The sequence below is a fragment of the Daucus carota genome, chromosome 6 (assembly GCF_001625215.2).
Source record: "Daucus carota subsp. sativus chromosome 6, DH1 v3.0, whole genome shotgun sequence".
Taxonomy (NCBI): Eukaryota; Viridiplantae; Streptophyta; class Magnoliopsida; order Apiales; family Apiaceae; genus Daucus; species Daucus carota.
The window spans coordinates 5,155,086-5,269,780 of NC_030386.2; the positions used below are offsets into that span (position 1 = coordinate 5,155,086).

Here is a 114,695-nt window from a genome sequence, read left to right on the forward strand (position 1 = left end):
GTATAGAATTAAATGGGACAGAGGGAGTATTATTTAACTTATACTCCCTCCATCTCAAATTAGATGAGCTCGTTGACTTCGGACACGCAATTTAAAGTCCATTAACCGCATAGCTACATTACTTATTATTGAAACTTTATTTGCCCAAATAAAAATTTAAATATGAAATATTCATTTACAAAAGAAAATTTTAAAAAATAAATTTCGAAACTATATGATCAATGCACCTTAAGTTACGTGCACAAAGTCAACTAGCTCATCTAATTTGGGATGGAGGGAGTATTAATTAATTATGAAATTAATTAACAAATCATATTTCAAGTTGTTATTTACTGGGCTTCATTTTTTATGGTCCTTTAATAATCTAATCACAATAAAGATTTATTTCTTACTTCTATCAAAAAAATTAATAGATATCAATCACATAATATACATGAATGATCGCATACTCTACTTCAAATATTTTCACAAGTATTGACGTATATATAAGCACAATCCATATATACTTCCAAGAATCAAAATTGCATAACTTTCATAATGTTAAGGGATTCTAAATAGCTCTCTCTAACAATAGAGCTTTAACCAATCATAATCATACTATAACAAATAAAAATCATGAAAAGATTAGAATATTAGGATTGCACTCAAAAAAGAACCAATACTTAAAATAGAACCATAGATGATAGAACCACTAAGGTTATACTGTAGAACCCTATACCTTACATAGATTTTTAGGATCTAAATCTAAATACATGTCTTTCTTATATCGTTGTGTGTGTTCATAAATAATTTCAAAACATAATATATAAACAAGAAAATTTTTTCATGTGCAGTTATACTGTAAAACCCTAACTAATATTCGAAATAAGGCTGATTACTCTGTCTAATGATTTTCTCTTGAATCTGAGCGACTACTCTGAAATACTATGGGGCCGTTTGGATGAGCTTAAAATAAGTGCTTATTGCTTAAAATAAATAAGTGGAGTAGAAGTTAGAAGCAAGATAGGACTTATAAGTGATTAAAGTGTTTGGGAAATAAGTGGAAGCCCTGAAACAAAAGTTAGCATTCCTAACTTTTTTTAAGTGCTTCTTGACTTCTTACACAAACGGTACGAAATAAGTGCTTCTAACTTATAAGTCGAGAAGTCTAGCTTATAAGGGAGGCCAAACACCCACTATACAAATCGTAAATTTCTTCTTTTCTTCTCTGTCTCTCCTCAATAATACGTAGATATTTTTCTAATTGACCGTAAGTGATTTAGTTTTAATAGAAATATATAAGAGAATTTCTAAACTAAATTCGTTTTCAAAATCAGATTTCATAATTAATTTTCTTCTCTGTTCCTGGACTGTTGAGCTGACTTTTTTTGTACTCAGACCCGTCTAAAATGATTAAAAAGAATTATTTCCATGTAGGCCAATGAGTCACCCAAATCCGGTTTTTAGAACTTAAATTATGATCGATGTTGGTTGTACGGTAGTCACTAAATCTGAATCCTCCATTCCAATTCAGAAATTTTTACTCCCTGCAATAAAGTATTAAAATCTAACTAATAAATCTTGATTAAGTACAAAATATAACTAACATGATAAATACTATCATCTAAAATACATACTCACTTGTCAATTCCAGTTTCTTTATATTGACACTTTCGGCTTAAATAGCCAATCTTTCGTCGTTTGACCAACAATTATGAGCCTCCGCTTCTTTATTCCGGAATTATTATGACTCATATGCAACGATTTGCATAATTATATTCCTCAGTTAAGTAGGGTGGTCCAAACATTACTCGGTCAACAATTGGTTGCAGAAAAGCCCGAGACCACCGTTCTGGTTTCTGGGGCAGGTAGCGGGAGTAAGACGAAGCAGTTCATTGACGAGTGTTCCACGGGAAAGCCCTCATAAGTTTCGTTGAGAGTACTAAGTTGAATGTGTAAATTTCAACCTGGTCTGCAACTTGACCAAACTTTGTTCATCATGGTATCGTTTAATTAGCATTACCTGTTTTTATAATTCTGCTTTTACTACTACTCCCTCCGTCCGCTGGGACACGGAGACCAAGAAATTGGGTAAGAAATGAGTAAAATTGGATGAAAAGTGGGTATAGTGGTGGGACCCATCTATACTATACTATAAAAAGCCAACATGGGTATAATTTGTAGTCGTACAAAATTTTGGTTTGGTACTCTCCTCTAAAACTAAAAGTCTACAACATGTAGATATCTATTAAACAGTTTCATATACTAAAAACACTTCTTATGAATATTAATATCAATAAACTGTCACATATTAATATCAGAAAAATATTTATAGATAGATAATAAATTGTGAAAGCTAAATTTCCGTTAGAAGATATAATCAGTTGGTTAATATAATTTAACTAAAATTCAATTCATTAATACTAAAATACAAATAAAATGGTATTAAGATTTAAATTATAATTAATAAATTACGAATTATATACCCGCCCGTGCTTTGCACGGGTTAAAGGCTAGTTTATATTTAATAATAAATTTGAGATAGTGGAGAAAAGTAGTGGGTGTAATAGTGTTTATATTATTATAGAATGAAGATAGTGGAAGAAAGTTTTTGGTGTAATGATGTTTTATACTCCCTCCGTCTCTAAATACTTTTCCTGTTTGTACTTTTCACGTTTGCCAACACATACTTTTAATCGTTAATATCTTTCATTTCGTAGTAGCATTAAATATAAAAAATTCACTGTATTAAAGTACTCGTGAATACGAATCTAACAAGATCACTCATGACTATATTTAGTTTTATAGATTAGATGTAAATTAATAATTTGTCTCATGTTATGAACAGTACCGACATCACAAACAGGAAAAGAAAAAAGAAACGGAGGGAGTATTATAAAAGTTTACTACTTTTAGAATGTATACAATTGATGGGACATCCCAAAAAAGAAACTGTATACAATTCATTGGGACGGAGGGAGTAAAATTCTCAGCAAATATACGGACAAAGATCCTGTTCCTTATCAACCGGTCAGGGGATGGGTTATCTAACACATTGTACGGGGTTGTTAGATCTATATTTTAATTAAGAGTTCAGATTCAATCTTCTTTTTTTTAAGTATCCGCAATCAATATCCGCGGAATAGGGGTTTTTTTTCGCGGATCGAGAGTTCGCCCTTCCGCAGATAATATCCGCGGATACATTAAAAGAAGATTAAATCTGAACTCTTAAAATATAGATTTAACGGCGCCCATACAGTGTTAGATAATCCCTTCCCGACAACCTGTCGGTAAAAAACAAAACCTTATGGACAATGAGTCAATGACAAATAATGGGAATGGACTCTGACTTTTTTAGTATGTAATCGCAGTTGCGAAATTTGATTAAATTTGTGTAACCACCTAAGATAAATACACAATAAAATAAATATAAATCAGTGTAATGTATGATTTTGCCTCCCTTTGAAATGGCAAAATTGAATATCCCCTCCCCTAAAATCAAAAAATGTTTACAATTCTCCCCCCACAAGCAACCCCTAAAGAATAACGAGTCAAAGTTCAGCACAGTTAGCTGGTGCAAACCCCAGCCTGGACCTCTTCGTGTCATACGATATATGAAAATTCTGCTGCTGGTAGTTTCCCAGTATTGACATAGCCGACCGAGAATTCTCCATCATTGCCAAACACACAATTTCCTCAGGATCAAGCCTGATGAAGTAATTCTCCGTCGGAAAATTCCATATCGCTCCATCCACGAATTCGATACCAAATGTTGGCAGCTCGGTGTCCTTGACTCCTGATACATTGTAACAGGGGTGAAGTATAGGAAAATAGTCCGCGACAATTGGATATTTTTTCACCTTCCTGACGAATGCTTCTTCAATAATCTTGTACGCGGGATTAGCAAAGTAACTCAATGTCGTGCCTGAATCAATTATCGTCCCCCCAAGCCCTTGTGATGACAATTTCCAGGTCTCTTGTGGGATATCAAGCACTTCTCCTCCGACAATGATGGATTTTATCTGAATATAGTAAAATGTTTCGACAGGGTTGTCCTTGCCAGAGACGAATGAAGTGAAATTCAATTCTTTGTGACCAAGCAGACCCTTATCTTCCCCGAAAATCAACTTGCTGCTAACATTTTGATCACTGTTTCTATCAACTAAACAATACGAAAATGAGTGACCATACGATGACTGAAGCTGCGAAGAAAAGGAAAGAGGGCCTCTTCCGAGTCCTAACAAGCCTGCAGCTCCGTGGAATAGGCCTCTATTCCAATGACCACTTCCAAACATCATATTCTCCAGCTGACGAAACTCTGATTTTCCCGTATGCGCCGTGAGGTTAATCGTGAAGGTTTCAAGCGCAAAGTCCCCCGTCGTGTTTGAGCTATCCCCGTACCAATAAAAATAAGGACATGTCTGGTTTTCCTCTGTACAAGCCTGTGGAGGATCAGGAGGAGAAACGAGCTGACACCGCGGATCATGACAGCTAATATTTTGAAACGATTGCGACTCTTTGGGATCATAATAAGGCCCATTCTGCTGAAAACAATCATAACAAGGTAGAGACTGAATCCAATTCAGATCACTTCCGGTGTCAAGGATCAAGGAATAATGTTTGGGCGGTGTACCGATAAACACATCCATGAAATACTCTCCTGAGCCGAGACTCACCCCGGACTCCACTTTCGCCATAAGCTGATCCGAAAAGGATTCAGGAGCCGGAGAAATCGCGTTCTTGATTTCGTGATAATGCTTCGAAACACCCTCCTTGACAAGCCTAGAAAGAATGTTCTGGTTCTGGTTCTGGTTCTGGTTCTTGTTCTGTGTGACCCTTTTATCAAGTGTTTGAATTCTGATCAAGTCTCTATACGTTGACTCCTCAACAGATTCTTTCCCTTTGGGTTTGGAATCAGCTGAGCCACGACGTTTGAGGTGGAGCTTCACAGCTGGTTTTGTGCTTGTTTGTTGATCCGAAACTGAAGGATCACAAGCAGAAGTTGAAGAAACCTGAGCACCGAAACTCGAATGCTGAGGCATTTCGATTCCGGTGAAAATAGAGCCGCTGGCATTAACATGGCTATCAACGAGACCAAGTTGGGCAAATGAGAAGATTGTTGTGAAAACGAAAAGGAAATTGAAAAGCATGGTGAAAAGTGAGAAATTAGTTGAGAAAATGTGTGTATGTAGAAGGTATATATAGATGAATGGTATATAGTTGAATTGAAAGTGAGTCAGCTGAGTCGTGGAAGAGGGAAAGGGAGAGGTGGGTGAGTTCGGCAATGGAGGAGGAGAGAGGGTATGTGTGTGTATATTTTGGTCAATTCTTATTGGTGAATTTTGGGGTGGTGTTCAGCTTTACATATTTGAATAACGGTTTTTCTAGTGTATGCCCATAGGCACACACTAAGCACTAAAATCCATAAAATTGGAGGATTTTGATTGGATTACTCTTTCTAATAATGGTGGACCCCCTGCATTTACAACAACCACACCAATCAAAACTCTCCAAATTTATGTATTTTAGTGCTTAGCATGTGCCCATGGGCACACACTAGACAAACCCTTTGAATAATTGAATAAAATAGAGGGGTCTATTTCTAATTCCCACTAGCGAAAACCATAGAGGGATGCGATGACCGTTTTCTTACTATATCCTGCATTGTACGCGGTTTGCTTCTAGTACTTGTCAATGCTCGTTCTTTTCCCTCATGCTATTCCAATTGGTCCGTGCCACTTAATATTCCCTTTGTAATAGTCCTTCTTACAAATTCTATATATATTATATACGATCTTCGTAATATGTGTTCAAGTGTATATAATAAAAATCAGTGAACTTTTATTGATAAAATTGGTGTTAATATAATAGATCTATTCATATTTATAATTAAAAAATTAATAAAAATACATCAACCTCATAAAATTAACGTTTATTGTGTGTTATTAATCACATATAAAAAAAACATATTATAAATATTATATATAATATTTTATTATTGTTGTCATCACAAGAATTACATTAACTACCATATATAACCAATTTTATATCCATTTTATTAGAATTTCATAATTATTACTTTAAAGAATTTTGAAAATTATGTGAATTAATAATCGATATAGAAAATAGTATGAAATTATATAGTCGAGTAAGAGGACATATTATCAGACATTTTATTTTGACAAGCGATATTATTAAGATAGATAGGGGATAATATATAATTATGAGAAGTATAAATGGAAGAAGAGAGGTAGAAGGGGAAATGCAAAATTTTCTATTAAGACTTGAGAAGTATAAATAAAAGATAATATTATTCTTTCTGGGATCTCATATCTGCTCATAGTGTCCTCCATTAAATTTTAATCAATATTGATGATAGTCGTGTAAAGTTTTTCGGTGAATTAATTTTTTTAAAACTTTTTTTGATAAAATTTGTCTTTAAGATTTTAAAATTTAAGTTATCAATAAATCATTTCATATTTGTTATTATATTTTTTAATAACTTATAAGTCATTAATAAATCAGATATTTTAAACTCTCAATTTATAGTATGAGTGACGTTAGTCTTTAGGTCATGAGCCATTAACTCAACCAAACCAGCTCATTACCCAAACAAGGGAAAAGATTTAGGATGAGTTTATGACTTGACGTGACATATCATTTAGTGTGACTTAAATTTAATACTTCCTGTGTCCCTCTCATTTTTTTACAATTTTTTTTACACTGCTCGACACATATATAAAACATACTTATATAATTTATATTAAAAAAAAGTCTTTTTATAAGAATATAAACATCAAACTTTTATTAAGGAGAAAAAAAGGTTCAAAATAATTTATCCAACTACGTTTTTATGAGAGCATTAACATGCGTGCCGAGTCCTTGTCTCCCGATGTAAACAAATGAAGGGGACAAAGGGAGTATATCTTTTAGATAATTTTGATTTATCTATGACTTATAAGTTATTAAAAATATAATAATTAAAATAAAAGTGATATATAAGTAATTTATGTCTTATGCATAATTTTTAATAAAAATAATTAATTTCCTAAAAAAGTACATCAAACTAGCTAGGGGTGTTAACGAACAGAGCCGAGCCGAGTTTTGACCGAGCCGAGCCGAACTTTAAATTTTTTCGTTTCAAGCCGAGCCGAGCCGAGCTTTCTTATCGAACAAATATTGTGTTCGAGCTCGAGCTCGTTAACTAACGAGCCGAGCTCGAGCTTGTTCACGAACAAAATCGAGCCGAGCCAAAAAAAAATAAGGTCAAATCGCTACTTCACTCTTAAAATAGCAAGCCAAATAAATTTTATTATTTTTTAGAAATTTTGGTCATTTCACTAAAATGTATATATGTTAACATCCATACGGTTGGATCGGTAAAAAATATTTTTTTAAAAATCAAAACACTAAATTAAGATTAAACACTAGTTAGCGGTACTAGTAAAACCTCCACTTGACTATTGAAACAGGAAATCAAATAAAATTATTATTTTCCAAAACTTTGATTACTTACTTAAAATATATAAATGTTGACATCCATACGGTTTGATCAATAAAAAATATTTTAAAAAAAATCGAAATGTAAATTTAGGACTAAACACTAGTCAAATTGATGCTTGATTATAAATTAGTACATCAACACTTGGTACTTAATGTGTTTTGATGTTATCATATTATATTTAATATTTTCTTGATCAATTCGAAATATTATATGTTGATTTCTGAGTTCCATTACATGTATATATTATAAAATTATCCTGAAAAAATTGCATTTTTCAAGCTTTAACGAGCCGAGCTTGTTTTCTTAACGAACACATTTATGTGTTCGAACTCGAGCTCGAATTCTTAACGAACCAAGCCGAGCCAAGCTTTTATCAAGTCGAGCCCGAGCTTACTCGCGAACAGCTCGGTTCGTTAACAGCTCTAAAACTAAGCATCAAATATATATAAGATAATATTGATTAAAGCTTTCAGTCCTACTCCTTATTTCTATTCACTAAATACTAACATCAGATATTAAAATGATTAAACCTTAAATATAATCTAAATTTAAACTTCTTTTTCGGAAACTTTCGGAGAGGATCGTAATTGAAGTTTACTTCTCATACGTCGCAACTCTTTATAAATCAGGCTACTCATGTTAATATTGAAATAATTAGATAATAATAACCAATATCACACTTATCGCACAATTACTTATGTATTTTATAATATATCTGAGTTAAATTTAAATTAATATAAATTTGAATTAAGAATAGATGGGTATAAATTTTAAATTAAGTTAAAAACTGAATTTACATAAAATACAACAAACAGAGAATATAGAAAATCAAGACAACAACTTGAATTCAACAAAGTGATTAATAAAATAATCCGCACAATTGTTGAAATTGAACCACTGGCCAGACTAGTTCCAAGTGTTTTAAACGTGTGGGTGAAACCCGGTACTAGATTACGTATTATATATTTCACCTTTTACGTGGTCCACTTGTTTATCGGCTAATTTTCAGTTTACCTTTTATCTACCTACTTCCCTCTAATTTTATCTTATTTTGTTGGTACAACATAACTACTCCCTCCGTCCCGGTGATTTATATACAAATGGTTTGGACACGGAGACCAAGAAAAAGTGTAAAAAGTGAGTAAAGTTAGAGAAAAAATGGGTGAAATGGTGGGACCCATTTATATTTAATGATAGATTTGAGATGGTGGAGGAAAGTAGTGGGTGTAATAGTGTTTATATTATTATAGAATGAAGATAGTGGAAAAAAGTAGTAGGTGTAATAGTGTTTTATATTATTAAAAGTTACTATTTTTGGAATGTATAGAAATGATGGGACAGCCCAAAAAGGAAACTGTATAGAATTGACTGGGACGGAGGGAGTATATGTGTGGTCCATACATGTTTTAAAATTGAATGGTCAGTACTCAGGTATACTTGGCCCCGCGTCTTACATATTCTCCGATTAATGTCTATAATAACAGAGTTGGAAAAAGTGATCTCAAATACCAGTTAGTGACGTTTGATAATCTGGCATTTTCAATTTTAGGATGAAAACGTTAGATCGGATAGCGTTTTATTGTTTTAATCACAGCAAAACGCTACACTATGTAGCGTATATCTAGGGTTAACTTAATTAGACGCTAGACATGCAACGTTTTAATTAGGATTAACCTATTTAGACGTTTCACGATATAGCCTTATGTTAAGGATAACCTAACAGAACGCTGTTACAGATAAAAATACGAGATTCAACTTCTAATGCAAAGTGCACACACAAACATATATGACGTGAAAAATCCACGTCCAAACTTGTATTATTAATCTCAATCAAACCAACTTGGATACTCAAGGCTCACAGCACCCGGTATCCGCCCGCAAACGATAGCTAAATCTACATCTTGAGCACACCTATAAAACACAATATGACTATGTATATATAGCCATCTCAAACTTAGACAAATCATAATCTAATTCTAAAACATCTAAACATAATCTTAATCTAATTCTGGTTTGTAACTCAAATCAGAATCCAAATCCAACTGGGTTAATAATCAACAATCCTCTTCTAACTTTGTTACCAAAACATACCTTTTATATTAATTGTCTAAATATACAATTATTATCCTTATATATTTTGGATCACCAAAGTCCATTTTATTAGTGTGATGGGCTAATACCTAACAAACGCTAGATGAGATGTACTCCTCCATCCCACCCATTTTTTATCGAATGGGCTGTGTACGGAGGTTAAGAAATATGTATAAAGTAATGGAAAAGAGGAAGAAAAGTGGGTAAAATGATGGGACCCATTGATTTTTAATGTATAAAAAGAAGATAGTGGAGTAAAAGTAGTGTGAAAAGGAAAGAAAAGTGGAGAAGTGGTGGGACTCATTGACTATTTTTGGTAAGTTCTGAAATGTAAAGAACTGAGTGGGACACCCCAAAATGGAAAGTGTAAAGAAATGGATGGGACGGAGGGAGTAACGTTTTTGGTAAATAAACAAAATGCTACATGATGTAACGTTATTAAATGATATTTGGGTTCATTTTTCTGGAAACTGATATTTAGGGCATTAATGATGAATCTAATGATAATCAGGAGTGATCCCGCGATAGAGTTACCGGGAGCTAAGGTATATTTCTAAGAATATTTTATATTTTCTAAATTTGTTTTTAGCTTAATGAGATATGAGTTACTTTTCTCATTTCAATCTGAATTTTTATTGTGTTAGGCATGAGGATTTGAAAATTAATAATACAATGACGTGAAAAAATAAGAAAAATAATAAAAAATGATATTCATTCACATTAATTCATACACCGAAAAAAGTTTATGGAAGTATAGGATGAGACTAGTATTTATATTATAAAATTCAATTATTTATAGAAACTTTTAAAATGTAAATAATTGTAAAGAAACTAATTGGAGGGAACATAAGGTAAGGCACTGAGAAAAACACTGCAAAAACGGGAAGGATAAGAAAATGGATGATATCAGATTAAATTGAACATGCAAAAAATATATATATATATATATATATATATATATATATATATTTTTTGAAAACGATCGCACTTGCGTTACTTCTCTCCGGTGTTCTAAAAATCGACGCATTACTTCTCTTCGGTGTTCTAAAAATCGTCGATTCAGTTGAGTACTCCGTCCGACTCATTTTTAACCCCTCGGCCAATCTGAGTTCCGAGTAATCGGATTCAGAACTGATTTATTGAAAAATCAGTCAAAACTCGGTTGAACTCTGAGTACTCGAGGTCAAATCCGAGTTTGACTTCTCAATTTTTTATTGTTTTATTTGAAAATTATTTCAAAAGAGATTAAACATAAATTTGTATATGTTTTGGTCTTTTTTTTTCAAAGTATTGACATTAATTAGAAACTATATGTTTTTTCTCATTAAAATTTATAAATGATTATTATGTCAAAATTATCAAACAAGTAAATTTTATTTGAATTTCATTATTTCAAGTGTGTTATTAAAATATTAATATTATCAGATAATTTTATTATTAATCAATATATAACTATATATGAGAGAAAAAATTAATTAAAAAAAATATCCGATTAGTTATCCGATAACTCATTCCAAATACTTTCGTACTCATTTTTCCGGAATCAATCTGAGTTGAACCGAGTTTCAATTTTTACAACTTTGCTTCTCTTCGGCAATAAGGTTACATATAAAACACGAGGAGCAGCTTGATGCCATCCATGAGACCTGACAAAGAATAAGCAGCTTGTGCTAACATAATTTTATAATATTTTATTTAAACTATGTAACCTATACTTCCCAGATATCTTAAATTGCAGTGATAAGATAACTTATTACTTATTAGTGGCTCGTCTCGTCTTATGCCGTGTTTAGTCGGCCTTTTCTTTCGTGACAGTTTGTTTTTGTTACTTCCAGATTTTTATTGTTTTGATATGTTTTTTCTCTTATACCGTCAGTGTTGTAAAAAACGGGAATAGGGATGGCAAACGGGTCGGTCGAAACGGGTTTTGTAAAAACCAAACCCGAATCCGAATTTATATTGTAAACCCGAACCCGAACCCGAACCCGAAAAAACCCGAACTATGTAAATCCGAACCCGAACCCGTCGGGTTCTCTTCGGGTTCGGGTTAACCCGAAACCCGAAATAAATAATTTTTTTGCAAAAATAAGATTTTAAAAATTCAGTAGTTTAAAATAAAAATATTGCAAATTCTGAAAATTTGAAAGGAAATTATAATTTAAACATTACAAAACTATATGGTCCATTTTATTTATTTAGTCTGCTAATATGGGGAAAAAAGCACTAAAAGCAAGGCACTAAAATCATCCTGATAGTTTACCTTGTGGGTGACAAACAAAGTCAATAAGAACTGAACAGAGAACTCATGTACCGCACTGCCGCTGATGTGCCGCTGAATCGCAACTCTCAAAAGTGAGAACCGAGAAGCAGGAGGCCCGAAGCTAATTAGGTTTGGGGTCAAAGTCACAATGACTTAATAAGACTACGCACCACGTATGTACATATTAGTATATTACTAATTACTAATTACTACTCCCTCTGTCCCTCTCATTTGTTTACAGTTACTATTTTGGGATGTCCCTCTCATTTCTTTACATTACCATAAATAGTAAGTTTTTCTCATCATTACACCCACTATCTTCCCCCACTATCTCATATTTAACAATAAAAACTACTATTACACCCACTACTTTCCTCCACTATCTCAAATCTATTATTAAATATTGATAGGTCCCACCACTTTACCCACTTTTCATCTAACTTTACTCATTTTTCATACATTGTCTTGGTCTCCGTGTCCCCCTCCAATGTAAACAATTGAGGGGGACGGAGGGAGTAATATATTAATATTAATAATTTATATATATATATATATATATATATATATATGGGTTTCGGGTCGGGGTCGGGTTCGGTTTGAAATGGGTTTCGGGTTTTCGGGTCGGGTTCGAAACGGTATGCCATAAACCTGAACCCGACCCGAAAATAGTTCGGGTTTAAAAATTAAACCCGAACCCGAACCCAAACCCGAAATATTCGGGTTCGGTAAAACCCAATCGGGTCGGTACGGTTCGGGTATCCATCGGTTCGGTACAAATTGCCATCTCTAAACGGGAATCAGACTTAATCGGTAAAATCACGGAACAGAGATTAATCGGTGATTAATTGAATTGATCGGGGATTAATCGGATTAATCAGCGATTAATCGGAGATTTAATCAGTTCGGCGAAATACGGAACATGGATTAATCGGTGATTAATAGGGATGGCAACGGGTTGGATCGGTTCGGATATTTGAGATATCCAAATCCAAATTATTTTTAAAATCCAAATCCAATCGGGTTTCACATATCAAATCCAAATCCAAATCCAAGGGTTTCGGATTGGGTTCGGGTTTGTTTGGGTTTATCCAAAACCTGAATTTCGAAATTTATATAGTATTGTAAAAATATTATTTCTGATTTTTTCGCCCTCAAATTTCATTATATTTAAAACTAAACTACTTTAATAATAAAGTATTACACATTAATAAAATCTTGAACCGTATTTAATAATTTCTAAACACAAATCTTCACTATATGGAGTATGAAATTTTAAAGTAACTCATTAGTTAAACAAAGTCACTATAACCCAAGAATTTAGTAGATTTAAAATTGGAAAAAAGTATATTAGTATACATATACAGGCCAACATTCCAGGGAGGGACTCCTTATATGGAGTTACATAGTGTGCCACTATAAATCATCAATTTTATTATAAATTCTGTTATAGAATACATATAAAACGTGATTCTAATATAGAATACTATAAAATAAATCTATTTTAAGTAATTTAACACTTAAAATTTGATTAAAAAAAGTATATTTTCGAAACTGATTCTACAACAGAATTATTCTGGATGATTATTATTCTGTTATAGAATCATGTTGAGATATTGCATAATTTTAGATGATCTTTGGAATAAAAAAATTGTATAACTTCGTTTTCAGTTTAATAATCAAAATTTGTAATTATATTTCATAAAAAATATAACAGAATATATATTATGTATATATTTATAATGACGTGCTACGTAACTCCATATAAGAGGGTATGCTATAGAGTGCTACCCTACATATACATATACATCTATATATATTTGGATTTTTTTTCGGGTTTCGGGTTTGGATTGGGTTTGGATTGGATTCGGATTTCGGGTCGGGTTTTGATACGGAATACCAAGTATCCTAATCCAAATCCAAACTCGTTCGGGTCTAAAAATCAAATCCAAATCCAAATCCAAAATATCGGGTTCGGTAATATCCATTCGGGTCGAAACGGTCGGATATCCATTCGGATCGGTTTTTTCTGACATCCCTAGTGATTAATCACCTTTTAGAACAGAGTATACAGTCTATAATCATTTTCAAAACATATTCTAACTAGTTCATGAATATTTTGGATAGTTATGTAAAAGTAACGATCGCAGATATGGAGGGTACGGTCTGATCATATTAGAGAGATTCGGGAACATATTACAGAAGTGGATAACAATCGATGTTTATTGGCAAGCTTCATAACCAATAAGAAGATTAATTTCATGGCAATGCATGCATGATACTTTATCATCTATGTGTTGTAAATGATCAGACCTACTATTTGCAATTCACTCAGACTTATGCACACACTGATTTCACACACACGCGGTTATTTGAGTACTCAGTTTTCTTCTCATCTCAATTTTCAAAAGCAAATTACAATTTTCAAACACCGTTGTAGATTCTATTAGTTTAGAATAATATAAACCAACCGTTTCAAAGTTTAGTAGATTTCTTTTACCTCGGAGATCATCTGTCTAGCTGACAGAGAGCCGCTGAATGATCACAATAAACCTAACAAAAACAGTATTCTCTTCTGGAGTACTCCATGGTATAATAATGGCTAGCTTGTAATATATATGAGAGGATGATACATAAACAAAATCTCATCGACCGGAATAATTACGAACATTACAATAGCAGTGATATATACAACACATACAAGTTAATGATCTAATCATTTCCCCTTGGATATGAGACGAATCATTCTTTTAAAAGAACAGACTTCACATTGTAGCCTCAACGTTCCTTGTTGCGAGTAGCCAAACTCATGAGCGGACAATTCAAGTAATCCTACAATATAAGGATGCTTGATCAACTTAGCAGGAAGAGACACTCTTTCCATGGCCTCCATGTCCAGTCCAACCAGCACCGGAATCCGGCCTTTGGCCACCCGATTCTCATTCTCACCCTCGCTTAATCTTCGGTAATTAGGCGATGACGGAGGACTCATCTGGATTTTCTTCATGCTCAGCATTATCATCTTGGCACTGTGCTTTCAGTTTCTAACTCTTGAATTGCCGTTTTGAATATGAAAATAAATGATGCTTTATATAATGCAAGCGAGCTTATATTAAATTAATAACGTGGAAACTTCCGTGCTCATGTGTGTACTTGATTGTACACGTACGTTATGTTGTGATTTCATTACTTTAGTTGTACTATGTTCGGAGCAGCGTATTTGAATATTGGTCAGAGATTGAGCATATTTGATGAACATCTTATTGTTATTATAATTAATGGTAATAGCTAGCGTGGGATTTCTTTTGTCGAGTGTGTACTTGATTCTACACGGACGCTATATATGTTGTTTATTATGTTCCACACGATGCATGGATAACAAGTCCTCAATACAGCGTCTTTGGTGATTCTAAATACATTAATCAGGTTTGTCAACTAAAATGGGATAATTAATTTATACGTCCTTGAACTTTGACCCATTTTTGATTCGCGTCTTTGAACTAAGTTTGTCAATTTATGCATCCTCAAATTTTGTAAATTTCCAATTCAGGTCCTTCCGTCAGTTTTTGACTAACGGAAGTTAGTCAATTAGGGTTTTCAATTTGAGGGTTTTCGATTCGTTCATGGATTGATGAAATTGATGGTATGGGAAGTTTCGGGAGCTCAAACCGAACAGATTAATGTAGGTTTCAATGATGGAGGATTGCCGGAATGGTGGCAATGTCTCCGCCGGCCGGAAAATGGCCATTGATTCCGGCCATCATTCCGGCAATCCTCCGCCATTGAAACCTACATGAATCTCTTCGGTTTGACCTCCCGAAACTTCCCATACCATCAATTTCAACAATCCATTAATGAGTCGAAAACCCCCAAATTCAAAACCCTAATTACTAACTTCTGTTAGTCAAAAACTGACGGAGGGACCTGAATTGGAAATTTACAAAGTTTGAGGATGCATAAATTGACAAACTTAGTTCAAGGACGCGAATCAAAAATGGGCCAAAGTTCAAGGACGTATAAATTAATTATCCCCAACTAAAATATATACATTAATCGGGGTTCTTGGCTCACATTAATATATACAGCGTCTGTTTATTTATGATCGGAACTAATAAAAAAAATGAAGTGGACTTCACAGACGACCGATCAAAAACAGAGCCCCAACAGAACAAAAGGAAAAATCATTGATACCTCACATGAACTTGCTTCCAAAAAAAATAAAAGGCTCTGAAAAATTTGTGAGCTAGGTAAAAGCTTAGTACTTTATTTTATATTTCTCTTTATAAATTAGAGAAGATGAATAACATACAACTTGCAAGTTATACAATGTTAATCCATCTTTTGTGCATACCTGAGGGAAGCAGGTTATGTGAATGCTGGTTTGGCTTAAAAACATTATATTATACATGGAGGTTACACATTTGCAGTCATATAATGTAAAAGCATTTGAGGAATTTTTTTTGTTAACTGGACTCTCATGCAGCAGCAGATCCAGTGATTTGTTTAGCTTCAAGTGTTTTTTCATATTCTTCGATGGACTTGAACAGCTCTGAGAAGTTCCCCTTCCCAAATCCTCCGCACCCGCCCTTCTGGTACATCTGCCCTGCATCATCCTTGAGCATGCACCCTACCCTCTGAATGATCTCTATGAATAAGGTAGGCCTGCCCAGAACATATATTGATATAAAATTTCAACAAAATTGATCACTAGAAGACACACTTTAGCAGCCCTTTTCTGAAGTGTCAGTGTCAGACTTTAAAACATGAAATAAAGCAGGGAGTACAACAATAATTCCTAGGCAAGTAAGGCAAGCAAGACTTATCTACCCAAAAAATATATTAACTTGCAAGCACTTCAATAACCCAAGATATAGAACTAGCAAGCCATCTATCGTCAAAAGTCATTGTCAGACTCAAAGGCGGCAAGGTATGAAAAAAGCTAGAATTATACATACATAATTCTTACGCAAGTATATCTACATGCAAGACTTCACAACTTCTCCAAGTAACCATTCTGTAATTTAAGCATCACATTCTTTCTACGTAAGAAATATTGTAAACGATGGAGATAATTGGAAATTTGGAAATAAACATACGCACACCTGGATGTTAAAATTAATTAAGGTACTACATAAGTCCAACTTGTACCTAAAGCTGCCTGAATAATTAGCAGCATAATCCTAACTATTTCAAACTAATAGCTTCGCGCTAATCAAACAACAGTCCAAGAAAATAAGAAAAGATAGACAAATGCTCCGGTTGAGCATCTATCAATTATCACTTCACCATAGTGAATATGTCAGATTTCTACACTTAATTACTGATGACCAGAGTCTTATTCTTTTAACATGCCAATAGAACATATTTAACAGATTTTTGGACCAACACTCAAGAGAATAGGTAAATTACCTTAATCATCTCAACCTTTTTCATAATGTGTAATTAGTATCGTGCACAGCTTACATGTGCTACAAATACAATAGCTGGAGAGTGGGAAAATTATGACTCGGGACACAATATAATCTAACTACAGCCTTTAGGTGGCATTGAGGGATGGGTATAGCACCTACAGCAGGGTCAGGGTGATTCTTTTCTGGCAGACAACCTACGACTAGGTCGCCTTATAATGATTATACCCAAGCATGCCCATCCGTAAATGTAAAAAATCATCTGCTAAGCCATCGAGAAAACAATTCCAAAATACAAATATATCAAGATTATCTAGTCTCTTCAATCAGATGCATTCTGTGAGTCCTCAGTTCCTCTTCTAACTAAGGTAATGGTGTAAGTATTTACTCTTCAGATACTACATTTATGTAACTACATGGATGATAAAACATAGATCCCAGCGGTGGATCATGAGATGCTTTTATCATGTTCTATGCTCGTACAAGAAACAGACAAAGATTTTTTAGGTATGACTGGTTACCTAGATTGAGCTATAATTTTTTTCTTTTTATAACTTTGTAGGGCGTCTGCTATGAAATGCAACAAAACCACAAGCACATATACCAAGTATCAGCTCAGTTGTATATAAAAGTATTCTGCAACAACATACGAAGAATAAATGGTTAAAAACGGAGGAAACCGGGATGAAAGGGAGAAAAAGAGTTAGGGCAAGGAGGCTATTACATATTTGATGGGTTTTATTTTTTATTTTGCTCAGCCAGAAATCAGTATAGACTATTGCAACATCAATTACATAATTGAACTGCTTAAATGTATGCTAGTCTGCTGATTGCTGAACCAAGTAATGAGTGAAAAATCCAGATTTTGTATTATTGATACTAACAAAGCTCTAGGATTTAAATATCATCAACCGACATATAATAATAAAATATCTTTAGTATTAGCTCTCAACAATCTGTCAAAATAAGAATTTATATGTCTTTAGCTTTGTAGATACTAACAAAGTCAAGGGTTTTAATCTATAACAATGAGCCCATTTGGGTAGACCTAAAATAATGACTTATGGCTTACAGTAACTTAATGTGACAAGTGTTCAGCTTAAACTGTCTGTTTGGGTAATTTTATGTTATTGATGACTTATGAGTTATTAGAAAGACAATAAGAAAATAAATTTGATAGATTATTTATTTTAGTGTTGAAATTGATATTTATTAAAAAAAATCACATATAAAAATAAGCTGATCAAAAAAGTAAATCCTACCAACTTCTAGCTTGAAGTTGGCTTATTTCTAACTTTAAGCCGACTTTTGGCTTATCACACAAACAGATTGTTTTCCACCTATTTCAACAAATGCCCCTATCCCTATTTGAGCAATGCAAAGCTCTGTTTCTAACTTTATGCCTACTTTTGGCTTATTACACAAACAGATGTTTCAATAGGGACATTTGTTGATTATCCCTGAAGGCTCAAGAAAGCAAACACACTTTCTGGCCTAAAGTCCCTATTCAAACTAGCAACTGCCAAAAAGATGCACCACACTCAATTTTTTTTCATATCATTTCACTATAAACAACAAAAAGGCATTAATTAGATCTCACAAGCTCCAAAGTAGCAACGGTATAAAGACGAAGAAACTATGGTATCTATATACATACCTGTCACCTACAGGCTTGGTAAAGATTTGAAGCAATGTACCCTGATCATCCCTATCCACCAAAATCCCCAAATCTTCACACTCCTTGATCTGTTCATCACTCAACACATCCCCGACCCTATTCTTCAAATTCTTGTAATACGTAGGCGGTGGCGAAGGCATAAACTCAAAACCACCGAGGCAACTCCTCTTCCTCATCTCCCTCAAAGTCCTAAAAATATCCTCACTCACTAAAGCCAAATGCTGCACTCCAGCCCCTTCATTGTGCTCCAAGTAAGTCTGTATCTGACTCTTCCTCTTGGTCCCATACACAGGCTCATTCAAGGGCAACAGAACCATCTCCTCGTTATTCGCCAACACCACCGAATTCAACCCACTCTCCAAAGTCCCCACATCCTCCGCTGTAAACTCCGCAAATTCATGAAACCCCGTAAACCCTTTAATATACTCCACCACAGGCCCCAACTCGGTAACATTCCCCACCGCATGATCAAGTCTTCTAATTCCATAATCCAAATCCGGAAACGACGCCATCCCCTCCACCGCCTCGAATCCAGGCAAAAACAAACCCTCCTCCCTCCCAAAACTAACAAACCTCAAGACCACATCTCCGTACAACTCCACCTCCGCCAACCACGCCTGGTCGCCCAGTTCAACAGGAGCCGACGCCGGCCTGGCCCCACGCGCAACACTGGCCTCAAACGCAGCAGCCACGTCAGCAACTTCAAGAGCAATAGCCCGAACAGCAAGGCCGTGCTTGGCCGCAAAAGAGTGAAAACCCGAGGCCGAGAAAGACGGGATGGCAGCTGAACCAGAGGAAGTGGTCGTGGACGGAGAGTAAGGAGCGGTGAAGACGAAACTGAGATTCGCCGAGCGAACAAGATAAGAAGCGTGAACAGAGTTGCCAGTAGAGAGATCCGATTTCGCCACCAAAGGCATGCCGAGGCCCCACGAGAACCGCCGCGACGTGTTGGTGGCGTCGCCGCACCAGAACTCAATGTGGTGGAACCGCTTCACGGCGAAGTGATCGGACTTGGGGTTGGCGCGGACGAAGTTGTTGAAACCGACCAGCTTGAATGTTGCAGGAGAGGTGTTTGATGAATTGCTTGAGAGAATTTCAGCTTCCGATTGTTTTTTCCCCATTTTTTGGTTTCCACGCTGTGTGTTTATGTGTAAATATAACTAGTAGTGTACTAGGCAAGCAAGTATGGTATATTCTGGTAATCGAGGCACTCAATCTTATCAAGAGAATGAGCTGGCGTCTTCATCTTCACTGCCTGAGCAGTTTTTACACGATTCTTTTCGGGTCCCACACGATTCTTTTGGACTAATGTCAGGATTACACGGTATTTTTTAGATGATGGCAAAATGATTTCATTCAAATACAGTATTTAGTCTACGCCCGCTGACCATATTTTTACTCCGTTTTGAAATATAGGTTGTTTGATTTTTTTGCACGTAATTTTAAATTTTTTGACCGCATGCTTAAAATCATTGTTTTTGAAATTTTATTTTTCTGAATAATAATATCCGACATATATTTTTATTCAAAACAAAAATATTTCAAAAATAATCATTTTTAGTACGTGGTCAAAAGACTTAAAAATACGTGCAAAAAAATCAAACGACTTATATTTCAAAACAGAAGGAGTATTTCTGAATTTTCTGAACAGTATCGAGCTTCATATGTCGTCGTTTCTTTGGCAACATGATTATGCTGAGTATCTATTCTTAGTCGAACCAGATGTCCCGGGACAATAGATGATAAACCCACCAGAGCTATATAATCATGCTCGTTTAATCATGGAACTAATGTCAAAATAGTAGTGAAAATAAAGAGTTGAGCAGGAGGCCAGCTGACTACCAGAAACAGTACTCAGACGAGGCCTTGAGCTTCGCGTCGGGGGGATTGGGGGACTACAGCTTCTATATGGTAATAACTGTATCATGAAAGGCACTTTTCTCAACTTAAGTACGTCACTTTCATGTATAATCAAAATGGTAGATCACTGAGTTGTCGCTAAATAATAGGGACAGGTGAAGCACAAAGTTACATATAACAGATGCATGAAAACATAAACTTCATCAGAAGGATGTCGAAAAAGAAGTCTGCAAGGTAAAACTTTGTTTATTCACACTGTAAGTGATGCCTGATGCTGGCAAGACAAACCTTGCCCCACAACAGAAATCTTTGACGAAAGATATTGACATAGTTCAGCTATTCAATTATCCAATAAAATTTCTGCACAATCCAATTATCAGCGGAGATAGATATTTAGCTCATAATACATCTACAGGTATTGAAGAGTCCTTCTGAGCTACTGCAGAATTAGATTCCTGGTTTTCATAAAAATCCAGGGGTGCTGCACCATTGAGAAGTCTCCTATAAGATGAAAATTAAACTTTATCAGATTCCATAGAATAGTTCTTAGAAAGAAATGCAATAGCATATTTTAATCTTTTACGGTAAATTGAGCAAATTACTATATGAATTGCAGATTTTCATACTTTTCATACACAGCTCTGTGTACCACTAGGAAAATATATAAATGTGCACATTTCCCAAAGATAGGTGAGTAAGGATTGCCATAGTGAATTATAAATACAATTATGGTGTATTCCATCTTTATCCAGATATAATTTGATCTGTTTGTTTTGTGATAATATGAGCATAATTTGCTTGGCATGGATTAGCATAATATTCATACCAGGTCCCAAAAAAGGCCGCAGACAAAAAATAAAAATGGAATACCTTTGTGACAAAATATGCTTCTCGGACAAAGCCTTTTCCAATCTTTCCTCAAAAGGGGTTGCGTGCCAACTCACTTTCTGATCCTAAAACCGGGACACGATTAACGTTACCATCTTTTTGCTTCAACTACTGTTGATGGCAAAAATTAATGACAGATAAAAGGAGATACCTCTTTGTACTTGGTAGTTGAATTGGGGATTCCATTCGCATCCCACCATTTTGGTGACACGAGAGAAGTTTCATCCTCATTCCAGTGAATAGCTACTGTTCCAAGGACAGGTCGATCCCCAGGAGTTCTGCCAAAATAAGTATTATCACTGGCAAATGATACAACCCGCTGACCGTTGGCACATTGTTTGGGTGGCAGTGATTCCATACAAGATGAAAAGCTTTCTTCCACCTTCGTCCCTTCCTCAACTGAGTTGTCTGACACCCTCACTTCTGAATTAGGGGTTGCATTAGCAGCCTGCTCAAACGATTTTATCAGGTGAGCAGACTCCGGATCAGGACTCAAACCCTCTTCCATCCACACTCGTAGATGAGGAATTTTTTCAGTCAGGTCTGGAAGAGACTGTACATATTGAGTCCTAATCCTGGGATTCTTTCCAACTATCATGTTTCCTATATAAGATGGGAAAACAGTTCCAGGTGTTTGCATATCATCAGTTAGCTGAAGGGGAGTCGGGTTTGGTGACAGCTTTGATGCCCTTTCATCACCACATGATTCCGATTGCTCTGAGCTTAGACTATAAGCTTCAGATGAGGGGCTTTTCGATGAAGATAAAGACGTGTCAGAAGGGCACTTAAAACGAACAGACTTGCTTTGCACACTAGCAGCCTGACTAGCGTAATTATGTGCTCCTGTGCCGAATCTGCCAGCATCACTATCCTCAGCATTGGTAGAGATCATTTGTCCGGTTTTCGGAGAACTACATAAACATCGGGATATCATGAAAGTGTCTCACAAAAAAGTTACTAAAATTTAATGACATCTATTATGTTACATCTCTTTGAAATTCTACATATGATGATAAATCGTAAGAGCAGCATTTAAAGTCTTTCAAGTAAAATAAGGGCAAGGAGCACCTGTTAGGTCCATAAGCTGAAGAACCAGAACTGCTCACCCAATCTTCACATTGTTTACTAGGTGTAGGTGGCTGATCAGGTTCCATCTCCAAATTGAGCTTCTGAATTGAAGTGTTGGGAAGCCATGAATGGAACTTTGAGGATTCTGAATCTTCAGTAGGAGATGAATCATTCAATATATATGATGCTTTACGAATTTCAGTAGGAGTCTCTGGTAAAGTACCACAAGCTTGCAGAAACTTGGCCTGCATAAAAGCATTAACCAGTCAAATGAGTAACTGCAGAGAGATTCTTCAGCGGCATGTGACAATTCTCTCACTCATCTTCCTTCTGCAAGATGGCTGGTGAAATGCTTAATTTTCCTAATTATCTGGTCTGGGCAATATAATATATATCTTTACTTATGGATGCCTGAACTGAAGTTTTGCAATCATGAGCAGAACTGAAGATCAGCCTGATCAGCTAGTGAAAAGCCAAGCATGTATGCAAATGACTGAATTTAAGAAACGATTTCGCTAATACCCCAATCCAATAAGAATTTTGTAGGCTTAAATTAAAAATTTTAAAAACACATGGCACATTCTGTATGATTGGCGAGATGTATCATTTTTTATAAAGCGTGTAATATGAAGCTAAATGTTGTGCTTGGTTGAGATAAATCAAATTCTGAGATAACTGAATGAAATTTGTACATTTTTAGGTAGGTGCCTATAAATTCCCCTCCATTCCCAGCAATCCTAAGTGAAGTTTAGAACCAACAATTTCTCAAGGAATGCTACTTTCTTGTTCTTACTCATTTACCTGACAAACTTCACAATACAAAATTTGTAGTCCCTCATTTTCGTTCCCTCTTCCATCTATTCTTTCTCCTCCAATTTTGTTAACAAATTCTCATTACATTCTTTCCAACCAAACACAACTCAAGTTTTAGGCAACAGACATTAGAGATTGTGTAGGAGGCAAACCTCATCTCGAAGTCCTTCAAAATCAAGATCCAAACGATTACACTGCTTCTCATTGCCTGGTGAACCATTGCTTCCTTGTACAAGAAAGAAACAAGACATTCAACACAATAACAACAAGAAACACGCAACACGCATTTAGAAACAAACTACAAACACATAAATACAAAAGCCCTAAAATGTAATTGAAATTCAGCTTTATACATATATAAAACAAAAACAACTTAAATTAAAGATCCGATTTGTGTATATATATGTATGTATGTATACCTTGAGGAGAAGATAGAGAATTAAGGCGTTTGCGATTTCTCGAAACAGCAGGTTCCTGATAAAATGAATTCAGAAACATAAAATCATCAAAGCAAAGAAAACAAACAGATTCGATAAAACAATCAATTGAGTGAAATGTACCGTGTTGGGTTGCGAAACTAGAGGCGAACAAGGGCGAGAAGGGACGTCTCTGATTCTGAAACAGCCGAGCAAACAGCCCACAGTTGATCGGTAGAAAAATGCTAAGAAATCAGGCCAAGAGCTAAACATATTTGATCGCTTTGTGATTTGATCTTGTGATGTGGAGAAACCCTAGCTGGTGATAGTGTATGTGTGTTGTGAGTAGACTAGGCGTTTTTATTTGGAGAATTTGGGGACGATGAGATTATTTATGATCGGGATTTGGGGGGATAGATGGATTCCGGATGTGTGTATTTTAAATTTTGAATACGCGGGAGAGATACCGGCTTTTGGCTGTACGCATTTGCAAATACACAAGGCACTTAATAGAAAGGGTTTAATTATATATTATAATACAATATTGAATTTTTAATTTATCTGTTTCTATATATTTATGATTTATTGCATTTGAAATTAATTATATAATAACAAAAATTATAAATTATCTACCTAAAATTATCTTATACTGCTTTTGTAATACCCCGAATCCATTTTATTTGAATAATACATAATGTGTATTTTAATGTGGTGTAGTACAACCTCTATATTAAATACAAAACTCCCAACCGACATTGATAAAAGAAAAGAGCAATAATAAGAATATATAGCAAGAGTCGAGGCAAGGTTTAACAAAAACTTGTTGATTTTGGCCATGCACCCTAGAGCGCCTTGCTAGCGCCCTAGGAACGCCTTGCCAACGCCCGTAAGCCAGCAGCGCCCTGGAGCGCCTTGCTAGCGCCCTAGGAGCGCCTTGCCCTGTTTTTGTACTACATCGATTACAATATGCTATACTATTATGAATATAAGGAATGACTTGGTTTATGAGTTTGTAAATATAAGCCAGGTTGGCTCCACCCCCGTCGCTCCCCGTGTCTTGGCTCCATCCCCGTCGCTTAGGCGTCACCCTGTCGCCAGTGCAATTCTATTTTCTTTGAACCATCTTTGTACCACATCGAGAACATAATGGTATATTCTCATGAATATAACCAGTGATACAATTATTCAAGAAAATATGTAAGCCAAACGCCCACCCTGTCACCTAGGTGCAAGCGCCACCCTGTCGCCAATTCAAATTTTATTACCTTTGTACCACATCGAGAAGATGATAATATATTCTCAGGAATATAAGCAAGAGCTTAGCTATTAAGTTAAGAATATGTTAGTCGATGCAGGCGCCGCCCTGTCGCCAACCCCGAGGCGCCGCCCTGTCGCCCACTCAAATGTTATTTTCTTAAACCAATTTCTTCGTACCACATCGAGAAGGAGTAAAAGGAGGGTCACTCCTTTCCTTATATATACACAACACATGCTAGCTTATTAAAATTAGGAAGCGCCGCTGCTAAATTTGGTACGTCTACTTATTTATTCCTAATTTGTGATTTATTTTTATAATTTTGTTAGCTCAGTTATTAGGCTAGATGTAATTATAGAAGTAATATAGGCGTGACTTATGATTAATAAATGTGTGAACATTTTAGGGTATGAAGTTGTAGACTCGAGAACGTTGTGCACGGTAAGTATATACTGTACCTTTCACTGTGATATTTTATGATGTTTTGGTGAACATTTTGTTGATGATTTTTTGATGAGAAATGAGTATTCTTACATTTGTTCTGTGTGTTATGCTTCCTTTGGGAAGTAAAGTGTGATACTTCCTTCGGGAAGGAAAGCTAAACCAATTGTTTAGCTGGCCGAGATCCCCAACAGTAGAACGTGTGAACTTTTGAACGTGTTTGAATACTCATACTCATCCTGATGTGTGAAACTGTTTTGATGACTCTGATGAAATATTGATTTGGTTCACCAAGTTTTGTGAATAAAACTCATTTGAACCGTACGTATATGCTTACTGAGCTTAATAAGCTCATCCCTTTTTATGTACTAACTTTATAGGGAAGAATTTCGGAGAAGGATATTAAGGCTAATGCTAGGTGAAGAGTGTGAGCTGTTAAGTATCCAATAGTCAAGAGAGATATTCATGGAAATGTTCAAGGTTGGTCTTAGATGGAATTGTGTAGTTGAGATTCAGTTGTAAACTATAGTTGTAGTAGATTAATAGTGATTCTTCTTATCGAAGTTGATCCGATAATGGTAGTAGTTGATTCTAATTGCAATACTGTAACCTGGATGCGATCCTGTTGTTTTAGGGGGTTAAAATGTTCTCTTTTTAAACTTTTATTAATGCTTTCAGGTTTTAAATTATTTGGTTTTCAGAAATACAGTTTTTCAAAAGTGTTTTAAAAGATTTTGTGTGGTGACGTCAGGATCCAGGCCCCCGGATTCCTGGGGCTTCACAGCTTTCTTATAAAGTCAAATTCTAAATTTAAAATAAATCGGTGAGAAAATTAGGTTCACTTTATAATATTCAGTTTTAGTTTGTAAGTCAAAAGTTAGCTAATAAATTTACTATCCCAGGCATATAAATAAGTTAATTCAATCTTATAAGTAAAAAAATGGGCTAAAACAATCAATAAAAACAAGTAATCATTATATACGAAATAAGTTAATTCAATCTTATAAGTAAGAAAATGGGCTAAAACAATCAATAAAAACAAGTAATCATTATACATGAAAATAATGAAGAGGAACATTTTGAGATCATGAGAGAGGACCAATTAAACAATAAAGTTTGGTAGTCGAATTATTTGATGGGCACGTGATCATGCAACACAGAGGACTGCACAATTTCATTAATAATTACAAGACATCGCGCAAGAAAACTAACAAGTGGAGTGGAATCGACTTTATTATTTGTTGCTTGTTTGTGATTGGCATGCCTGTGTGAGCTTACTATAATGAATGTCAAATCAGTGTATATTGTGAATTAATGAAGGAACTTACTTTGTTGCAAGATAGGGATACAAAGACCGGGAAAAGAGCATTTAGCTCAACAAAACACCTTGCCACTAGCTCCTGCTCGCATGGGTTATCGTTTGTGGAGTACACAAATAGATGCAGTACTCACTTCAACCTTATTTCAACAAATAAATGAAGGGAACGGGGGTGATGGAGATTTCAAATCGCAAGCCCTTCAAGCTGTGGTTGATAATTTGAAGACGAAATTAAACATATCCTTAACTCCTACTCATGTTAGGAGCTGTATCAAGACATGGAAGAATCACGGTTCTATGATTACTGATATACGAAATTACACTAAGTTTAAATGGGATGAAGACCGAAGATGCTAATTATTCCGGTTGAAGAACTTGAAGACGGGCAGAAATATTGTAAGGTGTTAAATTCCTAACCTTTTTTAAATATTGTTTCTTCACTGGCAGAAATACTGTAAATAAGATAGGGAAATGAGGAGTTAGATTGATTGCTTTTATGTGCTCTCTGAGGGATTGTTGTTTGCGAAGAATATGGTCTTAAATGAATCATGCTATATTCTTGGCTATTGATCCTTCTTGTTCTCGAGATGCATGTATGTTTTTCTAATAGCATGATGCAGCGAAGAATTTTCACAGTGTGATAATCGAGTTTTTTGTGGATACTATGTATAACTTTGTGGCAAATTTCATAGGCTGTAATTTTATAACTAGGTGTGTTCTCGAAATTGCATAATTTTTGTCAATTGTTGGGTTCAAATGAGTGATAATTATAAGAACGTAAAATCTTAGTGGAAGATTAAGTTCTGTTCAACTCATAGTAATGCTTATACATTTTATGATCAGTTATCATAGGTAACGTGTGTTTGTAAATAGGTTGACTAAATTTGGATTATTGTATAGGAGAACCCCAATGCTTCCACGTATCTGAACAAGAGCATTGATAATTGGGATGATATAAGCACTCTATTTGCATCAAATAGAGCAACTGGTGAGGGAGCTGAGCAATATGAAGAATCAGCAGTTGCAATGGAGATGAAGAATGAACTTGGCAGCGGCGGTGCCGGTCCAGAGACAGTTTCCGGAGAGTCAAACAAGAAGGCAAAGAGAGATCGTCTTGCAGATGCAATTACTAAGTTTGTCGAGTCCTTCAGTGAGTATGTGAGCAAAGCACGTGGTCCTCCAAGACCCTCTACCAAAGAGATATATGATGTCCTATCCGTTGTTCCTTATATTTCTCGGATGCAAATCTTGAAAAGGCGTGAAAAGTTTTATGAATGGCACAGTCGACATGTTTGACATGCTTAAGAGCATGCCAGATAATGATAAATTAGATTGGGTTTTGTTACACATTAATGACCACTTCTTCATTTTAAATAATAAGTCATTTTTTTAAGTTCAGTCAAACAGTCACATAATACTTTGTGATTTTTAACTGATAGCAACCACGCCCCTACCAAAATCTAACGATTATGATTTACTCTTAAATTCAGTTTCATGTAAAATCCCACGTACAGAACCCGTCTACGTAGATAAACGAAACAAGCTGGCTTAAACTTAGAAAATGGCAAACAAAGTCCTCGGAAATTGTGGCTTACATCTTTTTGACTTCGTCTACAGTACTAGTGTTTTGTATTTATGTGGGCTGCCCAATTCCAACTTGAACTTTATGTCAATAATTAAAATAAAAAGGAACTCCAAATCGAACTCGCATTGGACACTGATGACGAACCTCGCCTCACAACCATGTGGTATTGTGTTGAATGGCCATGCACTCTCCGCCTACTGTGGCTGGATTGTGAAAACTGCTGAGACATTTATAGTTGGAAATCAAATGCGGCTAGAACTAACATTTTTGTAATTTCAGTGACTAGATTTGTCATTTTTATACTTTAAGGATTAACCTGAATATTGGAGGAAACTTGGATGGCAGATGGAGAAATAAGCCCTTTTAATATTCTTAAATCTACTCTACGTGTATCTTTGTACACAATCAAACTCAACAAAAATCTAGAATTAAATGAGCACGGTTGGATAACTCAAGTGGGCTTATTCTTTGTCGTTTCAGGTTCTGGATTCGACTCTAACTCATCTCGAGAATTTGTTAGAATAAAAAAATCTAGAATTAAATAAAATCTATTACATTTGTGGACGATTTGGCAAAATTACTATAAATTATGATATCAGATTCTTCTCCTTACTTAGAGTTACATAAACCACCTATAATAAATTGATTACCTTTAAATTTAAATGTGTAGTTGACATCTCCTTAAATAAAAAAAGGGACGAAATTTCCAAAATAGAAGAAGCCAGAAAGGGAAGATGTGACCAGCCTACAAAGACATGAGAAGCAAGTGTTCCATAAAATTTTGTCTTGCTATTCAAAAACATGGAGGAAAATATGGTAGGCCAGTTTCACAATAAAGTGCAATTTCTTGGTCACATGAAACATTGGTTGGTTGGCACTTGGCTTGCCCACCTATGCTGCATCTTGCTCACCACTCGTTCAGATTTTGCTCTAGATAAGAAATAGTCGATGGAGCATTACCATAATTCTTTTTCACATTTTTAACAACCCAACTCAACTCTCTCTACATATATAACACAACCCTCTGTAACCCATTAGTCTCCAACCAGTTTCTTGATAATACAGTTGAAGAATCAAGAATTCAAAAGTGAGTATAAATAAATGGCTTGTAATTTTGCTGTCAGGGTGATTTATTATCCCAAAGAGATTCATGGGGTTTCTGTGTTGAACACAAATAGGAGTAGAAAGAGTAGATTTAGTTGCAGGGTTATGAAGCTGTCCACTGGAGTGTCAGCTGTGGCAGCTAATCCTGTGAGGACATCAGAGGAGAGAGTGTACGAGGTGGTACTTAAACAAGCGGCTCTGGTCAGGGAAGAGAAGAGATCCAGCAGGGGTTTATGTTTGGATACCAAACGGACAGGATCTAAGTCATTTGATAAGTCTGAGAATGATGATGCTGGTATGAAGAGCTGGAATTTGTTGAATGAGGCCTACGATCGGTGTGGCGAAGTTTGTGCTGAGTATGCCAAGACATTCTACTTGGGTATGTTGTCTCAAAACTCCTCTCCTAGTTTTATTCTTAGGGATACAAGAACTAAGAACAAATTTTGTTGAATGTACAGGAACATTACTCATGACACCAGAGCGCCGAAGAGCTGTTTGGGCAATCTATGGTATGTTTTGAGAACAAATGAGCTGTTGTTTTTCTTTTGCATTAACCTCTGTCTGTCTTTGATCAAGTGTGTTTATATTACAGTGTGGTGTAGAAGGACTGACGAGCTAGTAGACGGGCCTAATGCCTCCCATATCACGCCCAAGGCTCTTGACAGATGGGAGAAGAGGCTGAATGATCTTTTTGATGGCCAGCCGTATGATATGTATGATGCTGCACTTGCTGACACGGTCTCCACATATCCTGTTGATATTCAGGTAAGCTGCACTTCTTGAAAGGAGAATTAAACACCCCGCCAGTGAAAATCAATGTAAACCAGATAGAGATATGTATATTGCTTTTAGGACTCCAAGATGATTGTATACTGTTTTGTTGTGTTTCTCTAAAGCTCGTGCATCAGCTATTTATCGAGGCTATTCACAACCTCCTTTCCATCCTTTTAGTAACAGCCTCATCACGTAGCCACTTATCAACTTATTAGATAGTGCTATCTATTTGTTTTAACATAAACCTATTTTATAGGTACATTCAAAATATACATGGCTAAGTCAAAGCCACAACTAACACTTCTTGCTAATGAATGCCATGGGAGCCTTGTTTTCTAATTCTGTTCCTGCTGTGTTTTCAGCCTTTCAAGGATATGATTGATGGAATGAGAATGGACTTGAAAAAGTCACGGTACCAGACTTTTGATGAGCTCTACCTCTACTGCTACTATGTTGCTGGAACAGTTGGACTGATGAGTGTTCCAGTTATGGGGATTGCCCCGGAATCAAAGGCCACCACAGAGAGTGTTTACAGTGCAGCTTTAGCCCTCGGAATTGCTAATCAGCTTACTAACATTCTCCGTGATGTTGGAGAAGAGTAAGTCCATTTCTCACTCACAAAAACAAATCTTTTCCCAATACTTGAAATACAAAGAAACTAAATGATATTATTCCTTGCAGTGCTAGGAGAGGGAGAATATATCTGCCTCAAGAGGAGCTTAAGCTCGCGGGAATAACACCAGAATACATATTCAAAGGAAAGGTGACTGATAAGTGGCGTAGCTTCATGAAAGGACAGATAAAAAGAGCAAGAATGTTCTTCGATGAAGCGGAGAAGGGTGTGGCAGAGTTAAGTTCAGCAAGTAGATGGCCAGTGTGGGCATCATTGTTATTGTACAAGCAAATTTTGGATGCCATTGAAGCCAATGACTATGATAACTTCACCAAGAGAGCATATGTAGGCAAAGCTAAGAAACTAGTCTCTTTGCCTTTGGCTTATAGTAGAGCTCTTTTTGCCCCTTCTACTGTAAGATAGATAGATAGTCAGGGATTATGTTACTCTAATAGCTCAATATAGATCATGAGTCCTCTCTCTATTCTTCATGTACTAGTATATATTTTGCATCTAATTCCTGTATATAATTCCAACAAATTTATTGGATCTATACAATTAAGAAATTTTTCTAGGATGGAAAAAGTGTTGATCAATTGTATTTTTTTTTCCTCTATCAAAACTTTATTGAAAATGAATTAAGTTATTTTTCTCAAGATTCCAAAACCAGCTTAAAAAACCATCTTTTATTTTTTAATTCTAATTGTGTTTCAACCGTGCAAATTCAAAATAAGTGTCCCCCGTTACTGTGGAACTTTCTACATACATTAAATGAATTAATATTTCTATTATCTAATATTCAGACAAAGGGTTGTCACAGAAAAATCATACACAAATGAGTCATAATTATAATGCAATTGCAAACAGAGTGTTCATAGGTATAACTATTTTGTCAAACACATTGACATACTTCAACAATATGAACAGCCAACTAATGGAAAACATCCGGGCATATAAGATAACCTTTTTCTATAGTTAAGGATACTAGTAGCAGCTAAATTATCAGCATTGTAGAGGTATTAATGCAATTGAAGAATTTAATTCCCTTCAACTTCATGTATGAGATTATGCAGATGAAGATGGGTATTCCAAACATTTGTATTAATTTACAATCAGTTCCAAATATTTTCTATATATACTTAATTTCTGTAAGTGCGATGACGTCGCTTTAAGGAATCCCCACCAGGACCGATTTCACCCTGCACTCCCGTCTCAGAAGCAGGTCGACTAAAGTTTTGGGGAGCCCTGCCTCTATAATGATTTGTTGATCCTGAAGGAGGTGGTTGCCGAATGTGATAATTTAACTGCCCATTTCTATTGGCCACCCCTCTAGAACCAGATCCCTTGCCATTGTAATAATGTGCAGAGTTGTCGTGTGGGCGAATAAGTGAATTCAGAAAATTGTTTGGCTGATGAATCTTACTGTTTGTGCCATGTTCTGCTTGGCCAAATTCGGTTGCACTCACCATATAAGTTAGTTTGTCTACAGAATCCAGTGTTTCTGAGATCCCTGAGCGTCCATCATAAGATAGAACACTAGATATTGCATATATGGAGGCGCTAAAGTTTTCAGGAAGTGTTTTACGTGGCTCCCTCACCTATAAATCATCAACGAAACCAAAAACAAGCTTAATATATGAACACAGTCAACAGAGCATGTAATGATACAACTACCACAAAAACACTTAAGTTCACCTTGAACAAGGTTGCTGCAGATAGTCTCTCCCTCAAACAGTATATTTGAGCAACATCAAGAGCAGTTGTCTCGAAAGCGAGCCACCGATCAACAACCAATTTAACTGTATTGTCGGGAGAGGACATCATTTTTTCACCTTCTATTTCCAACTTGCTATGCTTCTCTGCTATATGATCATCAACGTCGTCCAGATCAGCGTCTTCAGATTCACTCCCCTCATCATCATCATCATCATCATTATCATCATCCTCTTCATCATCCTCCTTACTAGGAGCTACTACAATCTCTGTTGCTAGCAATAGCAACGGAAGTGGCCCAATAACACTGCAGTTCCTAATATGCAAGCCGCCATCTCCACGGGTCACTTCATCAAATATGAGTAATGGCTGGTCATCCAAATTTCTTGTTGATAACTTAAAGTTTGTTGAATGAGGGTGGAGTCGAACCTTCTCCCCTCCGGAAGTCTCTACAATAGCGCGCCTTCCTTTTTGGGGAAGCAGTTTCCCAACCATTGGATATAAACCAGCAAAAAGAACAGCATCAAGTATACCAGGGTCATGTGCATTGAGGCTACAATGAGAAACATCTTCTGGAATAAACCCATTCCGGTGCAACTCTGACTGAAGTTGCTTACGCATTCCAAAGAGCATATTCATGGTGCCAGAAGACACATAGTAATTAGAACAGAACCTTGCTTCTTGACCCCTTTCCTTAGCCTTCTTCCAGCACTCAAATGCAGCTATTAGTGCTAGCTGATCACTATGTCCACCATATAAAGATGCCAGCTCTTGTTTAGCGGCCGCGGCTTTTTTCTTATCATAAGGTGACATGGGAAGTGTAAACGGATCTCTGTAATCTGAGGCACAAGCTAAAGTCAAGGCAGGATCAAGGCAGTTCAATAATATGGCCAAAAAGAGCATCTTGCTTGTTAGGGGATGCACTGGTAGAGAACCTAATTTCTCCCCAAGCTCAGTAAGTTTCTCATCAGGTGTCAAGGCCCCAATATCTTGGAGAACAATAATTGCATTACGCATGCTTTCAAAAACAGGAGGATCCAATGTCTTCTTCAAAAATTCATCTATTTTGCATTGTGGATCCAGAAGCTTTACCTGTCAGTGAATAAAATAAGATGAAGGAATACCCAACAAACATCATAAAAGGACAATAAATTGCTCTAGTGATTATTCACCAAAAGGACAGCAGTGCTCAGGTTTCACAGCTGTTACTACCATATTACACACAAGTAAAAAAAAGAAAAGAAAAATTGGAATTTCTATCGGTGATAAATATACGACTCCTGGGATAATGAATAGGAAGAGGGGGAGGGGAGAAGACCTGTAAACAAAGTTCCTCAATTGGCATTCGCTTTATTTCAGGAACTTGAAAAGCTGGTAGTGAAGCTGCTCGAAGTTTTGAATAAAGATGATAGCAGATACCAGGCTGACAACGTCCTGCACGTCCCTCACGTTGCTTTGCACTGGCTTTTGAAATCCAAGAAGAATGAAGAGTTGATACATTATTATACGGGTCATAGCTTTTCTCTTTCATCCGACCACAGTCTAAAACATAAACAACATCATCAATGGTGATAGCTGTTTCAGCAATATTGGTTGAAAGAATGATCTTTCGGCAGCCTGGAGGTGGCCTGTTGAAAACCTTCTTTTGCTCCATCGAAGGGACCATAGAATGAAGTGCTAATATGATAAACTTATACGAATCCTTGAAAAAATTGCTAGTCTCTAGTATCTCTTTTGTTTTCTTTATATCATCCCACCCTGGGAGAAAAACAAGGATTGCTCCATCTGCTGAGTCGCTACATATTTTTCTCAACAATTTCTCTATGAGGACAACATCAATTAGTTCCGAATTGGCTTTCGAAAAATATTTGTCAAGTAACTCATTTTCTTCCTTTGAGTTATTAATGCCCTCTTCAATGTGCTTTTTCAAAATTTCAGCAGCTTCGTCCTGATTCCATTGTTCAGCCCACTCAAGTGCTGTTCTTCCATCATTGTCTCGTAAATGGCAGTCCGCACCAAATGAGAGGAGCATGCTAAGGTCGCCCACTCTGCCTTTTCCAGCATATATCATCAACGCAGTTACTCCAGTCATTGAATGCTGAAGATTTGCACCTCTTTCACAAGAGACTAATTCAAGGAGAGGAACAAACTCGTCACTTGACCAAGCCAAATCAATAGCTTCATCTATGGCTACTTTACGTTCCTCAGCCGACTCCAAGTCATCAGTTGCACATAATGAGGTAGAATCGAGGTGATTATTTTCGGATGATTTTAGGAAAGAAAGTACATCCTCTAGGTAGAAAGTTTTTACCTGTAACAGATGTGCTTTATTAAATAAATTGTTACTTTAAAAGAATACACAGCATAAAATGAAGGGAAAGTTATACAGGATAAGTGAAGCCAGGCACTCTTATGATAGGACAGCCACCAAAATACTGTGAAAACCGTTCAGCATCAAGTGTAGCACTCATCAACACCTGCCAGATCATACTAGTCATAACCAAACAAACTACAGAATTCTTACTTCAGAATACAACAAAAGAATTCTTTCTTATATAAATAGCACACGACTAAGAATGAAATACAATTCTCACCAGCCTTAAATTAGGATAAGATGGAAGCATGTCTCTGCAAATGGAAACAAGAAATATCAGTAAACCCATCTCGACCAAATAATATAGAAGAAGAATAAATCAATTTCCCAAAATATAATTACAAGCATCAGTATATATTTTGTTTGCTGTCTTTGGTAATGGTCAATATAAAACTGTAATGATCACATACATTTCTCTGTTAAAATTTAACACTTAATCACTTCTCACCGATGAAAGGGGTATAAACTACACTAAGATGCTAGGGGCAACAAGTGTATATGCTGATTCCAGATTCTTATATTAAAATCTCAAAACATATATTATTTTTTCTACCATCACAACAAATCAAAATGTCCTGGACAATTGTTTCATGACTCAAGGCCAAGACTCAAACTTCTGTAACCTTAAATATGGGAATGTTGTATATACTATGTAATACCTTAAATGCATCCTCTATGTCACATACGACCATCAATTTATGAAGCAATCAATAGTAATAGGCCTAATGGCATGTTTGTGCTGTACATCACTTGGATCTACTGTTGTACTGACACCTTCCACAATTTATGCTTTTGCGGTCTCAGTTGTTTAGACCAAACAATGCTCAGCTAATTCATTGCTTAAAATTTTTCTTTTGAGATCCTGCCATAAACATGTATATATTTGTTTTACAACATAATATCCAAATCCAAATAAAGGTAGTTCATAATATCCAATGTAAATAAAGGTAGTTCATAATATCCAAAGCTCGTAACTACCGAACTTCTGTTGTTTCGGCTTTAATAATATAGTATAGATATATGGAGATGTATTGTTTGATTATAAAAAGACTTTGGTTTAGTGGCTGAATTTAAAATGGCTTCTCTTGGTTTGCGATCTTAACAAATTCCTCTCCACACCCTTGGAAAATATTAGGAGTAATGGCTCTTCTGCGATTGGACTACCCACTACCCATTTCTTAGGGTTAGTGGCCTTTTTGTAAGTGGATCACCTTAGCCTAGGGGGTTTTATGCCATTGAATCACCTTAGATCAAGCAGGTCTTCTGCGATTGAATCACCTCAGATCCGCTAAATCTATCTTTTGAATGTTTTTCTTTTATTATTCAGATTTTTTATGTTCATTTAAGGGTAAGCGTAGTTTTCCACACCAATTTGTCCAGTTAGTTGTTAGAGAGATCAAGGACTTTCCAAAGACAAACATAATAGTGTTCGACTACTATTCACACCTAGCACTATTGTTTTCTAATATCACTATCGCCGTCGCTAGTATTAATACCGATCTATAGAATATACTTGCTACATTTTGAGAAAAAGTGTCAGGCAAACCTATTCAAGAACATGAGGAAATAAAATTACATGGTTAGCATGTTCTAACTATGAATAAAATCATATTGTTAAACCTTCTAAATTATGTCTTTTAAAATTGAAAAAGAAGAGGCTGAAGAGGAGTTTAGAATTGAAGAAGTTGTAAACATGTGATGGAACACAATTACACGTGTTAGGCCCTGCTCACGAGTTATTTTGGGAGAAAAAGTAAGTGAACATAAGTGAAAGCAATGAACTTTCACTTTCATCCCACTTTTGGAGTGAAAGTTATGGAGTGAAACTATGTTATAATTGCATCCATTTTCACTTGCTTTCGTCCTTTTAAAAAACTCGAGAGCACAAATAGGAGTGAAAGTTATATAACTTTACTTCCTCTTCACTTGCTTTCCTCCCTGTTTATAACTCGGGAGCAGGGCGTTAGGAACAGTTAATACATCAGAAATTCTGAATTTTTCCATGTTGAATCAAATATCTTGCTTATGGAGTTGTAATTTGAGATCTTCAAGTTATGCATCTCATCTCCTTGTGCAACCAACCAAACCAAACATACCTGATGGATCAATTCCTAAATTGTATACAACTCGTGGATGAGGAGATGACGAGGAAAATGGAAGTAAAATATTAATTTGTATATATTTCATGTTACTAGTTATAAATAAAGTTGGTTGTAATTTATTAGAACTTAAGTATCATAGCAGAATAATTCAAAAACAATATGGTTCATCTATAACTATTTTCCACGTTATTAGAATTTTATTTGGTAGTGAAGTACACTGTACACAGTTTTTACACCTCTACTAGACAACTTTGATTGCATAATTGAATTCGTTTTCTAAATTCCTTTCATAGTTTGTGATTCTTATAAATTATTGTCTTTCGCACTTATGTAACTCTAGGGCTAGTGATTCTTCAGCAGGTGGACAGACGAGACAAGTAAGTCAACGTCTACAGGAGCTATAGGAGTACATAACCTTGGGGCATACTCAAGTACAAAAGGATCGGTAGATTTGGTGCATAGTGCATACGAAGTAGCAAGCGGATTACAAAACACTTTACGTGACCTTATGTACCAATTTGCTTTATCATATTGATGTCAAGTCAATAAGTTTCTAAATTTGCATATGTTTATTATTAAAAACTCATGCACACGTCTTGTCTTTGACAAAACTCGAACCCTCGACCTCTGGTAGGCGGAGCGAGGCCGGTACCATCTGGCAAAGAGGTCATTGGTCTAAATTTGCATTTTATTTACAATGACACGTTTTTTAAGCATTGGTATGTAGAAGCCAATTATATCTTAATATATTTAAGGTCAAGCGAATAGAACTTGCTGACTTATGCGAACATATAATATTAATGATTTTATTTTAATGCCACAAGTTGGAGATTCATCGGATTCTACTACATCAGAGTGTGCTCAAATGTAAACTTACATCTGAGGCTTGGCACTTATTTAAATTATGTGTTGTAAACTTGCAATATATTTGGCCAAAAGCCAAGTAAGAAATGTATCCCAAAACCCAAATATTTGAGGGAAAATTTATCTTTAAAGCACACAAATTGTACACATTTTTAAAATGTGTTGTGGGTACTATTTTGGGGATTTTATATCTAAATTGTGCTAAACCTTCGATTAGAAAAACAATTCCTAAACCTTCAATATGTGTGTGTGTGTGTGTGTGTGTGTGTGTGACAGATTTCTAGCAAAGGAGTCGGCATATCTAGAGCAACATATACCTAATAATTGCCAGCATGAAATCTGAGAAACGGTCACGCTCATGAATTTCATCCTGCAAAATGCAAAGTGAGCAAGGACAATTGTGAAACATATAGCTTCAGCTTGTAACCTTTTATCAATTTTACACACACACACACACACACACACACAAACACACACACGCACACACATATATATTAAAAACATACAACAAAACTGATGCACACAAGCAAATAGTTATGAGCGAGGACTGAGAACATAAATTATACTTGCATATATATAAAAGAATATAGAAACTATATCATATTAATAGAAGGTAAGCATGTTTAACCCAGTTCATAAACTGCTCGTTTCACTTACATGGAATTGCCAGTCGAAAAAATTGCTGTTTACATATCTGGTGCTTGTTAATTATTAAGATAATGTAGCATGACATCATACTGGCTTAAAAACACTGATGCAGGCTCAGGAAAGAAGTTTTTAGTTCTATACAAGAGGCGGGACCTCTTCTATTATTAAGAGAGCACATACATATAAACAGAGATTCTCCTACTACTTTCTCTTCCCTTAATCACCGGTCTTTCTCCATTTCTAATACAAAACATTTATATCTTGACAGTAATACACATTCAAAACAGTAACCAACATTACAGACAAAGACGACATAATGATACCTACATTGGGAAAGATCTACTATATAATTTAACTTCTACTCGTACAAGTTGATACTGAACCAGAAAGGGAAGCAGTTCATTTCATTCAAAATATGTGAACTTGTACAAAGTTACAGTATATATTTGATGTGTTTTGTTGCTAACTCTCATTATATGCGATATCTCTATTAAAATCAGTAGACTGTTCACGTAATTTCAAATTTATTCCAAGTCCAGGTGACCATTTGCAAGATACCTACTAAAAGTTAAGGGAAATGTAAATCATGGTTTTAAAGGGTGCAAACAAGAAAAAACTGAGTTGGAATATACCACAATAATGTGAGTTATGTTAGAAATGTCATCCTTCTCCCTTCTTAAAGAAACTTTTTCCAACCTATCACTGCCTTTAGCAATGAGCACCCTTAACAGGACCCCATTAGTGCAAAATACAATAGACGAATGCCTCCCACCTTTGCTTTCTAACCTTATCTGTAACATGCAACAAAAATAAAATTTAGTAATTTTTAAGCTGTATGTGTTTAATTAGACAAATAATCAAATACAGGGAGCAGATCACTGTAGAAGCCAAAATGAAATAATATATGAAATTGTGCGACCAAGTGGAATGTGGCCGAACCATATCAACTGAAGGGCACCTTTTTACTTATATTGGATAAAACAATACATCTCCATTTTGTAATGACTTTGCTCTTGGACATCCTAATTACTATCACAATATTGTTTACATTATAAAACATGTTTTGACCTATAAAACTGGTTTACAAGTTTCTGGTAAATATTTTCGATGACTTCTTATACAATATGTACCTATGTTGACTAGATTTTTGTTGGCTTTCAGTACCAACTGCAATCTTCTGGTGTCTTATCTAACGTTTTATATTTTTTTTCTTATGTCAATTTTAATAATTTTCATCCTTCAAAATCTTCAAACCATATAGAATACTTTTGCAGCCCACTCCAAATATTTCACGAATATTGGTAATATAGAATGTCTAACATGAAATTGTACTTAAATGACCTCTAGATATTTGTCTCATGCTTATAAATGTGCAAAGCATAGCATTTGATTTACAAAACTAATACGTAAATCAAAGTGAAAGAACTGTTATCACCTTGTAACCAACACATTCCCCTATATTTTCACCTCTTTCAGAAGAAATCCTTTCTGCAACTACAAAATATAAACATATGCATATATATCAAGAGATAAGGTCTTCGGCATGGCTGAAAGACGTTCTTGAATATAATATAAAGTATGTGCATGTGTGTGCCTGAGCGTGTAACAGACAGAGGCATTAAAAGACGCATGCCAAGACAACCAGTAACACCTGATGTTGCTGATATTCTCCTTGGTTGAGTGCAAACTATCTTACAAGCCTCGCCCTTACTCCACATATGATCCAAAATAAATTGTGGGACCTGGATCAAAATTATATAAGAGGCCGTTTGGAAACATGTATTTCATTTCAAATGATGGATTTCAAATAACAGGATTTGAGTTGTCAATTTAAAATTCTCAGATTTATACTAATATTTGAATGTGTTGATTTCAAATGAAATCCAAATCCAAATTCCCAAACAGGTTATTCGTTATTTGATCAAATCTAGGATTTCAAATGAAATCTAGGTTCCCAAACAGGCCGTAAGACAAATCCCTTATAAAATATGGCATCAAATAGCTCGCAAGCTTATCTTTTGGATGCATAGTATATTACAGATACATGTAAGAACAGGGACTGAAGCTAGACACTATAAGCATGTCTTGTTTTCATGTATAATCTCATATAGTGGTGATATAATTTGATGCATAATTTAATTCCAATTTCCAATAAGACCATGAGCCGCAAACATTTGGTCGAATAAAATTGTTTCATATACAGTAATACAGGAACATCCTGTAAGAAAATATTTATCTGTGAAGAGGCGAGGAATGTTTAACATCAAGATCATCAAGTCTATTAAAATATCAACATATGCCATTGGATCTTACGTTATACTATCAAACAGTTCAAAATTCCAAATACTAAAATTTTGAAATTATACTTTGAACAGGGTAAATATATCCCGCACCTTCTAATCGGTCATGAATTTGGACACGATTATAAATCAAAAAACTAACAAGGAAGTCATATGTTAGGGTTCTTGCCTAAAAAGTTGCTACACTTAATAACAACTCCTTTTCAACAAAATGTAAACAAGTTCCTTTACTATGACAAAGAGTATATCATCATCTGCTTGCAAAAATAGATTCTTATTTTGAGTATTTCAAAACTTTTATAACTGCGTTTTTTAACTGACAGAAATCTGTCAAAATAGTGTATTAGGGCAGGGATTTAAAGAGTAGAAAGAATCTGAAATAAATTAATAACTCAGATTAGCCAGAGAGTAGCAGGAACCTGTGTGGTTTTTCCGCATCCTGTTTCACCAGATATCAGTACTACCTGCGTCAAACATCAGAGGACGAAATAAATCTTCAGAACAGAGAACTGCGGTGTTTTACATAATAGAAAAACACGACGATAAAACATGGAACAATCAAGAAGTGACCAAACTACTCCAAGTTCAAAAAGTTGAAATGTAAACCAAAAGTCACTTCCCATGCCAACCTGCACTGTACAGGACCTGCTGTTACACTTACTCGGACTTTACTATACAAACATTTTGCAATCAATATATCATTCTTTATTAATTGCTGACTAAACTGACATTATAATGTATAAAAAAGAAATCTGACAGATGATTCCTGCAAAACTATCATGTGCGCAAGAACTAGTAGAAGATACCTGATGAGAATCAATTGTCGATGTAATGACATCTTTGAAGGCTGCAATGGGAAGCTTTGATCTCTTCTCAGTGATCTGCAACGGATAAATCAAGATAAAGTTTTAATAAAACTCATAAAATGGAACTACTCATGCTTTCATGATAAGAGTTCATCTGTCTAATGTACTAATTTCAATTGAAAATTGTTGAGTACATTATATGTTTGCCAAAATCATATTAGTCCATGATGATGGTACTTCATTTCTATAAAACCAAATTGTGAGTAAAATCTTTAAAAGGGCAGTTCTTACACATTTACGACTCACCAACTTTGTGAGCCGAAAACAAAAATTAAGACTATAACGGCACCAATAAATTTCATAAGAAGTTATTATTGTATCTTAAAACCTGTTTTAGTGTGGAGACGCTATTCACTCTAGATGCAAGTGATTCTGCCTTCTTTTTTATATCGGCCTTGCTCAAATCAGGTCTGCAAAATATATCATCCTTTTTCCGTTTCAATTTCTCAGTGTTTCCACCAAGTTTGACCTTTTCTTCACCGATATCATGATCATCCGGTGGATACCTACTAAATAGATCCTGTAACACCAGCTGTGACTCTTCTGAAAACGTAAAGCAAGGCAGTTTTTCCTTTTTCATTGTACCCGATTTTACTTTATTCTTGAAAACAGAAACACGCCGTTGATCACCACGCCTGCACAGACTCAGCGCATTAACGCCTACGAAAACTTGCTAGTCACCGAACAACAACATAAAAACTTAAACGACACAATAAAGGCACATTACTACACTGACCCCGAGCTTTTGGACCTCAATCCCATTTTCCTGCACAATATATGGACCGCAGCACGCTCTAAATTTGTAAGATTAGCCTCAAATGTGTATGCTGTTTCAAGTAGAGCTATAATCAAAAACACAATTTGCATCTAACAAAAATAACAACCTAGAGTGTTGAATCGGAACAATGAACATAAATAAACAAGGAGTACCTTTGTGATTAGATGTACGGAAGTCCTCAAGTAAAGTCTGTATCTTAATTCGAGTAGCTTCTGCAATGTTAACATCATTCTTCTTATTCTTATTATTCATTTCTCCACCTCCGCCTCCGCCTCCCTTTTGTTTCTTCTTTCTCTTCCCCGCTGAATACATCATATTCAAATTACAATACACACACAGATACTAAACAATTTGTAATGCCTGCTAGCGCTGCTTCTTTTCCAATTCTAGGTTTAGATCAGTCCGATGATGTATCTATCTATGTGTATATACTTTCAAGTGCTTGCTCCTCCTGCTTGCAATTTCCACTTTTTTCCATATTTTATTTCATTATTATCATTAAACAGCATCTTTTTTTTTTTTTTAAATACATACTACTTTATTATTGATTTTTTTTCAATTCACCATATCTATTTTCTCGTCGTAATAAATAATACATGTGCACACGAGAAGCCCCGTTATCATAATTGTAAATTTTAATGTCTCAAGTAGAAAGACCCGAAAATATGGCCTCCAATATCATTTGATATTAAATCATGTAACATTTTATTTTAAATAAAATAGAAGAAAATTATGAATAGTACCATTGTGTAATTGACTTCTCTAAAAGGTACCATTTCGTGTTTTTGACTTAGAGGTGGTATCATTCAGTTTATGATCCGTTAACGATATTATCATTTCGTCCATCAAAACATTAAAAATGTTAGTTGACCGTATTTATCTCTTATTTTTCCTTTAAAAAACACATAAAACACAATTGATATCCGTATTTTTTCTCTGTATTCTTTATTTAGGGTTTAGGGTTACTCCTCCTTTCGATTCTCAGTCACCACCACCATCAGTAATTTCAACTCAGCCTTCATGCCCTTCATTCGCTATCGACTCCAGTGAATTTGCCGCAACGAAAACACCCGTTCTTTACAAAATCAACACAGCCTTACTCGACCTCTCCTATTTCACTTTCCAGACCCGTTTCCGGCCACTGCCCCGGCCACCAGATCAAACCCAACCACCACCAAATCACATAGCAAGCACAGGATACAAACATAGTCATACCAACTCACTTAATACATGTATATAAATCAACCCACCTGCATCAAGCTTCTAGATCGGTTGAAATAAGCGCTCAAAACCTAATCCTTTTTTCGCTCCGTATCCCACCGCCTCTGTTGTACATATAAACTGAATATCTCCTTTGTTTTTGATTTTATTCTCATCCAGATATACACACGATGCACGCAAAGAAAAAAACAGTACCAGATGTATTTTGTGTGTTTTTAAAGGAAATATACGAAATAAAACGGTCAACTAACGTTTTTAACGTTTTGATGAACGGTATGGTAGTATTGTTAACGAATCATAAACTGAGTGGTACCACTTGTAAGTCAAAAACACGAAATGGTACCATTTAGAGAAGCCAATTACACGATGGTACCATTCATAATTTCCCTAAAATAAAATCCTATATGAAATCGCGCTAATAACCTTATTTCATCTAACGTGTAGCGTTTTTAAAAGAAAAAACGTTACATGAACTGGTTATCAGTTGTCAAATCATAGTTTCATCATCTTCTGCATATGGATTTCAAAACCCACGATTTGCTTATTCCTATTGATGACACGCCATCTATTTGAATGCTGCTTAGAAAACTATTGTTGAGATTTAATTACAGAAATTAAGCGGAGCCCGAACTGAATTATCAAGAAAGCCAAGGGTCGTGTCACAACAAGAAATCATAGAAACGGTCAGGAGATGAATTCTTGATTCTAGGATTAAAAGGCTACACAAATTAGCATTAGATTACTTTTAAAAACTATAATGCTACACAATGTAGCGTTGTATATTTTAAAATAAAACGCTACTTCATCTACGTTTCTAAATCATATCTGAGGTCATTTTTCAATGCTCCATTTTTTGCGTTACCATATGATATTATATTTTTTGTTGATTATTATGTTCGTTTGTTTTATCTCTCTTCGATTTAAAGTTCGTAGTTACGTTTTAGTTTTCATCTTTATTGACATACAAATAATGATGTGATTATTATATTACTTATAATATCCAGTGCTATGAAAAAATCTGAAATATCCGACATCCGTCCGAAAAATCCGCATTTGTTTCCGAGATAAAAAGTATATTATCCGTATCTGAAACAAAACGGATATTATCCGAATCCGACAATTCCGGATATACGCATATTCGTATCCGATTAATATCGGAATCCGAAATTATACACACACACACACACACACACACTAGCTTAAAACCCGTGCAATGCACAGGCGGTTATAATATTTGTTATTTTATTGTATATATTTTAGATTTAACGAATTTTATTGAAAGTAAAATTGTGATAGAATCGTGGCAAAAAAAAATTGATATAGAATAATGTGGTTAGAAACACTTTTATTTAACAGCTGAATAAATTCTTAATAGTTAAATCGTTCAAATAGCTGATTTATAATTAGGTCAAATATATATTTTTAAATAAGAGTGTTAAAATATTTTTTTTACATGTTGCTATAATTTAAGGAGACCCATAAACCCTGATAGAAACAACCCAGTTAGCATTTTAATATTTAGTTATTAATAGTTAATAATATATTATAAAACACATTATAAGTTAAAGGGAAGCGTAAACTCAAATATTGATCATAATACTAACCTAATTTTTAATGTTTTAATTTAATAGACAATAAAAAATAAATATTATAATTTGTTATAAATTAAGGAGGTCCATGGATCGAATATGAAATGGTTTATTAAACTTGATCGACCGACCAATTGAACTTTTTATTTTTCGGTTTTAATAGTACAATAATAGATAGTATAGTATAGATTTGTAATATCATTTTTAACTTGAGACCATTGGAGTATTTAAAAAAACGTTAATATATTTGGGTCGAAAAATATCACCATTTATTTATTAATAACATTATACACACACACACACACATTGCCCGTGTTAATTGTAGAAGATCGGTTTTTTTAGTTAGAAAATATTAAAAAGATATGTGTTTTAGTTAAAAAGGTAATTAACGTATTCCTCAATATTCATTTAGAAGATCGAATTTTCTAGTTAGGAAATATAAAGAAGATAACATATTTTACTTAAATAGATATTTGTTTATATAAATAGGCTTGTATTTCGGCCCAAAGTTAAAATAAATAATTAGTTATTTAGATAGACCCGTATTTCGGCTAAAGTACCGAACGACCAAACTTTCAATTTTTCGGCTTTAATAGTAAAAAAGATAACATATTTTAGTTAAAAATAATAATTAGTGACATAGATAGGTCCGTATTTCGGCCCAAGTACCGACCGACCAAACTTTCAATATTTTAGCTTTAATAGTAAAAAAATAACATATTTTAGTTAAAAAAATAATTGATTATATAGATAGGCCTATATTTCGGCCCAAAATTAAAAAAATAGATTAGTTATATAGGTGGGCCCATATTTTGACCCAGGTACTGACCGATAGCTAAAAAGAATAATTGATTATATAAATAGGCCTATATTTCGGCCCAAAATTAAAAAAATAGATTAGTTATATAGATTTGCCCATATTTTGGCCCAAGTACCGACCGACCAAACTTTTAATGTTTCGGCTTTAATAGTATAGTATAGTATAGATATATATATTATTTTATAGCTTCATAGTTAGTGTATTTTTATATATGTAATCTTAAAATAATATATTTATATAAATTTTATATAATTGTGAAATATTATAGACATATATTATAATATCATTTGAGTTTAACATTTTAAATATAACAAATTTATATTGGAAGATAAATAAAATTAAATTTTTGAATAAATATAAATTGTCTTTAATGAATTCATAACTTAATTTTTAAAAATTAATTTTTAATTTTTACTCTATTTTTTATTTTTAATATGAAAATAAAAATCTTATTAAAATTGGATTCGGATCTGGATATTATCTGTATCCGGATAGTATCCGTCCGATTTGGATTCGAATATTGTCGTTTAAAAAATTTCGGATTCGGATACAGTTATAAATTTTCGGATCCGGATACTGATAGATCCATATTCGAATTATCCGTTTGACACCCCTAATAATATCTATGTGTTTATGTTATATCTATTTTCTACAATGATGCGTAGTTGTATAATGATTTAGATAGTGGAGTCAATAATTGTGCAATTTTGTATAATAATTATGGTGTTTTTAACGATTATTAAATAGTGATGTGTTTCATGTTATATAGTAGTTAATTTTGATGATTTATTTGTTATTTTATGTTGATTTTTTTATTTGATTTTATATTTCATAGTATATTGTTTGATTTTGTGTTTAATTGTTGTTGTTTCGGATCAAGTTGCGGTAATTTATATAATATTAGTGTTGTTGATGTTAGTCATGTTGTTTGATCAACTAGAAGTGAGCAATCCGTAACTAATTACTTTGCTTCCCCTAATGGTATGAGGTACTGTGTATCTCGTTGTGTTGTAGCAATTGATACCCCGTTTTGTAATCAGGTATTTGAGCTTAGAAAAGGCTTATAAGTTTTACAAGGAGTATGGGAAGTTGGTTGGATCTGATGTACGGAAAGCAATGGCAAAGAAAGATTCTGATGGTACAATAATATTGAAACACTTTGTCTGTAGTAAAGAAGGTTTTAATGATATTAAAATTGTAATTTTTGATGGAGTTGTTGCCGAAGAAGGCACGGAAAGACAAACTGTATCATGCACATGCAGATGTAAGCCAAATTTGTCGTCAGGATTATGAGCCAAATTTTTTTTTGTTTTAAGCTTTGTTGAACTTCACAATCATCCGTTGGCTAGTGAAACTGGTAGGCAGTTTTTGACGGCGGGTAGTAGGGGTGAGTGGATGCGGGTGCGGTGCGGTTTTTGGATAAAACCGCAACCGGAACCGCATATCCTTGGTTTTAAAAATCAAAAACCACAACCGCAACCTAATTGTCGGTTTCGGTTTCAATCGGTTTGGTTTCGGTTAAAAAACCGCACAAAGCAATGAAAGAATTATTAACTATCAAAACTTATTTAAAATCCCTCCAAAGTTCAAACAAAATTAAAATATGAAAGTATGAAAAATAACTCTGCGCTGCAAGATTCACCAAGTCATCTGTATTCTGCAATGCATGATGCAGCACAAGCAACTTACTAAGTGTGAGACACAAAATTACATACGCAATCAAACTAATATACTGAATGAACTAGACAAGGAACATTACAAATTATCATTACAAATTATCTTCTCCATATTTTTGATAGAGATCATTACAAATTATTAGTTTGCACATTTGGTAAAACAAATTGAATTCATTTCTCTGTAAAAAAAAATATTTTGAATTCATTTCGGAGTAATCCATGTATCTGCTTTCATTCGAATGATTTGACTTCTGAATTCTTAGTAACTGTGTACATGCAGCTAGCCAGCTACCACATTTGTATTACCAGAATTAGTCTAGAGCTTATGGATTATTACTAGAACTTCACAGACTGCACTCACAAATTTCATAGACCATTAATACACAGATTGCTGTTAATTAGTATACTTATTTTCCTTGTTTTTTCGTATTCAGTTATGATACATCTAACATATTTAATATATGTGTTATTAATTTCTAAAATTTTATATAAAAATTATTTATTTATTATTTAAAATAGTCGGATCAATTCGGTTTTTCTCGGTTCGGTTCCCACCTATAATTGGAACCGACTACTCGGTTTCGGTTTCAGTTTTCTACATTTCAGTTTCAGTTGCGATTCGGTTTTTAGCGGTTTTTTGCGGTTTCGGATTCGGGTTCGGATTTATTCGGATTTTTGCTCACCCCTAGCGGGTAGAGTGATGAAAGTTGATTTAACGAATATAGTTTTTGATGCTGCAAAGATCAATATTAGTTGCAGTAAGACATTTACTTTGGTGAAGGAAATGACATTTAGTTTGTAGCAATATTAGTTTCGGATTCGGTTCAAGATGATCTGAAAACTGGATCGGGTAAGCCCACCTGAACTGAAATCGACACATTACCCGAAATTGCCACCCTAAACTTATAATTACGAGGAAAAGTAAAGCACAAATTCTGAAATAAAAATGATTGTTCATACACACAAATAAAAAGTTAAACCTCGCCGTATAGAAATATATTTTTTTCATGTCTAAAATTCCGTGAAAATATTAAAAAATTATTTTTTATTTTTGAGTGAGGGAGTAATACAATATACGGAACGGAAGAGAGCATGAAGCATGGGTGTTGACGGAAGGTGGAAAAGAAAGAGCGCATGAACGGTTACGGAAGCAGTAGGGCGGAACATGCCAGCAGAATATTTTTTTTTGACAAAATGCAAATTCATTCAATTAAATTAAAATAAGTCTAGTCGGGACAAATCCCCAACTAACAATACAATCAGGTTGATAAACAATAAAACGAGCTAAACAAATAGCCGCATTGTTTCCAGACTGCTTAACAAACTGAATCCAGGGATTCTTGAAATTGAAAATGCATACAAATGCTTCTCGAGTAATCCAGTCTACATCAATCCCGAAAATGGTAGCTTCACAATTGACCTTCACAATAGTTCCATATATGTAGTTAACAAGTAGGAGTAGTTAGGTAAGAAGATCACGTGCAGGCCACGTGAATGAGAAAAAATAAAATAAAAAAAGAGGCGCGACCTATGGGCAAGTGTCGGGCGGCGGTTTGAGTAGTTTGTGTCCCTTGAATAAAAAAAGCCCATCCCATTGGCCATATACAAACACTTTCTGCTCTCCAACTCCAAGTATTTGACGACTCCGCCCACTTTCAACTTATCAGATCTGCTCGCTTCATCTCTCCATCTCTTGCTTCTCTTGCTCTTGTAGGTTCATCTCTCTCTCTCTCTCTCTCTCTCTCTCTCTCTCTCTCTCTCTCTCTCTCTCTCTCTCTCTCTCTCTCTCTCTCTCTCTCTCTCTCTCTCTCTCTCTCCCTCTCCCTCTCTCTCGTGCTTGTATGCATAGATCTGGTATAAGTGATATTGTGGTTAGTTGTAGCTAAAAGTGTTATTTGTATATATATAAAGGAAAAATGGTGAACTCATGGAAACTGGCGGATCATCCAAAGCTACCAAAGGGAAAGGTAGTGGCTATGGTGGTGTTGGATGGATGGGGTGAAGCTCATGACAATCAGTACAACTGTATCTCTGTTGCTGAAACTCCCACTATGGATTCCCTTAAGAATGTACTCTTGTTTTTCTATCTTCTTCTTTTTACTTGTTTATATATTCTCAACCATCATCTCATATCATATCATTTCACATCAGGGCGCCCCTGATCGATGGAGATTGGTGAGGGCTCACGGAACTGCAGTGGGGCTTCCCACAGAAGATGACATGGGTAACAGTGAAGTGGGTCATAATGCTCTTGGTGCTGGAAGGATTTTTGCTCAAGGGTTTGTCCTTTTAATATCCTATCTTATCTAATTACCACTCATCATTATACTCATCAATTGTCTACTTGCTGCTTCTCGTTTATGCACAATTTATATCTCATTCTTTTTGTTATTGTGTAGAGCAAAACTTTGTGACATTGCTCTAGAGTCTGGGAAAATATATAATGGAGAAGGTTTCAATTACATCAAGGAATCTTTCGAAACGGGCACATTGCATCTTATTGGCTTGTTGAGTGATGGTGGTGTACACTCTAGAATTGACCAAGTGCTGGTAATGTTCTTTTTTTAGTTATAATTATTTACCCTCGTGTTAGCTTGGGTTTTTTTGTTGCAAAATATGTTGATAACAGACAGTCAAACTATTCTCCTTTTATTGATGCAGTTGTTGGTTAAAGGTGCCAGCGAACGAGGTGCCAAAAGGATTCGTGTTCATGCTCTTACTGATGGCCGTGATGTTTTGGATGGCTCAAGTGTAGCTTTTGTCGAAACTCTTCAAAATTATCTCGCAGAATTACGTGAGCAAGGTATTGATGCACAGATTGCATCAGGTGGCGGGCGTATGTATGTTACAATGGACCGATATGAGGTAGAAGACTGTTATTATATCTTAAACAATTAATTTTTTTTAAGTATATGTGATTTTATCTATCAACTATGGCGGTCTAGTTTTCTTTGTAAATTAAAAAGGGAAATTAGATGATTACAACAAATTCTCTTCCAAACATGTTTTTGACTTTTCTGTTGAGTAGAGAATTTCAGGGTAAACTATAAGTGAATGTAGTTGAATCCAAGCTGAGAGAAGAGGTGAAATTTAACCTCTGAATACAACAGTCATCTAGTTTCTACTTTCTTCTAGGTCAAAGCTATAACAGAAAGATGAAGGCCTTGTTCGTTTCAATGTAAATAAACTATGTAACTAGAAGTTCCTTGGAAAAAAAGGGTTACTTTGTCTGGTTATCTGATTTTAAAATTTTACAAGGGAACTCCAGTTTCCAAGGTTCTTGTAGTTACCACATCGAAATTCAGTAAAATAGGTTCACCATGGTCATTTCTTAGCTATATAATAAAAAATCAGCAACAATTTACCAAACTTAACCATGTTATTACTTATTGCTCGTTATGTAGTGATGAACCAAATACATGTACTTAAGTTATCTCTTAACTTTTATTTTGAACTTAGTTCCAGGGAAAAAATCCCTGAAATATCTTGCAGCTGCTTCTGAAACTTTTACCCCTTTTTTCTTGTTTTTGTATCCAAATTCCAAACCTAGAAAAGTAGCTGAATTTGATGCTGAATGTCGATTTACATACATGATTATAAAAACATTTTTTGGTGATGCATAGTGCTTATAGACAGTGTATTAGTTTATCTACCGGTGTTCTGTATTATCATCATCTAGGACTAATTGAGGAGTCATTATTAAGCCAAATTTTACCATCTAAGATGTCCTGTTGTATCACACTAACTATATTGCAAAACCTCTATTTAAAGTTGCCTCTTTCTTAATAGTGATTGCAGCAAGCGGTGCTGAACCACTGGCGCGGTTCTATTTGTGCTCCGTGTTTTAATGTGATAATTCTTGTCCAAAAGTGATCTCCACTGATCCTTGAAAAAGTAATTCTGTACGGTTATCATTTATAGAAAATTAATCTATTTTCTTAGAAAAGGCCATTTCGAATAGTTGCTTGTATTGACTATAATGCAGAAGTAGATGTGTGGATGACTGGATATATTTTTAAAGCCTTAAAATTGTCTTTTTTATTTATAAGTTACTGCACTGACTTGTAATAATCTTAATGCAAATTCTACTCGCTATATTACTTCAACCGGAAATGAATGTGCTCCCACTTATGCAGAATGACTGGGATGTTGTCAAACGAGGATGGGATGCACAAGTCCTAGGTGAAGCACCATACAAGTTTAAAAGTGCTCTTGAAGCTGTCAAGACCCTAAGGGCAGAACCCAAGGCTAATGATCAGTACTTGCCTCCATTCGTTATTGTTGATGAAAGTGGCAAGGCTGTTGGGCCTATTGTTGATGGAGATGCAGTTGTGACTTTCAACTTTAGAGCAGATCGTATGGTGATGGCTGCCAAGGCCTTTGAATACGAGGACTTTGACAAATTTGACAGAGTCCGAGTTCCCAAAATCCGTTATGCCGGTATGCTTCAATATGATGGGGAATTGAAGCTTCCTAGTCACTACCTTGTTTCACCTCCAGAGATAGACAGAACATCTGGCGAATACCTGACACATAACGGTGTGCGTACTTTTGCATGCAGGTTGGTTGCGCAGGAAGAATAATTTTCTGTTAATTTTATATGTCTACACACACACACACACATATATTTGTTTATATTTATCTTCCTAGTCCTTCGACTCTTTATCTAAAGTTTACAGCACAACTCCAACCCCAAAAATAGTCAAGTCTGGAGAACTCTTTGCTTTTGCTTCACAAATCACCTTTCATGCCATAGAATTTGTGCTTCTGAAAAACCAAATGAAAAAAATTAAAAATTTCATTATTTTTAATTTTTTAAAATATTGTTCTAATACTTTATGAATTAAATCATGGACTAAGGTTGTGTTCACTTAGATGGAATGAAACAAGGAGAGCATGTAATGGAAAATTATAAAATAGTGTTATGGAGAACAAGAGTATGAGAAAATAGTGATTAAATATGAGTGAGTCTGAATTTTCTATGATGAAGATTGTAGGGGAAACATGATGTTGAAGTGGAATGAACATTCCTTCCAAAACATATGGATTAGATTTCTAGTTCAAATAGTTGGAATGAAATGATTGAAGGAATGAAAATCATAGACCTTTTCTCTAATCACCTCCAGTTTAGAGTTCAAATTTCATTCCATTCTCCCCTCATTACATTCCATCCAAGTGAACGCAGTCTAAAAGTAGAGGCTAAATGTTTGAAAATAAGTAGAGAAACCCAAACTAGGAGGTTCCGGTATATTACCTTTTGATCTGCTTAGAAGTCTATCTGTAACTGTCTTGTTTTGACCTCATTTCTCATGAAATCTCTGCCAAGGTTATTATATATTACATTGCAGGTCATGTCAGCAACCCAGCATATGCTAACTCATGTGTTTGTTTTATAGTGAAACTGTTAAATTTGGCCATGTGACCTTTTTCTGGAATGGAAACCGCTCTGGATATTTTGATGCAGAGATGGAAGAATATGTTGAAGTTCCTAGTGACAGCGGAATTACATTCAATGTTCAACCAAAGATGAAAGCGCTGGAGATTGCTGAGAAAGCTAGGGATGCTATTCTTAGTGGTAAATTCCACCAGGTAAGTCTCTGGGGTCTGGACTATTATTGTTAGCGGGATACGATCTTGGATGTATAATTTTAATAATGTTTGTTCCTGAAGGTACGTGTTAACCTCCCAAACAGCGACATGGTTGGGCATACCGGTGATATTGCTGCTACAGTCGTGGCTTGCAAAGCTGCTGATGAGGCTGTCAAGGTATTATTATTTCCTTAAGTTCATCCATACTGATGTTCTTATACTCTAACTTTTTCTATTTCCAATAAGGTTCTAGTAATAGACTTACGTTCATGGGAAGACAATAAAAATCATGCAACAGAAAACTAAAGATATTGCCTGTATTTCTTTTCTCTTAAAGTTGTGTAGTCAATCTGGCAAAAAAAAAAAAAAATTTGTGTAGTCAAATGTGGGGTTGAAGGAAATTTTGATGTTAAGTCTAAGTTTTTGATTGACCATCTGATCTGCACTATACCGCAGAACCAAAGGGTCAAGTAAATTATGAACTCTAATATCTTAGAGGCCAGACGATATATGTGTTCTGTGGATGTTTAAAATTTATAAATTAAGGCACTGTACATTCCTTTTAGGATGAGGAAATAACAGACAGTTTATTAGCCTCTCTTTCTATATGTGTGTATGTGTGTGTTCTGCAGATGTTTAAATTTCTTAGTTATAGGCACTGTACATTCCTCCCCGTGTCTAATGTTTTGCATTTTCCGATTGCACAGATGATCCTTGATACAATTGAGCAAGTAGGCGGTATATATGTTGTAACCGCAGATCATGGAAATGCTGAAGACATGGTTAAGAGAAACAAGAAGGGAGAGCCGGCTTTGGACAAAGATGGCAATATTCAAATACTTACTTCCCACACTCTTGAACCAGTAAGTGTATTTATACTTCTGAGGTTTTATTGATTGTCCTTCGATGGATGGCTGTCATTAAGGCCTCCTGTGTCATATTTACAAATTACATACTTGCATCACATGTTATGATCATAGCTTTGGGAACTTGTGAATGCATAGTGAAAGGATACTTTGGTGCTTTCAGCTTTCCTATTGGAATTAGATCTTTTCTATTACTGGAGCACTTTTCGTAAATTCATTTCTTATAGGCTGCTTGACATATTCCATGAATGTTATAGGTACCGATTGCAATTGGTGGTCCTGGGCTGTTACCTGGTGTCAGATACCGCAAAGATGTCCCTAATGGAGGGCTAGCCAATGTGGCTGCAACTGTGATGAATCTACATGGGTTTGTCGCTCCTGATGATTATGAGACAACCCTTATTGAGGTTGTTGATTAGTTCAGCTTCAAGTAATCTGAGCTGTTTCAGTAGGTGTCTTAAATGGCATCACATGGTTGTATCCCATATTTATTTTGGGTTCCGATATTTCTAAATAAACCAAAAACCTGATACTTTTAAAATTATGAGGAATCACTAAGAAACGTGAAGCATATGTAGTTTCAGTATATTTGCAACTGCTGCAAAATTTCAATTTTGGTACATTTACACAATGAAATGGTTGAGAACTTCAGAGTTATGATATCATGTTTTACAATTGGTGTTGGCTTGATTTTGTTTGAACAGCAGATCCTGCTTTCTTTTTTTTGCCTTGTTAGCACCTCATGTTTAACAATCAAAAGAAGTGTTCACAATGGGGATGGAAGTTGCAAGTTTTATTACTATCAAGTCATTGGTCTGTTCAGCCTCCTGACTGAACATTTATCCGTTATTTGGAGCAACTTGTAATAATACCAGAGTTTTTATACGTTTTCTGTTAATCTAATATGGGGGCTTCGTATATGAAGAATGATTATGAAATGATGCTCAGGGACTCTCAGGTTTCTTTTATTGAAGAGGCATATCTGAATGTAATTGTTCTTTGATAAATTTGTGAACATCCAGTGTCACAAAGAAGCTTTTTTTATTCTTAATCCCTTGATAGAGATTATAGCGTATGAGGGCATACGGATGATGTTGATATCTTCTTGACATATAACAGCTAGAACTTACATGGATACAAAATTACAAACAGATTATCCACATTAGCTTTCTTCAAATGGGTTGCTTAAGCATCTCTAAAACCTTGGGTGGTAAAATGTTATGATAAATTGACCAAAACAATACAAGTGTTCAATCAAGTAGATTTACATACAACCTCGTGGGTTTGACTTAAGCAACGCTGAATGAACTTGTAGCGCTCTCCACAAACTTCTTTAGTCCTTTGAACCATCTCTTGTCTCCGGCTTGAGCCTTGCATATATAAAGCTTACCATCTGAAACTGTGGCGGTGATGAGTTGGTGTTTGCCCCCTTCATCCCCATCCGCAGTCCTTGTCAACACAGACAGGCTGTAGTACTGCTTTCCACCCACCACTGGAGTCGAGGTCTCCAATATATTTGCTGTTGCTACAGCATCTTGTTCAAAGCCACCCTGAAGAAGAATTAGATGATGTAAGTACTCACATCTGTCTACAAGAGCCCTGGTGACCCAATTTCAGGTTTCTTTATATTGCCTCCTGCTAACGTTATCGTGCCCGTTATTTTACTCACAATGCTTGAAACATATTACAGGCCATGTGAGATGTATTTAGCAAGAAGCCCTTCATTTCCAGTTATTCCAAAGACTGGCAGTTACATCTAATATGTTTCTGTTTCTCTTCAAGTTGTTCTGGCAAATCATATTTGTATGTTTCTTTATTTCAGCAAGACCTTTTAATCCATATATCTGATCTTTAATTACACATTTTCGTTGTATAATGTTGTTCACAAAGCTCTGTCAGAGCTAGTTGAAAGTTCAGGTAGAGTGATTACCTCTGAAGCAGTTTTACCAAAGTAGGCTTGTTTTCCTAGCAAATAGTCCACCTGAAGAACAGATAATACCACGAGATCAAACACAAGTTTAATTTAACAAGAAATAGAAAATGAGGAATGAGGAATGAGGCATTATCATTACTGTTAATAGGAATTGTTCAGGAGATCCATAGTCGGTGATGGACTTCTTGTCGGTTGGAGTGACCATGACAGAGAGGTTGCTGGTGGTGTCGAAATTGTCCTCAAATCTAATAACCTGACCAGGGTATTCAACCTCCTTGCTCGGGTTCCATTTAGAAGGAATTAACAAAGAGAAATCCTTTCCGGTGTAAGGTTTGAATTCTGTGTTTGTCTTTGGCTTGCCGAACACATTTGCTGCCATTTATCAATTAGCAGGGAGTGTGAGTAAGTACAATTCGAGAATTTTGATCCACTCTATCTTAACTATGTATAGCAACTATGTATAGCAGTGTAAAGCAGTTATACTTAAAAGATTAAAACTTCGACTAACAAAATTAAAGGCGTTGGGAGGACTGATCACTTAACATTGTACGGGTTTCGTGTGAATATAAACAAAAACAAGTAATTCGTGACAAGATATATAGCGAAAGAATTTATAAGATGGGTGGCAGATGGATTACCAGCTTCACCATAGGCAGCATCAGCGGGAGAGACCTTGGTGGCCACAGCAGCCGCACCGATGAGCACAGTGAGGGCCAACCTGCGAGACACAAGTGCATTATCTTCCTCAGTGACCACCTGCTTCTGGGCACGGCAGATTACTTGGTTAGGCTTGATGGATTGAACGTGGCGTTGTTGTAGAGTAGATGATCTAACGAGTGTAGGGTGGTTCAAGAAACAAGAAGTTGAAGCCATTTCTTTGTGCCTAGGTGTGGAGGGTCGAGAGAGAGAGAGAGAGATTATTATTTGTGTACAACACACACAGCTCTAGTAGGATTGGAATGGATTGGTTTTGGTGGGCACAGAAAATATGTGGAAGCAAGTGGATTACGAGATTGTATTTTTGATTGTGGGGATAAGCCTTTGGAGCTCTTGATTGGTGCAATCTTGTGCTTCCTCTCATTTTCTACCGTCTTTCACTGTCTCATTCGAATTAAGTTTATCAACGTTGTCCCTGCCATGTTCTAGATTAGCCCACTGCATAATTCAATTTGGGCATACTGAGTGCCTGTATGGCGACGCGAGATAAGCACTTCTTTTCTAAACAAGTTGAATTCTGCTTTTTTGTTTTTTGCCGTTTGTGTAAAAAAAAAAACAGAAGCACTTTTTACAAGTTACAAATACTAGCTAATCCCTCAGATCTTCTACTTTTTTCTCAAACACTTTAATCACTTGTAAGTCTTGAGTTGCTTCTAACTTCTACTTCATATTTTTTATTTTAATAAATAAACACATATTTTAAACTCATCCAAACGGCTTTCTATTATGTCTCAGTATCCAGGAAACGAAACCAAACCAAACCAAACATACCCAGTAGGCCAGTATTTCCCGCTTAGAGCGGGGTTTGGGGAAGGTAAGATGTACGCAACCATGCCCTTAGAGAGTAGGGAGGTTGTTTCCGTGAACGCTCCCGACTTAGTACACAATATACAAGATAGTGTGTGAGTTTGAGATAGTACCTTAGCCCGTGGTATTATTCACACAGGACTCGCATGAAGAAGAAGCGATCATTAGCGGGAAGAAAACGATTACCAGAAGACGCAATCATTGGTTTTTTGTATTTGCGGATGTAGTCCATTGATCCCCATAGAATACTCGCAACCCATTCACCTTCTTCCTCAGAACCTTTACCCTTATCTTCACCAAGAAATTCACACCTTGATTCGCTTTTATCTGCTTCCACCCGCCTGGCGATGAAGACCCTCCTCTTCGTCCATGATCTTTTATACATGGTACTCACCTTTGTCATGAAATCCTTCGTCAGTGAATAATATAAGCCCTTCTTTTCAGACCAGGGTCACCCCTGTGCCCATGTTTTTTTCACATCGGTAAAATGGAAGAAAAAGAAGTTGTAATCGCCGCAAAGATCGTAAACAGCCAATCCCTACCAGTTATCCCTTGATAGGGGCTGCTTTTTCTTGTTGTCTCCGTACAATTTGCTCCCGGTTGTATTGATCAGATGATGAGGAAGAATCCATGGGGAGAGAAGTTGTGCACATACTCTCAATTATCTCCACATTAAACATTAATCCATCTTTTCATAACCCCTCCATTTTTGCGACAACAAACGCTAAAGTCTTTTATACAATCGAACCAACTTTACTTGCACTCAATTTTTTGATCCAGGCATCCACATACACATTTAATATGGTCGTAAAGCGTAGATGAATACGTAAACTAATTAACAGTTTCTCCAATTACCCTTTTGTCTCTCATTCCGTCAATTCGGAAACCACAACAGTATCTAGAACATATTTCACTAATTTCAATTATAATAATATGTCTTGTCCCCACTATATATTTAATATTTTATTATTAAAAATTTTCTTTTATTATTAAAGAATAAAATAAAACAGAGAGAGAAAAAAAGTGTCTGTAATACTTTATAATAAATTTAAGACATGTTAAAGAAAGAGATGCTTTAGAAATAAGGTTTGAAGAGGTTGTCCCAGTGATATAAGTTATCACTGAGATATTGTTTAATCAAGATTTTTTTATATCAAATGTCATAAATAATAACTTAGCATCATATAAGACATCTCTCGAATTTCCTCTTTTGACATAAGATTGTTAAAATACATGTTAGTGATTTTAACACGCTTTAGTATAATATCTAGAAACTAGATTGGAACTTGTTTGTTATTATCAGGATAAAAATTTTCATGTTTTGTCCCAAAATATTTGTGTCGAATTCACAAATATATCTAAACACAGTTGCTTGCCTGAAATCAAATTTGTGAATTTTTCCTTACATTGATATTGTAAAAGAAAGATATTGAGTTTATATAGTATCTCGTGTTAGTGTTGTTTACGAGTATCTGTACAAGTGGAATGTTTATATAAGCAAGGTGCCAGTGAGAATTTTATATATTATGTTATTAAAAATTTATTTTTTTGTATTGATTATTTAATTATTAACATTAAATATACTGAGTAATGATCATATTTTTAATTAGACTCGATAATATATTTTATAATATTAATATCACTTAATCATGATAATAATTAAACCTATTTTGTTCAATATTCTATTTCCTTACTCTAGATTCAACATCGACTAAAATCTATAAGGAGGCCAAGATGTGCGAAAGAATAATTAAGACTTTATAAGTGGTTATTAGTGAGGTTCAATTGGTTTCAATGAACCTCCGTCACGTTTTAGTAGCTCACAGGAGGTAATGTTGTCCAGACGAGTTACGTACGAGGTTCCATTTTATATGCTAGATTCTGCCGGAAACTCCTAAAATCAGTTTGTATCGTTACAAAAGACTATTCGGATGATCATAAAGAACCAAAAATGTGACTGATCTATTAGAACTACATTACACTTGATTTTCCTCTAAATGGTGAATATGTAGATTATTTGTCGGGATACAGAATCTTAAATAAGAATAAGAGCTCTCATTTCTGGCTATCTAGTCTAGGCTAGTTTTGCATAGATTTTGCATAGTCCTAATCCAACGAAAACCCGACAATAATTTAAAATAATTTACGCAATCTCGCGGAGAGTGTTGGACCACATTTCTGAACCTTTCCAACCAGTTGATATTAAACAGTTTTCGAGACATATTTTATGAGACATCACATCATGTTTCTAGGTAAGATAATAAACTTTCTAAACTAAAGAAGGATTTATGCTTCATGAGGAAAAGGAATGCACAGAATGCAGTTTTCAAGGAAGTTTCTTTGAGAGAAAACGTAATCTCGCGGAGGTTTTTTTTTGTTTTTATAATTGTTTATACTACCAATTATGGGGGAGGGAAACAGTCTTCGTGTGATGCTTATTGGTCTCACATTCTCGGCAACCGCACTACGTCAAAATGATAAGAATCAATTCAAGTAATGGACATTCGAAAAAAGAAAGAAAAGACCATGCATGTTTTCTACTTCAGATTTAAGATCATGCATGTTTTCTACTTCATATTTACTCAACAAGTAAATGGTTCAGCGCTTCATATTTATCAATCAGTTTAAATCAAAATTAAACTTCAGTAGTTTGATTTGGCATGATCTTTTACGGAAACCAGTGCATATCAATAGATCATCACGGATGTTGGTTTGTCGAAGGATTTGGCAAGGTTTCACGCGTTTTCTAAATGATTTTGGCATGACAACCGTATTCTTGTGATTGGGGCGTCTGCATTCGTGTCAACATAATCTACAATGATATTACATAGGGTGGAGGATGGAAAGAAATAGGTTCCGATAGATTGGTGGCGGTTAGTGTATTAACAGTTGTTGCTTTGGCAGCGTGGATAAAAGAGAATCGACATGGATGGATTACATAAGAAGAAATCAAGTTAATTCAAGAAAGTGTGCAATGACAATCCTTATCCAGTTTGATATCTCCGTTTCAGATCATTATCACCCGTCATTGACGAACAGAACTGTTTAGGTAAGTCTCATGTGAAGAAGACCATAAGTTAATGTATTATAATATGTTTGGTTTGGTTTGGTTTATGCAATTCTTTGATGCGGAAATTTTTTTATATAAAAAAATATGTGAACGGTTTCATCCCGCAGAAAAAAATGCGAGAAGCCAAAAAAAAAGGTATGAAATCAAAAAATTTAAACAGAGGAAGGACGGAGGCTGTATACTAATCATTTATTCATACACAACACAAACACACGGCTCTTTCTTTGCTTTCTTCAGTTTCTTCTCCTCGACAAAGTCGAAGCAAGTAAGACTCCCTCCTCCACTATTTCATGCATTTTCTTTCCTTGCTTCTTTTGCTTTCTTGTTGTGGACATGGGGTTTCTTTGGGACTTACTGTACTTCTCTACTTGAAACTATGTTGAGATTTTGCGTCGCATTTGTCTATGTACATTTTTGGTTTTTCTGGTTCCCTCACTTGGTGTAAATGCATTTCTGAATATTTTTGCTGACCCCATTTTTATTCGGGATTTGTTCTTATGCGGATACCAAAAAAAAACAGAATATTTCTGATTCTATTTTTATAATGCTAGATTTATTTGGATTTTGGTGTAATCGATTTATTGGATTTCTTGCATTTTACTACAGGACTTTTGATTTATGGTTAATGAGAATCGAAAACTTAAACTCACGCGTTGATAATTAGATTGTGTTTAGAATTTAGATTAGCAGTTTTGTAATCCGAAATGAGAATCTCATTCCCTCTTTGGTGGTTGAACCGGTCATTTCATATTTCTGTGATTCCCGATGATGGTTAAATCATTTGTTTCATATCTATGTATTACCCATCTCCGTATCATTCAGTCATATTCATGATTCTCATTCTCATTCTCATTTTCATCCTCATCCGTCAACCAAACGCCCCCATAGGCTTGATGGACTACTTTATTATTTTGATAATATGCATTGGGTTTCATATTCCTCGACATGCCTCATATGCCATACGTGCTTCGTACTAATTATTTTCAACCATTTCTTGTTGCATGCTTCTCTTTGACTTTAGTTATTGTATATGTATGATACTTTATTTTTAAGTATGTCTTGCAAATTTTCTTAATTAGCCTTACTTTGTAATGTGGGAGACGAGTAGTGGTAAGTTCGCGAGTAGTGGTAAGTTCGCGTACATCAAACACTTACCTACGCAATTCAGTTGATGTGTTCTTTGTTTGTTTAATTAACTATATATGACTACATGTCATTCTGCTCTCCTCAAACACTCGTTTACTCGCATTTAGATGATGTGTTGGGCTTATTTGTAAAGATTTATCTACCAATTAAGCGTAGGTACCATGGGCGGGGAGATTACACCCGACAAACTGCTCCATAATGTTATGGAAACACTCTCTGGTGGTGATGGTGGTACTTCTAGGCAGAACTCAGGGTCATTTTTGCATAAGGAGACCCCGAATTCTGATACTTCCAAGTTTAGCAAACTTTTTGGTCGCCAGAAACCTGTTCACCATGTTTTGGGAGGTGGCACATGTAGGCTACTATACACATATTTTTGGTCTTCAACTATAATAATTAGCGTTATTGTGTGTTTTTTTAACGGTTTTTCTTAATATAACGTTTAGCTGCTGACGTGCTACTGTGGAGGAACAAAAAGATCTCAGGCAGTGTGATAAGTGGGTTCACTGCAGTGTGGGTGCTGTTTGAATGGCTTAATTACCATTTTCTTCAACTCTTCTGCTTTGCTGTGGTTCTTGGTATGCTTGGTCAGTTTGTTTTGTCAAATGCTTCTGCCATATTCAAAAGGTACTTAAGATAGACTTTAAATTATCTACTTGGGGGACTGAGGATATGCCACTGATAGTTTGTACACCTTCCTTCTGAAATATTTGCTTTTTATGTTTACAAGGACACCGGGAGTTTTCAAATCATTTAGATAAAATATTTATGATCTTATACGGATATAAGTTGAATTGTAAATTAAGTATATCTTGAATGCAACAAAATCAAATATTTTGGAACAAAACTACTTTTCTAAAAAAACAGATATTCAAGAACGGAGGGAGCACCATATAAGTTTTCCCTGCATATCACATATATATTTGCTAACAACAAGCACTCAACTGAACTCAATTGATTCTTTGTAATAATTTGGCAACACAGATCACCTCCTAAAGTCCCTCGTCTGCTCTTGCCTGATAATCTATTTGTCAACATTGCTATCTTCATTGGTGCTGAGTTGAATCGGGGATTGGGTTTTCTTCAGGATGTTGCTTGTGGTGGAAATATAAAGCAGTTTCTAGTGGTATACAAATTAACTTTCAACTCTTATTTTTGCTTGAATTTATCAATATATTTCTATATCATAACTCGTCTCAACTATAACTACCCTCATGGATCATCTTTTCCATCTCAACTCATGGTTTTGTAGTTTCAAGTTTTTTTTGTTTTGGACTACTTATTGGATTAAAGAAATTGCTTTAAAATCTTCATAATTTATGAGGGGGTGTGGATAATTATAATCTAGTATTCTTTTGGCTATTGTATAGGGAAACTAATTTTAATTTGTTCTAAGGAGTTTTCTGGCAATTTGATATTCACTCTTAGGTTGTAGCAAGCTTGTGGGCAGCTGCTGTGGTCGGAAGCTGGTGCAATTTTCTGACTGTTGTGTATATTGGTACGTTGGTTCACCCTATCAGTTTTCTCCGGAGGGATCTCTGTTTTTTCTCCCGATAAGCTCCGTTTTCCACCGCAATTTTTATCATAACAAATTTGTATTCTCTGCTTTCTATTTTCAAATCTCTCGTACAAACTTCATTATTTGTCTTTTTTTTTTTACAAATGCAAGAAGATTTTATTAATTTGAATATAATACAGCCGGGACAAACCCCCAATTGTCGATACTACTAGGTGGTAAAACAAATAACATACTAAAAATAATTAGATGATTTGTTTCCTAATCGTTTAACACATAGAATTTAAAAATTCTTGAAGCTAAAAACGAAATCAAAGACATCCCAAGTGATCCAAATTGTACCAACATCTGTAGAAATAATAACATCGCAATTTAACGTATCACATAAAAACCATTGTTAGCCCAATGTTCGGAAACACCAATCGCAAAAACTGAGATTGGAGAAGCGGCACCACAGCTATCTACATGTCGGACACCAGCTATCTAGATGCTGGACACCAGCTATCTAGATACAACACTAAATAAACCCAATTATAACTAAACAAAAACATAACAAAACACTCCAAAGGAGAGACAAGACACACACTCTAAGAGAAGAGACACACAAACACCCAAAAGATTAGGTTTTATTGAGAGGAAATTAACGAGTAAAAGATAATGAAGGGGTTGAGGTTTTTCACCGGAGAAAATCAGTGGAAGCCCCTCGATTTACTTGAAAATGGACAAACTCTAATAGAGGAGAGGAGGGAGGCGGCTAGGCGTATAACATTGTTGATAACCTTTTTACTCCATTATTTGTCTTTAATCTCATTCATCCATTCCTTTTCATTTCGTTCTCCCTAACCAAACACAATCAATGATATATTTCATACCAGATAATGCATAAAGAATCAGTATTATGAATTGTTTATATTGAAATCTTCGTTGCACATACTCTCTATATTGACATGCAATTGATCTTTTGTGAAGGTTTCGTTGCTGCCCACACACTCCCTGTTCTGTATGAGAAGTATGATGATCAAATCGATGCTATTGTCTACTACATTCTTGGGCAACTTCAGAATAAATATAGAGACTTTGATGCAAGTGTGCTCAGCCGAATTCCCAGGAGAGAATACAATGCTAAAAAGTATGAATAAAATTTCTCAGTCTTCAGGGACTATATAATATATCTCATCCACAGAAGATTATCATTTGTGTCTGCAATTATTTTTTTAGCTCCAAATCTACAGATATTGAATCATTTGAAATTGTCCCAAGTGTCCATAGTAGTTTATATACTCCGTCATGAAAATGAGTTGATTATATAAATATATAAGCAGTATTGTGAAACAGAACAGGTCATAACTCATAATATTGCACATTTGAACTGTTACAGATAGAAGTCTGGATGCCTGGTTTCTATTACATGTCAAAAGCAGTTGTACAATTATATATATCTACGTTCACTCTGATTGATTAATACATCTCAGTAATACCACCAAGGGAAAACTAACATAACAGAAATGCTCCAGAGCACGTCGGCTGAAGTGCTGATAAATCATAGTGGCTTGCAAGGCAAACTTATACCTTCAAAATTCAGGAATTATGAGTTACTCCTGCAGAACCTGAGCACCTGAGCCCCTTTTTCAAGAAACAGATGACATTTAGAGGCAAACACACACAGTACCTAACTTAAATTAAAATACAACAATATGCAACAGGATATTCCACCCATCAATTTCCCAGATAAATCTCCCCTACACTACAGGTTCCATCAGAGTTACAATATTGAGCAATAAAATAGTGCTCTTGTATGATAACACTTGACATTCACTAATCCCCCTTGTTGACTTTTTAATACAAAAATTTAAAGTCATGCATCATCTCAGTATGTTCAGCAGCTAAACGGAGAGAGAGGGAGAGGGGGGGAAGGAGGGAGAGGAGGAGGGGGGAGAGGGGGGGGAGAGAGTATGGCATAAAATAGTTCCTAGAGTATATACATTCCAAATACTTTGATCTCCACATGAGAACTATTATGAATCCATTTGCGAAGCAATGAATATGTCAAGCAACCTCTCTATAAAGATGCAATCCATACACATTTAGTGTCCAGAATAGCTAACCACGGACAAATTCCGGAGTAACATGGCCACCATCTCCACCATGAGCATTAATTCCACTTACTGGCATAGACCGCTGAGCAAAATCAAGTAGCAGCTTCCTCTGATTATCATTTGTGTGAGGAAGACTAGCACGTAGAAGTTCTACAGGCATTTCTTTGTTTATAGCTCTGGCTGCCTCTGTATTAATAACATCTGAGCTAGGTTGGGTGTTTTGTGCATATATAGATTGCATAATGCTGTCATATTTACCCAGGCAATACTTGGTAAGAAGACCAAAAAAGGCATCAAATGAAGCCTGCCACAGAACAGGATTAGGCAGAATACGGTTGCTAGAGGCCTGAGGATTTGTTAAGAGCAGTGTTGCCCTCTCCAAGACACATTTTAAGATAATAGATGCTCCATCTCCAGCAGAACTACCGAGTGGACGAAGGGGAGGTTGCTCTGAAGAACAAACTACTGCAGCAATACATGCACTCAGAGAATTCAGGTCCATGCCAGTAACGCATTCAGTAACCGTCTTTGCAAGACTGGTGATAGTTTTGGCGGCTTCGGGATCAGAGGGAAGGCCACCAAATAAAAACCTCAAGTGACGGAAGATAGTCATGCAAACTATTCGAGCCAACTCACCACCAGGAAAAAGAAGCTGAAGGTATTTTGAAATAAGCTTTCGACCTTTAGGAAGAGATACCAGCCGTAAAAATACAATGTCATCCTTGGGATTTAGCCCGACTGATTTTCCACTTTTCCCTAGAGGGTCAGCAAGTTGAAGTGAAGCTGCCAAACCATCTAACAATATTTGTCGCCTCCGTCTCAGCTGAGACCCACCATCTTGGGGTTGACTATACTGTAGGAACCTGTCGATGTCCTCAACATCAAGAAGGACACGAAGGCCGTCCTCAATTGTTATTCTAGCTGCCAGCATGGGCTCCTGTTCTAAAGGTCTCTCAGACATTTTCTGATCAGCACTACCCTCACCAGAAGCAGAGAAAGGAAGATCAACTTCAAGGAGAGGCTGAGGTGTACGGATAGAAGAAAACGAAACCCGTCCATGAGAATCAACCTGAAGATGCGGCTGGGATTCTGAATTGTTACGTGATCGAGAAGAGGGCTCCTTCAGGTGAGCTGGGCAGAAGCGAATCTTTGACCTTGATTCAGTAGATTTTTTGGCTAGACGAGCTTGGTGGTAATAATCATCTATGTAGGGGTCACTGCTATGTGTTGCAGCATGCTGCATTCTAAGAATACTTTCTATTTCATCAGCTGTCATATGTTTAGATCTAAATTGCGGCCAGTTATAATCACTCTGCTGGCTAGCATCAGAATTTTGTTGAGATAAACGAGCATGTTTACCTCTTTGTGATACTTTAGGCCGTTGATCTCGCATCTCAGCTGATCTATGTTTTCTCAGGTGTGATGTTGGAGAAGGAAGGGTATTATAAAACTGGGATTGCAGTGATGAAAAATGAGCCAAAGATGGTTGAATTGGAAGATTGAGCCTGTGCTGTTGCAACTGCTGCTGCTGAGAGATCAAATGTGGGGAAACCAAATTATTCTGATGAGACAATTGCTGTTGCAAAATGTTATTTAAGAGAATGGAATGATCCCCATGAAGTAACCCTGCATGGTTGTGCCAATTGTTTTGTGACCCACTACCAAGAGAAATACCAGGAGAGACTAAATGAGACATATTTCCACTATAACGGTACCCATGAGGCATGCTAGACATATGAATATTAGAGTTGGACATAGGAGAAAGGTTTGGTGCAGAGAAGGGAATCTGAGACCCACTACCCAGAGATGATACATTTAGATGTCGTGAATGTTGGCGAGGTGAAGACAGTTGAGGTATGCTACCTGGAGGAGGGTAGGAAGTAAAAGCTGACTTTGGTTCTAAATTAGTATCACTAGGAAATTGTTGCTGGTGTTGTTGTAGCGGGTATGAAGATGTCCTGTAAATAGGTTTTGACTCAGAAAGTAAGACGGACGCAAGATGTGGTTGGGAAGACCATCGTTTACTTTCCTGGCAGCTTTCTGTGTCAGATATATGCTGATCTAACCAGTCAGGAAAATCTATGTCTTGTGACCATTCAGCGGCAGAAGAACCTGCAATCAAGTTCTACTACTCAATAACCTAAAAATTGAATAATTAATAAAAGGAAAATCAAAAAATCAAAAGGATCACATGCACAAAATGAATCAAGTTTAAACAAATTATCAGAACTGCCGATGTAAAAAATTCCAATGTAGTAACAGAAGTGGCCAGTATATAATTTACAAATTATCTAGACTAGTTCTTGAACATGAATACTCTAATGTTAGCTGTTCTTAAAGCTCTCAAACTGCCTTGCAATTTATGAACACATTTTGCCCAAAATCGACTAAAATTTAAAAATAGTTAAACTTTGTTTGCCAATCATTGAACTATAATGAACAAGCATTTACATTGTAAAAATGACTACAGGCCAATATCAGTCATTTTACTTATAATATAAAATCAGCGCAAGAGATTGATTTAGAAAGGGTAAACATGTTGCTAAGAATGTTGTCGCACCACCAGCCCAGATAACATATCAAAGGAGGCCCAAGGAAAAGAGGGCCAAGGCGGGAGCCCAAACAGACATGTGACCCAGAAGGGCAAAATAGACTTTATGCTGGAGCAAAGCTAAAAGGGGTGAATGGGGGACTGAAGTTGGTTATCGAAAGAATAGTATTGTGTAGGGTTTTGGAGAGGCCACATCTTGAATTTCTATCCACTGTGTTAAGGAGTTTATGCAATCAATCGTAATTTCATATTGAATTAAGTAGTTTTCTCTAGCACATGTCACTCTAGTGGAGAGGAAAAACAAGAGGCATGCATAATTATTACAATAGCTAACAGCTCCAAAAAAATCTGATTTTGCTAATTGCCTGCTTAAAAGTTGGAGACCTGAAGATAAATCCAAATTATATTATCATGGCATGCTGATTTAATTTTGAGCGACATGTAGTCAGTTGTCACTTTCATGCTTTTCAAATATTAACAAAAAAAATGCCTCTCTGTTGGAAGGGACTGCCACAGTGACGTGATATCATAGGGTCATAACATAGTACATGGATAACTAATAAATAATATCAAAACTTAAAGCAGGGTGAATTTAACAAGTTAACAAAAACAATAAAAGATGATATGCAGAAAAAGAAGTAAATTTTCACATACTTTCCCTTGAAAAGGAGCCAGACCCTCGATCACCAATAACTCCAGGATGTCTAGGTCCGGTAACAACTCTGTTTAACTGCAAACAGGAATCTACATATTAGCAAAACAACACATAAATAAATTTATATAATTTGTGAAGAAAGGGAGTTGCACAAAGTGGTCATAACAGAAATATATAGAAAACAGCGACAGTTTGCATCAAACTCTTACCCTGAGCAGAAGATATCTGAATATGACAGTCAACTAGGCATTGATGTTAAAAGTTTATCAAATATTAAAACAAATTATCATATACCCTTACTTTCACAAATGCAAGAACACAATGTTAATAGATACATAGGCTAAATCTGGTCTTTAAGGAGTAAATACTTGAAATTCAAACTTGCCATCAAAACTGACGAAAGGTCAAGTCACCGCAAACATATATGCACACAGAGACAACACTGTGCCTAACGTAATCAACTTGATTTAAAAGTTGTTAAAATAGCACCGAAAGGTAAAAAGTCAAAATTTGCAAGTGATAGGAAGCTGACCTTTGAGAATGTGGTTGCCAGATCATCCACATCAGATAGAGATCCTATAACTGATCCCTGGGGAAAATTATAGGGGAGGGGGGTGTAAATGTAAAAAGGTGAGTGAATGGGCAGCCTCAAAAGTATTATAGATAAATAAATATTCAGCATTATTGAACTAGTAGACCAACAATATCAAAGAAAAAGAGCAGGAACGCAATATGATTAGCTTCCTAGATCATTATTTTTTCAAATTAACTGGTGTAATACATACTAACTGGCAAACCAAACAATTTAGCTCACCCCAATTCCCTATTTGGTACAATTGATAACCTTACAATATGCATGATCATTTATAAACACTCAAAAATCTTTAGGCTTTACATGAAAACCCACTAATCCTACTGCCATGTACAGGCCTAAATGACACACTAAATAGAATCACTGAACTAAAACAAAAGGTGGTTCCAAATTAGAGATGGAATCTAGAGAGGAAAAAAAAAGATAACAGAGTTGGTGAAATGCAGAGCAGAAAAAGTGTTGGTTGACCTAATACTGTCCAACCAAACATAATACTGCATCAATGCACAGCAAATAAATTAATTATAAACTACCTCTTCCTTGTCAAACAAATGATATTCATCATCGCCAAAACCAAGTGCAGGTACATCATTCACCTCGTCTTCCAGACCTCCCAACTCAACATCTTCCGCTCCATCTTGTCCAAAAAATGCATATTGTGATGCATCAAAAAGTGCAGCATCTGCATAAGTAAAAGCAATTGCAGGAAAACATTTAGACACTACTGATTTTGTCTAGAAAAGCTTTCAAGTTGATCACAGTCCAATAAATGACAAAATTTCTAAATATAATAAAGGCAAATAATTTTTATATTTTGCTAAATAAGGCAAATAATTATAAAAAAGTAAATAGGTGCATTCCAGATGAAAATACCAAAACGAGTCAGTCCTTTACACATCTAAGATATACATGTTTCAAACTAGTCATTTTGATAATATAGATCTGTTCTAGTAAATTTAATTAGCAAGAAAGAAATTAGAGGTCTATAAACCTGATTGAGACCCCCTGATTGATACCGTGTATCCATCATAGTGAAGAATTACAATTTTATTTGCATTTTACATGACAGGTCTACCATGCCGACTTTAAATTACTTGATTGTAATGCAATACATGGCTTAACAACAAAACACAACCTCTGAAATAAGCAATATCATCTGAGATCAAGTTGTTGACAAGCACAACGAAAAATTATATCCACAATACAATAGGTATTGAGTTCTCGAACAACAACATACATATTACATGATCATATAACGTTATAAAGAAGCACAAAGCACAAGATTTACAACAAGAAGATAAGAAGCGGTAAATGAGGCAAACAAACAACAAATTTACAGTTCAAATCACAAGAAATAAATTATATGAAAAAAGAGAGAGTTGTCACGGATCTACTAAACACTAAAACAATAAGAAACAAAGAGTAAAAAAGAAGAGATTGCTGCTAACCAGAGGTAGAGCTTGCTGAAAACTGGTCTAATTGTTTAGCATCAGATCTCTCCATCTCGATTGATGAGGCGAGGTCATTCGCGATCCGCGAGCACGACGATTAGAGTGTGGCGATCAACTAAGATGAAGCAAACAATACAAATTGAACATGTAATTAGTAGACCGAGATGGATGTGTGTGTATATGTATATGTGATTGGAGAGAGTTGATTGCTTGGGCATGGGATAACAGGAGAAGACGATGGAAGAAATATTACCAAACAGGTGCGGATGCAGTAGAATTCAATTCAATTGCTGCAATTGCCTTTGCTTTTCTTGCGTCGCGTTTCGATTCGGTCCGAGCATATCATAAAGCTAAGGAGCCACCAGCACTAGATGTGTGCATCTCTGTAACATGTTTGACTTATTGCTATTTTCATTATTATTTCTGCGGCTTAATTATCAAGTTGGTCACTTAATGTATCAAGTTGATCACTAAACTGAAAACGGTATAAATATGGTCAATAAAGTCATCATAAATATCAAACAAATACCTTGAAATATGAGTTCAAGCAGTAAAAAGATTATTTATAGAATTTTGCACATAATTTTTGAATGTTACCATAACCAACTAAAATGTTATGACTTCTTATATTTAGGGTTAATTATCTAGTTGGTCACTGAAGTGGGCTTAATGTATCAAATTGGTAACTGAACTGAAAACGGTATCAAGATGGTTACTAAAGTCACCATAAATATCAAACAGGTATCTTGAAATATGAGTTCAAGTAATAAAAATATTATTTATAGAGTTTTACACATCATTTGTGAATGTTAGCACAACCAACTGAAATGTCATGACTTCTAGTATTTATGATAATATATTTAGATTTTATCAAGTTTATTTATTATTTTATTTTTATTATATAGTTATTTTCTTTGTTTTAATTAAAAAATAATAATAAATAAACTTGATAAAATTTAAATATATTATCATAAATACTAGAAATCATAATCTTTTACTTGGTTATGGTAACATTCAATAATAATTTATAAAATTTTATAAATAATATTTTTAGTTCTTGAACTCATATTTCGAGGTACCTGTTTGATATTTATAGTGACTTTAGTGACCATTTTGATACCGTTTTCAGTTCAGTGACCAACTTGATACATTAAGCCCACTTCGGTGACCAACATGATAATTAACCCCTTATATTTATGATAATATATTTAGATTTTATCAAGTTTATTTATTATTTATTTTTAATTATAACTATATGATAAAAAAATAAATAATAAATAAACTTGACAAAATCTAAATATATTATCATAAATACTAGAAGTCGTAACCTTTTAGTTGGTTGTTGTAACATTTAAAAATAATGAGTAAAATTTTATAAATAATATTTTTCATGCTTGAACTCATATTTCAAAGTATTTATTTGATATTTATGGTGACTTTAGTGACCATCTTGATACCATTTTCAGTTCAGTGACCAACTTGATACATTAAGCCCACTTCAGTGACCAACTAGATAATTAACCCTTATTTTTACTCTCACTAACTATTTTATTCCAGAAATTGGTACAATACTCTTTCATATCACATTCAAATTTTAGAATATATTGGTTTTTTTAAGAGAAGGAGATAAGTCAGTAAATGACAGTCATACGGTATCTAGAAGAATGATCGAGTCGAATAAACATAGAATAGATTGACATGCATGTCTTCATACACAAGATGAGACAAATAATGGATATTGAAACTGACGATGGTATATTCATAGATCCTGTGTTCACCATCTTTTCCAAAAAATCCGTTTTAGCTATCAACCACAAATGCAATTCCCGAAAGGTTTTTATCGGTAAATCCAAACCAACTCTCACAAAAGAAGAAGAGAAAAATCACACACTCTTACCAGGGAGAGAAATCAAGTTATAATCAAAACACACGAAAAAAAATCCACATCTAAACTAAAACAAATAGATCTGCACCACGATCCTTCACTTCACAAATCCAAAAAACCCTCTGGAAGCGAATAAGAACGAAAATCGAAAGTTTAAGTGATAAAGATCTATGGATACTTACCCCGAAGAGGGAGATTTATTAAGAAAATCAATAAAACAAGTAAGAACAATCAAAGAACAAGTAATTAAACAGACAGATTTGGGGATTTCCATCGGGAAACCGATATGGAAGCCCCGTCAGGATGAAAAGTGGGAGGCGGCTAGAGAGAAGAGAGAGAAAAAAAAAGCTAGGGTTTATATTTTTAGAATATATTGATTTTTATTTTATAAACTTTTTCATTTATGTGTACTTGATTTGCATTCATGTAATGCGGGGGAGCAGAAAAACTGAAATCGATGAAAATCAAGTTTAATCGAATCAAAACTAAAATCAAAAAGTTGGAAACCTGAACCGTTTATATTGTTTAGTTTTGAAATCAAACCAGATCATAATTAACTTATCTAACCGAACAGTACATTAAATATATAAATATTATATATATTAATAAATAAAAATATAATAAATTTATTTGGATATTTTATAAAATGTAATTTTTTAAAAGTGGCCGGATGATAAAAAAATATATTATATTAATGAAGAGTGAAGTTACAAAGATATAACAATTAGTCACACATATTATAATTAGACGTTTGGGTTATGTTAGATTAACTTAACATATTGAGGTTGTTTTTGAATCATATATTTCTCACAACTATTTTATTATGTTCACGAGAAACTCAATTTTCAAAGTAATACTCAATAATTAAGTGCACTCTCATTCAAACAATTCAAACAAATCACTACACTATATCGATTAAGGATGTCTGGAGGTGAAAAGAGGATAAAGTTTATTGCAGAAGGATTGGGTAAAAGAAACGTTTGTCTTGTATAATACATCTTTTGTTTGTTTTGATATTGTAGTGATTAATTGGTTGCATATATTTTGATTATGTATAAATCTTGATTATAACTAGTTTTTTTTTAAAAAAATACAATTTTCAGAGTTATTTGAACTTGGATGATGAAAATATGGACGTCATGAAGGTGAACAAATGTGATGATTCGGAGGCTATTATCTTCACCATTATGGGAGCATTTTAAAATTAAAAAAGAAAGTGAGGCTTGTCTTGAGAAGGTTAAATGCAACTTGTGCAATGTGATAATTGGATGCAACATTACAAGAAATGGTACATCTACAATGCTCGGTCACTTATAAAAGGCTCTCACTCAAAACTTTGAACTAATCTTGATAAAAAAGCAAAAAGTCACTGCAATTTGAGAAAATATGCAAGGAAGACTTGAAAGAGGGTGATTAATCTCATGTACTTAGATCTCATTCGTCCAATCAAAAAAGGTTGCAAAAAAAAAAAAACTTGTCATGAGGTGTATTAAAGATAATAAACCTTTTTAAGATTGTTGAACATGAAAGGCTCAAAGAATTATTGAATGAGGTCGAACCACAACTAATGTGATTCTCAATCATATTTTTTCAATGCATTTACAAAGAGATGCATTCATGACATGAATATGAGCAAGCATGATGTTGAATATACATTACAAATATTTAGCATTATTTCAATAAAGATAATACAAGAGCAAGACAGACAATTATACAATTCTGGAGATTTAGTGCTCTCTACTTAAATCAATTAACACAAGTGTAACAGGTAGCAAGTAGTTTTACAGATATTCTATAATCTTCTAAAAGTATATGGATTAGAGACAATAAATTAATAACTGTATTATTAATTCATACTCATCTCAGTGTGTTGTTATATGGTATTCTACTGTCTCATTACCTAAGTTAGTTTTAGAGCTAACATGAAATACTAAAATTTTTTATTGACACAAGGTAAACATCTCATCATGGAACAAAGTAACATCCCTAACAAATAATTCAGATAAGATAAAGAAACCTACTTATGTTAGGGAATCTAAAACCAAGTGTTTTAACAAAGTTAAATATGCTCAGATCATAATTCCTAAAACTTGGAATCGTGTTCCAAAGGAAAGCTTCTAATTTCACAATGGCAAACAATCATATTCTAAATATCAGAAACATTTAAGAATCTACCAGTGACACATGCACAAGATTAATCATCATCATGTTTACCAGAAAAGTGATCTAGTGAACTACATCCTTGTTTTGCATGCAATTATTATTTTTATCTGTTAGGATTTCGGTGATTGAACAGCAATATTATGAAATTATTATTTTATGTTATGTAGAATTTAGAAGTACGGCTTGTTGTTCAATGTTCACCGATTTAGAAGTGCAGGACAGGATATGGAGAGAAAACGAATGTGCAGGACAAAATATCTATAACCCTTGGATGTGTAAGAAATAGATGGTTGTGATTAAGTCTCTAAAACCTCCAAAAAATACCGTATCCATAGAACTTTCTTCATATATACTGATATATTATACAAAATTTTGTGGACAACTCGACTATATTCAAACTCAGCTCGAGTTCAAGTTCACCTATATTCAAATTATTCGTGACCTATATTCAAATTATTCGTGGGCAAACTAAAGTTCGGTCGTTTAATAATAAATCAATACTTATCTCGTTTAATAATAAATCAATACATATCACTTTACGTTCGACTAGGCATATTTTTTTAGAAATAAGTTAAACTCGACCCTATGCATTAAAATTTGGCTTGACCCTGCTGGTTTGGGAGTCCGGATCTTCTGTCCCCTTTCTATGTCTCCTTATATATCCGGTCTTTTTTATTGGTCAGTTCTTTATCTTACACTCTATAACTTCCTTTTATTCTCTCCCCCGTAGTTTCTCATCGTTAAACCTTTTCAAATTTATATGACACACATTTTTATTATTAAATTTCTTTTTATATAGTACATAACCAATTATTTTTTATATGATATAAATATAATATTATATAGTAATATTTATTTTTATATTTTCTATATTAATGATTAATTAAATTTTTGAAAACAAATATTTAATATTACTACTGAATTAAAAAGAAAAAAAATACTTTATTTATGACTAAAATAATATAAAAATATTGAAATGTTTTCTTATATAATTTTTAATCTACTAAAATTAAATTCTATATAATGAATTTCCTTCTGTAAAGCAAATGTATTAGTATATGAAGGAAATTCACCCGTATATTTGTTAGAGAAACAACTAATACTAAATTTTTTGTTAAAACAAAACTGTACATCATGAAATTAATATTTTATGCAACAAAATAAGTGAGAAACTATTATATTAACATGATTAACATGATTGAGAAACTATTATATTAATGTACGATGGATCATGCCTAACGTCCATGGGTGTTTTTTTTGAGAATCCATTACCTAATGGTAACAGGTCTGGAATAGAGTTAGTAGTGAGAAATGGCAGGGGTAAGATCCTCAGGATGATTGCTGGATCACTGGAGTTTGTCCACAGAAGACTCAACGAGTACCAGGCCCTGCTTGAAGGCTGCAAGTGCGTGTTCCTGAAGGACTGGAAATACTTTGATCTGGAATGTGATCATTTGGACTCCTTTTGGGAGTGGAAGAACTCAACTCTGGAAGGAGTTCACCCAGAGCACGCCCCCATTGTGCAACAGCTGAACCAAAGGCAAGCTGACAGGAACTTTGTTATGGAGGTAAAACTCTGTGATCCTACAGCAAACGCTCTAGCCACTTATCTCGCTTAATATGGTGCTGAAAACTTTAAAAATTTGGTCATTATGGAACAACCCTTTGGCCGTGTTCGTGAGTTATGGAGTTTGGATATGGGGCTCGGTCCGGTGGAACCACGATTTGTGGCTGTTCACGAAAGGATCTTCATCCTGTTGTGGATAATGAAGTGGATGTCCCAGTTGTGGAGGATGGACCTCATGCTGAAGCTGCCCAGAATGGTGATGATGAGGAGATGGTGGAGATTATCGAGATAGCTGATGACTAGGTTGAAGGCATGCATGCAATATGGGCCATTTTCCCCTATCTGCCCTTATTTAAAATTATGATTCTAAGTAGAAATAGGTCTAGTTCTAGTAGCTTTTGTATTTTCCTAGGTCTGGCTTATGTATTGGTCTAGTATCCGTATTATGCAACTTTAGGTTTGAAATCTAGGTGCAGGGCCTTTTTGTGGTCTTTCTGGATTCATTTGGTTCTGTAATTTACCCCATATAATATATTTTATGCTGCTTTTCAAAAAAAAAGAAGAAACAGACTATAAGCCTATAACAATAAGTCTCACCTGGATGGTAAAAAACTGACCAATAAAAAAAAAGAGGAGAGAATTGAGGATCGAGACTCCTGCAGGTGTATATCCTTAACAATCATAAAATTTCATAAGCAAAGAAGTTAGTGGACAAGCACCATGTCGCACTCCGTCATGTCCAGGATCTCCCTGCTCCAGATCCCTAATACTAATCCATTTCCTGCCATTTTAGCAACTATATTAAACTAATAAAATAATGCATTTACATAGACCAGAAATAAGTACCTTCGTTGAAAATGTTGGCTAGGATATTAAAACAGTATACAATGAACCAAGTGTAGAGATAGGTAGTGTATAAGCACTACCACGGAGTGGTCGTCAAAAATAATAATTAATTGAAAAAATAGATTCAAAGAGATCGGAGTGGCTAACATTTCGCGCAATGGCAAGTCTTTCACTAGGGCTTCCCTGTCCATAGAGAGACACATGCACATTTATACCTCCTCCACCTCATCATCATACCTGGACACGTATATTTTGTGGGTGTTTGGCACGGGCTTATAAACCCGGCTTCTGGAATCATAAGTTAGAGGCATTTATTTGTACCGTTTGTGTAAGAAATCAAAAAATATTTAAAAAAATCTACGATTACTAGCTTTTGTTTCACGGTTTTTACTTATTTCCAAAACACTTTTATCACTTATAAGTCTTAGCTTGCTTCTAACTTCTACTTCACTTTTTTACTTTTTTATTTTAAGCAATAAGCACTTATTTTAACCTCACCCAAACGGCCTCTTTAATACTCTCGTTAAGTATAGTCTCGTAATTTTTTTAAATTACTTTTTTCAATTAAAATTTGAATATTAAATTTTTGTTCAGCAAGAAAATTGTTTAAAATACATTATGAAACTATACTTAACGGAAATCATAAAATGCATGTCGAGTCCTCCATCCCGAAGCGCTAAGTCCCCGAGCGTAAAGAATTTGACGGAGGGAGCGGATATAACAGGGATTGGATTAAAGAATAAAAGAAGACCTCGTCAATAATGTGTTTCTAAAAATGGGGTGTGGTTGGCAGGGCCGCAATTGTTGAGGAGAAATCGGAAGTGAATTTAAAAACTATCTTCTTCATTCTTTCCCAAAGCCCGGCACTTTTGTCACTGGTAAATTCTTCATCTTCTTTCTCGCTCGCTCGCTCATATATTTTTAAATATCTTTCTCTGTGCATTGTTCTTCCATTTCTGCTTTCAAGATTCATAAACCCCCTTCATCTCTGTCTTTACATAGCTTTTGTTTTTCTGCATGCAATCAATTTCTTGATAAGAGTCAAGCCAGCAGCCAACCCTGCAAACCAATCATCATCTTAATGGCCAAATGTATATAGATATTATGCATGATTTCTGATAAGCTTCATTGTATTTTTTGTTATGTTACTGATTTGGATATATACTAGCTTCTGATTTTGGTGCATTGGCATTTTTTCTTTTAATTTTTATGTTTTCTGAGCTAGAATATAAATTATTAATGGTTATTATGCACAGGATATATAGTGTTTATTTACAAAATCTGTCATCTTGAGATGTAATGTTTACAGAAATAGATGTTAAATTTGCAAATATGATTATCATGTCTGGTTTTAGAACATGAAAATTTGGTGGTTTCGTCTCTTGAGTTTGTTCTTATCTCTTGTAAGGTGTAGGCATTCTGCAAGGGCAAAAGTCTGGTGTAACCAAACTTGCAATTTGCACCCATGAGTGACACTATGTCTAGACCTGTTGAGAGGCCTTACAGGCCAAGTAAGTATTTCGTTTTCTTCAGTTCATATTTTCCCCAATATTACTCTTACTTGCAGCTTAAATATGTCTCACCTTGGATTTATTTTATTACTATGCATGTCTTATCCTGTTTATTAAATTGCCCTTTTAAACAAACTGTCATCAGGTCTTGAAAAAATTGATCTTGAGAGCTCCGAGGATGAGAGGAAGACGAGGCTCGGGACTCTCAAGAAAAAGGCAATCAATGCCTCTACCAAGTTTAGGCATTCTTTGACCAAAAGGGGCAGGAGAAACAGCAGAGTCATGTCTGTGGTTGTTGTCGACGAGCACGATGCTGAGGAATTGCAAGCAGTGGATGCATTACGGCAAGCCCTTATACTGGAAGAGTTGCTCCCTTCAAAACACGATGATTATCACATGATGCTCAGGTTCACTCCTTTCTTTCTTTGACCATTGGCCTTAATCCTATTAATGTTACTGATCAATGGCACGACCAATTCTTGGTTTAGTTATGCCTGAAATCATGAGACTAATATTGGAATTAGAATGAGCTAAGCATAAACCATTTACCTTTACTCAAGAAGTCATTTGGGGTGACAAGTAGTATTATGGTTCAGATTTTTGAAGGCCAGGAAATTTGACATTGAGAAAACAAAGCAAATGTGGGCTGATATGATTCGTTGGAGAAAGGACTTTGGTGCAGACACTATCATGGAGGTATTAGTTTACCGGAAAATTGATAACTATTGAATGTATCTGGTACACTCAGCTGGTAACCCTCATTTTGGATCTTTTATTTATAATATATATATAATGAAACTTTGGTTAGGATTATGATTTCAAAGAAAAAGACGAGGTCCTTAAATATTATCCCCAAGGTCATCATGGAGTTGATAAGGAGGGACGACCAGTTTATATAGAATCTCTGGGTAAAGTTGATGCTAACAAAGTCATGCAAGCCACAACACTGGACCGATATATTAAGTACCATGTTCAAGAATTTGAACGGACCTTTAATGATAAGTTCCCAGCCTGCTCTATTGCTGCCAAGAAACACATTGATCAGAGCACAACTATTATTGACGTACAAGGAGTGGTATGTTAATATTTTTTTTATTATTCTTAATGATAAATTTTGATAAAGCATATCTGGAAAACTGAATTCCTGTTTTATTTAAAATCTCGCTATACTCGATCCAGTCTCCAAATACTTTTACTTGTTTCATAATACCCTACTGATCAAGTTGAGTAGTCTTGCCTCTGTAATGTGTTGCACTTTGTTTGGTGTCGTATTGTTGTTTTACTTGGCTTAATAGAGAGGCGGTGTCTGTAAAACTGAAATTTCTTACCTAAGCAATTGATTGCAGGGATTGAAAAGTTTCAGTAAAGCAGCCAGGGATCTTCTCCAACGCATTCAAAGCATTGATGGTAATAATTACCCTGAGGTAATAATTTCTTTCTAGTGCCACTAACTTCTTGGTCTTCTCTTGTTCATGTCAAAGGTTTTTCACTTCTTATTATGTGGTTCATTGCAGACCTTGTGCCGTATGTACATCATTAATGCTGGCTCTGGATTTAGGCTTCTCTGGAACACAGTGAAATCCTTCCTTGACCCAAAAACTACTGCAAAGATCAATGTATGTTTATTCATCAATTGAGATACTTCTGAAGTGGAAAAATTCACCTACTAAACATGGCAATCACTTTGTTTACTAGGTTCTTGGTAATAAATACCAAAGCAAGTTGCTGGAGATAATTGATGCCAGGTAAATTTCCGGATGTCTTTTTTTTGAACTTCCAATAATTCATTCTTTCACTTGGCATCTTTTGGGCACATAAACTTATCTCCTGTTTTCTATCAGTGAGCTTCCAGAGTTTTTGGGTGGTACTTGTAATTGTGCAGAGAAAGGTGGTTGCATGCTGTCGGATAAGGGGCCATGGAATGATCCTGAGATAATGAAGGTCCAATTTAGTCTTCTTTCAGTTTTGCATTTGTACATTTTCTTAAATCCAGTACTTAAAATTACTACTTCTTTCTTTATGAAATCACTTGTACTATACGATGAGGCAGATGGTCCGGAGTGGTGCACACAAATGCAGCACAAAGATTTCAATTTCATTTGACGATAAACCTGTTTCTGAGGAAGAACCATCAACTCGTAAGGTATTTACTTCTGGGGCACAATTGTTGTATCAAATTGCAGTCTTTGGAAGTTTCAGTCTGAAATAGTTTAATGTTCTGTGCAGTACTGAATTTTCACTATCCCAATGCAGAGTGTTTCTTTTAAGGCAGCAAATGAGGGATCCATGCCGTCAAGGGAGCAAATTGAGAAGCCACATCTCTCTCCTGTCCATGAAGAAGTAAGTCAACTAATCTCTCAAATGTGAATCTCAAATTAATACAAGCCTATTTATGTAGGATAAGGCTATCACTGAAATTTAAGGGATTATATAATTATAGCTACTGTATATTGTTACATTTACTCCCTAAGAGAGTAGCATCCAAAATGTACTGCTTGTAAATCTTCTCATTTCGGCTTTGAAATACCAAACGGTAAAAATTGATCATTGGCAGCAAATTTTGTTTTATATATTCTAGAAGGACAGCATGATTAGATTATTTTTTTTTGCTTTATATATAATTTTGCTTTATATATTTCTCTGTAATGTCTATTCAGGATTTTTTATAATTAGATGTTTTTTCCTCACTCCAGATAACCCCAAATCAATCTAGTACGGATGAGAACACTGACTCCGTGCCTATGGTGGACAAGGCTGTCGATAAGACTTGGCCAAAATCTGTGCAAGATGACAGACTTGCAGTCTCTAAAGGTACATTATCTAATGAATGATACGATCTGCATATGCTTCATTCAAAATGGTTCTTCATTGTTATTCAGTTTTTTACATTTATACAGTATTCTGAAGTGTTAACAATGACTATAGGAAGTTGTGGTAACAACTTAAGTTTTGATATGATATTCAATATTTTGTTTTGTTACATTTGAAAGCTCAAGACTTTTACCCAATCCATGATTGTTGCAAGCCTAGTGATGGAATAAGCAGCCACATCATTAATGGAATGATGAGCTTTCTGATGGGCATTGCGGCTATGGTCCGACTGAGCCGAAACGTTCCCAAAAAGCTTACTGCTGCCACTCTTTATTCTAGCTCCATGCCGGGCAATGATGATTTGGACAAAGGTCAGGCGTCCTGCAATATGCCTCTAGTCACTGTAACTCACAATGACTACGTAATGATGATGAAGCGCATGAGCGATCTGGAGGACAAAGTCATCACTCTCAGCCAGAAACCACCAACAATGCCCCCTGAGAAAGAGGAATTGCTGAATGCTGCTTTGTCTCGTGTGCACGAGCTAGAACAGGAGCTTTCATCTACCAGAAAGGTACACATTCAGTTCTTGTTTCACAAAGTCAAATGATCAGATGAGTGGAAAATAACAGAATGTTAGACCTAAATTTTACTTTCGTGTGCAGGCTCTTGACGATGCTCTTGTACACCAAGCAGAGCTCATAGCCTTCATGGAGAAGAAGAAGAAAAAGAAGAAGTTCTTCGCGTTCTAAGATCGGATTCAAACTATTGCTCGTTGTAAAATGATGAGAAATATCGGTTCTGGCAACCTAAAAACTGGTCGTGGCTAAATGGTAAGGATCACTGCATGTTGCTCTTATAAGTACTCAGGGAAAAAGCCTTGTATAAATAATCGCCACTCTTTTCATTTGTATTAAACTATTTGGCACGTCTTAGCTGCTTCTCCCTAATCACTTGGCTACAAATCGGCATTCTTTAGGTTTTCTATCTTAATACTGTTCTTTTATCTGCAAAATCCAGTAATGTTAGATTGCTTCTTGTTTATTGTGCTCCATTTTTTATGCTCACCAATCCATCTAGAACCTTAAAGGAAGACCCCAAATGAATCTTATGCTATATTCTTCTATATGCTACAGAATGAAACTTCCATATTTGAAATTCTTAGTTCTGAGATAGCTGTGCTCCTCATATATTATGGCATTTCATTATAATTATACAGAAGAAGACCATCTCCATAATATCATAATATGACTGCAATAAAGCTACCTTAGTAGTTCATACCATCATTGCAGTTGCTGCAAAAGGTTTTAGGTTTGTACAAATTACACAAGTAGCAAACAAACTCGGTACAATATTTCGACATGAAGGCTCGTGAAGCACTGTAAGATAAATCCTTCAGCAATATGAGCAAAGGTTGAGTAATAGGTCTAGTGATGAAATCTGAAAGATGAGAAAGACTTTGACAAGTTTTCACGCCCGTGTTCACCAGCACGACTTCTTTTTCTGCTCGTAACATGATAAAAACGTCAGCCAAGGATCTCATTTGAAACTAACCTACGTGGAGTAGATATGCGTAGAAAGGTGTTCTTCTGGGCTGATATACATTTAAGTGGAACAAATATATGGTGTTCCAAATGTAAAACAAGCAAGCAACAATATCGTGCTCCCAGATATAAAAGGAGGACAGATTCTAAAATTAACTCACCCGGAACATGGCTTCTACCTGCCTGTCTATGTAAGCAAGTAACTCCTCTTGCCTCATCAGGGCCTCATGCAAAGCCTGTTTAATCAGAAGTAAAATAGTAATTGGCAAGCAATTCTGCCGATTAATAAACAATTCGAGTGACAGTCTGACAGATCAGATTCAAAACAGTCCAGTGATTACAAATAGTGGCAGTGATGAGAAAAAATTTGTAGAAGAGAAGAAAACAGTGTTTGGAGAACTTAGTAAACCGAAGATGCTTTGAGTTGGAAAATTATGCCAGTGAATAAATGAAACTTGCAAATAGTCTCAATTACAAGGCAAAATGTGTTAGAAGTACACCAATTTTAAATATCTAATTGCACATTAGGAAGGACTCGTCAAGTATATTTTTTACCATGTCAGTATTGAATCATTTACTAAAAGCTGAATATTACAAGTTCACAACTTAAAGGAGCAAAAACATCAATCTCAGCCAAAAGAAGCAATTCCTTATTCCGTTGTCTGTGCATAAACCCTTCAACTTCTTTCCAGCAACAGTGGAAGCATAGAAACTCTTGGTCTTTATATTGATATTGTTGCCTGATTTTGTAATATTAGGATAAATTTGGCCCAACACCGGGTATTATTTTGCATGGTTTACATATTATACAGAGAGAATACATAATATTATTTAGCATTTCATTAAAATTTGCAGAGACAAGCACAACATACACAGATCGCTTCCTTGTGGCAAAACAAAAAGAAGGTTACTGAATAGCAAGGTGAAATGATTGCATCTTAAAGATAATTGAAGTTCTGATTGTTAAAATCTCTATAAAGTGAAACAACCTCTACACCTTTTTTTTCCAAGTCAATCTCTATATTTTTGAATTCATAGAGAAGTGTTTTGTCATGACAAGATAAAAACAAGTGTACAACACATAGTCACATACACATAGCAAAGTGCTTGCAACTCAAGATTAAAAGCAATGCGTTCAGTCAGCTAAAATGAGTAACAAAGTATTATACGACAGTTATTTTTTCCATATAATTATGTTATGAAACCGAATCTCTATAAAAAATTTAAAAACCTGAACCAGCAATCAATTTATAGCAGTTATGTCTGCGGAAAAATGAGCAAGCAGTTAATGATTTTACCTTTTTGGTAGCAATTAACTCTGCTTCTAGTGCATCCACACGACAGACAGCAGCATTAAGCAGTTCCTCTTTCTCATATGGCATTTCACACGGCTTTGCCTTTAGTGCATCAACCATTTCTTCAAGTTCACCGAGTCTTTTCAGAACCGAGAATAGTAGGTCTTTCTCGATAGACGTTGGAGTGGATGGAGGGAATAAATTTTCCCTGGGCATTGTATTAAAGGCAGACTCTTGAGGACTTGTATTCTGATGTGATGGGTTTTGAGAAAGTTTCTTGGTTACAAAGCTTGCCACTGAATACAGAACCGTACAAAGGGTCATGAAGAAGGTCATTAGCGTTGCCATGATCCGGACATGGTATCCTTCTGGTGGCTTCTCGATCACAGATGACACAGGTGTTCCTGATGATTCTTTTGATATGAATTTACATTGTCAAAAAAACCAAGTACCATATTAACGAATAGTGCCCAAAATGAGCAGTAGTTGGAAGTTATGGTTAAGTAAGAGCTCGTGTAGTTTATTTGTACTGAATATTGGTAATGGCAACTGTAACAGATTATGAGCACTAGAACTTTAGCATTATGGAATGATGTTGAAAGATAATGGAACTCTAGATTAATTTTAGACTTTTTCAAATTTCTTTCCACTTGTTTTTTCTTGAGGTAGAATTACAGCAAAAAGAGGAGATAGCAGTGAAGTTGACGACATTATCCAACAGACTCTCATCCTCATATCCAAGAACATGTAATCTTCATTAGCTAGTCCTTCTGTCTTCAATTTATTATGCATATAAAGCTAATTGTACATTTCTAATGGTCCCAATTCTTTAGAGTTCATTACAAACAAGTTAAACATCAACAGGGACTTGTTTAGTTTCCTATTAAAAGTAGTATATCTAACACAAGCTTAATATGACTCTTTTACCTCCCGAAGCAATAGGCTTTTTTAAGGACGCCTGTCTCTTCCATACGGCATCAACCGCCTTGTCAACCATGGGTACATATTCGTCATATCCAGAGAAAGAACCAGTATAACTTACTGATCCAATCAATTTGGCCTGTTTCAAATCCAGGAGAGAAAAATAAGTAAGTAGCAAGCACCTATATATGAGTTCATCATCATAATACCAGATCAACAAACTATTATGCACAGTGAGAAACATACATCTCATTTGAGTAAAGTTAGCTGAGACTTGCACTCTAACATGCGATAAAACATTATGTCATCAATTTAAAGAGATAAAAATCACATATATCCATGCATGCACAGGGAACGTAAAGCACAATGACTTATTATCATATTTGCCTAACATTCAGGAACTAAACTAAACAGAGGCAGCTAAACGCTGGCTAAATACTTAATCCTAAACCATTTATCATCAAAATAAATCTATCATAGTGATGGACTATTAACAGCCCTACTTCTTCTCGGACAGGAGTCAACCGAAGATGTGAGAAACTCCGTATTGCTTTTGGAGAAGCTACATCTTCAGCTTCAGAACCCGACTCAGCAGTGGATGTATCACTGCCTTTAACCTGCTACAGCAAATTTAAGAAGAATTGCATTGCATTAATCAGGTTCAGAATATATATGTGTCCTTATCAATGAAACAAAAGCATGAGATCATACAACAGGGTATTGCGGCTTGACATAAGCAACTACTTTCCCTTCACTGTTTAGAACTTTCACTACCTGTCTGGCTCGTCCTGCTTCACCATTGAGAACCATCTGCAGCATAGTGTACATCAGAACAATATCAGCCATAAACAATACGATCCACAATAGTTGAACTGAAAGACCATCATAAAATCTTTCCCAAGTTCAACATGGGAAGATAGAACCGATAGCATTTATGTAATCACAACTCAGTGAGACTGTAAAAGTCAAGACCAGTAAAAAACCTTAAGGATGTCAGGATTTTTCCATGGCCCTTTATCAGACCGAAGGCAGCCACCTTGATCTGCACAAGTACAGGTGCCCCCCAGGAATTCTGGCAATTCACTGCATGGTCAAAGAACAAGTGAATATTGAAACTGTGGCAGCAAAAGTGCTGACTATATTAACTAAATAGGTAACAAAAAGCACAAAATATATAGCAACAATTTTATGAGAATTACTAATAATGGTACACATCTAAGTCACCTGCTATCAATCACTTCAAGCAACTTGTTTTGGTACTTGTATCCAAGAACCTAAAGACAACACAGAAATATGTACAGTAATCAGTTAAACAGAAGTACAAAATAAGGCATGGTGAATAAAATAGAAATCCAAAAAGCAAAAGTATAAAATTACAAACGAGAGTAGTTTTATACATGAATCTTGGAAGTAGTTTTGGGATCCAGGAAGGACCTCACAGTACCCCAGAGAAGTTTAAAACCAGGACCAGCATTGATGATGAACATTTGATGAAGAGTCTGCCACAAGGAAACTTGGCACATCAAGATGAATACTTAAATTTAAATGATTTGTAAATTATCAGCCATATAATATTGAATAGTGAAACTGATTAAAAAGGACAAACAAGATTACCTCAGGGTAGTTGTCGCCGTCAATTTTTTGGAGTCGCATAATAAGTTCCCGTGCAGACTTGGTAAAATTCTTGAATCCCTGAATTATTGAACAAAGATATCCAATACATACATGTTACAACGATAACTGCTTAAAGAGAATTATCTCAAGGGGAAACATACCACGCCTTGAACATCGAGTATTGTCGTGCTCGAGTCAATGTGCCTTTTTGCAGCAATTGAACAGGCTGGGAACTTAATAACAAAAGTTTTCTCAAACTCTCTGACATGGTATTTTATGTACCGATCCATGGTTGTAACTTGCATTAGTTTGTTGGGGTCGACTTTCCCTAATCTTTCCATATATACAGGTCTTCCCTCCTTATCCACACCATGATTTCCTTGGGGATAATAATTCAATACTTCATTCAACTCTTTAAACTCAAAATCCTAATGAAAACATCGGAAAGGTGGAAGTGTAAAAAATGAAAATTATTAATAAAAGTGTTACAATATGCCATCGAATACCATCAAATATCAAGTAAAAGTAAAAAAAAAAAAACTACCTCCAAGATGGTGTCAGCACCGAAATCCTTCCTCCACTGAATCATATCACCCCACATATGCTTTGCCTTATCAACATCAAACTTCCTCGCTTTCAAAAATCTGAAATAACCCTTTGTTTGTCATCGAGAAATCGAGAATTAGGCAGTGGTAGGTATCTGACTAGAGTACCTCAACATGATATGATAATCATCAAGGTTTTGAGGCAGGAGTTGATCCAAGAGCAGTGCTTCTCGAAAAACGTCAACAAATCGCAACTCCTCAGCATCCCTAATATCTTCAATTGAAACAGAGCTCACTCGCTTATCATTCTTGCGCTTCTTTTTCTTGAGGGAATGTTTCAACTTGGAAGAAGCGTTCAGCGCTTTCTTTTTCAGTGACCCAATTCTCGTCCTTCTTTCATCCTCTGAGTTATCATAATCTGATTTTCTTTCCCGTCTCTCCTCGAAACCTATTATCACATAAATAAACTAATTATTAAATTTCAACTTCTTGTCAGACATTTTTCAACTTGAAGAATATAATTCAAGAAACTTACAGGGCATGGCGAATCGATCCGAGGGTCCAGACATTTTTCTCAGAAACCTGATAATCTTCGAATTCGCGCCAAGAAATCAACTACTAGTACTGTATTTTACATAGTTATGTTTGTGGGAAGAAATGTGTATATGTATAATGTATATGCTAAAATCTCAGAAGAAAGCCTATGGATACAGTAGTATCTTTCCCGGTGAGTCCCTGGTTTAATTTCTTTCAACTGTATATACATTTTAATATTTTTGTAAGAATAGTTTAATAATTTATTTTTGAGATTTTTTTCTAAAAATAAAAATTTAACATTGAAATTTTAATTTCAAAAAAATTAAAATAAATTATACAACTACATTTTATGAAAGCATGTGCCACGTGCCCGTACACAGATGTATACTTTCCGCCAGACGGAGGAAGCAGTAGTTAATAACCGGCAAGACACGACAATATTCCAGATAGGGATGTGCATGGTGCGGTTTGCACCCAAAACCGCAACCGGAACCACATAGGTGCGGTTTCGAAATGTCAAAACCAAAACCAAACCAAATAGCATTGGTGCGGTTCGATTTATAATATAAGCGGTTTCGGTTTTATATGGTGCGGTTTGGTTTTCAAACCGTGAAGGTCGAGAATTTACTAATCCTACTATAAGTTCTATGACTACTCACTACATTCTCTTTTATTGCATTATCAATATCAATTCATGTTCACAGTGCATACTGCATAATACTCCACACCAACACTTTAGTTCCTGACAAAATATTTATATGTGGTGCACACCAAATTCTAATAAGGTGATCTCTGTACAGTAGCACTAGCAAATAGATGAAATAAAATTAAGGTATTCAGAAAGAGATGAAGATACATTAAATTAACTAATATATAATAATTGATGCATCACTGGACTAGAAACTTCAGCAAAACATAAGCAGACCTGCAGGTTCCTGATCATGTATCCATGAAATTGATGCCAGCATACCCACTTAACTCTCAAGGCAACACAAGCAACCACAAGTTTTTATGACATCAATATATTTTATTATACATATATTTTATATATTATATTTAAATATTTAAAATAAATAATTAAATTATTATAAATATTATTGCCGTTCGGTTCGGTTTGTATTCGGTTTTACACCGTGTTGTATTTATTATTTGAAGTTGAAATGTTTCTCGATTGAACATGCTGCGATAATATTGATTATTTATAGTTTAAAATTTAAAAATAAAAATAATATGTAATATGTAATTATTATTTTTGTTATTATTAAAAATATATTATTTTAGTATGACAATGCTAAATTATATTACTTCAAATAAATATAAAAAACCAATTATAAAACATTGACTAATTGGATTATTTCAAAAGCCAAACAATCGCATATTCGAGTATCAGCAAGTATATTACAAAATACATAAATGTGATAAAACAACATTAAAATTTGTCAAAATAATCATCTCGATCATCCGATATGAACCCTGAAATAACAAAATATATTACATTACGGTAACGTTGAACGACCAAACTTTGCCATCGAAGAACATAGATGAAGGTAGCTTCAGTAAATAATAAATATATATCTTTCACCATGCTCTTGATATTGTGATGCTGCTGCTACAGGGCTAACTCTTTCATATCCATTGCATTTGCCCCCACATGCCCTCTTAGTGTAAGAATAAGGACGTGATCTCTACATATAGTTCACACAGTCAACTTGAGTATGACTGTAAAGTAGTGTTTAGAAATCGGGAATCGGATCAAGTCGGTTGAGCTACCGATTCAAGGATTAATCAGAAATTGAGGATTAATTAGAAGGATTAATTGGAATGAAAATCGGTTATATTTTAATATTAATATATTATTTTCAATATTTAATTATTATTATATTATTTATTTAATAACAAATATATTTACATATCATAAATTCTATGATTCTTCATATTTAAAGTTATATAGTATTCAATTTAAATAATTTATTATATATACTTCGGTTTGAGAAAATTTTCTAAGAATTAATCGGATTTTAAAAATTAAATCGGTTACCCATTTTGTAAAGATTAATCGGTTAGATAGGAGATTTTCAGAACACTGCTATAAAGGTGACTCGAAAACTATGAAGATTATTATATGCTTCTCAACGACTAACGATGAGTGTCTTCGTGTCCTTCATTCATTTACGTAGTTTCTTTTTAACGTCCTCTCCCACTATTCGTGATCAAATATATGGATGCTCAGTGCCCTCATGATAACGATCCTCCACTAAGTTGTGTTAATTATCCTATTATTATATTAAGAAAATTCAACCGATGATATACTCTTAACCACTTGACTATCAAATTGTGCTTTGTAATTCAGTAATTTTAATTGCGTAATAATTGCATGAAATTAGAGGTTCATTTACTCATAATAACAAAACTTAATCCATCTAATAATGATATTTTTGTTAATTTTCATTTATCAGAGATTCATATATTCACAACCATTTTGCTAATTATTTCATCCTCTTTTTAATATACAGAAGGAGACTAACCATTTGGATAAGCAATATTGGTGAAGTTGGATTTTCCTATACTTGATTCCATCTCGATTCTGGGTTTTATTTTGCAATCCCTATATACGGGAGGCAGGCATATCGACAGAGCAGCAACTAATGTATGTTGTGTTTGGTTGGGATGAATGATTACGGAAGGAATAGAATGAAAAATGAACTATATTACGGGCAATTGTTAACAAATTTCATTCCTACCTCCATTCCATTTCTTACATTATGTGCTATAGATCATATCTTCAATTTAAGATGGAATGGTCCATTCTCTCCTAACTCCAATTTCTTCTCAAATCATCATAGCAATTTTGCACTCACTTAAATTTATTTTAAAATTTATCTCCTATCTCAATTAGTTCCAAGTAATTTTATTCATTTCATTCCATTCTCCTCAACCAAACACAACATAAAGGTCGGGTACAAATGCATAATGAGTGATACTCCCTCTGTCCCAGTCAATTGTATACGTTTCTTTTTCCCTGCTCGACACGCTTTTTAAGGCTCTTATAAAACATAGTTCCACAACTTATTTTTAAGATTTTCTTTTTTTGTATAAAAATATAAATGTTATACTTTTATACAAAAAAAAAAATCTTAAAAATAATTTACAGAACTATACTATATTGAAGCATTAAAGTCCGTGTCGCGCCCCCGTCCCCCAATGTATACTATTTACCGGGACGGAGGGAGTAGCAAATAATGTATGAGGCATGAACATGAAGGAACTGTTTGTTAGCTAGCCCGGTGTCTTTCTTTTGCCTTTTTCTATTTGCAGCAATTGCAGCTGATTTTCCGCCTAGCTCGTACAGTAGGAAGCAAAGATACAATTTAGGCAAAAGGAGGTGTCAATCACAAACCAACCCTGATAGATGGTGTTATCATATTTATTGACTTTCAGTTCCTAGAATATTACTACCCCACCGTCTCCTTCAATTCAATAATATATGTTATTTTTTGGCACTCTTAAAACTCTTTCAAAATATAGCTGTGTTATATTTTTTAATTTTATTTCTGAATAAAAATTTGATATTTAAACTTTTATTAAAAAAAATTAATTATGAAACTATATTTTATAAGAGTCTCGAAATGCGTGCAAACGGTGAACGCATGTAACCCCCTGATGTTGTTATCAGCACTTAAACTGATCAGTTTCATCTTCTTCTTTGTTCATTAACCTAAGTTTCTGTCAAACAAACCCTAACACTGGGGAACACTAGCTAGTAGAATGAATTTCTGCCTATATACATTTATTGTTTCAATTAATAGGCTAAGAAACCCTAACAGTACAAAACATGACTACTATTTTCTCTGCCTCGTTAGACCGTGGGTTGAATTACGAGGCTAACCTATTTATATTCTCTCACTCTAAGTCTCTAACACACATATATATATTCCCATGAGGTAAGATGTAATTGAATACTCCCTCCGTCCCGGTAGATTACATACGTTTGGTTTGGATACGGAGACCAAGAAAAAGTGTAAAAAGTGAATAAATTGAGATGAAAAGTGAGTAAAGTGGTGAGACCCATTTATATTCAATGATAGATTTGAGATAGTGGGGGAAAATAGTGGGTGTAATAGTGTTTATATTATTATAGAATGGAGATAGTGGAAGAATGTAGTGGGTGTAGTAGTGTTTTATATTATAAAAAGTTACTATATTTGGAATGTATAGAAATGATGGGACGTCCTAAAAAGAAAACTGTATAGAAATGAGTGGGACGGAGGGAGTATTATTTACTGCACAGTCCATACATGCTAGTGGACAAAGCAAGCTAGTACATGTTCGTCCGTACACATGAAAGCCCTCCTTTTTGGGTCTGTAAATAACTCTTCCAGGGGGGCCATACAGAAATAAAGGGGCATATATATAATTATTACTACTTGTAAACAAAAGGGGTTAGAAAAGGCAGCTGAATTCAGCAGCTAAAGAAGCAAAAGTGAAAAGAGAATGTTGAGCAACTGATTTACTAGAGATTATATTGGATGATGAGGTGCCAAGATTGTGGAAACCAAGCAAAGAAGGAGTGTGTATACATGAGGTGCAGGAGTTGCTGCAGGAACCGAGGTTTTCAGTGCCAAACCCATGTCAAGAGCACCTGGATCCCCGTCTCTACCAGGCGGCCTGCGCTGCCTCAACCTTCCTCTTCTCCTCCTCCTCCTACCCACCACCATCATGTTTACCCCGCCATCAAAAGATACAGAGACCACCATGCTTCTTCTTCGGCTCATCATCCTCTCGGTATCCCCCTGTCTTACTCACATCTTAGGACTGACATGAATCAGTTTTTTGCTGATCCCTCATATATATGTAGCTACTTTCTGTATCGTATACTGAATATGTCTTGAAGATCAATTGGATTCTAGGTAAGGATGAAAACCAAAACTTTCACAGATCTTTATTAAACCCTAGCTATAGATTATAGGGCGGTCTGGGCAAGTTTAAAAAAAGTGACTTCTTGCTTTAAGTAGAAAAATGAATTAGAAGTGAGAAGTAAATAAGTTAATAAAATGTTTGGAAAAGGAGTAGAAGCTCCGAGAAGTTAGCATTCTTAACTTCTTAAAAGTGCTTCTGTTTATTTACATAAACGGGTCAAGAAAAATAAAATCGCAGAAGCTGCTTCTAGTAAACAAACAGAGGCTATGTATATATTAAACCTAATCAAGTTTGGCCAGAAGTAATTATAAGCATATATATATGTACCTTATAATTATCTAGGGAAAACAGATTAGAAGCATATAGGATCAAGTAATTACACCTTGAAAAATAATTATTTGTGAATGATGATTAAAAACGTCTGCAGGTTATGGAAGGGGAGAGTTTCCGGCTGAAACAACTTTTCCGGCAACGCTTCGATGTGTTAGAGTGAGCTCGGATGATAATGCGGTGGATGAGTATGCATACCAAACATCAGTGAATATTGAGGGCCATATCTTCAAAGGCATTCTCTATGACCAAGGCCCAGTTCGTCAAGAGGCCTCCTCTTCAGCTGCTGCCATTTTTCAACAACCATATCTTTTCACCACTGCTTCTACTCAACCCTTTGAGCTTGTCAATCCTAGCACACAATTCCTCCCCTACCCAAAACCTTAGATTTCAAATAAAATCTCTCTCTCTCCCCCTCTCCCCCTCTCTCCCTCCCACTCTCTCTCTCTCGATCTCCCACTCTCTCTCTCTCCCCCCTCCTACTCTCTCCCTCCCTCCCTCTCTCTCCCCCCTCCTACTCTCTCCCTCCCTCCCTCTCGCATCATATGCCTTACTGTAATCCTTCCCTCTCCCATCACATGCTTTAGTGAAAGGTAAACATTAGTGATCGAGAGTGAACAGAAGAACAAGAAAGGATGAGAAAGCGTAAAGAAAGAGACGAAGGGGTAGCAAACTGGAGTAGCAATTATTAGTATCGTTGTTTTAATAAATTACACTTTGATGAAGAATTATTTGACCGTGAGTTGATTAAAAATTGTTTTGTCCTCTAGCTACTTACTAACTTTGTTACTGTCACAGCTTTTAACTAATTATATAATGTAGTTTACTGCTTGTTGATGAGCTCCAAAAACAGCTTTATCCTCATAATCTGCTTCTGTGTTGCCTGGGACTTGATAGCTTACAATTTACATTACGTTTCTGCTTCAACCTCAAATTTCCTTACATGCAGCTTAAACTTTCAAACTATCTCTTGTGCATGCTAGCGGTGTATATATGCCGAGCAGGACAGGTCACAAGCTCCTCCAGCTCGCCTCTTCAAAATTTAAATTCTAACTAGTTGAGAAGCCGCGCGTTGCGGCGGCCTATAAAAATTATATTAATGATTCAATATTAATATTTGTCGAATGTAATAATTTTGTGGTTGTCTATAAAAATTATATTAATGATTAAATATTAATATTTGTAGGTTAAGATAAATTTTATATCATAAAAATCTTGATGTAATACCAATACTACTATATAAAATTGCAAAATTGGACTATAATTCACTTTAAAAAAATAAAAATAAATTTGTGCACGTAATTAACAATTTAAAACACGACGAATCTTAATTTTATTTGTGTTTTTTTTTTTTGAAAAGTAATCATGTTCTTACATTGTCACCTTCCTCCAATTTTTTTGGATTGATTGTGCACAAAAACGTCTAACTTAAATCCGCGAGATAGCGATCTATAACTACCATTGCTTGTAACAACCTTTACTTTTTAATACTATATGAACAGTCTTCACTTAAAAGTTGTTTGAACGGAGCAAACAAATAATGCATGAATAATATTTTCCTGTGTACAAAGTAAATCATATAAAAATTAACAACAAACATGTCCGATGAACAAAACAAATATTATAAAAGAATAACCAACAAACATACATCACTAATAGTTAATTTATTGATATTATCCATCAATATCATGTCAAGACTATATTTTTCTCCCGTGTTTTGGATTTGTCGACTCTCACATAGCGGTCTATGACTACCATTGCTTGTAACAACCTTTATGTTTTTTAATATCGTATAAACAGCCTTCACTTATTGTTGTAGAAGAACGGCACCATCGAGTTAGAAACAGCCTTCACTTATTGTTATAGAAGAACGGCACCATCGAGTTAGAAATCGAGTAAGAGAACTATCACCAGAGAGAGGTAGGGTTGTGGTATTGAGAGAGAATAGGTTGTGGTTAGATGATCCAAAACCCTACAATCTATAAGGATATTTATAGATGCAGAGAGACTTGTGTGCTACTCTTTCCCATTATTAAATAATCTGAAACAAAATCAGATTAAAACTTTCAAGCTGCTATATTCCATAAATAATCTGAAACAAAATCAGATTCTGAAACTTGCTTCCAATACATCCGAAACTAAAAAAGATAGTTCTAATTTTTGATATTTTTCATCCAAAAATTCGAGAAAATTAGAAAAATAGAACGAAACGATGTGAGAGGCGCCACCTAAACGCCCCATGCTTCTCCTTTATATAGGTGCAGAGAGACTTGTGTGCTATTTTTTCCCATAATTAAATAATCTGAAACAAAATTAGATTAAAATTTTCAAGCTGCTATATTTCATAAATAATCTGAAACAAAATCAGATTCGAAACTTGCTTCCAATACATCTGAAACTAAAAAGAGTAGTTCTAATTTTTGATATTTTTCATCCAAAAATTCCAAAAAATTAGAAAAATAAAACGGAGCGATGCGAGAGGCGCCACCTAAACGCCTCATGCTTCTCCTTTATATAAGTATATTGATTTAGAATATGAACTCCTCGAGCTAGACTTGTTAATATTTGAATTCAACCCGAAAATAATTGAATTGAATGTGAACTTGAGTCATTTAAATAGTTTATGAAACCGAGCTCAAGTATGATATATATTGACCTCAAGTAAATGTAGTTCAGTTTTTATTAATTTTATATTATTTTATAAATATTTTATACATACACATATATGAACATATTTGACACATTTAATAAACAAAAATCGATAAAAATTTATTGTGTTCGAATTTTTAGAATATATATTCTAAAATGGGGTCTATAATCAAGTGGGTCAATGAAATAGCTACATTGTTTACCAAATTCAAAATGGTCATTTAAGGTAATAGTTTTATTCCATTGATCAACACCAAAATTTTATGACAGGGAAGCCATATGTTAAATAACAATATCTTTATCCAGTTCAAACTAAAATATTTATAATCGATCATTCCGAACACTGGTGTACTTCCTCCTAATCTCAATACATTTATTAGGAACAAAAATAAATAATATATATATCATTATTATTGTTTTAAATTTGTCATATATAGAATATAATTAACAATTTTACTAAATTTTTAGTTAATAGAATGTTCCGAATTTGATAATTGTCTACATGTTCTCAATTCTGATATATTTGAAATATTTTTAGTTAAAATTCTTAGTTTTTAATTCGGAGGATTGGACATGAGACATAAGCAGTGGCAGCCTGGCAGGTAGGGGTGAGTATTCGGAAATTTGGTTACCGAACCGGAATTATTTTGGATATCCAAATTTCCAAAAATGTGAAATTTCATTTCCAAATACCGAACCGAATTAATTTCGGATGGAAACCAAACCATTAATCTTAATCCGGATCGGATTCCAAACTTTCCAAAAAACCAAATAACAAAAAGTATCATATAACACAACCTTAATTGTGCATATAACACAAACTGCATGTGTATAACAAAATTAAAAAGAAAATGAAATTCTTAAACTGAAATTATAATATTCATTCCAGACCATATTAACTAGTCAAACTACAGGAACATAAGGCACCATTTATTTAAATAAAACAAAGTGCAAATCATAATTTATCTTAGAGAAATAAATTGATAAATCATAGCTTATTAGAGACAACCAAATAATAAACATACACATAGATAATGTTTGGAATTTGATATTGTTTATCGTGTTTCAAAAAAACCTAAAAGATAAGTTACAACATAACTATATAAATTAGTAGATGAGAATAGTATAAAAGATATTTTTTTACAAAATTTTGGATTTTTTTGATTAATTCGGATAAATCCAAAAGTCCGTTTTAAAAAACCGAAATTCCGAAATTATCTAAAAACATTCCATATACCGAATTATATTTTATCGGTTCGATATCCGAACCAAAATATTTCGGATATATCCATTCGGTATATGGATACCCGAACCGAATGCTCACCCCTACTAGCAGGTACGCCCATACACTTGAATATCCAGACCGATAAACATGCATGTACTTACTTTAACGGGCAGGTAACACGGTTAGAAATGACCCCAGCTTAATCAAAAACATTGTTGGTTCAGAATTCGATCGATTGAACTCGCCTAATTGATGGATGGCTCACGTTTGAGTATGATTTTGAGCATGATTAGATGTTAAATTTCGAGTTTGAATTCCATTAAAAAGTTTAGGTTTAGATTAGCTCTAGAGTTTCTATCAGATTTTATATTCAACTTCCACTTAAAATATTTGATGATTTCCAATTTAGTTTAAAACTCCATATTCATTCTAAAAGGATTAATGATTAAGTAAGTCAGTAGTATTACTCAAAAAAAAAAAGTAAGTCAGTAGTAGGTCAAAGAACTGAGCTCAATATATCAAATTGATTATTAAATTTAAATTCAAAATAATATCAAACTAGCCATTTAAGTGAGTAACGAGTATATTTCGTTAATCAATATGAAAATTTTATAACGGGGGAAAAGCTGTTAGAATTTCTTTTTAGCGAAATCTTCAATAATATAACACCTCTCTTTTCTATGCATTATATATACATCTATTTTACTTAAAAAACGTAATTTTATGGAATAGATGTCACATATAAATTTAGTGGGTGTTTGTTTGAGACTTATAAATCCAGCTTCTGGATTATAAGTTATGAGCACTTATTCGCACCGTTTGTGTAATAAGTCAAGAAGCACTTATAAAAAGTTAGGAATGCTAATTTTGTTACAGGGATTCTACTTATTTCCCAAACACTTTAATCACTTATAAGTCTTATCCTGCTTCTAACTTCTACTCCACTTATTTATTTTAAGCAAGAAACACTTATTTTAATCTCACCCAAACGGTGCCTTAATATAGTGAGCGTGTGAACTATGAAGGACGATCCCATAATTTAAACTTCGAAACCAGCTGACCACATTTCACCAGTTCACCGGCCACTAAGCATGCATGTGCATCAAATTTCAGATAATTAATTAAGTCCTGATTTAAGCAGTTACGAAAATGATTACATCACAACAGAATCCTAATACAAATTCTAAAATATGATATATAAATTATATTTTAATAATCTAAGATATATTTAACCAACTTCAACTTAAATTCAACTTAAACAATGTGTTTGTGACTATATATTCATTACTTTATAACTAAAAATTTTCTTTCATATAAAAGAATAATATAAAATAGCAATAAAATGAGAGAGTGTAGTAATTCATTATAAAATATAAGATAAGGTGAAGAAAAAAATATGTATTGAAAATAAGGATTTAGAAGATTGTCCTGATGATATTAATTATCGAATTAAAATTTTTTTATCAAATATCCTAATTATTATAATTTTAAACATCATATAAAATAATGTACCTATTGAATATACTTGATTGGGAGAGAGTGCATGCAAGAACAACTAAAAATTTCACGCCAAAGAGGATTGGGTGGGCATCTTGTGATTTACAGATGATGATAGTCACTTTCAAGCAAAAACTAAAGCATTACAAATAGAAACATTAAGCAAAGGATATAAGGATGCCCCACCCTCAAAAACATTCCCCGGAATATATATACGACTGAGTTGTACTGCAAAGAAAGATATAAAATTTGAACAAAAGTAACTAATTAGGCAAAGGTTCTCTAAATAGTTCTTTTCAACTAAGATGCAAACTACAATCAGCTTAGCTAAGAAAAATCAAGGGACTTGGCAATAATATTCTCGATCAGTAGAAGCCTTTTGGCGATAGCCTTTCTCATTTTGTCAATAAATTCGAAACCCTCTTTTAGAAATGAATATTAGCAGATGTAGAAGGGTCTGGCAATTACTACTAATTACTTTTTCGGCTGGGAAAGATTGGGCCAACTCCATATATATATAAACTTTATTGTGCAAAGCAGATGGCGGTGTATGCTTCTTTAAATTATTATATATATCATAAAACTTTAGCATATATATACACTTATCTTTGTGTTACATCTAATTATGTATTGGGCAATTAATTATTACTCCCTCTGTTCTTTTTTATTAGCCGCCTTGACTTTGTGCATGTAATTTAAAGTGTACAAAAAATATATTTCTACGTATTATTTTTTAATTTTTTTTTTCTGAATAGAAGTTTAACATCTATATTTTTATTCAGAAAAAAAAATTTGAAAAATAATGAATAGAAATACATTTTTCTTGCACCTCAAAATACGTGCAAAAGTCAAAACGACTAATAAAAAAGAACCGAGGGAGTATAAAACTTGAGTTAAATGCACTATGTGTACTCAAAGTATGCCCATAATGCACTTTGTGTACTTAATGTTTGAATTGAACACATTGTGTGCTTCAAATATACATTAATCTGCAATGTGTGTACTTGTGTGCACAATCTGCAGTTGAAGTTAACGGAAGGATAACTTCTGTTATCTTGGCTTCCCTCCAATTTTTCCCTCCAAAATGTACTTAACCCCTCCCCCCTGCAGCTTCATGAACAAGCCAAAACTTTACTCACTCACAACTTTTTCATGTCAATGTACTGTGCTTGTGGTATGGTGGCTGTCCAAAGGACTTCTTGGACGGATAATAACTATGGTCGGAGGTTTCTAGGTTGTGCTCATGGTGCTAAAGGTTGCAACTTCTTCAGATGGGTTGATCCACCAACATGCCCAAGCCGCTGTGGTGTGATTCCTGGGATGCTGCGCAAGGTTGGAGCTTATGAAGAGAAGGTGATGCAATTGGAGAAGCAAAAGAAGGCTATGAAGAAGTTGTGTGTGTGCTTGTTTGTTTGTGTTTTGTTCATGACAATCTTTTCCTTTAGTGAGTAGGCCTCTTAGTTGTTGCTGCCTAAAATGATGTAGTTCGAATTATGTAATGTAATGTAATGTAATGCCTCTTATGTTTTTATCTTGTGCGTTTGTTAATCAGTGAAACAAGTCTGGTAGACATAGTACTTAACAAGCTTCTTCAACAACTTAAACAAACAATTACCACAAACTTAAACAAGTCCCACAATTACATAGGATCATAATAATAACATAAAAGATTTATTTAAAAAGCTGGAGGGGTGAGATGAACATAGGGCTTCCCCTAGATGGTGTTCTTGATGGCTGCTGGGGGCGCTGCAAACTCGTCGACACCACCAGGGCCATTAAGACAATGATGCGCCATGTCAGTGGCTGCAACATTGACATCCGAGTGCGTAGGCTGGATCTCGACATGATCCCATGACTCACGAAGGAGCATGGTGATCAAGTCCACCAACATAGCCATAGGATATGTAGGATCAGCCTCGTTGATGGCATTGATGGCCTCCATGCACTCTGAGAAGACAACCACAGACGTCTTCTGTTGCTCCCACGCCATCTTCAACCCGTGGTAGATCACCCAGAGTTCTGCAGCTTCAGGGACCGCCAGGCCAATGTTGCCTCCAACCCCTCGAACCCAACGACCATCCTTTTTCAGGATGCCCCCCACACTTGCAGTCATCTGGTTCCTGCTGAACACACCCTTAACACACAATCTGTAAGCCATGTTTCTCTGCTCTTTAACAACTTCACAAGTGCTGTTTATATAGCAGTGAGTGATGGGCTAGTTAGGTGTGTGTAGTCAATGCATTTGGTGTAGAAATGAGAGTTAGAAGAAGTGATTTTTGACTGGTTGACCTAGGAAACCACCAGTAGCCAATGCATGTAGGCAATAATATTGATAGGAGGACATGACCAATCCATGGAAAAGCTGGGTTCAAAAGCTAATAACTCCACTGACTTAAAAGACTACAAATTCATTTACCATAGCAAAAACGACCTATACTAGGCATGTAACATAAAATTAATTGTATGTTACAATTAAGAGGACCATAAATTGCCAAAACATAACTGCAATTTTACCAAAAAAAGCTAGGATCATAGCTTGATTAGAGTTTTTGCATGTTCCCATAATAGTGGACATTACATAATAATTAAAAGGTGATACTAGCAACATTTTTAAGTGTTGTGATCATATTTTCCAAGTAGGCTGTTTAAGTGCTGCCCTCCTTTCATTCCTTGCATCCTCCAAGTTCTTCAAGCTTGCAACATATTTTCCATCCTTTGTTGTTTTTTGAGGTTGTATCCCAAGTGGTGTTTTAGTGACCCTACTAGCTTGTGAAGAAGCCTCAAAAATATCACCTTGTGTTGCACTAGGTATTGAAGCCTTTTTTGTGTTTTTCTTCTTAGGTATATATGCATGGCTCTCTTCACTAGGCAGTGGACCTGCATGGACAAAGTGAGTGGTACTTCCCTTAGTTGTTGGTGGCCCTTTGACACCAACACCCCCCTTGCAGCTTCTTCTTTTTTCCTAAATTGTTTATCATACTTCTGTAATTTCAATATCAAAGTAGATAAGAAGGAAGATTATTAAATAGTGAACATCAACAAAAAATATTTAAAAAACATACCTTTGCAGGACATGTCCTTGCATTGTGGCCTTCTAGTTTGCAGTAATTACAATGCATCTTGCCACCAACCTTTTTGAGTTTCTGATCATCATTAGGCAGCTCAGGAGGAATGTCATTCCTTTTATTTCTTTTTTTCTTCGGTCTGCCTGGTTGCACCTTAATCAATGGTGGCAATGGAGGTGGAAATGGTGTCTTCTCCCAATATTGCTGACTGTTTATAGGCTCAACTATGTGCTCATATTTTTTCAAAAACATGTCCTTGTGATAGCATTTATGAATAAAGCTAGACATGGTAAGATTTTTCCACCTAATACAGGCACATGCAAGATAGCATGGTAGACCAGTTAGATCATACTTTCTACAAGCACAGGTTCTTGCCTCCAAATCCACAACAATTTCATGTCCCCCATCACATACAGTCACCAAATATTTGGTGTTACCACTCCATTGCACAAGACAACCACTACTAAATCCCAAATCCCTGTAATAAATGTAAAAAAGTTAAGAAATTGCAGTAAAGAGTTATGAATACTATAAGGATTCTATACTCACTTGTTCACTTTTCTCATTGCATTTGGACAGATTGGATTGAGTTGATAACTTGATATCATTTTGTCCCTCCTAGTTTGTATCCTTCTCATGACAGCTTTATGTATCCCCTGTAGTAAACCAATGATAGGAAGGTCCCTATATTCTCTTATGTTGTTGTTGAAAACTTCACAAGATTGTTCACAAACATGTCTGACTGACATGTGGTCCTAAAACCAGACCTGGACCACTGTGATCTAGGTTTCTCTATTAGCCAATCATAACATTTATTTGATATTTTTTTCAGTTCAAGCATATGTTTGTCAAACATATAATCATTGGTAGCTCTGGCTGCTTTCCACAAAAGATCTCTTAGGCCCCTACCTTTATGTTCTTTACTCATATTATTATAGAGATGCATTATACAAAACCTGTGTTCAGCATTTGGAACCACATTTTCTAGAGCATTAATTAACCCCTTCTGCCTATCTGAGATGAAGGTCCATGCACCACTGTTGACAATCCCCACATCATCTGATAGCAACTGCAAAAACCAATTCCATGAGGCTGTGTTCTCTGCCTCAACCACTGCCCATGCAAGGGGATACATGCCATCATTTGAGTCTACAGAAACTGCAGATAAAAGCTGGCCTCCATATGGCCCCTTAAGGTGACAACCATCAAGGCCAATTAGAGGCCTACAACCAGCCATGAATCCCTTTTTGACAGGCCCAAGACAAATGTACATTCTCTTGAACCTCCTTCTCTCCTGACCAGCTTCTGCATCTTCAAGTTCCATCTAAACTGTGCTATCAGGCATACTTTTCTTAACTGCATTCATGTAATCCCATAGAAGTGAATACTGTTCCACATGATCACCTTTGATATTCTTCAATGCCATTCTTCTAGCCCTTCCTATTGCATGCCTACTAACATCACATTTTCAGTCATTCACCACTTTCTTGTGAAATGCAGGTAGTGGCCATGTAGGATTCATTCTTATATCATTTTCATAATATCTTGCAATCCACCTTGAAGTCATCAACTTCTGCTCAAAGGTTTGTGGACATGTATGTCTAGAATTTATGGCTTTAATCTGAAATGTGGATGATTTTTGCATAGGTGATGCATAAATCTTCCATCTGCAACCAATATCCACACAAACAAATTTTACTCTCCTGCCATAGTTCCTCACTTGTGTGATGGCTCTCCTATCCTTAATTGCTCTATTTTGAACTGCTTCTGCCTATCTGCCTATCTGAGATGAAGGTCCATGCACCACTGTTGACAATCCCCACATCATCTGATAGCAACTGCAAAAACCAATTCCATGAGGCTGTGTTCTCTGCCTCAACCACTGCCCATGCAAGGGGATACATGCCATCATTTGAGTCTACAGAAACTGCAGATAAAAGCTGGCCTCCATATGGCCCCTTAAGGTGACAACCATCAAGACCAATTAGAGGCCTACAACCAGCCATGAATCCCTTTTTGACAGGCCCAAGACAAATGTACATTCTCTTCAACCTCCTTCTCTCCTGACCAGCTTCTGCATCTTCAAGTTCCATCTAAACTGTGCTATCAGGCATACTTTTCTTAACTGCATTCATGTAATCCCATAGAAGTGAATACTGTTCCACATGATCACCTTTGATATTCTTCAATGCCATTCTTCTAGCCCTTCCTATTGCATGCCTACTAACATCACATTTCCAGTCATTCACCACTTTCTTGTGAAATGCAGGTAGTGGCCATGTAGGATTCATTCTTATATCATTTTCATAATATCTTGCAATCCACCTTGGAGTCATCAACTTCTGCTCAAAGGTTTGTGGACATGTATGTCTAGAATTTATGGCTTTAATCTGAAATGAGGATGATTTTTGCATAGGTGATGCATAAATCTTCCATCTGCAACCAATATCCACAAAAACAAATTTTACTCTCCTGCCATAGTTCCTCACTTGTGTGATGGCTCTCCTATCCTTAATTGCTCTATTTTGAACTGCTTCTGCCTATCTGCCTATCTGAGATGAAGGTCCATGCACCACTGTTGACAATCCCCACATCATCTGATAGCAACTGCAAAAACCAATTCCATGAGGCTGTGTTCTCTGCCTCAACCACTGCCCATGCAAGGGGATACATGCCATCATTTGAGTCTACAGAAACTGCAGATAAAAGCTGGCCTCCATATGGCCCCTTAAGGTGACAACCATCAAGGCCAATTAGAGGCCTACAACCAGCCATGAATCCCTTTTTGACAGGCCCAAGACAAATGTACATTCTCTTGAACCTCCTTCTCTCCTGACCAGCTTCTGCATCTTCAAGTTCCATCTAAACTGTGCTATCAGGCATACTTTTCTTAACTGCATTCATGTAATCCCATAGAAGTGAATACTGTTCCACATGATCACCTTTGATATTCTTCAATGCCATTCTTCTAGCCCTTCCTATTGCATGCCTACTAACATCACATTTCCAGTCATTCACCACTTTCTTGTGAAATGCAGGTAGTGGCCATGTAGGATTCATTCTTATATCATTTTCATAATATCTTGCAATCCACCTTGGAGTCATCAACTTCTGCTCAAAGGTTTGTGGACATGTATGTCTAGAATTTATGGCTTTAATCTGAAATGTGGATGATTTTTGCATAGGTGATGCATAAATCTTCCATCTGCAACCAATATCCACACAAACAAATTTTACTCTCCTGCCATAGTTCCTCACTTGTGTGATGGCTCTCCTATCCTTAATTGCTCTATTTTGAACTGCTTTCCTAAAACTGTCTGCACTACCAAATGTCATACCAATTTCAAAGCTCACCTCATCATTGTCCTCATGAAAAGCAGGATAGCCCTGCTCACCATCTTCATCATCTGTGTTGTTGGCTACCATTCTCTCTTCATCACTCATTACACAGTCACTGAAGTCTGACTCTACATTTTCTGGTATCCAATTCTCAGTGTGCACTGGGACATCTACAGTCACAGACTTCTTCTTCTTATGACTCCTTACATCATCATCAGTACTGTCTATGTTGGAGCTGTCCTCATAAAAGCTTGCATGCTCATTATCACTAACTACAACTGCATTCTCTTCAATTGGATCATCTTCAACTACATTATCCATTACTGGTTTCTCTTCTCTTGGATTCTCTTTACCACAAAGACAATCAACAAGAACATCAATGTCAATGACGCCTCTGTCATTCTCCTCAAGTTCAAACAAGGCTTCAAATTGTTTCTTTTCAAAATCCCTAATTTTTGGATCATCAACATAGTATGGAGTTTGTGTACTACCACCCTGTGTTTGAGTTTCTTCGCTAGTTTCACAATAAAGATTCAACATCCCAGAGGTATCTAAAACACTTCATACAAATTCATCAAGATATCTTATAGGAGTAAAAAAAATAAAAATAAAATTTCTAGACTCCTAAAAAAATACAAAAATTTATTATATAGCATAATAGCTTACTGAAACCTTGGGTTGCCTCCCAAAAAGCGCTCTTTTAGAGTCTTTAGCTTGACTTCTTCAAATCATGTCCAAATAAACGTGGAGTATCCACTATTTCGGACAAAGCCTCACCACCACGAATAAAATCCTGAACATCAAATGTTGTCTTCATCCTGCAGAAAGTCTCCAAACAAGTATTAGTAAACTTAATTGTCACATCAAGAAGCAACAATTGATCATGATATTTTATAGTTTTGGAGAACTTTGTGATAAAACAACGGTAGAATTCACATCCACAAAAAGATTGGACTCCCTTGATATTCACACGAGGCGGAGGCTCAGGTGGCGGTTTTTCAGAACTCCTCACTTTTGCAGGAGTCAGTTGAATCTCTTGGCTTCTTGCGTCAATGAACAGAGAGTCAATATTGATATCTCCTTCTTTTTGTAATTGAAGTGTTCGAGCCTTTTGAAATGGATCATAGGACAAATTTTGAGAAATCTCATCTTGGACAATCATCATGTCAACTTTAAAGCACGTATTCACAAATATGGGAGCAGAGGTCCGAGTAAAAGCTAAGTTTTCCATATCAAATTGTTGATCCACCTTGATTAAGTGGAGTCCCTTAGAGAATGGTAATTTAAACACGCAAGGTGGAGGAGAAACTGTTACCAACTCAATGTTGCTTTCTGCACTTAACTCATCATCACTTATATGGTCCACAACAACAACATCATCGATCTTATCATCAGTGGCATGATCTTTCTCTTTATCAATAGGCACATCATCATCGCAGATCGAAAAACTACCACAGTCTTCATTACTTGAAAGAGTGATAGTATTTATGTTATCTTCAACCTGGATGGATATAGGTGGAGAAGAATCAGGTTGCCATGTAGTAGAAGAACTAGCCAATTGTGCAATTTGAGCTTCCATCATCAACTGTTCAGCTTTGAGTTCCTTAATCATCTTGGTACTCTCTTCAATGCTTTTCTGGAAGTTCATATTACCATCCTCAAAACTCTTGTTCATATTAATCAACATATCCCATACCTCATTCGTCTGATACGATGGCACATCTGCATTGGTTAAAGGAACCCGTAGCTCTTGTTGTAGTTGAGGATATGGATATTGTTGAAACTGTGATTGCTCATATTGAGTTTGATAATATTGTTGCTCAAATTGATCGTATTGATGTAGTGTCGGTTCTTCATAGTATTGTTGTTGAAATTGCGGTTGATCAAGATATGAGAAATTCTGAAAATCATTGTCCATGTGCAAGAAATCTGGTTGACCCATCCATTCTTGATTACAGGAATTAGAATACTGATTGTACTCATATCCCTCTTCATAATCATTCACTTGGCCCAACTGAGCATTTTGAAAATTAAAGACATTGTACTTGCATACGTAACCATAGTGACCCTGAACACCACAAACTTGACAGAAGTTGTAAGTTTTAGGGGCAACTTGTGACATCTCGTTGATACTCATTGGACGCGTAGTAGGCTCAGTAGCATTTAATGAGGCATTATCACGAGTATATGCCTCAACTAGGGAAGATAGGCGTGCAAAATTATCAGCTCCCTCCATTGTGAACCTGAAAGAAAAACACAAGCCAAGAAAACACAGTAAAATCTACCTCACTTGGAACTAAAGTCCCAAAGAGGCAAATGAAACAATCTAAATAACTAAAAAAAACTAATAGAACTAGCCGTCTCCCCGGCAGCGGCGCCAAAAACTTGATGTGTTATTTTATAACTAACCGCAAGCGCACGGTGTCTGTTGTAGTGCAGACTGGCAAATGCGGGTCGTATCCTCAAGGAGACAGATGCTATCAATTTTATTCAGTTATGTTCGATTGTTTTAAGAGCAAACGATGAGTAAAAATATTTAACTAATTAATACAACTAAATTATCACTAAACTAAAAAGATGCTAAAATAATATATTTAAAACCTAGGGCAATCAGGTCCACCATGCTCACACAATGACTGGCTCTAAGCTAAAGCAATTAAAGTGGTCATGCAACTAGAGTTTGTTAATCTCTCTCAAGTATCAACACTCTCGAAACATGCTTACACAAGTAATCACTTTTAATAATTCGATTAATCGGGCAATTAAAGCAATGCTAATCTCTCTCGAGTATTAACGCTTTCAGAAATCCAATGATGCTCTCGCACTCAAATTCAATTCTGCTAATTGTATGTGTGCCTCTAGTAGTATATCTCTCGATCATACTCCTATTTGCATAAAATCAATTCATGATATCGGCCGATTACACAAATTAATATCAAAACATATCAATTAGAATTAACCAATCAAACAAATCACTGTAAAATCATGCCAATATCATATTACAAACATGGCTTCTCCTTAAGCCCTAGAACACACTACTCAATAATAGTTAAACAAGAAAAACAACTAAGGCAATCAAAAGACATAATAAAACTAAAAAGAAAAGAGAAGAAAACTATAGAATAAACCTTTAACCTTCAAAGTGTCACATCCATGAAAGCCATGGTTTCTCCATAAGTCTCTCTACAACCCTAACCTACTCTAATATTGTACAATGATAAAACTCCTCCTCTATCTCCTAAATATATGTCTTTTAATATTTAAAACTAATATACAAATAAAACTCCAAAACCAAGTAGGATTTAGTCTCAAAATTCGCAGCTTTCTGTTCTGTCCAGTTTTCAGACTTTTCCAGTTGGACTTTGCTTCTTAGACCACTTCTGAATTAAAGAGAATTTCAAGGACTTCGCGTGGGCTGTAAGATCGTCCAATTCTGACATCCAGAACTCAAGTTATGGCCCAAACAGTGTAGAAATTGGGTAGAACCCAATAAATCCGAATTTTAATAGAATTTAGCTACAAAATAGCTAATTAACTCCAAATCCTTCTCAACCTGGAATTTTTTATTTCCTACAATAAAACAATAAAATCTATTAAATAAATATCCAAATCAGTGCAAAATATAATTAAATATGAGAATAAAATCATATAGAATATATATAAAAATATATTCTATCAGCAGCACCAGCAGCACTTCCACCACCGTCATCGACGTCCCTTATCAACCATGTCATCACGATCTTTGCTTACCTACTGATTCTCCAATCTTCGAAACACACAGAGAAAATCAAATTTATGGCGATGATGTGTGTATTTGTGTGTTGTGTCCGTGTGTTTTGATGTGCTGTCCTAAAAGCACAAGTAAAAGACAAGAAAGCCCCTGCACTTTAGCACTAATTACTAACGGCAGCTGGTAGGAACTAACAGATGCAAACGTGTGTATATTTTAGGTACACAAAATGGCAAATTGAAACATTAAGTACACAAAGTGCATTATGGGCATACTTTGAGTACACATAGTGCATTTAACTCATAAAACTTTTAATTCATGAAGTTTTTTGTTCATGCACGAAGTTCAACAATTATTAAAAATCTATCATTTGATTGAAAAATGGATCATAAAAGTTTAATTGATGACGAATGTTTTTTAGACAGAATTATTCCAGTCATAGATTTGAAAAAATTGTCACAGGATGACAGGAATATAATTGTGTCGTAAATTATTAGTCACAATTTCGATATTTAATCCTAACTTGGACATGAGTTATATATATGTCACGCGTTGCTATTCTTGTTACAAGTCTACAAGTTCTTATGCTTGTTACAAGTCCGCAGTTTGGTCTGATCATAAATATCAATCCGGTCACAAATTGTGATTTTTATCACAAGTACGATTTCTCAAAAATTCATTATTCGATACAAAATTAGTCATAATTATAAGTTGAGAAGTAATTTACACTTTGCACCCAGAAGTTTAAGGCGCTTTTCGATTTGGTTTCAAATAATGTGGGTGTTTGTTTGAGACTTATAAGTAGACCTGGCAAATCGTTCGTGTCGTGTATAAACGTGTCGTGTATTTTCGTGTTTCGTGTATCTGGTGGGTATACACGAACACGACACGAATTCAATTCGTGTACACGATTGTAAACACGAACACGACACGATTTAAAAACAGGTAAAAACGACACGAACTGTAGTACACGAATTTTTTCATGTACACGAAAACGACACGATACGAAATAGTACATGAAAACACGAAAACACGAAATATACACGAAAAAATACACGAAACTGGTAACGAATTAGTACACGAAATATTAATATTTTACAAATATTGTCCAAATTCAGGCTTAAACATAAGCAAAGTTACATAAAATAAAGGATAATTGGGAAACTTTGAATTTGTCCGCGACCAACTCTTAATCTGAAGGGTAAATATATATATATATATATATATATATATATATATAAATATATATATATATATATATTTATTTATTTATTTATTTATTTCGTGTACCTCGTGTCGTGTCGTGTACCCGAAGGGTAAACACAAAACCGACACGACTTCTCAGTCGTGTATTTCGTGTCGTGTACTCAAAATGCAAACACAAACACTAAATTTTCGTGTCGTTTTCGTGTCGTGTATTCGTGTCGTGTGAAAATTTGCCGGGTCTACTTATAAGTCCAGCTTCTGGATTATAAGTTATGAGCACTTATTCGGACCATTTGTGTAATAAGTCAAGAAGCACTTATAAAAAATTAGGAATGCTAGCTTTTGTTTCAGGGATTCTATTTATTTCCCAAACACTTTAATCACTTATAAGTCTTATCCTGCTTCCAACTTCTACTCCACTTATTTATTTTAAGCAAAAAGCACTTATTTTAATCTCACCCAAACGGCCCCAGTATTTCTTTTTGATACACACCCGAATGTTTAAAAAACGCTTCAATATGCACCTCTTGCATACAGTTGACCGTTAAAGTTAATAGGTGTGGGGTTAAAACAGTAATTAACCGAATAAAAATAAAAAAATAAATAAAACTAAATTACTTTTAACTCAAATCAACACAAACAGTACTCTATCATCGAAAACCTTATTCCCTCCTCATCCCCCCTCTCTCTTGAAACCCGGTTATCATCTAATTCGGGTAGGAAACCGTTGTTGTATTTTGGTTTAACTGAAAAATACATAAAGATAATATATTTTCCCTAAATATTAAAAACTATGGTTTATAATGATTTGGGGATTTTTGATTTAAATCATTTAACTGTTAAGTGAGTTCGGAATTGAAAAGGTTTGATGTTGATTGGGTTAAATTGATTTGCGAAATGTTTCAGAGAGCGCCGCCAGGCACCACTCGCCGGTGGTGAATTGTGGTAGAGACGAAGAGAACACAGGTGAGATGAAAAGGGAAGAAAGGTGACGCGACAGTGGCGAGCGATATTGACAACGCCGGAGACAGCGAGGGCGAGAAGGAAACTAGGTGAGGGAAAGAGAGATTGGTCGCGGAAAAGGAAAGAAAAGGAAAGATGAATGTTGAGTTGTGAGTTTCGAGAGGCTAGAGGTGGTAGCGTTACAGCCAACAACAATGAAGGGGATGGGTCGAGAGAGAGGGAGGGATGGACGGTGGGAGAGAGAGAGAGGGAGAGGATTTTCATCTATGAGAAGTGATGAGATCATTATAAAAATATCGAGAGACTTATTATTTGATTCTCAGATTTTTTAGGTCATCAATAATGAATAGCAAAGTCCAATGTTGATTAAAAGGCAAAAGACAAAATTCCTGATGGTCAATGGATGAGTTATCCCCTATACATGACATTGATTCTGATTATGATAATAAAGAAGATGTTGAACTTTAAGATACAATCAGACAATCTAAGAAGGGTGCTCATGGAAGTTCTAACAGTTTTATGACTGATATTGCCGTAGAAGATCAGTTGAGAAAAGAAAGCGAGTTTCATAATTGAGCATGCACGATTGGGAATCCAGTTGGTGTTCTCCTTCATGCAACGGATCATATATATATATATATATATATATATATATATATATATAGAGAGAGAGAGAGAGAGAGAGAGAGAGAGTCTTACTCCAATATAAACCTCCTTATTCTAGAAACTAAAATTCAAGCTGGAATATCACTAAATCTTAAAGCAAATATCACTAAATTCTTAAACAACCCCATCTCCATCTCCATCTTCACCAACCCCACATTCATCTTCACCAACCCCACATCCGCTACTGCCACCACCTCCGTCGTCGCCTCCTCCATAACCACCACCATCTCATTGCCGCCCGCCCCCTCCATAACCATCACCTCCATCTCCACCTCCATTATTTCTCTAACAACACAATCTACACCTCCATCTTCACCATCCCCATCTTGGTTGCTACTTCAACCTCCTTTAGCCCTGTTCATACTTCTTTCTCCACCTCGGCTCAACTTCAAAACATGGCGGAGCCGCCACTATTCCGGCAACGCTCTAACCCCCTACTTTAAGCCGCCCAGACCTCCGCTACAATCATCCCTCCTCCATCTCCACCACCGTCACCATCATCTGAATCGAAAACGTGAACAGATCTAGAGATTCAGAGTAGTTTCTGGAACAAATCTAGAGATTCTGGGCAGTTTCTGCAAGTTTTCACTAATTCTTGCAACACATATCACAAAATCCTAAAGAGAATATCACTAAATTGTATTGAGAATATAACTAACTTGTATTGGTTTCTAGTTTTTATTCTAAGAGTGATTTCTATTTGATCATGATATATATGAGTAAAGTTCTATGGAGAACACTTTTTTTGGAGACCGTGGTGACCACTTATGTTTTGCAAGTAAAATATTGCATAAAAACATTGCAAAACTCATAATTTTGCAAATAAAAAATATTGTAGAATACATTATTTTGTGAATTAAGTTCTACAAATATCACCAATTCATTAAAATTATTGTAGAACATCTATGTTTAATAAGTAGAATGTGTATGTTCTGCAAATAGAACAAATGTTCAGCAAACTAAATATATTCCGCAGGATAAAATATTTTATAATATTCTGCATGCAAAACATACATGATAATCAAGATTTTAAATGATATAATGATCTTTATACAACATTATTTGCAAAATTATGAGTTTTGCAATGTTTTTATGCATATATTACTTACATAACATAAACGGTCTCCACGGTCTCCAAAAAAAGTGATCTCCATAGAACTTAACTCTCTCTGTCTCCCTCTCCCTCTCCCTCTCTCTCTCTCTCTCTCTCTCTTTCTCTCTCTCTCTCTCTCTCTCTATATATATATATATATATACTCATGATCAAATACAAACCACCATCAAAATACAATCTAAAAACCTCTTTCCTTGTACTACCTAACAACTCCATCTTATTTCTTTCATCAATCCCACTTCATCTCTCTCCTCTCCCTCTACCTCTACTACCACATCTCTGCCCACACACTCCTACCAACACTACCACCCATGTCATTGTTTCCGATTTCACCATCATCATCACCACCTCTACCACCTGCTACTGATATGTTTATAAAAATCGGTGATATTCTAATGTACGATTTAGTGATATCATCTATACATTTTAGTGATATTCACTTTAGAAATTAGTGATATTCGTTGAAGAAATTAGTGATATTTCGTGAAAATCTTCAGAACTTGATGCAAACCTCCAAATCTGTTCTTGTTTGTTGATTCTGGTGGTGATGGCGGTGGTGGACATGGAGGAGGCGGAGGCATGGAGGATACGGGAGTTGGGGGTTGAGATGGCGGAGGTGGAGGTGGAGGTGGAGTTATGACGGAGGTGGGGGATGAGATAGCGTGCAGAGGTGAAGGTGGTGGTGGTAGAAGTCGAGGTGGGGGGTGATGATAGTAGAAATCGAGATGAAGGTGGGGTGGACGTTGGTGGTAGAGACGGTGGAGGAGGAATGGAGGGATGGTGGACGTGAACGGGGCGGGAGGGGGCGACAAACGTGTATAGAGCGGCAAACATGATGTTGCTGGAAGTGGAGGCGTAGCCGGAAAAGATGGAGGTGGAGGTGGGGTTGTTTAAAGATTTAGTGATATTATATTTAGAATTTAGTGATATTGTAGCTAGGTTTTTTTTTTGGCCAAAATTTAGAGCGGATTTCATTAATGTTTTGAAAGAGATTCAATCGGGACAACCCCAACTGATCATGCAACCAGGTTGAAAAATAAATAAACGAACTGAATAATTAGCCGCTTTGTTTCCGGATTGCTTAACTAACGGAATACAAATATTCCGAAAATTAAAAATGCAGATGATGGTTTCTTGAGCAATGCAACCCGCATCTCCTCTGAAAATTAAAAATTAAAAATGTAGCTGAGGTTTTAGTTTGTAGAATAAGATAGTTTGTATTGGAGTACTGGTTTATGTATGTATGTATGTATTTATATTAGTATGTATATATATTTTGATGGGTCATGTTCCAGAGAGAACCATTAGAGAGAGAACCATAGAACCCTTACCTTATTAGGTAAGGGTTCTGCAGCAGAACTTAAGTATTAGTTGGGGTTCTGCAGCAGAACTTCACAAAAAAAATGTCAATATCTATGAATTATATTTTTAAATTATTTTTGAACACACACAACGATGAAAAAACATGAAAAAAACATGTATTTAGATTTAGATACTAAAAATCTATTTAAAATTTAGGGTTCTGCAGCAGAACCCTAGTGGTTCTATGGTTCTATTTTAAGAGGTGGTTCTCTCTTGAGCGCGACCCATATTTTGATTGTTGTACTTCAACGTAACAATTTTTGTTTAGTTTATTTAATTACGGGTGTCACACCAAAATTAACTACAAACATGTAATGCACTTTATTTTATTAACTAAACAAAATTATACATCTCAAAAGATAATTATTTTATATATTTAAAGAATTATTACAATTTTTTAA

At 35.2% G+C, this 114,695-nt stretch overlaps 11 protein-coding genes across 18 annotated transcripts; 4 read left to right on the forward strand and 7 right to left on the reverse strand.

Moving 5' to 3' along the window:
* Nucleotides 1-2,850: 2,850 nt before the first annotated feature.
* On the reverse strand, nt 2,851-5,275 carry LOC108224980 (aspartic proteinase nepenthesin-1). The gene has a single exon (XM_017399758.2). It carries the CDS (start codon nt 5,127-5,129, stop codon nt 3,531-3,533), a length of 1,599 nt encoding a protein of 532 aa, XP_017255247.1. The 5' UTR covers nt 5,130-5,275; the 3' UTR covers nt 2,851-3,530.
* Nucleotides 5,276-16,075: 10,800 nt separating this feature from the next.
* Nucleotides 16,076-20,229, reverse strand: LOC108227785 (4-hydroxyphenylpyruvate dioxygenase). Its single transcript, XM_017403126.2, has 2 exons — nt 18,897-20,229; nt 16,076-16,493 (listed from the first exon to the last, which is right to left on the reverse strand). The coding sequence occupies exons 1-2, from the start codon at nt 20,036-20,038 to the stop codon at nt 16,307-16,309; spliced, it is 1,329 nt and encodes a 442-aa protein (XP_017258615.1). The 5' UTR covers nt 20,039-20,229; the 3' UTR covers nt 16,076-16,306.
* A 704-nt stretch (nt 20,230-20,933) lies between these two features.
* Nucleotides 20,934-24,426, reverse strand: LOC108226651 (protein JASON). The gene is made up of 7 exons (XM_017401641.2): nt 24,107-24,426; nt 23,966-24,020; nt 23,699-23,772; nt 22,734-22,978; nt 21,817-22,576; nt 21,648-21,730; nt 20,934-21,278 (listed from the first exon to the last, which is right to left on the reverse strand). The coding sequence occupies exons 1-7, from the start codon at nt 24,233-24,235 to the stop codon at nt 21,176-21,178; spliced, it is 1,449 nt and encodes a 482-aa protein (XP_017257130.1). The 5' UTR covers nt 24,236-24,426; the 3' UTR covers nt 20,934-21,175.
* Nucleotides 24,427-29,497: 5,071 nt separating this feature from the next.
* On the forward strand, nt 29,498-31,628 carry LOC108227339 (phytoene synthase, chloroplastic). The gene is given in 5 exon segments (NM_001329177.1): nt 29,498-30,044; nt 30,124-30,174; nt 30,258-30,430; nt 30,802-31,037; nt 31,121-31,628. Coding segments are annotated over 5 exon segments (1,197 nt in total). The 5' UTR covers nt 29,498-29,662; the 3' UTR covers nt 31,476-31,628.
* A 376-nt stretch (nt 31,629-32,004) lies between these two features.
* LOC108227338 (DExH-box ATP-dependent RNA helicase DExH6) lies at nt 32,005-43,160 on the reverse strand. The gene is made up of 14 exons (XM_017402427.2): nt 42,850-43,160; nt 42,656-42,746; nt 42,248-42,554; nt 41,860-41,934; nt 41,473-41,517; nt 40,405-40,495; nt 40,189-40,247; nt 39,386-39,544; nt 38,423-38,475; nt 35,360-35,393; nt 35,153-35,242; nt 34,084-35,076; nt 32,748-33,857; nt 32,005-32,650 (listed from the first exon to the last, which is right to left on the reverse strand). Exons 1-14 carry the CDS (start codon nt 43,010-43,012, stop codon nt 32,192-32,194), a joined length of 3,729 nt encoding a protein of 1,242 aa, XP_017257916.1. The 5' UTR covers nt 43,013-43,160; the 3' UTR covers nt 32,005-32,191.
* A 6,384-nt stretch (nt 43,161-49,544) lies between these two features.
* LOC108227225 (2,3-bisphosphoglycerate-independent phosphoglycerate mutase) lies at nt 49,545-55,133 on the forward strand. 2 transcript variants are annotated; one of them, XM_017402266.2, is made up of 10 exons: nt 49,545-49,713; nt 49,915-50,072; nt 50,155-50,282; nt 50,403-50,553; nt 50,665-50,868; nt 52,140-52,564; nt 53,400-53,592; nt 53,674-53,769; nt 54,300-54,455; nt 54,716-55,133. In XM_017402266.2, exons 2-10 carry the CDS (start codon nt 49,920-49,922, stop codon nt 54,875-54,877), a joined length of 1,668 nt encoding a protein of 555 aa, XP_017257755.1. In that variant the 5' UTR covers nt 49,545-49,713; nt 49,915-49,919; the 3' UTR covers nt 54,878-55,133. The 2 variants fall into 2 exon arrangements, with proteins under 2 accessions (XP_017257755.1, XP_017257756.1); XM_017402267.2 differs by having other exon boundaries at nt 49,556-49,717.
* Nucleotides 55,134-55,547: 414 nt separating this feature from the next.
* Nucleotides 55,548-57,421, reverse strand: LOC108227226 (oxygen-evolving enhancer protein 2, chloroplastic). The gene is made up of 4 exons (XM_017402268.2): nt 57,030-57,421; nt 56,531-56,763; nt 56,389-56,439; nt 55,548-56,008 (listed from the first exon to the last, which is right to left on the reverse strand). Exons 1-4 carry the CDS (start codon nt 57,262-57,264, stop codon nt 55,748-55,750), a joined length of 780 nt encoding a protein of 259 aa, XP_017257757.1. The 5' UTR covers nt 57,265-57,421; the 3' UTR covers nt 55,548-55,747.
* A 140-nt stretch (nt 57,422-57,561) lies between these two features.
* LOC108226690 (reticulon-like protein B8) lies at nt 57,562-64,842 on the forward strand. Of its 3 annotated transcripts, XM_017401684.2 has the most exons (7): nt 57,562-60,964; nt 61,093-61,250; nt 62,288-62,485; nt 62,578-62,758; nt 63,116-63,257; nt 63,560-63,629; nt 64,617-64,842. In XM_017401684.2, exons 3-7 carry the CDS (start codon nt 62,293-62,295, stop codon nt 64,784-64,786), a joined length of 756 nt encoding a protein of 251 aa, XP_017257173.1. In that variant the 5' UTR covers nt 57,562-60,964; nt 61,093-61,250; nt 62,288-62,292; the 3' UTR covers nt 64,787-64,842. The 3 variants fall into 3 exon arrangements, with proteins under 3 accessions (XP_017257173.1, XP_063935945.1, XP_063935944.1); XM_064079875.1 differs by having other exon boundaries at nt 61,093-62,485; XM_064079874.1 differs by lacking the exon at nt 57,562-60,964 and having other exon boundaries at nt 60,982-61,250.
* A 129-nt stretch (nt 64,843-64,971) lies between these two features.
* Nucleotides 64,972-71,401, reverse strand: LOC108227690 (protein PAT1 homolog 1). Its single transcript, XM_017402970.2, has 6 exons — nt 71,246-71,401; nt 70,990-71,107; nt 70,075-70,223; nt 69,482-69,538; nt 68,949-69,024; nt 64,972-67,855 (listed from the first exon to the last, which is right to left on the reverse strand). The coding sequence occupies exons 2-6, from the start codon at nt 71,042-71,044 to the stop codon at nt 65,748-65,750; spliced, it is 2,445 nt and encodes an 814-aa protein (XP_017258459.1). The 5' UTR covers nt 71,045-71,107; nt 71,246-71,401; the 3' UTR covers nt 64,972-65,747.
* Nucleotides 71,402-78,206: 6,805 nt separating this feature from the next.
* Nucleotides 78,207-82,818, forward strand: LOC108226634 (phosphatidylinositol/phosphatidylcholine transfer protein SFH3). Of its 2 annotated transcripts, none has more exons than XM_017401625.2 (14): nt 78,207-78,331; nt 78,868-78,964; nt 79,110-79,371; nt 79,561-79,660; nt 79,773-80,039; nt 80,311-80,388; nt 80,479-80,580; nt 80,660-80,709; nt 80,806-80,905; nt 81,015-81,107; nt 81,218-81,304; nt 81,658-81,775; nt 81,955-82,349; nt 82,441-82,760. In XM_017401625.2, the coding sequence occupies exons 2-14, from the start codon at nt 78,919-78,921 to the stop codon at nt 82,525-82,527; spliced, it is 1,785 nt and encodes a 594-aa protein (XP_017257114.2). In that variant the 5' UTR covers nt 78,207-78,331; nt 78,868-78,918; the 3' UTR covers nt 82,528-82,760. The 2 variants fall into 2 exon arrangements, with proteins under 2 accessions (XP_017257114.2, XP_063935874.1); XM_064079804.1 differs by having other exon boundaries at nt 78,222-78,331; nt 78,862-78,964; nt 82,441-82,818.
* A 168-nt stretch (nt 82,819-82,986) lies between these two features.
* On the reverse strand, nt 82,987-88,432 carry LOC108193012 (phosphatidylinositol/phosphatidylcholine transfer protein SFH6). Of its 4 annotated transcripts, none has more exons than XM_017359571.2 (14): nt 88,230-88,432; nt 87,863-88,142; nt 87,694-87,793; nt 87,311-87,577; nt 87,150-87,227; nt 86,933-87,034; nt 86,760-86,809; nt 86,519-86,618; nt 86,247-86,345; nt 86,039-86,152; nt 85,542-85,674; nt 84,618-85,027; nt 83,481-83,555; nt 82,987-83,278 (listed from the first exon to the last, which is right to left on the reverse strand). In XM_017359571.2, the coding sequence occupies exons 1-14, from the start codon at nt 88,261-88,263 to the stop codon at nt 83,258-83,260; spliced, it is 1,863 nt and encodes a 620-aa protein (XP_017215060.1). In that variant the 5' UTR covers nt 88,264-88,432; the 3' UTR covers nt 82,987-83,257. The 4 variants fall into 4 exon arrangements, with proteins under 4 accessions (XP_017215060.1, XP_017215062.1, XP_017215061.1 ...); XM_017359573.2 differs by having other exon boundaries at nt 84,618-85,018; nt 88,230-88,401; XM_017359572.2 differs by having other exon boundaries at nt 83,014-83,278; nt 84,618-85,018; nt 86,039-86,155; nt 88,230-88,401.
* Between the last annotated feature and the right edge of the window lie 26,263 nt (nt 88,433-114,695).

What these genes read in the sequence shown, in the direction of transcription:
- LOC108227785 (XM_017403126.2), bottom strand. Translation starts at nt 20,038, where the DNA reads ATGGGGAAAAAACAATCGGAAGCTGAAATTCTCTCAAGCAATTCATCA. An exon ending in ACCAAGCCTGTAGGTGACAG is followed by an intron (nt 16,494 to 18,896) that starts GTATGTATATAG and finishes TGTTCTGGGCAG; the next exon opens with GCCTACCTTATTCATAGAGA.
- LOC108227690 (XM_017402970.2), bottom strand. Translation starts at nt 71,044, where the DNA reads ATGGAGAGATCTGATGCTAAACAATTAGACCAGTTTTCAGCAAGCTCT. An exon ending in ATTTGTTTGACAAGGAAGAG is followed by an intron (nt 69,539 to 70,074) that starts GTAGTTTATAAT and finishes AATTTTCCCCAG; the next exon opens with GGATCAGTTATAGGATCTCT. An exon ending in TGGCTCCTTTTCAAGGGAAA is followed by an intron (nt 67,856 to 68,948) that starts GTATGTGAAAAT and finishes ACTTGATTGCAG; the next exon opens with GTTCTTCTGCCGCTGAATGG.
- LOC108224980 (XM_017399758.2), bottom strand. Translation starts at nt 5,129, where the DNA reads ATGCTTTTCAATTTCCTTTTCGTTTTCACAACAATCTTCTCATTTGCC.
- LOC108227225 (XM_017402266.2), top strand. Translation starts at nt 49,920, where the DNA reads ATGGTGAACTCATGGAAACTGGCGGATCATCCAAAGCTACCAAAGGGA. An exon ending in CTAGAATTGACCAAGTGCTG is followed by an intron (nt 50,554 to 50,664) that starts GTAATGTTCTTT and finishes TTATTGATGCAG; the next exon opens with TTGTTGGTTAAAGGTGCCAG. An exon ending in TTAGTGGTAAATTCCACCAG is followed by an intron (nt 53,593 to 53,673) that starts GTAAGTCTCTGG and finishes TTGTTCCTGAAG; the next exon opens with GTACGTGTTAACCTCCCAAA.
- LOC108227338 (XM_017402427.2), bottom strand. Translation starts at nt 43,012, where the DNA reads ATGATGTATTCAGCGGGGAAGAGAAAGAAGAAACAAAAGGGAGGCGGA. An exon ending in TTCATGCTGGCAATTATTAG is followed by an intron (nt 35,394 to 38,422) that starts GTATATGTTGCT and finishes TTCCATTTGCAG; the next exon opens with AGACATGCTTCCATCTTATC. An exon ending in CTGCAGCAACCTTGTTCAAG is followed by an intron (nt 32,651 to 32,747) that starts GTGAACTTAAGT and finishes GATGATTTATAG; the next exon opens with GTGAGGGAGCCACGTAAAAC.
- LOC108227226 (XM_017402268.2), bottom strand. Translation starts at nt 57,264, where the DNA reads ATGGCTTCAACTTCTTGTTTCTTGAACCACCCTACACTCGTTAGATCA. An exon ending in TGCTGCCTATGGTGAAGCTG is followed by an intron (nt 56,764 to 57,029) that starts GTAATCCATCTG and finishes GATAAATGGCAG; the next exon opens with CAAATGTGTTCGGCAAGCCA. An exon ending in TTGGTAAAACTGCTTCAGAG is followed by an intron (nt 56,009 to 56,388) that starts GTAATCACTCTA and finishes ATTCTTCTTCAG; the next exon opens with GGTGGCTTTGAACAAGATGC.
- LOC108226690 (XM_064079875.1), top strand. Translation starts at nt 62,293, where the DNA reads ATGGGCGGGGAGATTACACCCGACAAACTGCTCCATAATGTTATGGAA. An exon ending in ATATAAAGCAGTTTCTAGTG is followed by an intron (nt 63,258 to 63,559) that starts GTATACAAATTA and finishes ATTCACTCTTAG; the next exon opens with GTTGTAGCAAGCTTGTGGGC. An exon ending in TCTGACTGTTGTGTATATTG is followed by an intron (nt 63,630 to 64,616) that starts GTACGTTGGTTC and finishes TCTTTTGTGAAG; the next exon opens with GTTTCGTTGCTGCCCACACA.
- LOC108226651 (XM_017401641.2), bottom strand. Translation starts at nt 24,235, where the DNA reads ATGTTTAGCTCTTGGCCTGATTTCTTAGCATTTTTCTACCGATCAACT. An exon ending in TTCTCTATCTTCTCCTCAAG is followed by an intron (nt 23,773 to 23,965) that starts GTATACATACAT and finishes TTCTTGTACAAG; the next exon opens with GAAGCAATGGTTCACCAGGC. An exon ending in TCAGCTTATGGACCTAACAG is followed by an intron (nt 22,577 to 22,733) that starts GTGCTCCTTGCC and finishes ATGTTTATGTAG; the next exon opens with TTCTCCGAAAACCGGACAAA.
- LOC108226634 (XM_017401625.2), top strand. Translation starts at nt 78,919, where the DNA reads ATGAGTGACACTATGTCTAGACCTGTTGAGAGGCCTTACAGGCCAA. An exon ending in GTGCAGACACTATCATGGAG is followed by an intron (nt 79,661 to 79,772) that starts GTATTAGTTTAC and finishes AACTTTGGTTAG; the next exon opens with GATTATGATTTCAAAGAAAA. An exon ending in AAACTACTGCAAAGATCAAT is followed by an intron (nt 80,581 to 80,659) that starts GTATGTTTATTC and finishes TTTGTTTACTAG; the next exon opens with GTTCTTGGTAATAAATACCA.
- LOC108193012 (XM_017359570.2), bottom strand. Translation starts at nt 88,263, where the DNA reads ATGTCTGGACCCTCGGATCGATTCGCCATGCCCT. An exon ending in TCAAGCCGCAATACCCTGTT is followed by an intron (nt 86,156 to 86,246) that starts GTATGATCTCAT and finishes AATTTGCTGTAG; the next exon opens with CAGGTTAAAGGCAGTGATAC. An exon ending in AAAGCCTATTGCTTCGGGAG is followed by an intron (nt 85,028 to 85,541) that starts GTAAAAGAGTCA and finishes TCATATCAAAAG; the next exon opens with AATCATCAGGAACACCTGTG.